Raw genomic sequence first — 139,935 nt, forward strand, 5'->3', positions numbered from 1 at the left:
TTCGTATATTATTTATTTTATTCGCGTTTCTTTCTTTTCTATTTCTTACATTCATTTCTTTCTCTTCCTTTCTTTTTCTTGCGGTTTCACATTTTCCTTCCTTTCCCTTCCTTTCCTCCTTAAAATCTTCCTTCTTTCCTTCCCTTCCTTTCCCTTCCCACTCTTTTCCTTTCCTCCTTAAAATCTTCCTTCTTTCCTTCCCTTCCTTTCCCTTCCACCCAATCTTTCTTCTTTCCTTCCCTTCCTTTCCTCCACCCAATCTTTCCTCTTTCCTTCCCTTGCTTTCCCTTCCACCCAATCTTCCTTCTTTCCTTCCCTTCCTTTCCCTTCCCACTCCCTTCCTTTCCTCCTCAAAATCTTCTTCTTTCCTTCCTTTCCTTGTTCAGATCTTCCATCCCATCCCAGCATCCTTCCCTTCCTTTCCTCCTTAAAATCTTCCTTCTTTCCTTCCCTTCCTTTCCCTTCCCTCCCCTTCCTTTCCTCCTCAAAATCTTCTTCTTTCCTTCCCTTCCTTGTTCAGATCTCCCATCCCATACCAGCATCCTTCCCTTCGTTCCTCTCCCTCTCCTCCCCCCCACCATCACCCTTCCTCCTCCTCCTCCTCCTCCTCCTGTCCCTTCCCTCCCATCTCCACGCCTCCCATGGTGCATTATAAGCCCGCATCTGTCGAGGGCGGGAGGGCGCGCCAATTACTGCAGTCACCCCTCAATTCCGCGGGTTTTTTTTGGCTGTATGAATCACGCCCTCCTCTTTGTCCCTCTTTATCTGCCTCCTCTTGCTCTCTTTTTTCTCTCGCCTCTTCGTTTTCCTCTTCATTTCTCCCGCCCTCTCTCTCTCTCTCTCTCTCTCTCTCTCTCTCTCTCTCTCTCTCTCTCTTTTCCTCTTAGTCCTCTTTATCTACGTCCTTCCTCTTTTTTCTGCTCTTTTTATTACTTTCTACACTATTTTTCCTCTTCAAGTCTTATTTTCATTCTCTTTTCATTTTTATCATCTCTTCCTTCCTATTCCTTCTTTTCCTTCCATTTTCCTTCCTTCTTTTCATCTCTCTTTTACTCCTCTCCTTATCTCCATTCTCCTTCTTTCTTTATAATATATAGCTTTCTTTTCCACTATCTCTCCTTTCTTTTATATTTTTTCCTTCTTTTTCTCTTCCTTTCTTATTTTTCAACCTCTCTTCAGTCTCTCATTTGGTTCCTCTGTGTGTGTGTGTGTGTGTGTGTGTGTGTGTGTGTGTGTGTGTGTGTGTGTGTGTGTGTGTGTCAGGCTTAATAATAATTCCCTCATACACAATTAAGTGAAGTCTCGTTGATTAATACAAGTTTACATTAATTTACTTTAGTCATCCCTTAAAAAAAAACTCCCACACTCTCGTTATCGTAAAAGCGACTCCGTTTAATCTAACCTCATCTCTCGCCCTTCAAAACAAATCACTTAAACTCTAACAAAACTTTAAGATTAATTATGCATTGAATCGTTTTTATTTACCTCGGCTGTTATCATTACTTACGGATAAATGTGTTTTTCTATATGATTTTGGTTCCATATCTGACAAGGCTTTCATAGAGGCTGTTGTGTTAGTAATTCCATGGGTAGTTTTATGAGCCTAGTGATGGTTTGACAAGACTTTCGTAGAGGTTGTTGTGTTAGTATTTCCATGGGTAGTTTTATGAGCTTAGTGACAGTTTGACAAGGCTTTGATAGAGGTTGTGTTAGCATTTCCATGGGTAGTTTCATGAGCTTAGTGATAGTTTGACAAGGCTTTGATAGAGGTTGTGTTAGCATTTCCATGGGTAGTTTCATGAGCTTAGTGATAGTTTGACAAGGCTTTGATAGAGGTTGTGTTAGCATTTCCATGGGTAGTTTCATGAGCATAGCGATAGTTTGACAAGGCTTTCGTAGAGGCTGTTGTGTTAGTATTTCCATGGGTAGTTTTATGAGCCTAGTGACAGTTTGACAAGACTTTCGTAGAGGTTGTTGTGTTAGTATTTCCATGGGTAGTTTTATGAGCCTAGCGATGGTTTGACAAGGCTTTCGTAGAGGTTGTTGTGTTAGTATTTCCATGGGTAGTTTTATGAGCCTAGCGATGGTTTGACAAGACTTTCGTAGAGGTTGTTGTGTTAGTATTTCCATGGGTAGTTTTATGAGCCTAGTGATAGTTTGACAAGACTTTCGTAGAGGTTGTTGTGTTAGTATTTCCATGGGTAGTTTTATGAGCCTAGTGATAGTTTGACAAGACTTTCGTAGAGATAGTTGTGTTAGTATTTCCATGGGTAGTTTTATGAGCACAGCGATAGTTTGACAAGACTTTGGTAGAGGCTGCTGTGTTAGTATTTCCATGGGTAGTTTTATGAGCACAGCGATAGTTTGACAAGGCTTTCGTAGAGGTAGTTGTGTTAGTATTTCCATGGGTAGTTTTATGAGCCTAGTGACAGTTTGACAAGACTTTCGTAGAGGCTGTTGTGTTAGTATTTCCATGGGTAGTTTTATGAGCCTAGTGATAGTTTTACAAGGCTTTCGTAGAGGATGTTGTGTTAGTATTTCCATGGGTAGTTTTATGAGCCTAGTGATAGTTTGACAAGGCTTTCGTAGAGGTTGTTGTGTTAGTATTTCCATGGGTAGTTTTATGAGCCTAGTGATAGTTTGACAAGACTTTCGTAGAGGTTGTTGTGTTAGTATTTCCATGGGTAGTTTTATGAGCCTAGTGATAGTTTGACAAGACTTTCGTAGAGGTTGTTGTGTTAGTATTTCCATGGGTAGTTTCATGAGCTTAGTGACAGTTTGACAAGGCTTTCGTAGAGGTAGTTGTGTTAGTATTTCCATGGGTAGTTTTATGAGCCTAGTGATGGTTTGACAAGACTTTCGTAGAGGTAGTTGTGTTAGTATTTCCATGGGTAGTTTTATGAGCATAGCGATAGTTTGACAAGGCTTTCGTAGAGGTTGTTGTGTTAGTATTTCCATGGGTAGTTTTATGAGCATAGCGATAGTTTGACAAGGCTTTCGTAGAGGTTGTTGTGTTAGTATTTCCATGGGTAGTTTTATGAGCATAGCGATAGTTTGACAAGGCTTTCGTAGAGGTTGTTGTGTTAGTATTTCCATGGGTAGTTTTATGAGCATAGCGATAGTTTGACAAGGCTTTCGTAGAGGTTGTTGTGTTAGTATTTCCATGGGTAGTTTTATGAGCCTAGTGATAGTTTGACAAGGCTTTCGTAGAAGTAGTTGTGTTAGTATTTCCATGGGTAGTTTTATGAGCTTAGTGATAGTTTGACAAGACTTTCGTAGAGGTTGTTGTGTTAGTATTTCCATGGGTAGTTTTATGAGCTTAGTGATAGTTTGACAAGACTTTCGTAGAGGTTGTTGTGTTAGTATTTCCATGGGTAGTTTTATGAGCTTAGTGATAGTTTGACAAGACTTTCGTAGAGGTTGTTGTGTTAGTATTTCCATGGGTAGTTTTATGAGCACAGCGATAGTTTGACAAGGCTTTCGTAGAGGTTGTTGTGTTAGTATTTCCATGGGTAGTTTCATGAGCTTAGTGACAGTTTGACAAGGCTTTCGTAGAGGTTGTTGTGTTAGTATTTCCATGGGTAGTTTTATGAGCCTAGTGATAGTTTGACAAGGCTTTGGTAGAGGCTGTTGTGTTAGTATTTCCATGGGTAGTTTTATGAGCTTAGTGATAGTTTGACAAGGCTTTCGTAGAAGTAGTTGTGTTAGTATTTCCATGGGTAGTTTTATGAGCTTAGTGACAGTTTGACAAGGCTTTGGTAGAGGCTGTTATGTCAGTATTTCCATGGGTAGTTTTATGACCACAGCGATAGTTTGACAAGGTTTCTACATCATGAACGCGAAGAAACACTCACAACAACCCGATTAATCTCTTGTGTGGCTTCTGGAATTAATTGTAGAGAAAGTCACAAGGTCTTACACGAGGGCCGAGTTAATTAATCTCCCCTGTCTTATTATGTTCATCTTCTTCGCTTATCACAGATCCCCTACCTACCTCCTCCTCCTCCACCTCCTACTCCTCTTCTTCTTCTACCTCCTCCTCTTTCTCCTGTCTTATGCATATCCCCTATTTTTCCTTTCCTCTCTCTCTCTCTCTCTCTCTCTCTCTCTCTCTCTCTCTCTCTCTCTCTCTCTCTCTCTCTCTCTCTGCTCTTCCTTCCTTCCTTCCTTCGTTCGTTCTTGTCTTTCCTCTTTCTTCTGTGTTAATTATCTCCTTTTTTTTTCTTCTCCTTCCTTTCTCTTTGTCTTCCCTACCTTCCTACCTTTCTTCCTTTCTTCTTGTCTTTATTCCTGTTTTAAATGTTCGTCTATTTTCTTTTCCTTCTCTTTGTCCTATCGCCATTTCTTTCTTCCTGTCTTTTTTTTTCTTCTTTTTCTTCACCATCTCTCCATCTTTTCTTTCTCTTATTCTTGTTTTTCCTATTTTTCTTTCTTCGTTTTATCCGTATTTTCTTCCTTCCTTCATTTCTCCAGTCGTTCAGTCATTCCCTCTTTCCTGTCTTTTTTCTTCCTTCTTTGTCTTCATCTTTTCTTTCTCTTATCCTCGTTTTTCCTTTTTTTTTCATCGTTTCTTCCTTCATTTCTTCAGTCGTTCAATCATTCCCTCATTCCTATAATTCTTCGTTCTCCCTCCTCCTCCTCCTCCTCCTCCTCCTCCTCCTTCTCCTTCACTAATTAACATAATCTCATTTTCCCTTCGGCACTGACAGCCTCTCTTCTACAGCTGTGTAATCCCTTCCTCTTCCCCTCTTCTCTTTTCCTCTCCTCTTTCTTCTCTCGCTCCTCTTGTTTCTACTCATGTTACTGTCATTTGCCTTGTTCCTTCTCCTCTTTATCTCTTCTCTCCTCACTTTACTTTCTCTTCTTCACTCCTTCATCTTCCTAAAACACATATCTAATTTGCTCGGTACAATCCCTTTCTTTTCTCTACCTTCTTTATTTCTTCTACAGCTGTGTAATCCCTTCCTCTTCCCCTCTTCTCTTCTCTTCTCTTTCTTCTCTCGCTCCTCTTGTTTCTAGTCATGTTGCTCCTTCTCCTCTTTATCTCATATCTCCTCCTTTTCCCTCCTGTTCTACGTCTTCATCTTCCTCAAACACATATTTACATTTTCCTGTCCCTTCCTTCTTTATTTCCTTTCCCTTCATAGTTATCTACCTATCATCCCTCTCATTTCCTTCCACTTCTCTTTAACTCTCTTCTCATACTGTCAAACTTCTTCCCCCCACCAAACTCAACCCTCAACCAACACCTTTCCCAACTCAACCCAAAGCAAAACCTACCCAACTCAAGCCAAGCCAACCCAGATTAACCCTAAACCAAACCTTGTAGCAAGCAAGTCACCGTTTAAAAGCAGCAGTTGACTCTTTAAGAAAATGTGGCGCGGCAGCTAAGACTCTTATTTTCGTTGTTGCTCCTTGTCCCGTTGCTCCTTGTCCGCGTCATGTCCTCATCGTTTGTCTTTCGTGTTACTTGTTTATCTTCAACTCTCTGTCCACGTCCTCCTATTGTTCTCTTATACATAATGTTCCACACATACAAAAACACACCAATGCCATTTACACTACACAACATTTACATAAACGCATATACACCCAAACACCTCAACCCTTCACTAAAACACCCATCTTCTCGTTCCCAGGGTTGGCAGTTCCATATGTCTTTCTCCTCACTACCAAACCCCCTTCCCCATCAACCACAACCAGCCTAACCTTTCCAAACGTCTCTCACTCTCTCCTTCACCTCCACCAACCTCAACCCTTCACTAAAACACCTCTCTTCTCGTCCCCAGGGTTGGCAGTCCGCACGCCCTCCATCAGCTGGATCACGAAGGAACAGGTGGTGGACATCGGCTCCAGTGTCCAGCTCGAGTGCTCCGTCCAGTACTCGCAGGACTATCCCGTCTTGTGGGTGAAGCGCGGGTCCGGAAGCGTGCAGGACCTCCCCATCTCAACAGGGCCCGGGCTCATCATTAGGGACTCCCGCTACTCCCTCAGGCACGACAAAGGATCCTCGACTTACGCCCTGCAGGTGAGAAGGATGGAAAGGAAGGAGGAAGGATGGAGTGGTAGAGGAATGGCTGGAGAGATGAAACTGTGAAAGAGAGAATACAGAGGAGAGGTTGAGAGATAGACACAAAGAGACAGACAGACAGACAGACAGACAGACAGACAGGAGGAAGGATGGGGAGGAGAGGAATGAGAGGCTGAGAGACAGACAGACAGGAGGAAGGATTGGAGATAGGAAGGATGGGGAGGAGAGACAGACAGACAGATAGTTAAAGAGAGACTGACAGAGACACAGACAGACAGGGACAAAAAGATACAAACAGACAGACAGATATACACAAACACAGACAGACGGACACACAAAGAGACAGACAGACATAAAAAGTATCATATAAACATCACTAACTACTACTACTACCACTACAACAACAACAAAAACAACAACAAATACATATACCCCTTCCATCATCTACCCGTACCGACACACACACACACACAAACACACATACACCCAAAACCAGGTAAGGCAGACAGGTATGGTCAAACAGGTACGCCTTTCGAAGCCCTCACCTTTCGTCCGCGCCAATCGATACCCGTGGATGGCTTAATTACAGGTGGATTAGAGGTGGATTAAAAAGGTGGATGTGATGTGACCCGCCTCTCTGTTTATCCGACCGCCCTGTTCATATGCCGAGCGAGGGATAGACTCCAACATTATCATTTCGCCGGCGCGCTCGTAAAAAGAGTGTGTGTGTGTTTGTGTGTGTGTGTGTGTGTGTGTGTGTGTGTGTGTGTGTGTGTGTGTGTTTGGAACGGCAAGCGAGATATAGGATGTTTGTTTTGGTGTTTGTGTGTGTGTGTTTGTGTGGTTTTAAGAGAGAGAGAGAGAGAGAGATTAACTTCCCCTCCTCTCATTCCCCTCACGCATTTATTCTGTTTCATTTCCTCTTTATTTCCCTCTTCCTATTCCATCCTCACTCCCCTTCCCATTTTCTTTTCCTTCTCCATTATTCCATTCCCTCATTCCTCTGTCATTTCCCTTTCCTTTCCTCTGTATTCAATCTTATTCTCCTTCCCTTTTTCTGTCGTTCTCCATTCTTTCCTCTTTTTTATCTTCTCATTCATTCCACACTCATTTTCTCCCTCTCTCTCGCTCTCTCTCTTTTCTCATTCCCTTTCTTTTCTCCTCTTATTTCATTTTTCATTCCCTCTCATTCCCCTCTTTCATCTCCGTTCCATTTCCCTCTTCATTCCTCATCCGTTTTTGTGTCATTTCATTTTTCATTCCCTCTCATTCCCCTCTTTCATTTCCGTTCCATTTCCCTCTTCATTCCTCATCCGTTTTTGTGTCATTTCATTTTTTATTCCTCATTCATTTCCACTCTCTCATTCCCCAATCATTTCTCGCTTGTTCTATCCTTCTCTATCCCTCTCATTCCTCACTCATTTCTCCCTTGTATTGCCCACTCATTCTTCTCTTTCCTTACTCATTCACTCACACATTCCACATTCATCCCATCCACTCCTTCCCCATGTTCCTCTCTTTCTTCATTCACTCCCCAGATCATTCCTCATTCAAATTTACCCATTCACTTATCGCTTATTTCCCCTTCTACATCTCTCATTCCACACTCATTCCCCTTATCATTCCATTTTTATTCCACTTTTCATTCCTCATTCATTCCCCTTCCATTGTCCATTCGCGCGCTTCCTGTATCCCTCATTCCACAGACACTCATCTCCACAGTCACTCCATACTCATTTCCCTTCCACTCTGTTCTCATTTCCCTTGCCTTCCCCTCTTATTCCGTGTTTCCCCTTCCACTCCCCCACTCCTTCACTCACTCCCCGCTCCCTCCACAGATTAAGGATATCCAGGAGAGTGACGGCGGGGACTACATGTGCCAGGTGCTCATCGGTATCAACAACCGTATTACCGCCAATGTCAACCTGCTGGTGAGACGCCCGCCCGTCATCTCCGACAACTCCACCAGGTGAGGTTAAACTAGGATTGGGGTTGGGTTGGGTTTGGGTTGGGTGAAGATGAGATGGGTTTGGGTGTGATTTGGTTGTGTTTATGTATTCTATGACTGTGTTGGGTTGGGTTAGGATTTGGTGGGATTTGGGTTTGATTAAGTTCAGGTAGAGTTAGGTTAGGTTAGGTTAGGTTAGGTTAGGTTGGGTTTGGGTTGGGTGAAGATGAGATGGGTTTGGGTGTGATTTGGTTGTGTTTGTGTATTCTATGACTGGGTTGGGTTGGGTTAGGATTTGGTGGGATTTGGGTTTGATTAAGTTCAGGTAGAGTTAGGTTAGGTTAGGTTAGGTTAGGTTAGGATTTGGTGTGATTTGGGGTTTGATTAAGTTTAGGTAGAGTTATTTTGGGTTTAGTTGGGTTAGGTTAGGATTTCGTTTAATTTGGGTTTAAGTTTAGGGAGTCAGGTTAGGTTGAGTTAGGTTAAGTTAGGATTTGGTGTAATTTGGGGTTTGGTTAAGTTTAGATAGAGTTAGGTTAGGTTGAGTTAGGATTTGGTGTAATTTGGGTTAAGTTTAGGGAGAGTCAGGTTAGGTTGAGTTAGGTTAGGTTAGGATTTGGTGTAATTTGGGGTTTGATTAAGTTTAGGAAGAGTTGGGTTAGGTTGAGTTAGGTTAGACTAGGATTTGGTGGGATTAGGGTTTGATTAAGTTTAGATAGAGTTATTTTGGGTTAAATTGGGTTACTTTGCCTTCTCTGTTATTTTCTTACTCTTCCTTATTTTCATTTTTCTCTATCTGTCTCTATTTCATTCTTCTTAAGTTCACGATTCACATATTTCTTGTTCTTCTCTTACTAGTGTTTCTTTTTTCATAACCCTTTCCTATCTTCTTTTTTCCTCCACTATAAATATTCCTCGTTTTCCTCATCATAGTCTCCTCCATAATGCTACGCTAAAAATACCTGGTCTGTTTTTTCCTTCCCACGGGATCACAAAACTACGATGATAAAAAATAGAGTTCTCGCAGTGTAATCCTTCTCATTAACGGGATCACTAAACAATAAACAGGTTACACAAGGTCTTTGATTCTCCCTCCTCTCTCCCTTTCTCTCCTTCCCTCCTACCTTCCTCCCTCCTACGCCTCTTCCATTCCCTTCCTTCATCCTTTTCCTTCGTTTTATATTTCCTCTCTCTCCCTCCTGCCCTGTCTAATCCATTCCTTTCTTTCCTCTTTCCTCTCCTTTCCTCCCTTCTTTTCTTACTCCTTTACTTCTTCCCTTTTCCTTTCCTTTCTCTTTACTCTCTCCTCCTTCCTTTTCTTCTCTCTCCCCTTCCTTCTTTTCCTTCCATTCTCATTTCCCTTACTCCTTCCATTCTTTCCCCCTCCCTCCTTTCTTCCTTTCTTTCCTCCGTCTCTCTTCCCTCACTCCCTTCTCTTTCTTCTCCCTCGTTCTTTCTTCCTCCTTCAATTCATCCCCTCCTGCCCCCCCCCCCCACCCTCCCCTACGCCTCCCCCCAGTCCCCCAGGGTATAACAGTCACAGTGGCTTCACACGGGGTAACGCGCTCTGTGGTGGGGTGACAAGAGCCTGTAATATGATACCTGAGCCCCTAATCCTTCCTCTCCCCTCTCCCCTCCTCTCCCCTCTCCTCCCCCACTTGCTTATTATCCCTTCCCTTCCCTTCCCTTCTCTTGCCTTGCCTTGCCTTCCCTTTCGTTGTTGTTGTTGTTGTTGTTTTTGCTTCTTTCCATGCTAATCCTTCCCTTCTCTTCTCTTCTCCTTCCTCTCTTCTTTTATTTGTCATTTTTAGTTTTCTCCTCCTCTCCCATTCCTCCTCTCTGTTTCTTTCTATTCTTTCTTTTCCCTTTTCTCATTGTTTCTTTCCCTTCCCTTCTTCCATATCTTTCTGTTCTACCCTTTATCCACATTTCTCATTTTCCCTTCCCTTCCCTTCCATTGCCTTCCCTTCCCTTCTCTTCCCTTCCCTTCCCTTCCCTTGCCTTCCCTTCTTTACCCTTTCTTTTTTATATTAGCTTCTCCTTTCCATGCTAATCCTTCCCCTCCCTTCTCCTTCCTCTCTTCTTTCATTTTCCATTTAAATTCTCTCCTCTCCTTATTTTGCTTATCATTATCCCTACTTTGCCTTCTCTACCCTTTCGCTGTTTCATCCTCATTATCCATTATCCATTCTAATCCTTCGCCTTCCTCCTTTTTCCTCTCTTCTTTTCCTTTCCTCTTTACTTCTCTTCTCATTCTCCTTTTCCTCGTTCTTTTTTTTCTTTCCTGCCTTTCCATTCTAATGCTTCTTCTCCTTTCCTTTTCCTCTCTATTTCTCTCCTCTTCTTATCCTGCTTATTATTCCTTCCCTTCTGTACGATTCCTTTTCATCTAGGCCTACTCTTTTCTCTTTCATTCTATTGTACGGGGTTACTTTTCCTTGTATTTTATTTATTTCCTTTCCTTTCCTTCCACTATACCAAACCTTTCCTCTTCTATTCTTAACTATCCTTCTCTCCTTCTCTCTCCTTATCTGTCCATTATATATATTTCTTCTCATTCCCTTTCTTCTTCCTTTTAATTTCTCTCCATTCTTTCCATTGTCTTTCCTGCCCTCTCGTTTCCTTTCCTTCCTTTTCCTTTCTATCTTCATCTTCCCCTTTCTTTCAATTATCTTCCCCTCCTCGTTCCTTCGTTTTCCATCTCCTCCCTTCCATCACCGTTCTCTCAAGTCATTTAACAGGAGAAAAATGATTAATAGCCTTGTTCTGTTACCGTGCGAGTCTTATATAACAGAGAGGGAGAAAGGGGGAGAGAGGGGGGGGGGGGGAAATTAGCCTAACCTGTTTATTGTTTTGTGAGCCCGTTAGTAAGATAGAATTCGCTTTTTGTTGTTGGATATCGTATGTTTTGTTATAATTGTCGTTTTCTGATCCTGGGAAAAAATATATAGAAAAGAAAAAGTATGATGATGATGATGATGAGGAGGAGGAGGAGGAGGAGGAGGAGAGACATGAGAAAGAATAACGTTTTACTATATAGAGATGATTTTTTTTTATTAGGCCTAAACAAAATTACACCAGAGAAAGTGATGATATTTTCCTTTATACCAGGGAAAATAATATTACTTTCTTATCCCCAATATCACATAAAATAATAATGTTTTATTTCTATATCAAAACAATAATGACCGCCTATCACTCTCCCCCCTTCCCTTCATCCCAAAACAAGTCCTAACACGTCTTCCTCCTTCAGGTCGGTGGTGGCCAGTGAGGGTGACAGCGTGGAGCTCTCCTGCTACGCCGGCGGCATGCCCATCCCGGACATCTCCTGGCGAAGGGAGAACAACGCCATCCTGCCCACCGGGGGGTCCATCTACAGGTGAGGCGGGTTGATGTGTCACAGCCGCGGTGGTACAGGAAGGAGGGGTCGCGTGGGGATGGTGGGGGGTGGGGCGGTAATGGCTGGTATAATGGACTGGGCAGGGCGGCGTGTTAACAGCATCCGCTACCCGTGGGACTGCGTTAGGTGGATGCCCTACCACTCATCTCGAGACACTGGCCTCTCCACACTACATGTTATATTCTCCACTTGTTATATTCTCCACATGTTATATTCTCTCCACATGTTATATTCTCCACATGTTATATTCTCCACATGTTATATTCTCCACATGTTATATTCTCTACACATGTTATATTCTCTCCACATGTTAGATTCTCCACTTGTTATATTCTCCACATGTTATATTCTCTCCACATGTTATATTCTCCACATGTTATATTCTCCACATGTTATATTCTCCACATGTTATATTCTCTACACATGTTATATTCCTACCTCACTCACCTCATGAAATACTTGCTTGGTTTCTTCATCACTTCACGACTTTCTGATCAAGCTCATCCCTATACTGTCCAAACCCCTTATGCAAGAGTTAACCAGCATCTTCACTCTTTCATCTCTCACGCTGGTAAACTCTGGAACGATCTTCCCCCATCTGTATTTCCTCCTGCCTACGACTTGAACCTTTCAAGAGGAGGGTATCAGGACACCTCTCCTCCTGAAATTGAGTTCTCTTTTTGGTCACTCTACTCTATTTAGGAGCAGTAAGTAGCGTGCTTTTTTTTTTCATTATTCTTTTCTTTTTTTCACGCCCTTGCACTGTCTCCGCTGCTGTAAAAAAAAGAAAAAAAAATGGGACCAAACGTGCTTGACCACCACCGCCACCTACTTCCCCTCAAACCACCACCACCACCACTAACCCCCATGCCTCCCTCCTCCACCCAGGGGCAACGTGCTACAGATCGGCAACATCCGCAAGGAGGACCGCGGGACATACTACTGCATCGCCGAGAACCAGGTGGGCCGCGGCGCCAGGAGGAACATCAACGTGGAGGTGGAGTTTGCCCCCGTGGTGAAGGCGATCCGCCCCAGGGTGTACCAGGTGAGAAAACAGCGTGATGAGTGTGTGAGAGGTGTAGGAGAGGGGTTTGGGGTGAGGAAGAAGGGGAGTTGGTGAGTGATGGGGTGTAGAAGAGGGGCTTAGGGTGAGGAAGAAGGGGAATAGAAGAATGTTGGGGTGATCCACACCCTCCCTTCAATGCACTCTCCCTTCCCTTCCTCCACACCCTCCCTTCAATGCACTCTCCCTTCCCTTCCTCCACACCCTCCCTTCAATGTACTGTTGTGCTGGAAGCTTCCTGCGGGGTCTATGGGCCTCTGGAAGACTCCGGGAGGAGCGACCAGGGGGCAGAGCAATGCACCGCCCGCACAGGAGCCCATGATCCAGGCGCCAGGCGGGAAGTGTTGCCAACTCGCCCAGATTTTTGCTACATGTTCATTCTTGTACAATCGAATATATACTGTAACGTTCTAGACTGTACTGCTCGGTATATATATATATATATATATATATATATATATATATATATATATATATATATATATATATATATATATATATATATATAGGAGTCAGTCAAAGTCATAGTAAGCCATAGTCACCCAGTGGTCAGTGAAGAGTCAGAGTGAAGTGTATTACTAAGGAGATATTAAACTACAAGCTGTGCAAGGTGTCTTGCATATCTCCCTCCACGGAGTCTCCTGACGGCGACACGGACCCCAAGTAATACGTCCGCATAACAGTACCCTCCCTTCCCTCCCTCCTCTCTCTCTTCATCCTTCCCTTCCCTCACTCTTCCTTCCATCCCTTCCCTCCCCAACTTTTCCTTGACTCCTCCTCTTCATCCCTCCCTCCACACTCCTCTCCTCCCTCTCACCTCCCCCATAGGCCTTACAATACGACATGGATATGGAGTGCCACGTGAAGCCTACCCACCTGGCCATCACCTGGTTCCCACAAGCAGGAGGCGCTCGTCAACAACCAGCATTACACGTGAGACTTTGCCTGGCGTAGTAGTACAGTATTTTGCATTATAGATGAACAGATATGAGGAATAGAAAACGGTCTCCATCAATATCACAGAGTCCCGAACTATACCACCGTGGCAATAAAGTTTGTCCACGCAAAATAGTTTAACGGACATAGTTTGACATTCCCACAACAGTTTGACATAGTGCAGGTTAGATCTTCGTTCCTTTGTCATGAACCACCGATTAGCTGTCTGACTATAAAAAAATACTGTAACATGTAATAGTAGTAGTAGTAGTAGTAGTAGTAGTAGTAGTAGTAGTAGTAGTAGTAGTAGTAGTAGTAGTAGTAGTAGTAGTAGTAGTAGTAGTAGTAGTAGTAGTAGTAGTAGAAGTAGTAGTAGTAGTAGTAGTAGTTGTAGTAGTAGCAGTAGTAGTAGTAGTAGTAGTAGTAGTAGGGCTGATAATGTTGATGACAATGAATATAACAGTAAAAATGGTGATCGTGGTGATTTGATAGTGAGTGAGGATAGTGATAATGATGGTGATGAAGATGAAATGATGAAAAATAAAGTAGAAGGGGTAACAGTATTGATGGTGATATAATACTCGGTGACTTACATAATGATAATAGTGACAATAGTATGAATGAAGATAATGATGATGATAACTCCAACCCAACTCAACCTTAACCCAACCCTAACCTATCCTACCTCACCTCACCTTACCTTACCTTACCTTACCTTACCTTACCTTACCTTACCTTACTTGACCTTACCTTACCTCACCTCACCTCACCTAACCGCACCTAACCTAACCTCAACTCACCTCACCTCTCCTCACCTCACCTCACCTCCACCTCCTCACCTCACCTCACCTCACCTCCTCACCCTTACCTTACCTTACCTTACCTTACCCTTACCTTACCGAACCTAACCTCACCTAACCTCCCGTTCCGGTTCCAGAGTCCCCAGTTTGCCACCGCCGACAGGTTCACCGACACAACCCTGCAAGGTGTTGAGTATTGAAGAGGCAGTTCGGTAATTACTCTCACTGCACCGCCACTAACTCTCTCAGTCCTCAGCCATCGTCACCCTTATCGGTAAGCTCTCTCTCTCTCTCTCTCTCTCTCTCTCTCTCTCTCTCTCTCTCTCTCTCTCTCTCTCTTGACCTCCTTTTTCGTTCTTGCAAGTAAAACAATACACAAAAAACTTCCCCTTTCGCTGTCATCAAATTTTCTTCCTTTTTTCTTCGTCCATTCAAGTTAAAAAAAAAAAAAAAAAATCTCCCTTTCGCTGTCATCAAATTTTCTTCGTCCATTCAAGTTAAAAAAAAAAAAAAAACTCTCCCTTTCGCTGTCATCAAATTTTCTTCCTTTTTTCTTCGTCCATTCAAGTAAAACAACACACAAAAAAACTCTCCCTTTCGCTGTCATCAACTTTTCTTCCTTTTTTCTTCGTCCATTCAAGTAAAACAACACACAAAAAAACTCTCCCTTTCGCTGTCATCAACTTTTCTTCCTTTTTTCTTCGTCCATTCAAGTAAAACAACACACAAAATAATTCCCCCTTTCGCTGTCTTCAAATTTTCTTCCTTTTTTTCTTCGTCCACTCAAGTAAAACAAAAACAAACTGCTCTCTCTCTCTCTCTCTCTCTCTCTCTCTCTCTCTCTCTCTCTCTCTCTCTCTCTCTCTCTCTCTCTCTCTCTCTCTCTCTCTCTCTCTCTCTCTCTCTCTCTCTCTCTCTCTCTCTCTCTCTCTCTCTCTCTCTCTCTCTCTCTCTCTCTCTCTCTCTCTCTCTCTCTCTCTCTCTCTCTCTCTCTCTCTCTCTCTCTCTCTCTCTTATCGACCTTCCTTCCTTCCTTCCTTCCTTCTTTCTTCTTCTTCTTCGTCTCTCTCTTTCTCACCAACCTTTCTTTCTTCTTTATCCACGCAAGTAAACAACAAGCTCTCCCTCTTTCTCTCCGTCCCCCTTTCCTTCCTTCCTTCTATCCTTTTTCCACATCCTTGCAAGTAAAACCACAAAAACAACAAAAAACAAAATCTTCCTCCCTTACAAGAGTTACCGTAGCATGGACTTGAAAGCATAAGTTGGGAGAGCAAGAGAAGAATGACTATAAAAATAAGCAGAGCGCCAATCTAAGCATGAGGGCAGAACGAACACATATAGCCACATATAGCCTTTGGTTGAGCCAGTCTTGTGGAGTCTTGTTGCATTTAAAAACGTAGCTATTATGTCTTGGTATGTACTGATCCTTTTCCTCTTTGCTCCTTCTCTCTATCTTCCTCTCTCACCCTTTATTCCCTCCCCCTTCCTCACCGTTCGTCTCTCTCCCTTTCTTTGGCTTGCTATAGAAACGACCACGCCTGTGTGTCCCCCCGCGTGTAACGCCCTCACGTACAGCGCCGCCCACACGCCCACGCCCTCCGTACTGACTGTCCTCGCCCTCTTTGCCGCTATCCTCCTAAGGAACTAAAGAGGTAGGCAAGCAAGCAAGCAGCAGGCAAGAGCAAGCAGCAGCAAGCATTGTAGTTTTGTCTTGAGTTTAGATTTTGCCTTCCCGTGCCTTTCCTTCTCCCTCCTTCAACATCAAGATCAAGAACAAGGTATTCATGAGTTTAGTTTTGCCTTCCCGTGCCTTTCCTTCTCCCTCCTTCAACATCAAGATCAGGAACAAGGACAACACCAGCATCTTGAGTTCAGTTTTGCCTTCCCGTGCCTTTCCCCCTCCCTCCTTCAACATCAAGATCAAGAACAGGGACAAGAACAGCAGTAGTATTAGAAGGAGAAGGAAAGGAAGAGGAGAAAGATGGTAATGGTTGACTAATAATGTAATAACTGTAATAAATCAAAGTAGAAAGAAAGAAAGTAAAAATCCATCCCAGTTTGTGCTTGTCTTGTTTTGTTATGAGTTATGTCTATTAGTCTTGCTGCTGCTGCTGCTAATGTTCTTGTTATTGATGATGATGATGATGATGAATGAGCATGTATTATTTTGCACTTGTATTATTAATTTATTGCATACTTGAGCACCCGTGTGTGAGTATAAACATGTGTGTGTGTGTGTGTGTGTGTGTGTGTGTGTGTGTGTGTGTGTGTGTGTGTGTGTGTGTGTGTGTGTGTGTGTGTGTGTTTACAGCAAAGGAGACAGCACAAGAAAAAAAAAGGAAACCAATAAAAAAAGCCCGCTATCCGTTTGCGTGTGTGTGTGTGTGTGTGTTTACAGCAAAGGAGACAGCACAAGGGCACACAAAAAATGGAAACAACAATAAAAAAAAAGCCCGCTACTCGTGCGTGTGTGTGTGTGTGTGTGTGTGTGTGTGTGTGTGTGTAGGGTTATGTATGCATGGTAAGTACAAGTAGTCATCGGTAAGTCACTTCACAAACACTCACAGTCACTTCAGCATGTCCTCTGGTAGTCATTTCACCTCTCCAAGAACTGAGATGAAGTTATTGTGTTTTTTTTTTTTTTCATGTCAGATTAAAATTCCTACTAATGTTCTTTTCTTAAAACAATAATGGTAATAAACAATAATAAAGGGAAAAATCAAGACTCTAATACATCGAACTATTACAGCTGGTAACATTACAACTAATATCGACTAAAACTGCAAATAACTTAATAATTACAACTACAACTCTCAATAAAAACAACCACAACTAAAACTGCAAATAACAACTTAATAATTACAATTACAACTCTCAATAACAACAACCACAACTAATACAACACCTTCACTACTATTAACAACGTAACAACCACAACTAATGACTAACAATACAACCAGAACAAACAATTTAACTAAAACTAACTTTCCAACACTACAACTACTTAACAACTTAACTAACAACCGCAATTAACTCAACTACAACCTAACAAATACAACCAACTAACAAAACTGCACCTAACAACAACTACAACAAATGGCTATAACTAACAACACTCAAACTAACAACTAATAATCTAACAATCACTAACAGCCTAACAACACACGGTAATATTGCCTACTAACACCTGATCCACTCACCTGTCACCTGCCAATTAACCTGTACCTTCTCTCTCCCCCGCAGAACACATGGTCCCGAACATCAGGCATGAAGGCGTGCTAATCTATACTAGTGCAGGAAGCGCCCACACCTCTCCCTCACACCTTTCTCTCTCTCTCTTCCTCTTCCTCTCCTTATGTCTTGCTCTGTCGCCTCTCCATCTCCTCTTCTCCTCCTCTTTCTCCTCCTCCTTATGTCTCTCAGTTTGATGTGGATTGGTTAGGTTAAGTTGTATTCCACTTTTTAATGCTTTTTCTCTGACTTTTTTTTCTTTATCTTTTTTTTTTTTCTCCGATTCTCTTCTTTTTCGTCTTATCTTGCATTCTACACCTGTTCCTTTATTCTTTCTTTCCCTTATTCCCCTCCTCCTCCTACTTTTTCTCATTCCTTTCTCGTTTATTCTCCTCCTCAATCTCCTCTTCTTCATTCTCTCTCTCTCACTCCTGTTTCCTTCATTCCTTTTTCATTCTCCTTCTCCTTTTTCTTCTTCATTCCTAGCATTTCACTCTTGTTTCCTTCATTCCTTTTATATTCTCCTCCTCCTCCTCATTCTCTTTTTCATTCCCTTCTTCTCTTTATTCACCTCCCAGTTCGCAACAAAAAAAAAAAAGTGGATTGATTTACCTTCTTCCTTCCTTCCTTCCTTCCTTCCTTCCTTCCTTCCTTCCTTCCTTTCTTTCTATCGGCCTTTCCTTTATTGCGTCCTTTCTTTCCTTCCTTCCCTCCGTCAGTGGTGAGTAGGATCAAGTCAAGGCCGTATCCTGCAGGTCCTAAGGCTGGGCGAAGGATGTCAAGAGGTCAGGACTTCAGTGTGTGTGTGTGTACGTATGTTTGTGGACACTTGTGTAGAAAAAAAAAAAGTGGAGGTGAACATACACATAAGAACAAAGATCAGTAGTGTGTGTGTGTGTGTGTGTGTGTGTGTGTGTGTGTGTGTGTGTGTGACAAAGGTTGTGTTATCCTGCCTATGTATCGCACTCCAGCAGCAAAGAAAGAAAGAAAGAAAAGAAAAGAAAGAAAGAAAGAACAGAACCTAATCTCGAACCAGTTTCAAGTCTCAGAAGCAGTTTCATGAGCCAGTTTCAAAGCACACACGTTCTCATATACCCCGTTCACATTAACACCGAAACTAAGCCCCGCCTACTCTGACCCAACCACCAATCACATTCAACCTCTCCCAGCATCCACCAATCCCATGCAGCCTGGGTTCAGAAGGGGGCGTGGCCTACTGATGGAGTGGCCACTGAAATAACAGCTGAAGGGAAAAGTGGGCGGGGCTAAATTCTGAAAAGTGGGCGGGGCTAAATTCTGAGCCTAGCGTGAACGGAGTATATAGTGAAGCTGAAGTCCACATTATGTATATATATGTATGAGTGATGTGTGTTTTTTTTCTTTTTAATAAGGGGAGGTGGGTGGGTATTTAGGAAGTGAATAACCTATAACAAAGAGTAGTTTAAGTTTAGATAATTTCAGATCCCCCAAAACAAGCAAACTCCATGTGTACGATAGTTATAAGAGGTTTCGATTCTCTATGACACAGTATTTTCAAGAGGGAGTTTGAGGAGGGATATAGTTCTCTCTCTCTCTCTCTCTCTCTCTCTCTCTCTCTCTCTCTCTCTCTCTCTCTCTCTCTCTCTCTCTCTCTCTCTCTCTCTCACCTGTCCTTACCTCACTAATTAACCCTCTGAGCACCTGCGGCCTTCTCTCATATCACTTTTTAACCTTTTTTTTTATTTTTTTGCTTAATAGACCAACCATTCCGTGTGTGTGTGTGTGTGTATGTGTGTGTGTGTGTGTGTGTGTGTGTGTGTGTGTGTTTACAAATGTACCATAACCCACTTCTACCCCCCACCCTCTTTGCAGTGCCTCTCAAGGTGATTCAAGGTAAATAGTTGCTTAATTAACTCTTAAGGGGGTTGGCGTGTGGTTCTAACTTACCTGTATCATACCTGTCCCGCGTTCGAATCCCCTTCCGTGACATGAACGCTAATGAAGAGAAGAAAAAAAAGTATTGTGTAGAAAATGCTGATGAAGAAGAAAAAGAAGAAGAAGAAAAGGAAGGAGGAGGAGGAGAAGAAAACAAGAAAAAAAAATAATGTAGAAAATGCTAATGAAGTAAAAGAAGTAGAGGAAATAACGAAAAAAAACATTATCTAAAGTCAACGATCGGGGAAAAAAAGCAAGTTAAACCAATAAACAAAACCAATTAAACTTTACCTGGTCAAAATCAACAGGTAGAAAGAGACATAGGCGCAATAACTGCAAAAAGCATAGACAGTAACGTTAGATTAGGACAGGTAAAGACTAATTAAATTGCCTACCTGAGCAGTCTTAGTGGGTAGGTAAATAGGTGATGTAGTAATTAAATAGCCTACCTGTATCACCTGTATCAGAGCAGTAGGCTAGTTTGAGGGGAGATAATGGTAATATATGAAGATTTTACCACAAAAACACCAACTTATTGTATTGTTTAGCTTTTAGGGGGGAAGGAAGATTAGAATATATGTTTTAGAAGCGAGACCAGAATGTATCTGTTTTAGGGGAAGAGAGATCAGGGTGTATCTGTTTTAGGGGAAGAGAGATCAGGGTGTATCTGTTTTAGGGGAAGAGAGACGAGAATATTTGTTTTAGGGGAAGGAAGAACCAGGAAGTGTCTGTTTTAGGGGAAGAGAGATCAGGGTGTATCTGTTTTAGGGGAAGAGAGACGAGAATATTTGTTTTAGGGGAAGGAAGAACCAGGAAATATCTGTTTTGGGGGGAGAGTGATCAGGGTGTATCTGTTTTAGAAGACAGACGAGAATATTTGTTTTAGGGGAAGGAAGAACCAGGAAGTGTCTGTTTTAGGGGAAGAGAGTTCAGGATGTATCTGTTTTAGAAGAGAGACGAGAATATTTGTTTTAGGGGAAGAAAGAACCAGGAAGTGTCTGTTTTAGGGGAAGAGGGATCAGGGTGTATCTGTTTTAGAAGAGAGACGAGAGTATTTGTTTTAGGGGAAGGAAGAACCAGGAAGTGTCTGTTTTAGGGGAAGAGAGATCAGGGTGTATCTGTTTTAGGGGAAGAGAGACGAGAATATTTGTTTTAGGGGAAGGAAGAACCAGGAAGTGTCTGTTTTAGGGGAAGAGAGATCAGGGTGTATCTGTTTTAGGGGAAGAGAGATCAGGGTGTATCTGTTTTAGGGGAAGAGAGACGAGAATATTTGTTTTAGGAGAAGGAAGAACCAGGAAGTGTCTGTTTTAGGGGAAGAGAGATCAGGGTGTATCTGTTTTAGGGGAAGAGAGACGAGAATATTTGTTTTAGGGGAAGGAAGAACCAGGAAGTGTCTGTTTTAGGGGAAGAGGGATCAGGATGAATCTGTTTTAGGGGAAGAGAGATCAGGACGTACCTGTTTTAGGGGAAGGAAGACCTGTTTTAGGGGAAGGAAGACCAGGCTGTATCTGTTATAGAGGAAGAGAGATCAGGACGTATCTGTTTTAGGGGAAGGAAGACCTGTTTTAGGGGAAGGAAGACCTGTTTTAGGGGAAGGAAGACCAGGCTGTTTCTGTTATAGAGGAATTGAGACCAGGACGTATCTGTTTTAGGAGAAGGAAGACCAGGCTGTTTCTGTTATTGAGGAATTGAGACCAGGACGTATCTGTTTTAGGAGAAGGAAGACCAGGCTGTTTCTGTTATAAAGGAAGTAAGATCAGGATGTATGTGTTTTAGTACTTTGAGTTGCAGACAGAAGCAACATCATGGACCCCCCAGTATTGCGTTTTCGGTCAATGCCGCAACACAAACCGTTTTCTTAAGCCTCTCAGGGACCTAAACTTTCCTGCTGGTCTGAAAATTATGAAGCAAAACGAAAGGAAAATAAAAATAAATTGACATAACATAAAAATCTAAGTTAAAATCCATGAAACACAAACTTGGTATTAAAGGAAGTTACGATTAGGCAAACAATATTAGTAAAAATGTTGTATATATGTATCTGGAATGCTTGTAATAATTAATAATGATAATAATAATAATGGTAATATTTAGGGAAGTATTTTTTTTGTCTTAACTGTAATTCTGACTTAAGTGATCCATTAGCGAGTGTTTTTTGGGGTCATTATAAATGCTAGCCAGAGTGAGGTTCTTCCTGGCTAAGTCACAATGCATTTTACTGAATATTTAAGTGTAAGGTTATATAGTGCAATTTAAGTGTGATGTTTGTAGTGTGTAGTGGTGAGGATGAGCTGGTGTGTGTGAGTGTGTGTGTGTGTGTGTGTGTGTGTGTGTGAACGGGCTTACGAATGTGTGTCATGATACATATTAAATTTTTGTAATGTTTTCCTATCAGTAAAACATGTAAAGGGCGATTTTTTTTTTCTCCTACCTACATTACTTCCCTGAGAGAGAGAGAGAGAGAGAGAGAGAACTGGTATACTCTGAAATTACTGAAAGACCTATAATTAAACCATAACTACCTTAATGAGAGAGAGGGAGAGAGAGAGAGAGAGAGAGAGAGAGAGAGAGAGAGAGAGAGAAAACTGGTATACTCTGAAACTACTGAAAGACCTATAATTAAACCATAACTACCTTAATGAGAGAGAGAGAGAGAGAGAGAGAGAGAGAGAGAGAGAGAGAGAGAGAGAGAGAGAGAGAAAACTGGTATACTCTGAAACTACTGAAAGACCTAATTAAACCATAACTACCTTAATGAGAACAGGTATACATATATGCAGGTGTAAAACAAAGTAACCGTCAATTCTCGGATACCTTGTGACTGAAAAAATAAGAATGTATAAAGGAATATTGAATTGAATTAAAAGATATAATATGTAGTGAAAGAAGAGAAAGAACTAAAGAACGATGACTAGAAGATTAGGAAAGTTAAAAAAATCAATAACGTTGTAAAAAGGGGTGAAAACAAGATTATTAACATGGGGTTCGCGATTTTACAACCCCGCCATAAAAACAATAAAGAAAATTAGCTAAAAAGACAAAACTAACTAGAAAATTTTTAAAAAGTCCATAACCAATGATTAAAATATAATAAGACGTAACAAATAATACGAAACTGAAAAGAAAAAATAAAGAAACTATAAAAATAACCACCAAAAATCTGTAATAAAATGTACAAAAATGACGAATAACCGAACAAGCAGAAAACGGGAGGAGGAGACCACAACTGCGCGTGCTCAGAGGAGGACGTGACTGCCGAAGGATATGACCAGCGTTGCCAAATTATCGTATTAACCACATATCGTATCTATCATTTTTATGCCTCAAACTCTCGTACCTATACATGTAACGTGAGAAAATCAAAGTTAGTGCTCAAATTGTTGAATATTGATGTTTTTCGTTCTTTGTTGTTATAGTTATCGGTCAGCAACTACGAAAATGAAATGCGATGAGTACGATAATTTGGCAACGCTGGAGGTGACCCGCTCGCCGGTTGCCCACTCACCCGCCAGCTGCCGAGGAGGAAGGACGTGCGGTGCTGAGGACGGAACGGAGGTGAGGCAGTGGTGTTTGAAGCTTAGAATGTTCATATCGTCCCTTTGTATAATACGTACTTCACTAGAAAATGTAATTAGTTTAGTTTTATTAGCTCGTCTGTTAATAATTGAGCGTTTTGTTAATTCTGGATGGTCGTTAAGAGGGTACGACTCGCGGTGGCGTCGTAGGTTCAGTTGGTGCGGTTCAGTTTCGAAGCAGCGAGACCGAAACAGTGAGCGGATGGTATATTTGCTAGTTTGAGATTTATTTTATAGAAGTTGTGGGCATTTCCAGAGGTAGTTTGATGACCCTGGTGGTAGTTTAACCCTTCCTATGTACCATGAACCTAAAAAAATCTCATTGAACATTGTATTAACTAACGTAGGACCGTATTACTAAACATTCCGTCGCCAAAGCTCACCTATTTGACAAGGCTTTCGTAGGTGTTTTGGGCATTTCCAGTAGTAGTTTGATGACCCTGGTGGTAGTTTAACCCTTCCTATGTACCATGAACCTAAAAAAAAACTCATTGAACATTGTATTAACTAACTTCGGGCCGTATTTCTAAACATTCCGTCGCCAAAGCTCACCTATTTGACAAGGCTTTCGTAGGTGTTTTGGGCATTTCCAGAAGTAGTTTGATGACCCTGGTGGTAGTTTAACCTTTCCTATGTACAATGGACCTAAAAAAACCCTCATTGAACATTGTATTAACTAACTTCGGGCCGTATTTCTAAACATTCCGTCGCCAAAGCTCACCTATTTGACAAGGCTTTCGTAGGTGTTTTGGGCATTTCCAGAAGTAGTTAGATGACCCTGGTGGTAGTTTAACCTTTCCTATGTACAATGGACCTAAAAAAACCCTCATTGAACATTGTATTAACTAACTTCGGGCCGTATTTCTAAACATTCCGTCGCCAAAGCACACCTATTTGACAAGGCTTTCGTAGGTGTTTTGGGTATTCCCAGAAGTAGTTTTATGACCCTGGTGGTAGTTTGATCCTTCTTCTGTACCATGGACCTAAAGAACCACTCTTTTGAACCCGATTGATTCCCTCTTTGACCTTTAGAAATAGTTGATGTGAGAAGCGAAAGTATCTTATAATACCAACCTAATTAATGATATTAGGGTCATTAAGGGAGGGAAGGAGGGTAGGGTTGAAGAGTGTTTAGGTCAGATAGTACATTCAAGGGCCCAACGGAGCTTCCCATGGGTAGAGAAAGTAAACGGTATGGTGGAGACATCTCGAACCCCGGTGCGGTAATATGTGTAACAGTTTTCTTCTAGTTTTTACCGTTAATTATGGATGGTCATTGAGTAGGTAGGCTATATCATTTGTGGTGGCTCTGTAGGTTCAGTTGGTTCGGTGAGGTTTTCATGGGTGATTTATTCGTTGATGAGTTGTGTAAAAATATCACTAGGATCGTAAAACAGTCCATGAGAATCCCAATAACTTGCACGAGTCTTTTCAAACAGAACTGAGGTGACGATATGTTTAAGAATTATCACAAGGATCGTAAAACAGTCCATGAGAATCCCAATAACTTACACGAGTCTTTTCAAACAGAACTGAGGCGACGATATGTTTAAGAATTATCACAAGGATCGTAAAACAGTCCATGAGAATCCCAATAACTTCCACGAGAGTCTTTTCAAACAGAACTGAGGCGACGGTATGTTTAAGAATTATCACTAGGATCGTAAAACAGTCCATGAGAATCCCAATAAATTACACGAGGCTTTTCAAACAGAACTGAGGCGACGGTATGTTTAAGAATTATCACTAGGATCGTAAAACAGTCCATGAGAATCCCAATAATTTACACGAGGCTTTTCAAACAGAACTGAGGCGACGGTATGTTTAAGAATTATCACAAGGATCGTAAAACAGTCCATGAGAATCCCAATAAATTACAAGAGTCTTTTCAAACAGACCTGAGGCGACGGTATGTTTAAGAATTATCACAAGGATCGTAAAACAGTCCATGAGAATCCCAATAAATTACAAGAGTCTTTTCAAACAGAACTGAGGCGACGGTATGTTTAAGAATTATCACTAGGATCGTAAAACAGTCCATGAGAATCCCAATAAATTACACGAGTCTTTTCAAACAGACCTGAGGCGACGATATGTTTAAGAATTATCACCAGGATCGTAAAACAGTCCATGAGAATCCCAATAAATTACACGAGTCTTTTCAAACAGACCTGAGGCGACGGTATGTTTAAGAATTATCACAAGGATCGTAAAACAGTCCATGAGAATCCCAATAAATTACACGAGTCTTTTCAAACAGACCTGAGGCGACGATATGTTTAAGAATTATCACAAGGATCGTAAAACAGTCCATGAGAATCCCAATAACTTACAAGAGTCTTTTCAAACAGACCTGAGGCGACGATATGTTTAAGAATTATCACTAGGATCGTAAAACAGTCCATGAGAATCCCAATAACTTACAAGAGTCTTTTCAAACAGACCTGAGGCGACGATATGTTTAAGAATTATCACTAGGATCGTAAAACAGTCCATGAGAATCCCAATAAATTACAAGTCTTTTCAAACAGAACTGAGGCGACGATATGTTTAAGAATACCTGATTTGTTAGGTTTATGTAAAGGTTTATTATCCAGTATGGCTAAAGGTTAAACGAAACTTGACTGCAGGGGAAAGGAACGCATGGATGGCGCTCAGTGGGGGAAGGAGGGAGAGGGCTTGGAGAGGGACGGGTGACGAGGTAATCCGTGAGGTCCAGGAAAGACAAACTAGCCATTATCCACTTACGTATTCGATGGATGACTGGTGCTTCGTATAGAGACAAGGGGACGAGGTGATGATTAGTTAGCACCGAGTTACTGAAGGCGCCGCGATGCAGAGGATTAAAAAAAAAACATAGAATAGCCTACTTTATATTGTATTAGTCTAGATAATTAGGCATAAGTATTGTTTAATGGTGTTTAAGTATTATTTGATGGTGGACATGATTAAATTACGGTGTATTTACAGGTAGAATGGCTGCAAAACGTGGAAAGAAAACTGATTGGGGAAGCGCGCGTGTGAGGCCGGGCTGACGAGGACGAGGCGAAGCGAAATCTGGGCGGGACGCGGCGATCCTCCTGCAGGTTTTCCACGTAATTTGGAAGTTGTGGGAAGGCTTGGGTCCTTATTCTTAAACGTATCGTGCTTCCATTACGGATATTTTCAGTCCCCCATCGTATGAAAGCAAGCTAAAGGCAATTATCTCCCATTCTCACCTGCGTAGAGTAATTCAAAGTAGGGTGCAGGGAGGTTCAGGCCGTGGTCGCTAATTCGTACGCACCATTCCACTCAGTACGCGTGTAATTAGCATTTTCGATCCCTAATCAGTTGAAAGTAAGATTACGGTAATTATTCTCAATTTTCACCTGTGAAGACCAATTAAAAGGAAATTTATTGATCCAGATAAATTTAGTGAAAAAAACTTTCATAACTTGATAGGAATTTCCGAGGATTTTTTCTCATACGAAGGACTGTTCTTTTCTTTTCATGAGATTGACTAAAAATGTTCACCCAATATTTTACCCCAATTTAATTTTCATAAGACTGCTCAACCCAAATTATCATACCAATGGATTTTCATGAGATTTTTCAACCAAAATTCTTACCCCCGTCCCCTGTTAGGCCTCCAACCACCCCCTTAATATACAACCACCTAAGTTTGAGCCCTCCACTCTTTACCCAAAAATATGCTACTCCTCCCCCAAGACCCAGTAAAACCTGAGTAAAATAGACGTCACGTTGGGAGAGAAACAGTTGAAATTTTCAAGAAAAGTTTATTAATATATCTATACATAGGTACTGATAATGGTGCGCACAAATTTGCTATCCCTGTGATGGACAAGTTAAAAAGATCACTATTGATTTAATAATGACAAAGGATAATGGAGGGTTGAGAGGGGTATTTTTTTTTTAGAATTTAGATGGACTGAATGGCAAGTAAATTTGGCAGGAAAAGTATTGGGCGAGTGAGGGTACAGAAGGGCACAAGTTTCATAAAATAGAGAATATGTACGGATAAGGTTTAGTACGAAATGGCGTGTTATATTGGAGGAATGTGGAAGGGGAGAAAACAAGATATGTGAGGGTACTGCAGGAAGTAAGAGATTCTTGATGTGTAGTCATGAGTTAAAGGATTGATAACTTAAAATTATTTACAGGTGTTTGTGAGCTTTGATGATAATTGAGACTATCCTTAGAGAATAGAAGAATGGGAGAGAGCTAGGTCGGTGGGAATAGGAAGGAGCAGAGAGGTCATTTGATAGCTACTTGAGAGGGTGTGCTTGCTCAGTCTTCCTTCTCTTACAGATGTGGGAGAGTGCAGTCAACAGCAACGAATGGGATGGTGGAGGGGATGTCCACCAGAGAGACTAAAAGACATTATTGGAAGAGCTTAGCAGATTTGAGTGACGAGACCAGCAAGAAGTGACTGAGAAACAAACCAAGCTGACAGTCTCAATGGCGAGGAGGTACATCAGAAGCTCTAATGATTGCAGAGGTAAATCTGAGCAAGAGCGTTCCTGGTTTGAGTTGAAGGCGGGCACCTAATCTACACACAAGCCAGGAGGAACGCACACTTGCCCACATTAATAGTGCCCGTTCGGCCCTCTAACACCTCTCCAACTCAAGCAGCTCTTCTGATACACTTTCCTTACTGGCCTTGTTCAATAATGTCTCCAGCCGACGTGTGGTAACGCGGGTCTCACATTACCATGTTGTCCTGGGATCCACCGAAGACGAGGTTGAAGAACTGGTATAGCAGGAACCCCACACTTGACCGTTACAGCTAAGGAGAAAATAAATCAGTGGAGTATAAAAATCTTTGCTTCCCCTTTTATTAACCACTAACTCACCCAGCAGGTATTAAGATTATTGATGGCAGAAGCTTTCACAGATAAGTTTGCATCAACCACCAAAATATATCCATGAACAGGTTAACTGATGCTCATAAAGTAACTGTGCGGCCCATGGATCAGAGGGTTCGGTCAGCTGGCTCCTCTGATCCATGGGCAGCACAGTTACTTTGATAAATCAGTGACCATGCGGCTCACACAATAAGAGCGTCCATTAGGTATGTTCACGGATTTTCTTGGACATTAGGTAACTTTACTGGAATCCCTGTGAAAGCCTCTCCCTGCGAAATACAACATGTCCCACCAGATCTATAATGACGGCGTCCACTCCTTCCCGGTGTCCCGCGGCTCACGTACTCGTCGCAGTGGTTCCCTCGGGGTAGGTCTGGGCAGGACGGGTCTTGGTGCCGAGGTGTAGGCAGGACGACCACCACGAGCACACGTCCTGCAGCGCCACCGCCAGGACTCTGCAGCACGAGCACCTTGGCGCCGCTGCTCCTTCGGCGGCGTTGTGCTGGCCGGCCTGTCTGCAATGGACGATACAATTCTTTAATCCTATAACTCCTTTAATTAATCCTATAATTACTACGATACAATTCTTTAATCCTATAACTCCTTTAATTAATCCTATAATTACTACGATACAATTCTTTAATCGTATAACTCCTTTAATTAATCCTATAATTACTACGATACAATTCTTTAATCGTATAACTCCTTTAATTATTCCTATAATTACTACGATACAATTCTTTAATCCTATAACTCCTTTAATTAATCCTATAATTACTACGATACAATTCTTTAATCCTATAACTCCTTTAATTAATCCTATAATTACTATGATACAATTCTTTAATCGTATAACTCCTTTAATTATTCCTATAATTACTACGATACAATTCTTTAATCCTATAACTCCTTTAATTATTCCTATAATTACTACGATACAATTCTTTAATCCTATAACTCCTTTAATTAATCCTATAATTACTATGATACAATTCTTTAATCGTATAACTCCTTTAATTATTCCTATAATTACTACGATACAATTCTTTAATCGTAACTCTTTAATTATTCCTATAATTACTACGATACAATTCTTTAATCCTATAACTCCTTTAATTATTCCTATAATTACTACGATACAATTCTTTAATCCTATAACTCCTTTAATTAATCCTATAATTACTATGATACAATTCTTTAATCGTATAACTCCTTTAATTATTCCTATAATTACTACGATACAATTCTTTAATCGTATAACTCCTTTAATTAATCCTATAATTACTATGATACAATTCTTTAATCTTATAACTCCTTCAATTAATCCTATAATTACTATGATACAATTCTTGAATCCTATAATTAATCCTATAACTCCTTCAATTAATCCTATAATTACTACGAGTGACCACAGACTACATATACACAAGACAAAAGCCCTTCCATAGTTAACATTACAATTATGCATATATTGTAACATGTAAACAAATCTTATACAACTTTACACCAGCAGAAATAAGGACTACTTGCACCTCGTCTAGTGTATTATTCATAAGAACACTAATTTTAATCTATCATATACATATACACAAGACAAAAGCTCTTCCATAATTAACATTACAATTCTGCATATATTGTAACATGTAAACAAATCTTATACAACTTTACACCACCAGAAATAATGACTACTTGCACCTCGTCTTATGTATTATTCGTGAACACTAATTTTATTCTATCTCAAGTAAGGAGGGAGGACAAGGCTAATTTCCATGCTGACCTTAATTCATGAAGGTCCTATTAACATGGTAATATTACTATCTGGTTTAAGTACGAGAATGCGGCCATGGACAGTTTGATAAGTTCATTCTCACAAAAAATATCTCGATTAGAAATAAAATCCTACCTGAGCAATAAAATATCCACCAACTCTTAACACTCCACACAAAAAACTTCAATACGTAGCCTACATATAAACACTCCACACAAAAAACTTCAATACGTAGCCTACATAGAAACATTCCACACAAAAAACTTTAATACGTAGCCTACATAGAAACATTCCACACAAAAAACTTCAATACGTAGCCTACATAGAAACACTCCACACAAAAAACTTCAATACGTAGCCTACATAGAAACATTCCACACAAAAACTTTAATACGTAGCCTACATAGAAACATTCCACACAAAAACTTCAATACGTAGCCTACATAGAAACACTCCACACAAAAAACTTCAATACGTAGCCAACATAGAAACACTCCACACAAAAACTTCAATACGTAGCCTACATAAACACTCCACACAAAAACTTTAATACGTAGCCTACATAGAAACACTCCACACAAAAAACTTCAATACGTAGCCTGCATAGAAACACTCCACACAAAAACTTCAATACGTAGCCTACATAGAAACACTCCACACAAAAAACTTCAATACGTAGCCTACATAGAAACACTCCACACAAAAACTTCAATACGTAGCCTACATAGAAACACTCCACACAAAAACTTTAATACGTAGCCTACATAGAAACACTCCACACAAAAAACTTCAATACGTAGCCTACATAGAAACACTCCACACAAAAAACTTCAATACGTAGCCTACATAGAAACACTCCACACAAAAACTTCAATACGTAGCCTACATAGAAACACTCACACAAAAAACTTTAATACGTAGCCTACATAGAAACACTCCACACAAAAACTTCAATACGTAGCCTACATAGAAACACTCCACACAAAAAACTTCAATACGAACCATACAAAGAAACACACAAAAACTTCAATACGTAGCCTACATAGAAACACTCCACACAAAAAACTTCAATACGTAGCCTACATAGAAACACTCCGCACAAAAAAACTTCAATACGTAGCCTACATAGAAACACTCCACACAAAAACTTCAATACGTAGCCTACATAGAAACACTCCACACAAAAACTTCAATACGTAGCCTACATAGAAACACTCCACACAAAAACTTTAATACGTAGCCTACATAGAAACACTCCACACAAAAACTTCAATACGTAGCCTTCATAGAAACACTCCACACAAAAACTTCAATACGTAGCTCATATAGAAACACACCACACAAAAACTTCAATACGTAGCCTACATAGAAACACTCCACACAAAAACTTCAATACGTAGCCTACATAGAAACACTCCACACAAAAACTTTAATACGTAGCCTACATAGAAACACTCCACACAAAAACTTCAATACGTAGCCTACATAGAAACACTCCACACAAAAACTTCAATACGTAGCCTTCATAGAAACACTCCACACAGAAACTTCAATACGTAGCCTACATAGAAACACTCCGCACAAAAAAACTTCAATACGTAGCCTACATAGAAACACTCCACACAAAAAACTTTAATACGTAGCCTACATAGAAACATTCCACACAAAAAACTTTAATACGTAGCCTACATAGAAACACTCACACAAAAACTTCAATACGTAGCCTACATAGAAACACTCCACACAAAAAACTTCAATACGTACCTACATAGAAACACTTCACACAAAAAACTTTAATACGTAGCCTACATAGAAACACTCCACACAAAAACTTCAATACGTAGCCTACATAGAAACACTCCACACAAAAACTTCAATACGTAGCCTACACAGAAACATTCCACACAAAAAACTTCAATACGTAGCCTACATAGAAACACTCCACACAAAAACTTCAATACGTAGCCTACATAGAAACACTCCACAAAAAAACTTCAATACGTAGCCTTCATAGAAACACTCCACACAAAAAAACTTCAATACGTAGCCTACATAGAAACACTCCACAAAAAAAAACTTCAATACGTAGCCTACATAGAAACACTCCACACAAAAAACTTCAATACGTAGCCTACATAGAAACACTCCACACACAAAACTTCAATACGTAGCCTTCATAGAAACACTCCACACACAAAACTTCAATACGTAGCCTACATAGAAACACTCCACACACAAAAACTTCAATACGTAGCCTACATAGAAACACTCCACACAAAAACTTTAATACGTAGCCTACATAGAAACACTCCACACAAAAAAACTTTAATACGTAGCCTACATAGAAACACTCCACACAAAAAAACTTTAATACGTAGCCTACATAGAAACACTCCACACACAAAACTTCAATACGTAGCCTACATAGAAACACTCCACACAAAAACTTTAATACGTAGCCTACATAGAAACACTCCACACAAAAACTTCAATACGTAGCCTACATAGAAACACTCCACACAAAAACTTTAATACGTAGCCTACATAGAAACACTCCACACAAAAACTTTAATACGTAGCCTACATAGAAACACTCCACACAAAAAAACTTTAATACGTAGCCTACATAGAAACACTCCACACAAAAAAACTTTAATACGTAGCCTACATAGAAACACTCCACACACAAAACTTCAATACGTAGCCTTCATAGAAACACTCCACACACAAAACTTCAATACGTAGCCTTCATAGAAACACTCCACACAAAAACTTTAATACGTAGCCTATAACAAAACAACAAAGCAACATTACCCAGCATAAGGAACCACCGCCACTGCCTCCCCGCCGCCACCTTCCCGCCCACAGCCATTCGTCGTAATTACGTACGCAGATGGAACAGCTGTGGGGTCTGCAAGTCCTCCCCGCGCAGCCTCACTTTCGCAATCTTTCATCTCCATCATTACTTCTGCTCAGAGTTAGCGTTAATCCTCCCTGTAAAGAAGAAAAAATGATGAATAGAAGAATTGAATAGAGAAATAGAATAGAAAAATAGAAGATTGGCAGAATGAGGTGAAGTTGATAGCGCTGTACAACATGAAGGTCTAAGAGAAGTGTTGCGTAGACTGAGTCGCGTAAGGTTGAGAAGCCCCAAGAAAGGAGTTTACAAATATATATTCACCTGTCTTGCTAAACCCACGTAGCTCAAATTCAGGTAATACTAAAATATATAACTTGTTTCAAATTGGCAAGGTAAAGTCGTGGGTATACGCTATAGCTGCGCGTGGCCTCGGTGCTCATCTCCGTCGCATTGGCCCTTGAGCCTGTGGTGGGAGGGAGCCCATCACACCCCGGGACACAAGGCCAATGTGACATCCGAGTTACCACAGTTTACCTTCCCCAGGTTTTCCGAGGTACCCATTTTTCGACCAGCCCGAGAGGGAGGATGAACAAATGAGTGAGCTGAACGCCGACTGCCCGGGCTGGGATTCGAACCCGTCCCCGCAGAGTAGTAGCCAGGCACGTTGACCATTTGTCCTCTTCTAAACCTCTTAATCCTCCTCCATTTCCTCTTAATTCTCTTCTAAACCTCTTAAGAGAAAATGGAAGAGGATTAAGAGGAATTTAGAGGAGGATTGAGAAGTTTAAAAGAAGATTAATTCTCTTCCATTTCCTCTTGAACCTTTCCATACTGTGTGACGCCGATGTCTGCGTCACGGATGGAAAGGGTTAAACCACTAACGCAATATTACAGCATCTCGTTCGTAAGAGTGATCACAACCACCTCAAACATTCCCATCAAACAGAGTACCATCAACACTAATTTAAAATCAACCTTTACACCGACATTGATTTAACCCGGTAGCAGCGACGGGCCAAATTTGTGGCTTTACCATGCAGCAGCGACGGGCCAAATTTGTGCCACGATTTAAACCCCCAAAAATAGATGATACATAATCTGATCACAAATACTTTGATATATATATATTATGAAATGGTTTGTGCGAGGGGTGATTTTTTTCTCATTTTTTTCGCTTGGATGGACCATTAAGAAACATGATCCCCGCTGCTACTGGGTTAAAACTACCAGCCATACAAACTACACCTATTACTAGAACAACCTATTGCATACTCCTCACATCTGTAGCTACCACCATGACCATGACGCATCTCAGTTCCATCCACTCAGTCTCGGTAACTACCACACTGCTCTACAACTCTTCAGTGGTTGGTTGCTGTTACTTTATGCCAGGAATGGAACACTTAAAAACACACATACCTACTACCATTTCCACTACTTATAACTACTGTCATTGTCACTACCATTTCTACCACTTAATTACCATCATTGTCACTACCATTTCCACCACTTAACTACTATCATTGTCACTACGAAAGCAACCATCACCACAACCACCACTTAACTCGCCATAACTACATAACTAGCACTTCTGAAAACAGATACACAAATTTGAAGCACTAAAAAAGACAAAAAGGAAAGGTTAACAGCACAAACATCATAGTAGTTAGTCTTATAAATACACACGGGCACTCCATCACCATTTTCCACCACAACCACACGACAACCACTTCATATATTCACCCCTAACCTTATCTAATCACCCTTCCACCCACAAGACTACGACAACACACAACACTCCACTAAAAACTGAAGGAACGAATCTCCCTCTCACGCTACCAACACATTATCTCTCTAATCACACGTGTAACCACCTGTGGGACCCCCAACACCTGCGCTAATTAACCCAGAAATCTCACATACCAAGTCAGGCGCCATTTTCACCATCCCTGAAGCTGCCTGGCCCTCCACCTCCTCCATCCTCGCTACTCCACTCGTGTTTTCTCTCTCTCTCTCTCTCTCTCTCTCTCTCTCTCTTCCACGCATGCGCAGAGCAATGGATAGCCCAGTGGCGCTTGTTATTAAGAGATTGCTTCTTATGTAGTTATATGATTACCGAAGACTCGTTTTTTATGATAAGAGATAAAGTAAGGGTTATAAGATACGCGTGGCCTTAGTGCTTGTCTCCGTCTCATGCAATCAATCAATTCGTCTAATTGGCACTTAATTGTTACTCAGAGTTTGCCTGTTATGTAGTTACTGAATGGTTACTAATGGTTTGGTTTTGTGGTAAGGGGTAAAGTTAGTGGTATAGGTTAAGGTACGCGTGGCCTCAGTGCTGTCACTCACGCAAACCATTTCATAATATATATCAACGCATATGTGATCAGCTTATGCATGGCAGAAATTTGGCCCGTCGCTGGTACACGGTAAAGCCACAAATTTGGCCCGTCGCTGCTTCCGGGCTAAAAGAAAACCAAGATCAAGACCACACCACTAGGCCATGACCAAACGACAATGCAGAAATTTTGGGTGATAAGAGAAAAAGAGAAGAAAAGGAAAAGAGGAAAACAACAGACAGAGGTAGTAGACTGCATCAGGGAGTGCCGTTGCAAAGGCGAAACTCAGACCGTCAACTCCACATGTAAACAAAGGCGGAGTGAAAACGTAGAAAAAAATCATTAAAGACCACAGAGAAGGACATACGAGGCAATACAAAGCGATACAGACCTAGAGAAGAAGACAGAAGCTCAAGAACAATGGGCGGAGGCAAGAAAGGAGGCGCATCAGGGGGAGGAAAGGGCGGAGACAAGGGCAAGAAGGGAGACTCAGGAGGCGCCAAGGGAGGAGGAGACGCCGGAGGGAAGGAGAAGAAGGGAGGAACAAGTGTCAAGGTGGGAGTCATGGATTTTTTAATTAGAAACTCCCATTACTTCTTGTTTAAGCCTGAAGGGAGGAGCAGGAGGGGAAGGAAAGGGAGGAGATAAGGGCAGAAGGGGAGGAGGAGGAGACGCCGGAGGGGAGGGACAAGTGTGAAGGAGATAATCAGAGAAATACAGTCAGAAAATGCTATTACTTCTTGTTTAAGCCTGAAGGGAGGAGCAGGAGGGAGAGGAAAGGGAGGAGATAAGGGCAGAAGGGGAGGGACAAGTGTGAAGGAGATAATCAGAGAAATACTGTCGGAAAATGCTATTACTTCTTGTTTAAGCCTGAAGGGAGGAGCAGGAGGGAGAGGAAAGGGAGAGATAAGGGCAGAAGGGGAGGAGGAGAAGACGCCAGAGGGGAGGGACAAGTGTGAAGGAGATAATCAGAGAAATACTGTCAGAAAATGCTATTACTTCTTGTTTAAGCCTGAAGGGAGGAGCAGGAGGGGAAGGAAAGGGAGGAGATAAGGGCAGAAGGGGAGGGACAAGTGTGAAGGAGATAATCAGAGAAATACAGTCAGAAAATGCTATTACTTCTTGTTTAAGCCTGAAGGGAGGAGCAGGAGGGAGAGGAAAGGGAGAGATAAGGGCAGAAGGGGAGGGACAAGTGTGAAGGAGATAATCAGAGAAATACTGTCAGAAAATGCTATTACTTTTTGTTTAAGCCTGAAGGGAGGAGCAGGAGGGAGAGGAAAGGGAGGAGATAAGGGCAGAAGGGGAGGAGGAGAAGACGCCGGAGGGGAGGGACAAGTGTGAAGGAGATAATCAGAGAAATACTGTCGGAAAATGCTATTACTTCTTGTTTAAGCCTGACTGGAAAATATTATACTCCTCATTTAATGGCTAACACACTATATACTACTACGAGATTTTTTTATTTATTTATTTATTTATTTTATTTTTTTACATCAGAGGACACGATTCAAGGGCAATAAAAAGAGTCCAAAAAAAAGCCCGCTACTCGCTGCTCCTATAAAAGATAAAGGTAAAGAGTAGCCAAAAGAGAGGTCAATTTCGGGTGGAGAGGTGTCTTGATACATACTAACTACGATAAGAAGTCCAATTACTCCCTGTTTAAGCTTGACTGGAAAACACTATACTCTTCATCAAGTCAGGGTACTGTTGACATTTGTTACACTAAATTAGGAAAACATACAACATAGAAAACTTCAGTCTTAAAAAAATATACCCATGCATGCAATACTGAAACTGAGTAAAACAAATATTATAGAAATGTTTTGAATAGCCCCGGTTGTCTGCAATACCCTAACTTGATGCAACTATCACTACTTCATATTTCTTCAGGTTCGTCATATCCTGTGTGAGAAGCAGAGCAAGGTTTTGGAGGCCTTAGAGAAGATCAAGGCCGGCGAGAAGTTCAACGAGGTGGCTGCCCAGTACTCCGAGGACAAGGCTCGCAGTGGGGTAAGGCGAATAAACGAAAAATGACTAAGACCGCTTTTGTCACAGCCAGGGGCGTGGAGTCGGAGTCGGTAAAAATACCCCCGACTCTGACTCCTAAACGTAATCATTTATCGTGTAATGTAGTTGTGAAGTTTTTTCTTTTACATTATCTGGATGTTGTCTATATAGAGTACACGTAATTTGGATGTAAATACATGTAAGAAAAAGAACCTCAAGAGAGTCTACTGGTGCTACAGGCAGCAACTAAAAAAAAAAAAAATGATTTGCAGTAAAGGGGGAGGGGCATAAGGGGTCGGAGTCACAACTTTAAAATTTCCTGGAGTCGGAGTCGGAGAATTTTTACTCTGACTCCACACCCCTGGTCACAGCATAATGATTGCATGCCCCAACAACTCAACCAATCAGTCAAATAAATCCATACCATATTTTCTGGGCTACTTTTTCATGATAGGAGTACTAACCAGTCTTTCTTCTGGTATCCAAACAAAAAATAGGGGAATGCATAATGGATTTCTGCATTATATATTTTACATCTCAAATCTAGGACCACAAGGCAGACCACATTTCCTGAGCTATTTTTTCCTGATGAGAATACTAACGAACCACTTAAAATAGAAATATGAATAAACCTTACATATAAAACCTAACTTTCCTTCCTTCTTTGGGGTGCCTTGGGATGGATGACTCAAATAAATACAGAAATAAATAAAACTCTGAATATAGCTACATATAAAACCTAACATTCCTTCTCTCTGGGCGACGACACAAAAAATAAAATAAAATAAAATGTGAATGTACCTCGCTTCTAACACCTAACGTTCCTCCTCTCAGGGTGACTTAGGGTGGATGACGCGAGGCTCCATGGTCGGCCCATTCCAGGACGCTGCCTTTGCCCTGCCCATCTCAAACCTCGCCAACCCTGTCTACACCGACCCGCCCGTCAAGACCAAGTTTGGCTACCACATCATCATGGTCGAGGGGAAGAAGTGACCGGAGCCTCGACCGGATGAAAAATTGGTTGTGTTCTTGTTATAGTGTTCATTGTCATTTACTCTTCCACCCTTGACATCCTTTGTAAAGCTTAAGTTTTTGTTGTTTTTTGTTTTCCTCAGTGTTTTTTTTACTCATCTGTGCATCCCATTGAAGGTACTTTGAGCTGATACTAATATTTTTTTTTTTTTTTTTTTTTTTTTTTTTGCAACAAAGGAGACAGCTCAAGGGCACAAAAAATAAATAAATAAATAAATAAAAAAAGCCCGCTACTCACTGCTCCTAAAAAGAATCAAAAGAGGTGGCTGAAAGAGAGGTCAATTTCGGGAGGAGAGGTGTCCTGATACCCTCCTTGTGTGTATTGGGGTATATCATTTATTCCTCGGGTTTTGCTTGCAACTGGTTTACAATGTTGGTTATTTTATGGTAAACTTTTTCATTGGTATATCCAGATCCAGAGATTGCCAACAGGGGTCCTATTTCTTTCTTTCTGTTGTGTTATCAGTGTACCCTAATAATTATATATGCCTCTGTGGTGTAGTGGTTAGCATGCCTGGGCCTATATTCGATCTTGCCCAGGTCTTACAGCTGTTCATTCTCCCTTTCTGACTGGTTGATAAGTGGGTGTCCAGGGAAGGTAAACTGTGGTGACCCAGATGCCACACTTCCTCTGTTTCAGGGTAGGAAGTTCTTACCCACCTAAGGCTTAAGGGCCAATGAGACAGAGACCAAGGACACACACAGCTTAGTATGTGCCCCAAACTGTACCCTTAATAATCCTGTTTTAGTCATACATTTATATATGACACACTGAAAAGTCTAACCACTCAACGTTGCATATTTTTCTGTTAAAAATATACATGTCAATAAGAATGTTGGCTTGTTCCTCCTTTCCTTTTTCAACATACCCCAACTTGCCTTTGTAATGAGGTCTCGAAACAAATCTAAAATTGATACTGAATACTCATGACTTACTGTGGCTGCAGCAGGAGAGATTGTGGACGGTGCCTCCCTGTGTGGGTTGCCAGTCATCGGCCGCCACCTGCCGCTGTGTGTCCAGGGCGGAGGGGCAAGGGTGGCCTGTGCGGGGAGTGTGGCCATGTACCTTTATCAATACCCGGCACCAAAAACAAGACATAATAGTACACAAGGGAAACTGAAAATCTTGCTTCTTCATAAATATGTTAATTTACAAAGGCACAATGCTGCTTAATGTCTAGGTTTCTTAATGTTAATGATATACATACACACATTTAGTCAACACAGCAGCGAGACATTACATTAACCCGGTAGCAGTGACGGGCCAAATTTGTGGCTTTACCATGTAGCAGCGATGGGCCAAATTTGTGCCATGATTTAAACCCCCCAAAATAGATGATACATAAACTGATCACAAATGCTTTGATATATATTATGAAATGTTTTGTGTGAGGGGTGATTTTTTCTCATTTTTTTCGCATGGGGGGACCATTAAGAAACATGATCCCCGCTGCTACTGGGTTAATGTCTAGGTTTCTTAATGGTAATGATATACATACACACATTTAGTCAACACAGCAGCAAGACATTACATTAAACCTTTACAATACTGTACATATATAGTTCTAATTTGTACTGACGCACACTGCACTAGTCGGAACAGAACATGATTTGGTTTCACGTAATAGGATTCAGCACATCATTTCAGCATTCTTTAAAGATGATTCACTTTTGGGCGTCCTCACAGTGTCCAAGCTTTCTGTTCCCTCTTGGCCTCCTCCTCCTCCTCCTCCTCCTCCTCCTCCTCCTTGTGATCTTTTTCCTTCATCAACATCATTATGACCTTTGAATAGCACACAGCTATGAGCAGAGCAAAAACAAAACTTCATGACCTCTTAAATGCTACTTATAAATCTAACACAAGTAAAAAGGAGCACAAAAGTTGAGCATTCAAATACAGTAATAAGCTTAACATAAGCCATCTGAGATGCACCAAGGAGTTGCAGAATATGGTAAGTTTCATCATCACACCATAATGTAAAAGTAACCAAAAATGCTTGATATTTAGCACATTTCTATGTGATCAAAGTTGTTCTCATAAACTTGTTTTATGTACAAAGATTCTTACTTGATAAGTAAAAATTAATGTAATTTTCTTTTTGGGTCATGATGGGTTTTGTAATACTGAGGATGGTGAGGAACACACAGCTGGCTGCGCCTCACACCAGGATTCATTGCAGCAAAGAAATAAAAGGCCTCACACACTGCTTACAACCACCCTCATAACAACACACGCACTCATGGCAAGAAATAAAGCAGTTGGCCAAAAAATTATCAGACACCTGATAATTTGCAGGCTGCTGCTTGTTGTGAATGGCACATGTTTCATGTCATTTTCATATCACTTCATGAGATGGGTAACTATCTAGGTTAACTGTACCTTGGGCTTGTGGGGGCAGGCAGCTTTGTCTCATAGCGGGTCTGTGTAGGCCTCCACGATGATGAACTCCTGGTTCTTGGGGCTGCAGGAGCCAGGGTCTGAGGACTGGCCCTGCATGACCTGCACCTTGCCCATGGAGCTGTCCTGCTTCAGGGCCCCGTTGATCCTGCGCAGCTCAGCCAGGACCTGTGCCAGCAGGGCGTTGGTCCTTCGCGTGGTCTCTCGCTGCTGCCGCGAGGCCTCCACGCGTGCCTCCAGCCTCTCCAGCCGCTGCCGCACACTCAGGGACGACTCGATGTGCTTGACACGTGCCAGCACACCTTGTTCCCTGCCTACCCTGGGCCTGGCTGCCTTGGAGGGGCTGCTGTTCCGCTGGCTGCTCTTGCGTGATGTCTTGGCGGAGCTGGCGTCCCTCTGACTGTTCTTGCTGCAGAGCTCCAGCTGGGATTTAACGCGGATTGTCTTTTCTATTTGGACTGTGGGGGAGGAAATGATTACTTAACCCCAGGTTAGAATACAAATTGCTTTGGAAATCCTGCTGTGTTCATATAATATTATATCCACTTTTAGAATTATCCCAACCCTATTTCCTGCCCTATGAGTGAATAAGAAATCAGAAAGGAACATTATCCAATAAAACATTCTACAAGGAACCATCCTCATCCTCCACACAAATACCATCCCACAATATTGTACAAAAAAAAATCACACCACGAACACCACCCCTCATGCACCCCTCTGATAATACTAACACGCAACACACCACAAACCAACACCACCTTAACTCTCGCCCCCACCCCTCACACACCACACCAACACCTGCACACCAACACACAACACACTGTAGACGAACAAACTCAGACACACCATCATCACCACCCAAGCAAATCTACAGCAGCAATCCTTACATGTGGTTCGCACACTGACGGCCTCGGCCACCTCTCCGATGCGGGTGTAGTGGGCCCACAGCGGCACAACCCCCGTGGCCTCCGCCTGGGCCTGGTGCACCCTGAAGCCCTCCTCCAGGCTGAGCCACTTGCGCTGACACTGCTCGCTGGTCACCTCCTCCCCGACGTGACTCATCTGCCCGGCAATGTCCTGGGACGAAACAAAGCAATGTGAGAGAGAAAGAGAGAGGGAGCACCTGTAGCCATTGATTATTACCAGGTATACAGGTACGCTATGTCATCACTTAGCATCGATAAGTTCTCGTAAGCTATGACTTAAAGAGAACAGATCTGTAATGAAATCAGTTTTTACCAAAGGATAATCTATACAAACAAGAGTTAGGTTCCAATGTCTTGATTCTGGCCTTAACCCCTTGACTGTGGATTTCCTACAAGAAGACATCACCAAGCTACAGGACTGGAACAAAAAGTGGCTGATACAATTCAATGAAGAAAAATGTAGAGTCCTGCACCTTAGGAGGAGATATCCAGCATACCAATACCACATGGGAAACACTCCACTATCCACCACAGAGGCAGAGAAGGACCTGGGAGTATATGTTACCAGGATACCAGTGAAGGCCAAATCCGTGCCAATCACAGCGGACAGGTTAAAAATACCTCACCAACTTTAAGTCCCCAACTAAAGGAAATTTGTACACTACACTTAAGAAGGAATTTACCACAAGCTCCCAAGAATGACCATAAATAATCTAGACAATCATAAGACATTATTGTGACATTCAGGAGCAGTAAGTAGCGGGCTTTTTTTTTTTCATCATTGTTTTCTTTTTTTTTACGCCCTTGCAGTGTCTCCTCTGCTGTAAAAAAAATAATAAAAAAGACTTCTCGGGCAGACAGCGCTCACCTCCCACACAGTGTTCAGGTCAGTGTCGGGCGTGGCGAAGGCGTCCTGGAACTCCGTGATGCAATCCAGGAGCAGATTCACCTCAATGCCATCCCAGTGGAACCCATCTGGCAAAGGGAGAGGCTGTGTGTTATTTGACTTCCACGACAGTCGTCCCTCAAATAGTACAGTTTCCAATAGTTTGGTTTCGGTTTTATACGGATTGTCGTTGAAGATCTTTTAAGGATTTTTAAATTTCCTGCTCATTGGGAAATTTAAAAATCCTAAAAAAATCTTCTATGAAAATCCACATACAACTGAAACAGAACTATTGGAAACTGTACTATTTGAGGGATGACTGTAATTCCCTTCCTTTCATGTTCTCACCACTCTCTGCTTCTTCTCTTCTTTATTTTATGTCTTTTTTTTCTGGGGTTGGATGGGCTATGAATCTCTTATCTTGACGCTTGTTTTCACCACTCTTCTATCCTTCATCAAGTTATTTCCCTTATTCCTTCTTTTATGGTAGGAGAGAAAGGAGAAGGGCTATATAAAAAGTCCATTTCGTGCTGAGCCTTCAAAGAAAATTGAAAATGCCAATGAAGATATATCAAATTTTAGGCCCAAAGTGACTTGATGCTCCCCTCTTGAAAGTTTACATTGAACAAAGAAGGAAATACAGTAGGAAGGAGGCTATTCAGAGTTTTATAATCTAAGGAAATCAAAAGAGAAAAATGTCAAAGAAGATATAACAAAATTTAGGTCCCAATATGTCTTGATAATCCCCTCTTGAAAGTTTACATTGAACAAAGGAGGAAATACAGTACAAAGGAGGCTGTTCAGAGTTCACTAGTCGAAGGAAATCAAAAGAGTGAAGATAATGGCTAACTCTTGCAGTAGAAAGTCGGACAGCAGCTTGTCACCACCTTGGCACTCACCATCATTTGTGAGGTCCTTGAACTCTTCAGCCTCTGTGAAGTCCGGCTCCTCCTCCAGCGTTATTCTGCGGCAGAGTGATGCGCATGATACCATAGGAAAGTTTTTATTCAGTGAGGAAAACATTGAGAATAAAAAAGAACTGCTGTATGAAATCTGGAAAAAGAGAGAAATTGAAATACAAAAGCAGAACCAACATTGAAAAAAAATACTAGTGACAGGAGTGATGTTACTGAACCGAGATATCAAAGGAAAGTTTTTATTCAGTGAGAAAAACATTGAGAATAAAAAAGAACTGCTGTATGAAATCTGGAAATAAAGAGAGAAATTGAAATACAAAAGCAGAACCCACATTGAAAAAAAATACTAGTGACAGGAATGACGTTACTGAACTGAGATATCATAGTAAAGTTTTTATTCAGTGAGGAAAACATTGAGAATAAAAAAGAACTGCTGTATGAAATCTGGAAAAAGAGAGAAATTGAAATACAAAAGCAGAACCAACATTGAAAAAAAATACTAGTGACAGGAGTGATGTTACTGAACCGAGATATCATAGGAAAGTTTTTATTCAGTGAGGAAAACATTGAGAATAAAAAAGAACTGCTGTATGAAATCTGGAAATAAAAAGAAATCAAAATACAAAAGCAGAACCAACATTGAAAAAAAATACTAGTGACAGGAGTGATGTTACTGAATTGAGATATCATAGGAAAGTTTTTATTCAGTGAGGAAAACATTGAGAATAAAAAAGAACTGCTGTATGAAATCTGGAAATAAAGAGAAATCAAAATACAAAAGCAGAACCAACATTGAAAAAAAATACTAGTGACAGGAGTGACGTTACAATGGCTAAACTTCACGCCATCAACTGAACTGAAGAGGAATTAATTTAATGTGTTACGGAGTTATAAAACTGTGGCTTCTGATATGGTGACTTTTAAGCTCATTGGTGGTATGCTCAACATGAATTTACTGGCAACATTTGAGTGATTTTTGTATCCAGAAGTTACCTCTTTTTTTTTTGGCTGTTCCTCTGGTTGGTTTGCAGGGGCAGCTATTAGTGGGCTTTTTTATTCTTGTTGTTTGTTTGTTTATATATTTCCCTTGAGCTGTTTCCTTGACCATATAAAAAAAAGGTCAGGTCATGGTGAACTGATTAAGTTTATAAAAGATTAACCTGGTAGCAGTGATGGGCTAAATTTGTGGCTTTACCGTGTAGCAGCGACGGGCCAAATTTGTGCCATGATTTAAACCCCAAAAAATAGATGATACATAAACTGATCACAAATGCTTTGATATATATATTATGAAATGGTTTGTGTGAGTGATGATTTTTTCTCATTTTTCTCGCTTAGAGGGACCATTAAGAAACATGATCCCCGCTGCTACCGGGTTAAATTAAGATCTGATTAAATTTAGGAAGCAATTCTATAATACTGTAGAGCCAAATCACCACTTCCAGGCAACCTTTGAGCATACAATATTCTATGTACACTATTCAGAGACATTTTGGGAGTAAGAAATATTAAATGCTCTCTGTACGTTACCTCTGTTCACTCGTGTCGGGTTCAATCTCTTGGCCGAGGATGTGGTGCAGCGCCTCAAAGTACTCAAACTCTGAACTGGTGTTTCCCTCGCGCTGTTGCTGAAGGGCATGGCCGTAGCTGTTCTGAAGGGGGAGGAAAGGAGAAATGGCATCAATAAGAGGAAGAAGAGGAATCAACAGAGGAGAAAAGGTATTAACGGGAGGAAGAAGAGGAATCAACAGAGGAGAAAAGGCATTAATGGGAGGAAGAAAAGGAATCAATGGCTGCTTGTATATGTTTTTTTTGTCTAGCCAAACCAAAATCAAAAACATAAGACAAATCACATGACTACTGAGACCTTGGTTTATGACGCCCCACCTTGAGGTCCCTCCACTTCTTGTCGCAGGCGAGGCCGGTGCAGGTGTAGCCCTTCTCGCTCATGTGATTGGCCACGTTGTTCCAGATGTATTTCTTCTTCAGGGATTTATCGTAGAAGTCGTCAAAGAACTCCTCCACACTGCTGATGAGGGTCAGAACCTTATCGCGGCTCCACTGGTAATCCGAGAATGGGATGAGCTGGGCGGCTGATGGAAGGAAGGAAGGCCTAATATATGAGTCTTTTAGGGAACGGGATGCATCATTATTGTCCGTCCAAATATCTCCTGCATTTGGTGGCATACAGTGTGTTCTGAGTCTCATATGTTCAAGGTCAGGGTTAAGGGGAGGCTTTGGGCTTTTAGGTTTTTTGAACAGCCTCTTTATGGCACTTGAGAAAACTATCACCCAAAGTCCTTTAACTTATTTCATTGAGGATTTCCTAAAGTGTCAATGCCTATCAATATTACTCCTGAGATAAAACTGTTTGTGGCCATTATGAGGGTGCAGTAATAACAATAACAAGTCATACTCCATTGAGAGCATGCAATCATGTGTGTTTATATGCATTCAGGAAGAGTATATATTCAGTGAGAATGCCTGACCAAGGAAGTAAACTAAATAGCATTTTGCTAGTTTGAAGCTAAATATCAGAGTTGAGTTAGATTAGATTTCTTTCAAGGTAGCTGACTAGATCATAATGTCAGATTACTCCAACTGTCATGAAACCTGCACGGTTTGAGTGCAATATTATATTGATTATCCACAGCCAATATCAAGATGATATCTCAAGAAAAATAAAAAATAAAAAATTTACGAATCTTCACTACCCTCGGTAAAATGGAAAGAGATCTTGTGTTTTCATCCAAATTTAATTTTCATTACCTAGGATTATAGAATGGACATTCCTTTACTTTTTCTAGCCACATAATCCATGGATTCGAATAAGCATAATACATATGAATTTTCAAATTAACATAATTACTCATTTTCCACAATTTTTTTTTAGTTTCCCCCCTTCTTGTGATTAACCTAAAGAACCTAGAGGGAAAATCTGGCTAGACAATGAAGTTCTTTTAATGATCTCTCCAACACTGCAAACTGATCTAAAATCGGTTGAAAACTTTCCAATCTGAGGATATTTTGAAGTTAGGAAAATTACTTTTTGAGTTATAGGCACTTAAACTCTCCTATGCAATGACAACACTAGCATGGTTATGGTAGGTTTGCTAAGGTTAGGTTAGGTTAATAGTAATGAATTTTCGGCCTTTAACCATAACATAAAGGTGGCGGAGCTGAACTATAGTTACCAAACCACCAGATCAAGACCCCAACTCACGGTAAATCAATAACCACCATCTTTATGACATTTATATTTACCTTTCATATTAGTATCCATGATGAAGACCTCTTGCTCTTGTTGTTGTTGAAAGGCTGTGACCAAGTACTCCAGAGGCTTCGGTAGTGATGGCCCAGACTCTCCTCGCTTTGTCTGTGGCCTGAGAGGTGAACGCAGGTGTGGCGTCTGATTGGTTAACTTCAGGCAGGTAAGGTTGACACGTTAAGAATAAGGTTGCTGGGGTAGGCAGGTCAGGTCAGGTCAAGAAGGTCAGGAGGTGTTGATTTTTTCTCCTTTTGATCTCTATTGCTTCGTAGTTCCTCCTCCTATTGTTCCTCTGCTTATTCACACACTTTGAGATGGACGATGGAAGGTGGGCAGGTCAGGTCAGGTCAAGAAGAGGTCAGGGAGGTGTTGATTTTTTTCTCCTTTTGATCTCTATTGCTTCGTAGTTCCTCCTCCTATTGTTCCTCTTCAGCTTATTCACACACTTTGAAATGGACAATGGAGGGTGGGCAGGTCAGGTCAGGTCAAGAAGAGGTCAGGGAGGTGTTGATTTCTTCTCCTATTGATCTCTATCGCTTCGTAGGCCCTCCTCCTATTGGTCCTCTGCTTATTCACACACACTGCTCCTTAATTACACTATTCTGCTTATCTCTCGTGTGGGTAAGGTCACTGTAGGAGGTCAGGTCAAGAAGAGGTCAGGGAGGTGTTGATTTCTTCTCCTATTGATCTCTATCGCTTCGTAGGCCCTCCTCCTATTGGTCCTCTGCTTATTCACACACACTACTCCTTAATTACACTATTCTGCCTCTTGTGTGGGTAAGGTTACTGGTAGGAGGTCAGGTCAAGAGGTCAGGGAGGTGTTGATTTATCTCCTTTTGATCTCTATCGCTTCGTAGGCCCTCCTGCTATTGGTCCTCTGCTTATTCACCCACACTGCTCCTTAATTACACTGTTCTGCTTATCTCTCGTGTGTGTAAGGTCACTGGTATGAGGTCAGGCCTCCTCCTATTGTTCCTCTGCTTATTCACACACTTTGAGATGGACGATGGAGGGTGGGCAGGTCAGGTCAGGTCAAGATGAGGTCAGGGAGGTGTTGATTTCTTCTCCTATTGATCTCTATCGCTTCGTAGGCCCTCCTCCTATTGGTCCTCTGCTTATTCACACACACTGCTCCTTAATTACACTGTTCTGCCTCTCGTGTGACCAAGGAAATCAGCGCCAATCCAAGGCAGGTTTTGTTTACGTTGTGGCGAGAAATACCTCCCAGGAGAAATAAGTCGCACTGCTGTCCACCACGCATGCGCACTGGGACATACACAGTAGAAACCTATTAATATGTGCCTGGTTTTGTATTATTTCGTCCACTTGTGATGGTTGATAGGTTGATATTGCCCGTAAGAGAACCCTACACCCAGACCAAAGACAAAACAGGCAGGAACTGAGTGAATATCAATATCTGCCCTGTTCGTTTGTTGTTAAGCCTTCTCTGGATTAAAAGTTTTGCTCTCATGTTTGTGGTATGTATTGGAGCTGAAACGCCACAAGTAAATGATAGCGATGAGTGAGATATAGCAAAAGTAAGCAAGTTGGACCTCTCTCTCTGCGAGCTATTTTGCGGTTGCGGTTGCTCCTCCGCGGCACGTGATGCTCGGTTCTGCCTTTATAACGGGACTCCTTTCATGTTTTTCCTTCAATAACTCACAAAATAAAAGTGTCTTATTAAATCACTTGGAGAAGCACACACTTTTTGTTTGTCTCCCTTCAGTTTTAGTTTCACGATTTCCTTCACCTGGCTGTGTATTACCCGTTTTTCATTTACCAACTTAATTTAGTGGTTGACACATTTTTTTATAATATATCTTCGACATTTTTAGCACATTTTTCACCGCCTTTTTATGTTCTGCACGAAAAAACGCTCGTGTAAGATCGCGCGCGTGTAAAATCGCACTAGTGTAAAATTGCGCGCGTGTAAAATCGCGCGCGTGAGTGTGCGTGCGCGAAAGTCGAGTGGTTTGTCTAGACTAGAAAATAAAGTTAAGTTACATGACTGGCACAATACTGCTTGCTCTCTACGTTTCTCAATGGTAATAAGATACAAGCACACATGTAGTGAAGACATTACAATAAACTTTTACAATATATATTAACAGCTTCCATTTTTAGTCTGTATATATTAAGTGAAAAGGTTAAAAACGAGCTTTGTATCTGTATTATTCCGAGGCTTTATAATATACATATGTACATAGATATAGCTATTTTGTACTCATGCACACAACACTAGCCTTAAGAGAACAGAACAAACTTTCTTCCTTCTTTAAGTTTACCTACTCAAACTTCCTCATTCCTGTTCTTCAACCTCATTATCCTTATGAACTCTGATTACCACAGACATGATGGGGAATATAGAAAAATATAAGCTTCATGCGTAACGCCAGAATTTACTCTTTTACTATTCCCACACGACCACTGCGAGTAACGAAACACACGAGAAATTAATCCAGACAAGGAAAGGTTTTGCCGGCACCAGGGATCGAACCCGCGACCAGCGAGACGGGAGAGCAACTTTTAACCAGTCGGCCAAAGAGTGAGTTATGGGAGGCTCGCCCATCAGGCAAGTCGCTGCACTACACATGAATACTTAAATGCTCCTTACAAATCTAACACAGCCAAGGCAATCTAAAACAGTGAGTACTGCAAGAGATTATAAGCACACAAGAGACATTTCCGAGGCACTGATGTATTATAGAAGCTGGCAAGTCCCGTCATCAAAACACAATGTCTTAATACATGCTAAATACTTATACATTTCTAAATTATCAAAGTTGTTCTGATAAACTTACTTCTGGTGTGCAGATTCTTACTAAATAAGTCAATGTCCTTGTAATTTGGTTCAGGGAGTCATGATGGGTTCCGTCACACTGCTTGACTTGCCTAAGACCATGACACACTTGTTACGCATGGGTCTACACATCACCTGGGCACCTCATGTCTTTGTTCCCGTCATGTCAGCAGGCTGGCAAGGAGACGCAACATCCTACTTCCTGGCACAGCATTAGCCACAGTCAAGTGGATCCTTAAAAAGAGACAGTCATTTCATGCCAAGCAGTCTCTGGGGCAACATGTTAGGCATGGAAGTTTGCACACACTGCAGCACAGAAATAAAGTTCTCACCCACTCAATGTAACACACTCTTCTTCCAACTGACCCTCATCACAACACATGGGCATCTTGAGGGAGATACTGCAGGTGGCCCAGCTGTTCACCCCATGAACAACATATTAATCAAATTCAGATTAATTTGCAGGCTGCTGCTTGTTGTGAATGGCACATGTTTCATGTCATTTTCATATCACTTCATGAGGTGGGTAACTATCTAGGTTGACTGTACCTTGGGCCTGTGGGGGCAGGCAGCTTTGTCTCATAGTGGGTCTGTGTAGGCCTCCACGATGATGAACTCCTGGTTCTTGGGGCTGCAGGAGCCAGGGTCTGAGGACTGGCCCTGCATGACCTGCACCTTGCCCATGGAGCTGTCCTGCTTCAGGGCCCCGTTGATCCTGCGCAGCTCGGCCAGGACCTGCGCCAGCAGGGCGTTGGTCCTTCGTGTGGTCTCTCGCTGCTGCCGCGAGGCCTCCACGCGTGCCTCCAGCCTCTCCAGCCGCTGCCGCACACTCAGGGACGACTCGATGTGCTTGACACGTGCCAGCACACCTTGTTCCCTGCCCACCCTGGGCCTGGCTGCCTTGGAGGGGCTGCTGTTCCGCTGGCTGCTCTTGTGCAATGTCTTGGCAGAGCTGGCATCCTTCAGGCTGCTCTTGTGCACTGTCTTGGCAGGGCTGACGTTCCTTGGGCTACTCTTGCTGCGGAGCTCCTGCTGAGATTTGACACGGATTTTCTTCTGTATTTGGACTGTGGGCGAGGAAATGTTTTCTTAATTCTAGGTTAGAATGCAAATTGCCAGACAATTTTTACTGTGTATACATTTAATATCATACCATTTATTATAATCATCACAACCCACTATTACAGTGACATCCAAGAAGTAAGAAAAGGTAAGAAAAAAAATCAGAAACACTCCCAAGCAAATCTACAACGGCAATCCTTACATGTGGTTCGCACACTGACGGCCTCGGCCACCTCTCCGGTGCGGGTGTAGTGGGCCCACAGCGGCACAACCCCCGTGGCCTCCGCCTGGGCCTGGTGCACCCTGAAGCCCTCCTCCAGGCTGAGCCACTTGCGCTGACACTGCTCGCTGGTCACCTCCTCCCCGACGTGACTCATCTGCCCGGCAATGTCCTGGGAGCAGATGGAAACAGATAAAACAGTGAGAGAAAAATGTATTGTTGTGTATGTATCTGTAAAAAAAAAATAATAATAAATAAATAAATAAAAATATGATAAGAAACTGTAAAGCAAAAATAAATGACATACATATTATTCAACAAAAAATACAGTAAGTTATGTAAGCATATCTACCCAACAAACCATACAGTACCCAATAAAAATAAATTTGTTAATATATACTTTTTGGCCAAAACAGCAAACAGCATATTCATATCACCTGGCGAAAAGGAAAGTTAACACCCATATAGTCTGTTTTCATTCCTATCTTTTCCCTCTTTGTTTGGTAACTGTATACAATTCCGTTACTAAATACTTCACGGCCAAAACATCAAACATCAAACAGCATAAACACGCTACCTGGCGAAAAAGAAAGCTAACAATTCATACAGTCTGCTTTCATTTCCGTTTTCATTTCTATCTTTTCCCTCTTTGTTTGTCAACTGTATACAGCTCCGTTACTAAATACTTCACGGCCAAAACATCAAACATCAAACAGCATAAACACGTTACCTGGTGAAAAAGAAAGCTAACATCCATACAGTCTGCTTTCATTTCCATTTTCATTCCTATCTTTTTCCCTTTGTTAAGTGTATACAACCTTGCTACTAAATACTTCACAGCCAAAACATCAAACATCATAAACATATTACCTGGCGAAAAAGAAAGCTAAGAATCAATACAGTCTGTTTTCATTTCCATTTTCATTCCTATCTTTTTCTCTTTGTTAAGTGTATACAACCTTTCTACTAAATACTTCACAGACAAAACATCAAACATCATAAACATATTACCTGGCAAAAAAAAATCTAACAATCCATACAGTCTGCTTTCATTTCTATTTTCATTCCTATCTTTTTCTCTTTGTTAAGTGTATACAACCTTGCTACTAAATACTTCACAGCCAAAACATCAAACAGCATAAACATATTACCTGGCGAAAAAGAAAGCTAACATCCATACAGTCTGTTTTCATTTCTATTTTCATTCCTATCTTTTTCTCTTTGTTAAGTGTACACAACCTTTCTACTAAATACTTCACGGCAAAAACATCAAACATCATAAACATATTACCTGGTGAAAAAGAAAGCTAAGAATCAATACAGTCTGTTTTCATTTCTATTTTCATTCCTATCTTTTTCCCTTTGTTAAGTGTACACAACCTTTCTACTAAATACTTCACGGCAAAAACATCAAACATCATAAACATATTACCTGGCGAAAAAGAAAGCTAACAATTCATACAGTCTGTTTTCATTTCTGTTTTCATTCCTATCTTTTTCCCTTTGTTTAAGTGTATACAACTCCTTTACTAAATACTTCCCGCCCAGACAGCGCTCACCTCCCACACATTGTCCAGGTCAGCGTTGGGCACAGCGAAGGCTTTTTTGCACTCCGTTATGCAGTCTAGAAGGAGATTCACCTCTTGGTCATCCCAGTGGAACCCGTCTGGTGAAGGGAAAGGCTGTTTGTTAGTTGATTTCTACCATTTCTCTCATTTTCATTCTCTCACTTTTCTTCTTCTTTTCTTTGTTTAATGTCCTTATTTTCTCTGATGAGGTTGGACAGTTCTCATCACTACTCTTCTGTCCATCATAAAGCTACTCATTCTGCTATTCATATTCCTTTTTTTTTAACAGCAAAGGAAACAACTCAACGGCAAAAAAAGGAAACAATACTAATGAAAAAAAGCCCGCTACTCGCTGCTCCTATCCCCTATTTTATGGTAAGAAACAGACCACGGGTATAAACACTCCCCTTCCCATTACTCCTACACAGAAAAGAGATAGCAAAATAATACATAATGATAGTATAAGATAGTATAAGGTTTTTTTTTTCATTATTGTTTTCCTTTTTCTTGATGCCCTTGAACTGTCTCCTTTGCTGTAAAAAAAAAAAAAAAAAAAAAAAAAGGTCTTGCTATTCCCCTTTTAAAAGTATATATTACACAAAGGAGGAAATACCGTAGAAGGGAGGCTGCTCAGAGTTCACTAATCAAATGGGTGAAAGAGTATAGATAATGATTAACTCTTGCGGTAGAAAGTTGGACAGCAGCTTGGCATCCTCTGGCACTCACCATCGTCTGTGAGGTCCTTGAACTCTGCAGCGTCTGTGGCATCTGGCTCCTTCTCCTGGTTTGTACTGCGGCAGAGTGATGCAGAGAAGAGGACTGAGTTAAACAGGCAATGTATTTAACCCCTTGACTGTGGATTTCCTACAAGAAGACATCACCAAGCTACAGGAATGGAACAAAAAGTGGCTGCTACAATTTGAGGTGCAATGAATTTATAAAGGTATTGAGTCTTACAAACTAAAGAATTCTGCTGTTTAGAGTCTCTTCCAAGTATATTCTGTTGCAAAGTGAACAGAACATAGGAATAAGATTGATATGAAAATAGCTATATATAGTTAGATATATGGATATGTATAGATAGTTAGATATATGCAGATAGATAAGACTGAATAACAGATATGTAGATGGATAAGATAGAGATATATAGATGGAGAGAAGTAGAATAATGATGTCTAAAGCTAGGGTGGAAATAGGGAAATGGGGATTGTGGTTTGGGATGAAAGATGTGTGTGTAGCCAAGACATTTAAACAGAAAGGATTGAGGGATATATAGCAATTGAGAAGACATAGATAAATTAAACTAGAGACAACAAATGGTATAAGTCTAAGGTGGAGGTAGGGAAGGGGGGCTGTGGTCTGGGATGAAAGATGTGTGTGTAGCCAAGACATTTAAACAGAAAGGATTGATGGATATATAGCAATTGAGAAGACATAGATAGATTAAACTAGAGACAACAAATGGTATAAGTCTAAGGTGGAGGTAGGGAAGGGGCACTGTGGTCTGGTATAGGGGGAAGGGGCAGGAGGGACATGTGAAGAGTTGCGACATTTACCTCTGTTCGTTCAGGTCATCGGAGCCAATCTCCTGCCCGAGGATGTGGTGCATCGCGTCGAAGTACTCAAACCGCGAGTTGGTGTCCCCCTGGAGCTGTTTCTGGAGCACATTGATGTAGGTGCCCTGAAGGGGAGAAAGGGAGAAAAGGTGTTACTGGGATTTTGAACTTCATTACTCCTTCCTTTTCCTGATGCATGCACACCACTAAATAAAGCTTCTTATAAAATAATAATGAAATGTGACCAGAATTCACCCGGTAGCAGCGACGGCCCAAATTTGTGGCTTTACCGTGTAGCAGCGACGGGACAAATTTGTGGCTTTACCGTGTAGCAGGGACGGCCCAAATTTGTGGCTTTACCGTGTAGCAGCGACGGCCCAAATTTGTGGCTTTACCGTGTAGCAGCGACGGGACAAATTTGTGGCTTTACCGTGTAGCAGCGACGGCCCAAATTTGTGGCTTTACCGTGTAGCAGCGATGGGACAAATTTGTGGCTTTACCGTGTAGCAGCGATGGGCCAAATTTGTGCCATGATATAAACCCCCAAAAATAGATGATGCATAAACTAATCACAAATGCGTTGATATATATTATGAAATGGTTTGCGTGAGTGATGATTTTTTCTCATTTTTCTCGCTTAGAGGGACCATTAAGAAACATGATCCCCGCTGCTACCGGGTTAAGAATAAAAGGCAGATTTGCAGGCTTTTTTTCCTTTGTTTTCTTCATTACTCCTTGCTTTTTCTGATCCATGCATACCACTTCATAGAGCTTCTTATAAAAAAATAATGAAATATGACCAGAATCAAGAATAGAAGGCAGGTTTGCAGGCTTTTTTTTTTTCCTGTTTCCTTCATTACTCCTTCCTTTTTCTGATCCATGCATATCACTTCATAGACTTTCTTATAAAAAAATAATGAAATATGACTAGAATCAAGAATAGAAGGCAGATTTGGAGGTTTTCTGTTTCCTCATTTATTATTTTTTGTGCCCTTGAGCTGTTTACTTATCTTTAAAAAATTGTAAAGCCATTGAAAGTTTAAAACCACCACCACACCCAACCACAAGGGAAAATTAGGACATTAAACAAAAAGAGAAGCCGAGAAAAAGACATTGCGACCACATGACACTCCCACCTTGAGGTTCCTCCACTTCTTGTCACAGGCCAGGCCGTTGCAAGTGTAGCCCTTCTCCAGCATCTGTTTGGCCACCCTGCTCCAGATGTGCTTCTTCTTCACGGATGTGTCGTAAAAGTCCTCAAACAGCTCCTCCACGCTGCTGATGAGGGCCAGCACCTTTGCATGGCTCCAGCGCATCTCTTGGGAAGGGTTGAGGTTGGGATCTGATCAAGGGAACGGATGACATTTTTTAACCCTCTTCCAGACTCTTTATATTCTTGTTTTTATCATTGTCAGTACAAAAAAATTATTAAGCTTTGGGGGATAGAAATGCAATACAGTAGTAGTGAATAAAATCAGGTTTGTGTTTTAATTTCTATCTCAAAATCAAAAAAGAAAGAAAATGCCAGATAACTTTTCAATAGCAAAGGATATAGACTGTCAGGTCACAAACAGCATCATATTTACCATAACTATTTACCTTTCTAACTATTATGTGTGTCTTGATCTCTGGGCCGTATTACAAGTTGAATACGAGAAGTTTCGGGTCCCTACAAAGGTCGGTTTAGGGGCCGTACTACAAGTCCTATCCAAGAGGTTCTATATTTGGCCATAGCTTTTTTTTAGGTTTTGAGATAGAGGGCTGTATTACAAGTCGAATCCGAGAAGTTTCGGGTCACTACAAAGGTCGGTTTAGGGTTTAGTCCAAGAAGTTTCAGGACCCTACAGAGCTATTCATTTCGGACTCTGTAGGGGCCCGAAACTTCTTGGACTGGACTTGTAATACGGCCCCTAAACCGATCTTTGTAGGGACCCAAAACTTCTCGGATTCAACTTGTAATATGGCACCCTATCTCAAAACCTGAAAAAAAATCTATGGCAGAATAGAACCCCTTTTTTGATACCACAGGATATAGATTGTCAGGTCCCAAAGCTTTACCAAATTTACAAAAAACATATTCACCTTTCAAATTGGTCTCCATGATGAAGGCCTTCCCTATGTGGCCTGCCTGTAATATATTCCCCGCCTCCACACCCTGGCAGCAGTTGTGGATGTGGTTGGTGGTGATCTTGTATGAATGACTTACATGACCAATTCTTTTCCTCCTCCTTTTCCTTTCCTTTCTTGTTTGGTTTCCTCCTCTTTCCTTCTTCCTTCTTCGTCTCCTTCATCAACAGAATCTACGGCTTTTATGATGAGTGTGGGTAGAAAAGAAGGAGATAACTCTGTTTGGGTTGAAGTGAGGTGAGTCTTCTTGGCAATGACACTCCAACAGACTCGACTCCCCCTGACAGTCTCCTGGAGGTGGTCAGAGGCGTGTATTCCTGATGCAATGCTGAAAAAAGAAGACCATAAATGCTTCAATAAGTGCAAGGAAAAGCAATGACAATAAGTTAATTCACGCAACAAACTGAGAAATGTGGTACGATATATAGTTTACTGCAGTGGTGGTGGTAAGCTTGTACGAATGACCTACCTGACCAAGTGAAGTGAGTCTCCTTGGCTATGACACTCTAACAGACTCTACTCGCCCTGACAGTCTCCTGGAGGTGGTCAGAGGCGTGTATTCCTGATGCTGGGAAAAAAAGTAAATATGGAGAATCACTACGCACCTCCAATATTGCTCCCATGGCATTACTAGCCTTTCCAACTGGTGCGTCAAACATGTACTGCGTCTAAAAGAAATAAAAGATAGTAATATTTCTCTCCCCTTCAACAAAATTAAAACACCTGGTAGTGGGGAGGGCTATGAAGACCAGGGGCCGGATTCATCAAGCCACTACAAGACCAGTCGTTGGTAAGTCTTTTAGTAAATCTGTCCTCTACGAGTGATAATTGTGTTTAGGCTGCTCCGATGACAATGAATGAAGTACAGGCCTGGTCGACACTTCTTTCATCGCCATTGGAGTCGCTTTCAGACCAAGAGCGTTCCTAGATGATGAAGTTACCAGAAGACTTACCATCAACAGGTCTCGTAAGTGGTTTGATGAATCCGTCCTCAGGGAAATTGTGGGGTAGAAGCATTGATTGATAGTTTATTGTTGCAAGTAAAACAACAAAGGAGAAGGGAGGAGCATGCCATCCCAACCCCCAGGCAGTACAGAGTGTGATTATACAACTAAGGATACATGTGTAAGAAGCACCAGGAAACTAAAAAGATACAATGGTAGGAAAAAGGAGCTAATACCATTTACCATTTACCATTTCTTTACCTGATGCTGAAAAAGGACCACAAAAGCTTGAATAAGTGCACGGATAAGCAATGACAATGTGATTTAAGCAACAAACTGAAAAATTATAATTCCAAAGTGTATTGCAGTGAGTTAAGGAAAGTCAATTCAGCGTACCATTGAAAAGCAGTGTGTGAATAAGCAGAGGAGAGGACCGAGAGGAGGAGGAGGACCTAAGAAACGATACAAAGCGTTACAACTCAAAACAAGAAGAAGAAAAAGAAGAAGACCTCGAATAGGCTCAAGGAAGGCAAATGACAGGTCTTGGTGGTGACTGGACCCTCGCTAACAAGAGATTTACAGGATATTTCAATGCACTACAGATCTTCTTACTCTCTTCCAGTCTAATGTCACTCTTCTCTGCTTCTGGATATGAGAGTAAATGAGAAAAAACTAACTTGAATCTCCTGGAAATGATTATACGGAGCCCATGTCGGTTTGTTTACATCTGGTTTGTTTACATCTTGGTCTGTTTACATTTCCTAGGCGTCACGTGTCATTGTAAACAGTTGATTGAAAAATGACAGATGGAAGCTTGATATCACATTATTTACAGCTTTTACATGATATATTTTAATGTAATCAGCTCTTCTTGTTCTCCTCTAGTCTAATATGTCACTCTTGTTTGCCTCTGGATATGAAAGTAAACCTGAATAAAACTTAAATCTCCTGGAAATGATTATACGGAGCCCAGGCGGGTTTGTTTACATCTTGGTTTGTTTACATCTTGGTTTGTTTACATCTTGGTTTGTTTACACCTGCAACAATAAACTATCAATCAATCAATGCAATGTTATACGGAGCCAGGTCGGTTTGTTTACATCTTGGTTTGTTTACATTTCCTAGGCGTCACGTGTCATTGTAAACAGCTGATTGAAAAATGACAGATGTAAGCTTGATATCACATTATTTACAGCTTTTACATGATATATTTTAATGTAATACAGCTCTTCTTGTTCTCCTCTAGTCTAATGTCACTCTTGTTTGCCTCTGGATATGAACGTAAACCAGAATAAAACTAACTTAAATCTCCTGGAAATGATTATACGGAGCCCATGTCGGTTTGTTTACATCTTGGTTTGTTTACATTTCCTAGGCGTCACGTGTGTTGTCATTGTAAACAGCTGATTGAAAAATGACAGATGGAAGCTTGATATCACATTATTTACAGCTTTTACATGATATATTTTAATGTAATACAGCTCTTCTTGTTCTCCTCTAGTCTAATGTCACTCTTAATTGTTTGCCTCTGGATATGAAAGTAAACCAGAATAAAACTAACTTAAATCTCCTGGAAATGATTATACGGAGCCCATGTCGGTTTGTTTACATCTTGGTTTGTTTACATTTCCTAGGCGTCACGTGTCATTGTAAACAGCTGATAGAAAAATGACAGATGGAAGCTTGATATCACATTATTTACAGCTTTTACATGATATACTTTAATGTAGTACAGTTTTCCTTACTCCCTTCAAGTCTAATGCCACTCTTGTCTGCTTCTGGATGGTTTGTTTACATATGGATTGTTTATATTTCCTCAGTCACGTGTTGGATATCATTGTAAACAACTGGTAGAAATATACGACAAATGGGCTCTATTTACATGATATATTTACAGTCTCCTCTATAGTCTAATATCACTCTAGTCTGCCTCTGTATAGGAAAGTAAGTCATAAATATCAGTGTCTTGTTTACTTTTGCCTTGTTTACAGCTTGGTTTGTTTACATTTCCTTGTCACGTGTCATTGTAAACAGCTGATACAAACATGACAGCCCTTCACAATCACACTACTAACAGAAAATAATTTATATAAGTATGCATATCCCTGCTGTCCTGTATTGCCCCACGTGAAAAAGCTGACATATTCAAATTCAAGGAGGAAATGCCGGATATATATTTAATTAGTTTTACGTTATTAATAGTATCGAAAAAGCGTATATATGATCAATGCCTGAGGGTCTGGATGGCATATTCCTCTCCTCTCCTTTAGTGAATACATTGATTGATTGATTGATAAGTTTAATTGAGTAAGGAGAAGGGCCGAGCATATGCCATCCCTTCCCACAGGCAGTACATAGTGTAGACAGTATACAGGATAGAATGTCATATAACTATTGACATATATATACATTTGCAACAATAAACCATCAATCAATCTAAGCTGAATAATAAAACTGACATGAATTTGCTACCCCGTTAAGACAAGAAGCATCAACATCATCGCCACCATCGTCATCATCAGCCGAAGTGGACGCCTCGAGGGAGTGAAGATGCCGGGAGATTTTTATATCCGCTATTATGTCGGCCACAAGGGGAAGTTCGGCCACGAGTTCCTGGAGTTCGAGTTCCGGCCTGATGGTGAGTTAATTTGATGATGGGTTTGTGTGCCTATAGGAGCCGGGGAGGGGAGAAAACAGGGGTGGTAGAGAGGGCAGGGAAAGTTGAGTTTACGCCATTGATGCAAAAAATATGTATCAGGTCAGCGGGTCAGTATGTAGGTCGTGTTATGATTATGAGGGTTACAGGGGTGGGTTTTGTGGGTTATTTATTTCTGTGGTTGTGGAAGCGTGGTTTAAATATGGGTGCAGGTTGTGAGATGCCCCTTGGTTGTGAATTTTGGTTGTCAAGCTACTCATTGGGGTACAGTTTAATTTGTTTTGTGGTTTATTTATTTCTGTGGTTGTGGAGGAATGGTTTAAATATGGGTGCAGGTTGTGAGATGCCCCTTGGTTGTGAATTTTGGTTGTCAAGTTATTCATGTTGAGTTTATTAATTGGGATACAGTTTAATATGTGTTGTTGATGAAGACTGGTCGATATTTTGTAGGGGAAGAGGGTAGGAACATGAAGTATTTTTGGGGGTGTTATTCCCTAAAAATAATCCTAGCTCAAACAAAAATTATAATAGATTAGTTTAATTTTTTTTCCAGCAGCATATATATAAATAGGAAACTGCTAGCTAAATGCATAAAATAAAGACTATAATACTGATCAAAGGCAACAATTTATTTATTTATTCATTGTTTTTTTCTGGTAAATTCCAATATAAACTAATGGAAGGGCAGCTGCCACTTATAGCATCACCGAATCAAGCGGTCGTATTTCCAACCGGGTCTCTAATTAGCCGCACCTCTCCCCAGGCAAGCTGCGGTATGCCAACAACTCCAACTACAAGAATGACGTCATGATCCGCAAAGAGGCAAGTTACTTATTCTTCTATAGCAATAAATTTTGTAACAGCAATATAGCTTTACCATCCTTCTCTCCCATAACCTCACCCCCTAAATAAGTCGGTGTAAAATGAGATAAAAATAAGTTCAAGTAAATCAAAGAAAGAATTTATAGCAAGGTAATATTTATTTTTCCATTCTGCTCAGCCTCACACAGATTAATGGGAAAAATTGAGGGCATATAATTCTGACTAGGTATATTATCACCTTACTTTCCAATCCTTGGATAATTCTCTCTTTATGAAGATTAGTAATAAAAGCCCATTACTTTTTCTATTCATTCTGCACAAAGATAAAAAATGATATACCATAAGAAAGAAGCTTACTAAATCATTCCATATTCCCTCCTTTAAAAATTAACAAAACTATAAAAAAAAAAAAAATAACAGCCAAAAACCTATCCACTCACCTCTCATTCCACCCTGCCACTCACCCTTCTCTCCGCCCTTCCGTCCAGGCCTACTGCCACCGCTGCGTCATGGAGGAGCTGAAGCGCATCATCGACGACTCAGAGATCATGCAGGAGGACGACTCTTCGTGGCCGCAGCCTGACCGGGTGGGGCGGCAGGAGCTGGAGATCGTGATTGGTGAGGAACACATCTCCTTCACCACCTCCAAGATCGGCTCCCTGGTGGATGTCAACGGCTCTAGGTGGGTGTGGGTGTGATTGTATACTTTTATGATTGTTTACTCATATACCACAGATTAATTGTCTTGTACTATATGATACATCACCACTACCACCACCACCACCATCTTCCTCCCTCCCCCCCCACTACCACCATCTCCCCCCCACACACTACTACCATCTCTCCCTCCAACCCCACCACCACCACCACCATCTTCTCCCCCTAAGTCCCTAACCCCACCCTTCTCCTCCTCCTCCCAGGGACCCAGACGGCCTGCGGTGTTTCTACTACCTGGTGCAGGACCTCAAGTGTCTTGTCTTCTCCCTCATCGGCCTCCACTTCAAGATCAAGCCTATCTAAGTTATTCGCTATCACTCGGAGATGACTCTAGGCCGTTGCAGAGTGACTCACAGCTTTGAAGGGGGAGTTAAGGCTTCTAGAGACTGTCTTTTGGAGTTTGGGAATGATTTGAATAATTTAAATAAAACTTAAGGCTACCGAGTATGACTTATGGCCTTTTGGGATCACTTCAGAAGTCTTTCGATACAGTGGATGTTTTTAAAAAGACTTAGGAGAAATTTGAAGACTGTCTTTTTGGAATAACTATGGACTGTGAAAAAATTTGAAGCCTTTAGTTGACCGTAAGACTTTTGTGAGTGACAAAATCTTAGAGAATAACAACTTGTCCATTTGGAATAACTAAAAGAAAAATAAAGGTAATGCAGGGACCAAACTGTAAATGTGCATGTTAATTATAATATCAAAGTTCTTTAAGTTCAGAACAAGAGAGAAAAGATTTGGAGTTTTTTTAAGACCTTGTTTAGTATCCTGTCTTTAAAAAGGGAAGAAAATAATTATGGAGGTCAAGATTGTATGACTGGGAGCTGTGAGTCAGTCGGTCAGTGCCAGGCTTTACATTTGATACACTTGGGAGAAACATTAGAAACTGTCCATGCATCAGCTGTGTGTGTGTGTGTGTGTGTGTGTGTGAATGTCTGGGTGCGTGAATGTATATATGTATTCATTCCAAAACCTTTTTCTGAATGTTACAATAAATTCTCCCTTTACATTAAGTTTCTTCATCCCCTTAACTTATTGACAGACTCTCACTAACATATCACCTCTAATGCAATAGTTCACATGCCTAGCTATGAATCAGCAGGCCCAGGTTCGATCCCAGTTAGGACTATACACACCACTCATCCAGCTATTTCTCTTCCCATTAGAATTCATTAACTTGGTATTTTGAGATATTGCAAGTGTGATAATCTAAATGGGTACTTAATTTCTAATCCGCTCTAGGCTGAAGTGGGATGTGAGGGACTGAGATGAGATGTGAGGGAATGAGATTAGGTGTGAGATGATTGAGATGAGGTGTGAGATAAATGAAGATGTGAGGGACTGAGATGAGGTGGGATGTGAGGGACTGAGATTAGGTGTGAGGAACTGAAATGAGATATGAAACTGAGATTTATGAGCTGAATAACAATAAAATGATGAAATATAACACCAAATGAGAAGGATCAATGTCCAAGAATAAGAATAATAACTCAAAAAAGAGCGCTAATACAGGAATCCCCAACGAAATATCCCCCCCAAAAAAAGATTGATTGATTGGTTGATAGTTTATATAGGAGGACGGTCTATAACAACCTCACCTACGCAGCCCAATGGAAGTTCTTTTTACAGTAAAGGAAGCAGCTCAAGGGGAAAAAATAACATAGAAAAAATGATCGCTAATCCCTGGCCATGATAAAAATAAAAAAAAAAGGGAGGGAAAGGCTGTAAGGGACCCCGCGTGTAAGGCAGCGCATGTAAACAAACTTCGAAACGTTTCTTCCCTACGCCTTGCCTTGAACGTTTATCCCTTGACCTGTTGACCCTTCTAGCATCTACGGACGTTCACTTATCACCACGAAAATCCATCACCCACCTCACCTGTGCTTAGAAGAGGAAGATTAGCTATCCACCACGCCTGTAACCACTATAGGCATATTATCGTCTGGTTTTGGTCTTATTTTGGTAGTCTCCTTCGTCTGTTTTCGATTTTCTCAAATAATTTTAGTCTCTTGGAGCTCTAAAGGCCGTGGTTCTAACGGTTTCTAACCCTCAAACACCAAGAATGAAAGGAGACGCACTGAATTAGATGCAGTGAGGAAGAAAAAGGGGAGAAGAAAAGGACGCACGTGTATTAGTGAAGCAGGTGAAGAAGAAGCATTGAAGCCTGGAAGAAGAGACAGAACGTGTAGCAGGGAATAGCGTGTGTTGCAGCGTGATCGGGTTTCAGTGGTACACAAAGAAGAGAAACACAGCAAAATGGCAGCAAGTGAGTAAGGAAAGAAATACAAAGAAAGGTGAAATGGAAGGGAGAAAAGGGAAGGAGTATTAATGTGTCCAAATATAAAATACAGATTTGCACATTTAATTTTCATTTCCCCACAGTCATTTTAACATTTAGAAACAAAAGAGAGGTGAAAGAAAGTTAGTACATACCCCATAGAACTGCCTCGTCACTGTAAACACCCATAACTTACCTAACACCCAATTCTAATTATGAAACCTAACCCCAAAATGAAACAAAACCTAGACAAACAAATAATTAACACCATCACCCTTACAGAGGAGAAGAAGATCGTGCCGCCAAAGCTCAACAAGTTCATGCACCCTCGGAACCCCTACAAGACGCCTCCGAGCTTCAAGCAGCTAGCGAAGGATTACCCGGAGTTCCGCGCCCACTGCTCCTATGACGTGGGGGACAAGGTGCATCTGGACTTCAAGAACCCCAATGCCCTGCGCGCCCTTACCACTTGCCTGCTACACCACGACTTTGGCTTGGAGGTGAGGCTGAGAATAGCTTTAGTCACCCCCAAGACACTGCTTCTAGAGTTTGTGTATCTTTGAAGGGGGATATTTTTTTTTACGGTAAGGAAGGTGGCTCGATGGTTAAATAAAGAATGGACAAAAGTGCTTGCTGGTGTATATAATAATAATAATTTTATTTCACACATCGGCATAGATAAAGAACAGGACAAGTAAACGAACAAGAACAAAATCGAGATACATAATTATACACTCAAATAGATGATGTATAGGTTGTTTTACTTATTATTTTTTCACTCTATTATTTATGTATCGTGTATGTTGATGGTGTGTAAAGTTTGTACCATACCTTAAGTTTACCTCAGTAGTTATGTGAATACTTAAGCCAAAAGGAAACTGAAGAAAAATCACTTCGGTCAGCCAGAAATGCCTCTCAACTCTCCCAGGTGAGGTAATTGATTGCTCTTTCACAGGTAAACATCCCCGAGGGGCGCCTGGTCCCTACCCTCCCACTGCGCCTCAACTACTTACTATGGCTGGAAGACCTGCTCTCCCTGGCGGCCCGGCGGAGGAGCGGTGGTGACGGTGGTGGTGGTGGTGGTGGTCAGGGGGCAGCTGCTGTGGTTGGGGCTGATATAGGTGTGTGGACTTATTCTTTAGAGCAGTTTGTAAGACCTCACTTGATATTATATGTACAGCAGTTTGAGAGACCACTTTTGTCATTACTAGGGTCATATTATAAAACATTCCATCGCTCAAGAACACATATTTGACAAGGCTTTCATAGGAGTTGTGGGCATTTCCAGAAGTAGTTGTATGACCCTGGTGGTAGTTTGACCCTTCTTCTGTACCGTGAACCTGAAGAAACACTCATTAGAACCCAACTGACCCCCCTTTAACCTTTAGAAATAGCTGATGTGAGAAGCGAAAGTCTTATAATACCAACCTATTATATGTACTGCTGATTGAAAGACCTCACATGTTATTACCGTATAGGCACCAGGTTGTGCAAAGCTTTCCATACACCTTAGCGCTTGCTTCAGAAAATATGTATACCTTAGAAAATTATATCAGGTATTGTGAAGGTAGTGTCAATATCAATATATATTTTGACTTTATTGCATTGTCTAAGATGGATTTGGGCTTATTGATAATTAGACAAACACACGAGAAATATATAACGAATCCTAACCTCAACAAACAGATTAAGGGGCAAATTTTCCGTGGATCTTCAGTCAAACCATGATTTCCGCTGGCGTGGTTTTCTGACGTGTCCTCGATCTTCCAAAGCTACGGTAGATTTCACTGAAGGACGACGGTATTACTCACCATCATCAGCAGCAATAACAAGAAACAAATGAGAACCATGCTAGCGGGAATCGTGATTTGACTGAAAATCCACGGAAAATTTGCCCAGTGTAATAGCCCTTTTATACTCATGCTCCCTCACCCACCTCCAGGGACGGGGGCGGCCTGTGTGTACCCTCTGCTGGGGGCGGCTCACTTCGGCTGGTGCATGTTGGCCACCGAGACCGACGCCGTGAGCTACAAGAGTGCACTGGAGAACATGGAGAAGAACAGACTCGCTGGACAGATTGCCGTGTTGAAGGTGAGGGAGGGTTGTCGTGTTCCATTAGTATTTGTGTTTGCGAGTTTGTATTTACTCAATTTAAGCAGTATCCACCATTTTCTGATTGGATTATGTTCATGGAAAACTAGGAAAAGGAATCATGAAGGGTTTTTATAATGAACTTAGTTAAATTAAAAGGGATGTGTTCCTGGATTCATATATTAAGTGACCTAGAACCCCTAATGCATAATATTGACAATGTTTTATGAAATGCACTGTATCTAAATTATTACAGGAGCAAATATGAATACATTATCCGTACTTTACATATAAATAAATAAATGAAATAGCATAAATGAAGCCTGAACAGATCATAAAAAGTGAGCCAGATGGATCGTAAAGAGAGCAAAGGTAATTAAAGAATGACTTCCCTAAGAAAATAATATTCTAAAACAAAGCGTTGTAAAGCCGGTATTGTATTTATCTATCTTTTTATCCGATATATTTATTGTTAACTTTATTTTTCTTTACATATCTCTTATTTGTGTACTTGTTTTTTATCATCACACATCCAAACCGTCACTAATCAAACTTAACCCCTTCAACACAAGGACGTGTATACTGCATCCTTGCGTGTCCTGTATTATATCCGAGGGCGCCCATACTGTGTCCTGGCTCACTTTAGCCAATATACGAGTTATTTTATCTCTATATTTATGCTTACATCTCAACATTATCAATTAATTTATGTTTCTTTATGTGCACCATTTAATTCTGCATGTTTTCATATATAATACATGATGATTATGTTGAGTTTATGGCTGAAAACTTGTTATATTCAATAGCGACATTTGAAATTTGGCGCGCAGTGATCTCGGTTACGGCGCGGGGCGATGTTTTGGCCCGGCCGTAGTGAAGGGGTTAAACCACTCCACTTAAAAACAAAAGGAAGGAAGGAGAAGCATAAAAGCACCACTCACTTAACACAACACACTCTAACTTCAGGTGGAGGAGAAGACCATCCTGAAGGGGGCACTGGACCACTCGGAGACGCTGGCCAAAGTCTCCATGCTCAGGCCTCGGAGTGATGGTGGTGGTGGGCGTTTCTCGCACTCCACCTCCCCTAAGAAAGCTCGCGGTCATTCTTCGGAGGTGTCACGCTGGGAGAAGACGGAGGAGGCAGAGCAAGGTGTGATCTTTGTATTTGTCATATTTTGATCATATTTTGTGTTTGCGAATATACTCCTTCGTTTTCCCTGTTATAGATTTGTGGTATTTACTTTCTCATACACACAATACGTTCTGTTCTGTTTTCTGAGGTAAGTGCATTCAACTAGACCTTAAACCCATCAAACAGGGAAGAAGAGCGACAAAAAGAAGAAAGATGAGGAGGAAGGAAATAAGAATGGAAAGGAAGACAAGGAACTAGAGGAAAAAAACCCTGATTCAAGTGAACGAGACTACACATTTGACTTCACCATGTGCAACCCGCCTTTCTTCAGCTCCGAGGAAGAGGTCGACACCATGGCCAAGAGCAAGAAGGGGCGAGGGGAGCCGTGCGCTGCCCCCACTGGTAAGGGGAACTAAAGGAGACTGGGGCTTGGATATCCTTGTGAAATATATCATCAACTGTTGAATATGTTATCTAGATGTTGTCAAGGCGATCTTGTTTCAGGGTCAATCCATGAGAAGGTGACGGAGGGCGGTGAGGTGGAGTTCATTCGGCAGATGGTGGAGGAAAGTCAACTCCTGAAGGACAGAGTGAGGTGAGACAGAAAGAAGAACTATGTCGTTGATTGGGGAAAATGTAATTGGTTGATGGTGGCGCTATTAACCCAGTAGCAGCGGGGATCATGTTTCTTAATGGTCCCTCTAAGCGAGAAAAATGAGAAAAAATCATCATCACACAAGCCATTTCATAATATATATCAAAGCATTTGTGATCAGTTTATGTATCATCTATTTTGGGGGGGGTTGTATCATGGCACAAATTTGGCCCGTCGCTGCTACACGGTAAAGCTACAAATTTGGCCCTTCGCTGCTACACGGTAGAGCCACAAATTTGGCCCGTCGCTGCTACTGAGTTAATCTTTTCTAAATTTAATCAGTTCATCATGACCTAACCCTTTTTTATATGGTCAAGGAAACAGCTGAAGGGAAATATATAAACAAACAAACAACAAGAGTAAACTAAACCTTATCACTCTATGGTAGCTCGACATGGTAACTCCCACCTCCAGAAGCCATATTATAAGATCTAACATTGTCCAAAGTATATTGAACTATGCTCTCCCTACTAATACTGTCACTATGAAAACCGTAATCTTCTACTGAGTGTTTTTATTATTCTCCTCACTTCAGAATCTTCACCACCCTCATCGGCACCAAGGCTCACGTGAAGGAGGTGAAGAGGATGGTGGAGGGGGCAAAACCTTCGTCGTCTGTCTTCACCGAGTTCTGTCAGGGCAGGACCATGAGGTGAGGAGGGGAGAGGTGGGAAGGGGAGAATGGGAAGGGAGTGCAGAGACGATAGTAGAGGGGAGAGGTGGAAAAAAATATGGGCAGAGAAGTGGAAAGAAGAGGTGAGGATGGGAGAAGAGAAATGGGAAGAAGAAAGGTGAGAATAGGGGGAAGAAGAGAGGTAAGGAGAGGCGAAAAGAAGAAAGATAAAGAGATGTGAAGATGGGAGAGGAGAGGAGGTTGAAGGAAGGAAAGGATGGAAAGACAGCAAGGCACCAAATCCCTAAAAAAATAAACAGCAACAGCCTAAGAAAAAAAAAAATAACAAACATCACAACCCACAAAAACAAACCATAAAAAAAAAGAGCTACACCAACACTTCCCCGTCCAAAAAAAATACCAACACCACATCCGTCACCTTATCCTCACCTTCACTTCCCGACAGGTGGGGCGCGGCATGGACCTTCGCAGCCGGTGTGAGTCTGGGTGAGGTCCGCAGCAAGAAGGAGATGGCCACCAACAAGCCCATCATCCTGCTGCTCCCTCGCACCCTCATGTCGGTCTACACAGTGCCGGCAGCGTGGTCCAAGGTGCAGGGTTGGCTCAAGACTCTCAAGGTTTGTATGGAGTGGGGTTTCTTGGTTCTATGGTGGTTGTTATTGAGTGGTATATTTTGTTAGGTGCTCCTCTTTATCTACATCTATTTCTTCTTCCAACTTTTCCGTCTTTTATTTTCTTCTTCACTTTTCCTCTCCCTCTTCTATCTTCTCTTTATTTGCTCTTTCTTGTTCTCTTTCACCCTTTTCCCCTTTCCTCTTCTATCGTTTCTCTCCTTCTGTTCCTGATTCTTGTTTCTCATTTCCATCCTTGGTCTCCTGTTTCCTCTTCTTCGCTATCTTCTTCTTTCTCTACATCTTTTATCTTTATTTATCCCTGTCCCTCTTCTAGTCTTATTCTCTTTTCATCACTCTCTTCCTCTACTTCCATCTTTTCTTTCCCTGTCTACATCTACTTCTAATTCTTGTTCCTCTTGTTCACCTTCTTCCTTTTTCTCTACTTCTTCCATCTTATCTCTCTACATTTGCTCCTGTTTCTTCTTCCTCTTCTTGCCATCTCATTCTTTTTCTTCTTTACCCTCTACCTTGTTACCTTAATAAAAATAATACGAAAGAATACACTCACCTGCACTTCCTCACTCCCACGCACAGGTAAAGGTGGAGGTGTTTAAGAGCAGCAAATACTTCGTCAGCGCCAACATCAAGGCTTTTAAACCCACGTGGCTGAACTTACGGAGGCGGCGACGGGAGAAACTGAGAGAGGAACAACAACAGCAACAACACAAACAGCCGCAGAATGGTGAGTTGCGGACTGTTGATGTTGGTCTTCGTTTACGTTTTCTTTGTCAATATTCATCCTCTTTTAATCCATTCCACTTCGATTGGCATGTATTTCGCCTTCACTGGTAGCCTGGTAACATATACTCCCAGGTCTTTCTCTGCCTCTGTGGTGGATAGTGGAGTGCTTCCCATGTGGTATTGGTGTGCTGGATATCCCCTCCCATTGAATTGTAGCAGCCACTTTTTGCTCCACTCCTGTAGCTCGATGTCTTCTTGTAGGAAATCCACATCCAAGGGGTTAACAAGGAATTCAATGTTATAGGTTAAAGAGGATTAGGAAGTATTGGGCAGTGGAGGAGTGGACTGTTGTGGTTGGTTGTTGGTCTTTTCTGTGATGCTTTCTCTATTAAAGTTCAACCTCGCACCTCTTAAGGGATTCACTGCAAAAGGTTGAAGAGGATTTGGCAGCATTGGGCAGTGGAGTAGAAGACTTATGGTTGGCTACTGATCTTTCTTGTGATGCTTTCTCTATTAAAATTCATCCTCTCACCCCACAAAGAATTCACTGCTATAGGTTGGAGTATTTGGCAGCATTGGGCAGTGGAGTAGTGGACTGTTATGGTTGGCTACTGATCTTTCTTGTGATGCTTTCTCTGTTAAAATTCATCCTCTCACCCCACAAAGAATTCACTGGTATAGGTTGGAGTATTTGGCAGCATTGGGCAGTGGAGTAGTGGACTGTTATGGTTGGTTACTGATCTTTCTTGTGATGCTTTCTCTGTTAAAATTCATCCTCTCACCCCACAAAGAATTCACTGCTATAGGTTGGAGTATTTGGCAGCATTGGGCAGTGGAGTAGTGGACTGTTATGGTTGGCTACTGATCTTTCTTGTGATGCTTTCTCTGTTAAAATTCATCCTCGCACCCCCACAAGGAATTCACTGTTATATGCTGAAGTGTATTTGGCAGCATTGGGCATGGGAAAAACTGAGGCAATGGACATAATAACAACAGCAACACCATCTCTTTATCCCCCCAAAATAAACAACAGCACATCCTTAAAAAAAAAACATTAACACCTCACCAACATCCATATCATCGACCGTCCAACCTCATTACAGAATATGAGAACACCGGACATTAAACAGGTAAGATGATAATGGTGGAGGGTAGATACAGGTGTCTGGCTTTTGTTTCCATTAATATCTATGCTGTGTCTTGCTTATTACAGGTACGAGTGGCGAGGTTAGTGAAGGTGCGTCTCAGAAAAGGAGAACCGAGGGAAAGGCCGAGGGTGAGGAAGAACGAGAGAGCAAGAGGGTGAGGGTAGCAACAGAAGAGGAGGACGCAGAAGCAGAGACCGAGAGAGAAAAGATGGAAGAAGAGGAAGACGAAGAAGAGGTGGATGAGGAGGAGGGAGCAGAAGAGGAAGAAGAGGAGAACCACCAAGAATCAACATCAACAAAACAAACTGACGAGGAAAAGTCAAAGAAAACGGATACTTCTTGGGGTGACTGCACGAAGCCGAGGAAAGGTGGGCTGAAGTGCATCCTCAGGTGTAATCTCCAGGTGAAGCAAACAGGTGGACTAATCAGTGTGGAGGCGTATTACTTAGGTGGATCATGTGGCAAGGAGGGACTTAACCAGATGATACAGTACATGAGAAACCAGCTAAGTCAACCATTTGCCTGAAGCCACCTTTCCAGAGCTAATCACTTATAAATAATCCAAACTGAATGAGGTACAAATGTAGAGTTTTGCAATAGATTTCCTAATTACCAAGGCAGTATCATATACTCTGTTTAATGTCAGGTGTTCCCATAATCTGTAATGAGGTTGGACAGTCAGTGATCTGGATGTTCGTTGGTGAGGTGTTGATGTATTTTCTAGAAGGATGTGCTGTTGTTTATTGTTTTCCTGTCTTAGTTTCCTTTGAAGAGTCTCAGTAGAGTGTATTTTCTTAACCCGGTAGCTGCGGGGATCATGTTTCTTATTGGTCCCTCCCTCTAAGCGAGAAGAATGAGAAAAAAATCATCACTCGCGCAAACCATTTCTTAATATATATCAATGCATTTGTGATCAGTTTATGCATCATCTATTTTTGGGGGTTTATATCATGGCAAAAATGTGGCCCGCTGCTGGTACACGGTAAAGCCACAAATTTGGCCCGTTGCTGGTACACGGTAAAGCCACAAATTTGGCCCGTTGCTGGTACACGGTAAAGCCACAAATTTGGCCCGTTGCTGGTACACGGTAAAGCCACAAATTTGGCCCGTTGCTGGTACACAGTAAAGCCACAAATTTGGCCCGTTGCCGGTACATGGTAAAGCCACAAATTTGGCCCGTTGCTGGTACACGGTAAAGCCACAAATTTGGCCCCTCGCTGCTACCGGGTTAATCCATCATGGAGAATATTACTTCCCTTCTGTGAAATTAATAACCTGTACATTTGAAGAAAAGTCAAGTGTGTAACATCTGTAGTGTGCATTTGTGATTTTCCACACCATGTTCATTTGTTAATTAATTGTTCCTTTGGCCGTGACCTTCCATTAAATGTTACAAACTTTGCAAACATTCATATCTTTGTATCACTTTGACCCAATTTGTACCCAATGCTGTTGTAATTTTTTTTTTTCCAGTACAAGTCATTTATCAAAACACATCATTAACCCAGTAGCAGCGGGGATCATGTTTCTTAATGGTCCCTCTAAGCGAGAAAACTGAGTAAAAATCATCACTCACACAAACCATTTCATAATACATATAAAAGCATTTGTGATCAGTTTATGCATCATCTATTCTTTGGGGTTTATATTGTGGCATAAATTTGGCCCGTCGCTGCTACATGGTAAAGCCACAAATTTGGCCCGTCGCTGCTACATGGTAAAGCCACAAATTTGGCCCGTCGCTGCTACCGGCTTAATACCCTCACCCCTTCAAAAACTTAATATTATACTTAACATAGAAAGTGTTGGAATAAAACAATATTTTAGAGAAATGCATTTTGGCACAATATAAAACATATAAACATTTTTACAGTGACGCTTGACCTCATATCATCGCTACTACAAAACCTTACGCGCTAAACGCACTCGTCCACTCACACACACACACACACACACACACTCTATCTGGCTCTATACAGTTATACACATATGTCACAAAATATAAGCATTAAATCCAAGTATATAAATGCACAGATGCTCGTGGCAGTGTTTCCTGTACACCCTTACAAGTCAATGCTGGGAAATGCTCAAGTATATCACAATATTTCCAAAGCAAAGCATCAACTATCCTTTATTTTTTTTGTGTCAGGTTATTTATGCCCGGAACTTACACCTCAATTTTTTGTACCATTGCTCGATCCCTTAGTGAATAGGAGGGTGGACTGCCTGCCTGCTTGCCTGCCTCACACAATCACAGACACCATAATGCAGCGTCACTCTTAGCCTACCCTAGCCCTACCGAGCGACAGAAAAATACACTCTACGATCTGCGGACGATTAGGGTTTCATCGGGGATCTCGGCCTTGTCAATGCGTCATAAAGAGGTTTGGCATGGTTTTTTTATCACCCCAAAAGTGTTTCTGCATATCCATAACAACGGATTAATAGGGATTTTAAAGGAACCTGAAACTCACTCGTAAATGCGTTGGAAAGGGTTTGGCATGTGTTATTTATAGGCCCAAAATTGTGTTTCTGTATTTCCGGCATGAGGATAAAGAGGGTATTTAAAGGAACTTGAAAGTCACTCGTAAATGCGTCAGAAGAGATTTGGCATTGTTATTTATCGGCTCAAAATAGTGTTTCCGTACTTCCACCATGACGGTTAATAGGGATTTTAAAGGAACCTGAAACTCACTCGTAAATGCGTCAGAAGAGGTTTGGCATGTATTGTTAAAACCCCCAAAAAAGTGTTTCTATATTTCCACCGTGACGGTTAATAGGGATTTTAAAGGAACCTCAAACTCACTTGTAAATGCGTCAGAGAAGGTTTGGCATGTTTTTATATCACCCTGAAAAAGTGTTTTGTGAATTTTCACCATGATGGATTAAAAGGGTTTTCTCAGGGACTTGAAACTCGCTCGTAAATGCGTCGGAAAAGATTTGGCATGTGTTATTTATCACCCAAAAAAGTGTTTCCGAAATCGTACCAAGCAGTCATGGTATAAGGATGAGGCGACTGTCAATACAGGTTTTCAGTGACTGGCTGACTGGTATAACTATAAAAAAAGAGTAATTCAAAGGTCTACAGGTAATTTCACAGACAAAAAAAGAATAGTATAGAGAGGACACATCCAGTAAATACAAAACAGTTTCTTTCATAGGCATTAAGGAATACATGTGGAGTCCTGACACTAGACAAACACAAGGTAAAATCTCTCAATCGGGTCACCAAGAATTATAATCATCAACGAACTAAGTCAAGAAGTGGGATAGACTCATAGCCCATTCAACCCCATAAGAGAAAATATGGCGTTAAACAAGAACAAACTAAGATAAATGTGATAAATAGTCATTGGAAGTCATGTCTAAAAAAAGGTTGCCATATCAAAGCTCACCAAGGAACACAGAGAAATTATAAATGAATACAGACGCCCCTCAAATAGTACGGTTTCGGTTTTATACGGATTGTCATAGAAGACCTTTTTAGGATTTTTAAATTTCCTGCTTATCGGGAAATTCAAAAATCCTAAAAAAACCTTCGATGAAAATCTACATAAAACCGAAACCGTACTATTTGGGGGACGACTATCTGTGTCCATACAAGGGTAGTCATGTCATCCCTGAATTAGGTTAGAAGAGTCTTTTCACTGGAGGACTGGCGGAACAGTGTATATATCTTTTTGTGTTGAAGTGTCAGGCAGAAAGCGGTTCACTAAAGTTCGCTATGAGGCCAGTCAGGTGAGGTTATTGTACACTTGCGTTTTCTGCTTATAAAAATAGAACTAGATTACACATTTGCACTCCGCTGGGAACGACACACACACACACACACACACTGATGCTTACCCCTCCCCCCCTCATCACACATACACACAAACTTGCATTTACACCCACACACACACCCACACACACACACACTAGCATTCAGCCAGTGTCCAGCTATCCCCATCTCAGACAAACATCTTAGTTAGTGACTCTTGTACCTGTGGAGTTATTATTAATACAGAAAAAAAAACATTGTTGCCCTAACCTCTCACTTTTACACAAGGAAAGTTATCGTCCGTAACTTAACTGATATCAATGTACAGGATTTTGTTTACACTTTCAAGGGGCAGCGGAGGTAGCACAACGACTACAACAATAATAATAATAATAATAATAATAATAATAATAATAAATGAACTAGGTACATTAATGAATACAAATTGCATGGTTTCCTCATAAATGGCTATTCCAACGGATGTACGAGATGGCAGTCAGAATGATTTGCGTGGAATGAGAGAAAAAAAACAATGACATGGAGGGTGAGAAATGAACACAATGACAAACTACTATACAGAGGATACAAAACAACACAAAATGCCAATAAATGCTGGAAATAAAGAGAGTAATAGATGATTGAAACTGAAGCACTGGAACTCGCTACACATGTACAGTATTTGCACTCGAGGTGATGAAGGCAGCCAAACCTACGCAGAGAGAGTGTGAAGGTGCGTCCAGGGTAATACACAGCTCCGAGGTAACGGGCATTTTTCCCCACATTTGTTACCTTATTTATGCCCTTGAACTGACTCCTCTGCTGTAAAAAAATAAAAATAAATACTAACACTGTCGGATGCTGATGTTTTTGTTTACATTCAGCGGCGAGCGAGAGAGAGAGAACCTGCTCTCTGAATCTAGGGCCAGTGGGGGTTATAGGAAGTGATGGTTGTGGCACCTCACTCTGGGATCCTTTAATGAAATACTCTTAAATTAGGGAAACTGCAATAACACAGTGAAAAAAGGTGTTCATTATGGAAAATACTCTTAGGTTCTTGATAAAGGTGTTCATTATGGAAAATACTCTTAGGTTCTTGATAAAGGTGATCGTTATGGAAAATACTCTTAGGTTCTTGATAAAGGTGTTCATTACGGAAAATACTCTTAGGTTCTTGATAAAGGTGTTCATTATGGAAAATACTCTTAGGTTTTGGGAGGGAATTAATGTGAAATGCTACTGATTATGGGGCTTGAGGTGTGTTCAGCTATATAGAATAATCACATAGTTTTCTCCTAGTAAAATTAATTCAATACTCATAAGTTCTTGGCAGGGAATGATGTGAAATGCTGCTGATTTTTATACTATTATGGCTTGTGGTGTGTTCAGTTATAGGGAATACTCAAATAGTCATCCAATAGCATGTTATCTTTAGGGGAAATTAATGTAACCTCCTGATCTGGTTATTATGAAGTGCATATTTATTATTATTATTATTGTCTTTGTGTTGTGTCCAGCTGGAAGAGGAGGCGAGTAGTCAAGAACCCTCTTTGGCCAGCTTTAATGAGCAGCAATGGACAAAAACAAACCTCTACTCCCCCTTAACAGCTGGTCCACTCCTTGACTCATCATGCTTGTCTGAGGGCCAGCACCCACAGACCAAACTGTACACACCACCAGGCCAAGAGCCGCAGCCTTACCAACACAATGAGATCATGCAGCCAGGAGGGCAAGAGATGCTTCTGTGCACACGAGCGCTAGGATCCTCATCTCCCAGGCTTATAATAGTTTGTGTTGCATTAGTGTGGCCGTTGCAGCTGACTGTCGGAAGTATTTTTTAATGCTTGTATCATAGCCTTTGTGTATTTCATTAAAACTTGCAAAATGAGGAGCCACAAACAACTGTTTTCCCCACAAGACCCTCGGGAAGGTGGTGGTTGTATCCGCACACCTGGCAACACTCCCCTGGCACAGTGGCTGGCAGCTTGTGACGATGGCTGGCAGTGCTGTGTGTGTGTTGTGCCACAAATACTGGAGTGAACAGGCACAGCCAATTAGGCGGGGGACAAATAATACATTAACATTACCCTATTAATCTCATGTTCCATTTTTTTTGACAGAGTTTAAAAAAATATTGCAGGCAATTTGTCAGGCCATCTACACAGCTCACAATCAAACAGGACGCTGCCAGCAGTCTCACCGCCCATCCCCTGCACCGGGTACAAGCATAAGCAGATATATATGAAGGCGAGTCTTCAGGTAAGGAGATCAGGTGTGTTGGGTGCCTCTCCAGTCCAGTCTAAGGAGGATGCTTGGCTATTTTTAGAGGACTGACCAGCTGACTGTGGCTGGCCAGCCTGGCAAAGTCCGAGAGACACCGAGAAGGCACAAATGGCCGACAAAATACAATTTGTGCGGCAAAACCTCGTTCATAAGGCAATCAATTTAATGAATTGTCCACTTGGGCAAAATAAGACATAACTTTTTTTGTATTTCAATAATTGTCACATATCTCCTCCTTTCTGAGAGGCAATGTTGAGTTTTGTTTTTGTTTGCTCTGCTTGTGACAGTTTTCACATGAAAATTTTGGGTTCTGACATTCAAACACTGTACTGTCTTCAACTGTTCAGAACACTTTTGTGACAACATTGCAGGAACTTCACCAGGTCTTTTCCCTCTCTTGTACATCATGTAGAGAGGCAAACCTGGGGCCTGAACGAGATATTTGCGGAGTTTCTGATGAGTAAGGCCACGGAGACTTTGATGACGCCCAGAGACATGCAATTCTGTGCTGCGCCGATGATGATGTGGGCATACCATTTGTACAAGAGCCTATCTGTCTAACATGAATGCACCAGTGTGTGTGTGGATGAGCTGGAAGTCAATAGAAGAAGGCAAGACTGAGAGACATGACTCCATAACCACTTTTCTAACGGCCAGACCGACAACTTTCCAAACCTTGCAAGAAACTCGTCATGGTGCACAGCTGTCTCACTTGCTGCCCAGTATTGTCTCCACCACGCCATGAGCACCTGAGGTAGACACACTAACTTGATCAAGCCTGACGCAGTAACTGGTTGGCAAAGTTACTGCCGCATAACTCTTCTAGACCTCTGACGTTTCATATCGCTTCTTAGGTCTTTACAACCGTGTCTGTCTGTCTGCTACGAGAACCATGACTATCCTACACATCAATCCACTGTTAAGGATACTTCTGATGGGAATACAAAGAAGTCTCCCATGCAAATTGAGGAACTGGTGCTGCTCCGCTATGCAATGTAAGGATGTAATGTCCGATGCATGAAAGGTACAACTCCACTTCACAAATGGCATCTTTGAATACACTCGGATGCCAAGCTATGCAATACGCACCATGTAATTCATAGGAGCTGAGAGAGATGCTTCCATATTCCAACAAATTTGACAGCCATGATGGGACTTGTCATTCAGAACGCACACACACACATACACACAAATACACACTTACGTACACAGAGCAAATCCATCTAGCACATAACACGGTATTGCTTGGGACCCTTTCTGTTGGATGAGGTTAAGGAAAACGGGTGACAATGGAGATGCTTGGTGGATGACCCTTCCCAGCCCTGCAATGGTATGGTGTAAGGTGTGGCTGGTGGGTGACGGAAGAGCTGCTGTCGATTGCAATACCACACATTCACACGTTAAGTATATACAAATAATAATGTTTTGTGGCTTGCGTACCTTACAGAAAACAAGGAGTAATAGTGATGTAATAAAATAGCTACATGTTTTTACATTAGAAATAAAACTGAGTGAAGAAACTTTTGAGGAATAGGATGGAAAGTTTCAACAGGAGATAGAGTAAACTGAAGAAATGAAGCACTTGGAGGAGAAGGAACGCAAGGGATAGAGCCATTTGTTTCTCGTATGCACTGGGAAAGACAGACTTCACATCGCAGGAAAAACAAGATACGAGTTGCAAAGGAAAATCGACCCTCAGTACACATAATACAAGGTCCCTTTTTCCTCGCAACTTGTTTCTTGTCCTTTCTGTGTAGTCTGCTTTTCCTGGTATAGAAACAAGACGTGAGTTGCAAGCGAAAATCAACCCTCAGCACACCAAATACAAGGTCCCTTTTCCTCTGCAACTTGTTTCTTGTTCATCCCAGAATATGTAGCTTGTCTTTCCCAGTGCAAACAAGAAAATAAGCCTTTGTCCTGTAAGCCCCTTCTCAACCCAACGCCTCAAATGTCGACTTTCATCACGGCTACCAGACCACGGACAACACAGTGACATGCTCAAGAGTATATGCGTGTGTGACCAGAGCAAAAAAAGACTTGAAGACGAACACTCCACTTGTCCTTTAGTCCCTTGAGAAATTCCTATCATGTGTCGGGAATTATCAGGCAGTGGCAGACAGGAGGAATATCTGCTCGTCAATATAAAACAAGGGAGGCAGTGGAAAGCGAGAGAGTGGAAATACAAGGCAGGACTCTGTGAGGTTTATCGGTACTGTGTGTGGAGTATAAGGCAAGACTGTGAAGTTTTAAAATACTGCAAAAAGTTTATATTACAGCTAAGAAGATGAGGATGACGGCAAGATGAGAGGACATGGATGGAGGTCTTATGTTGCATTCTATAGCATGTGTGTTTGGTTTGTCTTTTTATAAACTGTTATGAGGAGTAGCTTAGATGATTAAATGGAGATGGTTTAGGGAAACATGGAAGAGATGGTGAGAAAGGTAACTTGTATATATGGTAATAAAAATACTGTCAGGATGCTTAGGACAGAAAATATGAAAAAGGAAGGAAACATAGACAAAGTTATAATAGAAGGATGAACAACAGGAACATCAGGAGTCAAGAGTAGGAGAGACTTATACCTTGTGCAACTCCATAAGGGAAATTGAGGATGTTAAATGAAAAGAAGAAGAAGAAGAAGAAAAGTTGTGATAGTTTGCTGGAATGAATGAATTTGAGTAGAGTAGAAGATTGTATATTAATAGTAATGACAATACTGGCAGAAAGGAAATCAGAAAAGAAAATGTAGATGAAGAAAAGTTGTGATAGTTTAGGGAATGAATGACTGAGAAAACTAGAAGAGAAATGAAGTTTGTATATAGATGTTACTGACAATAGGATGCTCAAACAAAGAAATTAGAATAGAAAGAAGATATTAAGACAAGTTGTGATAGTTTGGGGAATGAATGTATGAGTAAACTAGAAGAGAAATGAAGTTTGTATATAGATGTTACTGACAATAGGATGCTCAAACAAAGAAATTAGAATAGGAAGAAGATATTAAGACAAGTTGTGATAGTTTTGGGCATGAATGACTGAGTAAACTAGAAGAGAAATGAAGTTTGTATATAGATGTTACTGACAATAGGATGCTCAAACAAAGAAATTAGAATAGGAAGAAGATATTAAGACAAGTTGTGATAGTTTTGGGCAATGAATGAGTTTGAGTGACTATTAAAGACCCCAGTCCTAACAGATAATACAGGTTAGGAAAGGGCAAGTTTGTGACGATATGCTGGTGACTATGTGTGATCCCTCTGCATAACAATGACCAACTTCTGTACCTTCCAGTAATGCACGAGACACCTTAGCATAGCCCTGTGTCCTGTCGCTTAAGCTGGAGTGAATGATGACCCTGAATGCAGCACAACTCTCCCTCCTCTCTCTGTTCTCTTCCATCTTCTTCCGTGCTGTGTGGCCTCAAAACTTCCTTCCTTCCTTGGCTTGCCTTCTACTTCCCTAAGTGATTGTGATTTCTTGGTTTGGACAAGTTGAGCGGTGCATCTGGAACGTGAAACAACAAGGATTACTACATGAAAAACTTATCATAGTTTTTAAAAATGAAAGAGAAAAAATCTGGTCCATATCAAATGGTTAATTATGCTTACTAGTGATGTCTTAAGACTTACTTAAAGCATCAGCAGCACTGAGCCTCACCTTGTGGTGGTGGTGATGGAAGGGGCGAGGCTAGGGAGGGGTGAGGGGACAAGGGGTGGGCTGGGGGTGGGGTAGGCTGCCAAGGGGAGGCACGCCCCCTGGGGCTGGCACCCCGACTGAGGTGTGGAGAGACAGGGGTGGGGGGTGGGTAGTGTGTCTTGGGGCTGGGGGAGGCTGGGGGGTGGGGTGAGCAGCGTGAAGACACCGCCGGCGGCCGCAGCAGCTGGGCCGCCACAGAGGTGGGGGGGTAGTAGTACTGTGCCCCGGGGAGGTGCGGGGTCAGTGGTCCCAGGGGGTAGGTGCCCAGGCTGGCGGTGGCAGCAGCGGCGGCAGCCAGGGCCTGGGCCACCTCTGAGTGCTGGGGGTTGCTGGGGGCCACCAGGCCAGGCACCAGTGTGTGCAGCATCATGTACCGGGGGTCCACATACGGCAGGTGGTACAGGCCGGCCACGGGGCCGTACCGGGACAGGTCGTAGCGGTCGGGGGAGGGCCTGTTAAGGTCAAGCAGGGGGTCCCCCCGCTCAGGCCCTGCAGACCCAGCCTGCTCCCGCTCGGCCTTCACCGGTGCGGGCTGGGGAGGGTCTGGGGGCCGCTGCTCCCTGGGCCGGGCAGGGCTGGGCTTGACCTCTGGCTTGAGGAGTGTCCGCAGGAAGGAGTCACCCCGGCGACTAGCCCCAGTCCCTGCCCCAGCGCTGGCCCCGGCCCCTTCGTGGTTAAGGATGGACTCAATGCTGTACACGGACGGGGGGAAGGCATTCATGGCGCTGCGGTGTGGGGCGGAGACAGACACAGAGAGCGAGGAGGAGGAGGAGGAAGCGGAGGAGGAGACCTGTGGCATCCCCGCCCCTCTGTCCCCGGGCCCATGGGGGAGCCCCGCCGCATGCAACTTCTTCCGGTGGAGGACGGAGGGCATGTCCTGGTCCGTCTCCATCTGGCGGAGGTAACGTTTGCGGGGCGACACAAAGGTGGGGTCCACTGCCTCTCCTGCCCCGCCCCCGACACTGTTCCGCTGCTCAAACAGGCTCTGCAGGGTGGTGCCGGTCTCCACCCGCACCCCAGCCTTCATCCACAACACACGCACCCACTTCTCCACTCTGGCAGTCCCCCTCCCCTTGGCACTCTCCCCTTCCACTTTCTCCTTTTTCACACACTTCTCCTCCACCTCAAACTTGTTCCCCTCAAGTTTAGCCGCAAACTCTTTAACCGGAGGCTGGACGAGTGGGTTCCGCCTCCGCCAGCCGCCCGTCACCCGCCGCCTCAGAGTCCTGGCTTTGGGGGGGCAGCAGAACCAGAATGGGGGGGGCAGCAGTGGGTTGGAGGGGCCTCGAGCGGGGCGGGGCAGTGGCTGCTTCCTGATGTGGTCGCTGGTCCATGGCGAGGAGTTAAGGGACGAACAGTCATCTGATACTAGTAGGGGAGAGAAGCAGGAGTTAATGTGATGGAAGGGGAGCGAGGGAGGAGGGGAAAAAGAAAGAGGAAGAGGAAAAGAAGATGTATTTATTAAGAGGGGCTTTGAGGTGGTTAAGCCCTTCCAAAAAAAAAACTTAGAAGCAGGAGTTAACCCCTTCAATACAAGCAGACAAACAAACTCCATCCATATCATATTTTGGTTTTTAGACTGAATATAGTCCAATGACCATGACGCGCATACAAGCGTCTCTAGGATATGCATGGTACTGAAGAGGTTAATGTGATGGAAGGGGAGCGAGGAAGGGAGGGAAAAAGAAAGAGGAAGAGGAAAAGAAAGAGATTCATTTATTAAGAGGGGCTTTGAGGTGGTTAGACCCTTCCAAAAAAAAACTTAGTCCCCTTTCTCATTTCTCAATCACTCTCATTCTCTTGGTATAAGCTCAGATCCTCCTGAACTTCCCCAATAATAAAATCCTCAGAGCTACCACTCACTATACACACTTTTAGAAAAGCAATGTTCTAAAATCAATGAACAATATCTTCAATAGCGGTAATAACAGTAATGTCATCATCAATCTCATTACCACTCACTCCTTCGGGTCCTTCCTGATATTCCTATTTTCAAGACAAGTGACAGTAAGGAAATTGAATAAGTACAAAATCTATCACATAAGAACTCTAGACAGAAAGTAACATGAATATCCAAGAAATAAAGAACAATCAGACACAGAGAACAGCTAAGGAATAAAATAGTAATAATGAACAAGAAAAAGAGAGAGAGAGAGAGAGAGAGAGAGAGAGAGAGAGAGAGAGAGATTACAAAGGCACGTCTCCACATTCTATCACAGCCCCATGAAGCCCGTACCAGACTGCGAGGTGGGCGTGTCGTGGCGCAGGGGGTGTTGGGTGGTGGTGGTGGTGGTGGACGAGGGCGGCGGCCAGTAGGTCTTGCTCTTGACGGGCACCCAGCCGGCCGGGGCGCCCATGTCTGTGCGGTGGGACAGCTCCAGAACGAACTTGCCCTCTGTTGGGGAGGATTGGTAAGACTGTTGGAGGGGTTGTAAAGATGGTCTTACCTATTTACCTCACCTATTGACAACATACTTTGGGTGCTTTATCAGTTAACTCTTTCAAAAATAGACATAATAATAAAAATGATAAGTTTGTTTGCCCTGGGTCATATAGAAAACAATACATACACCCACAAATAATAAATAATACAGGATAATCAGAAACCAAACAAATCCTAACAACTCTGTATGAGGGAAGAGGGTTGAAGGCCCATTATTTTATTCAAACAAAACCTAACAACCTGCTATATGGGGGACAGCAATTAACTTCCTCAATATAAGCAGAAGCAGCACTATACATGAGCCAAGAGTTGTAAGTAAAAAGTGTGTGGTTGTTCTCCCAATCCTCAGGTATAGTATCACACCCACATCTTTTTAGGACCATAACAAAAAATAAAAATTCCCCAAACATTCACACACACACCAACATACACACCAACTTACATACCCTTAAAAAACGTGAGCCTCCCTCCCCCCGCGGCCGTCGTGACCCCCGGGGCTGGCTTGACCTCCTCCCCCCCGGTGCTGCCGCTGGCTATGGGGTTGCCGGGGCGCCCCTTGACCTCCGCGCCGGGGCCTGCGGGGGGCGGGGAGTGGGTGCCCAGGAACACCGTGTGGCTCTCGCACTTAATCTTTGGAGGCGAGGAGGGCGAGAGCGGCGGAGATGAGGGATGCTGGGAGGCTGGGGAGGGAGGCATTTTCTCAAGTTTCTCCGCCATGACGCCTCCACCTCCCTCCAGCGCCCCTTTGACCACCCTAACGCACACATCTGTCCTCGATACCTCCGTCTTGTTCTTCATGGCGGCCCCGCTACACCATCGTTGTGATATTCTTCGCCATTTACTGGAAGGCGATGCGGGAGCCGAGCCTCAGCATCTGTCTTTCTCCTCCTCTAAACAGCACTTGCACGCCATCTTCACCATCACTCGGGTGTTTTAGTGGTTTGTTATTCGTTTTCCGCTCCACGTGTGAGGCAGAGACGCCCTCGGGTTCGTATTTCGTCTATTTTCAGCGTAAATTTGAAGGCGGAGTTTTTCTTCTGCTCAAAACATCTCCTCCGTGTTTTGTTCCGTTCCGCGTCCCTTGTTCAGCGTTATGGAGGCGGTGTCCTTATTTCACCTTTTTCTCTCTTATCATCCCCTAAAAACGAATTCAAGAGGAAGGAATTTATATTTGTGGGGGAGGAAGAGGCGCCGGCTGGATTTTTTCACACTTTATGCACTGATAAGTTTGTCCCGTTCCCCGTTCCTTGTTCAGCGTGATGAAGAGATTGTCCTTATTTCAGCCTTTATGTCCTGTTATTACCGCAAAAGATGGTTATTTAGCAAGGATTAAACATTTCTAGGGAAGGAAGAAGCGCTAATTGAGTTTATTTCGGAGTTTTCGCGTTGATAAGTTCGTTCCATTTTGCGTTCCCTGTTCAGCGTTATTGAGGCGACGTCCTTATTTCAGCTTTTCCTCTGTCTTTATCCCCTCAAAAATGAACTACAGAGCAACTATTATATATTTTAAGGCAAGGAAAAGGCGGCAATTGCATTTATTTCACGTTTCACGCACCGATAAGTTTTCTGGAACAAGTATGAAAAGATCACATAGTTTGCATTCCGGTATTCCTTGTTCTGTTTTTGTCTCTCAATGAACGGTAAAATATAGATGAATTAATTAGTATTGACGATGTTTTCACGTTAATATTTGCATTCTAGCATTTCCACGTAATTTATGACTTGAGGACATTTTTAAACTCCTTCAGTCATCGAAAAAGAATGCATTGCGGGGATTCCAAGGCCTGAAATACTTAGAAATAGAGAGAAACTGAGTCACTAACCTAAAATCCACTTAATAATCATTTAATGCAATAAATATACACTTATCCATCACAGTTGCATTCCGGTGTGGTAGGAATTAGCTCGCACCCGCAAAATAACTCGCAGAGAGAGGTTCAACTTGCTTCCTTTTTCTATATGTCACTCACCGCCATCGTTTACTTGTCCTGATTTCACTACAATACACGACACAAACAGCAGATAAACACTTTTAATCAATAGGAGCAGAAAATGACAAATGCAGGGAGAGGAGGGAATGGAAGAGGAAGGGAAGGGAAAGGAGATTTACTCTATCCTATAATCTCTATCCCTGGGCCTAACTACTGCTCCTATTACTCTTATTACCTCATTGCAGGTAAATTAATATGTTTTCCTGCTGTGTATTCTCCTGTGGACATGCAGAGTTGACAATAGAGCGACTTATTTCTGCGGGGAGGTATTTCTCGTAACTCCGGCATGTCTTCTTCAGTCAAAGTTGCCAGATTGTCGTACTCAGCCTCCTCTGTTTGCCAAATATCAACTTAAAAACTGTCTCCTCCGCCCCCAAAACTGCCTTCATATAAAATTATCGATAAAATGGTTAATTATTGGTGTTTCTCAGCAACATTTATGGGTCAGAAAGCGGTAAATACGCGGCTCTGAGTACGATAATCTGGCAACGGTGTGACCAGTGCAACGGTGCCAAATTGTCGTTCTCAGCTTCTCATTTTTCCCGATTTCAGGCTAAAAACCGTCTCACCCACAAAACTAATGATACCTATTTATATTTATTGCTAAAAGTGTTAAATATAGAGGGTTTTGTGGGGTCATTATGCGTTAGAAATGGGTAAATCTAGTTTGGTGAGTACGATATCGTGGCATCCTTGCTTCAGTGTGCTCAGTGACATCATGGCGGAAGGTCGAGTGCGCCGCTACGTGCCGGAGGATCTCTCTAATGTCGAGTTCGAGACTAGCGAGGAGGTGCAGGTCGTGCCTACCTTCGACGGCTTAGGCCTACGCGAAGACCTGCTGCGGGGGGTGTATGCCTATGGTACGCAAGGGAAATGGCGGGAAGGGGAAATGTGGCCGTGTTTATATTGTCCCTCATGTCACTTTCTCCTGTTTATTTGTTGTTTATGACGTTTATCTTTTGTTTATTGTGTTTCCCTTTGTTTGTTTGTCACTCTGTTTACCCCTTTACTTGCATGGCTAAGGGGAATGGCGGGAATGGGAATGGGAATGTGTCCACCTGGTTCTGTTTACACCGCCCCTTGCATCACATTTTCTCCTGTTTATTTGTTATTTATTTTATTCTCCTTCATTTTCCTTTGTTTGTTGGTGATAGTGGAACGATACACAGGCTTTGGGGTATCTGGAATGGCACTGGAATCGAATTTATCATTAATCTAAATATTGTGTTTCGCGTGGTTATATTTTCTCCCATATTTCAGTTTTCTCGAGTATATATTTACGACGTTTTTGTATATATTGAAGATTCTCCTTGATATATACATAGCCCGAAACCACCAATTACATCATTATTCTTCCCTTGCATCATAGTTTATCTGTAATGTTTTCGTATTTCACATCATTGGTTAAACTCATCGACACTTCATATATGGTGTTCTTAGTGATGTATATGTGACAGTTAATGCCTCGTCGTGTGTATAAGGTGCTAATAATGATGCTGTAATGTGCTAAATGAAGGTTATTTGCTCACCATATGCAAATTTATTCTTAATTATGTTTAGTTTCATATTTAGTCCATTTTTCTACTTATTGTGCTTATTTCTGATGTTTGTATATTATTCTGTTGCATTTTTATTCAGTCTTGTCAGCTTTCTATAGTCTGGCATTTCAGGAGAGATGAAAAAATACAAGTTCAATACTAGTTCACTTTCACCTGCTAACCTTGACCTCCAGCACACACACACTCACACACACGCATTTTTTGCCAGCTGGGTGAGGGACTGCAAGGTTTATTTTCAGAGTGAATTGCAGAAAAGAAGAATAGATTATGACATTAAGATTTTCCAAACTGACACCTTAGAAAAGATAGATATGAATAAAGAATATTGAAAGAGAGAATGGAAGGAAGAAAAAAGAGAAAGAAAGAAAGAAAAGAAGAAAAAAAGTATGGGAGGAAGAAAGAAAAGAAGGAAAAAGAAGGAAAGAATGGGAAGAAGAAGAGAAAAAGATATCCTACCAACAATCATATCGCTCGACACTTACCAAAAAAAACATGATACTTAATTTACTTAACACTAATAGTACGTAATTTACTTAAAACCAACAGTATGCAACTTAACATTGAACTTGTATTTTTTCAACTCCTGAAATGCCAAACTATAGAAAGCTGACAAGACTGAATGAAACCTAGTGGAATCAAATATTACCAACAAAAAAGAAGAAGGATAACTTAAAAATCAACAAACGATGAAACCAAGCATCACATCAACACCAACACCATTTTATTTACTTAACATCACTCTCTCGTCCCCCAGGGTTTGAGAAGCCCTCCGCCATCCAGCAGCGAGCCATCAAGCCTATCGTGAAGGGCCGGGATGTCATTGCCCAGGCCCAGTCCGGCACGGGAAAGACAGCCACCTTCTCCATCTCCATCCTGCAGATCCTGGACATCAATGTGAGGGAGACGCAGGTGCTCACTCTCTCACCCACGAGGGAGCTGGCCGTGCAGATTCAGAAGGTGCGGATATGATCTTTAAGGGGTGCTCTGTTTCCTCTTTTTTTTTTTTTTTTTTTTTTTTTTAATCCTTGCCTTATCATCCACTTTTGTCTCTTTTTTGGGATTGGTTGATAGATATGAATGTTCTCTTTCCTTTTTTTTCTTTGAAGGTGCAGTGGTTTTCTTTGGGGTGAGGTGTTAAAAGGGTTGTTTTTAAATTTTCTTCCTCGGCCTTCTTTCTATCTTTTTTCTCTCCCTGGATGTTACTTTGTGTATAGGGATGTTTGTTTGTTTTTTGTCAGTTTTTTGCCTCGTGTTGTGCGTTGGTGGTTGTGGTTGATGTTCTTTATTTTTTTATCTTCTTTTCTCTTTCCCACTCATTTCTCCTCAACTCCTTTTCTCTCTTTTCTACTCTCCTCCTTCCTCCCTTTCCCCTTATTTTATTAGTACGGTATCTATATCACCTCTCCTACCACTCCTCATAACAACACATTATAGTGACAACTTTCATCTAGTTTTACTTTACCTTTCCTCTGTCCCACAGGTGGTGCTGGCGCTGGGTGACTACATGAACGTTCAGTGCCATGCTTGCATCGGCGGCACAAACCTGGGCGAGGACATCCGCAAGCTTGACTATGGGCAGCACGTCGTCTCTGGCACGCCGGGCAGGGTGTTTGACATGATCCGGAGACGTACACTCAGAACACGCTCTATCAAGGTGTGTTTGGTTGTGTTTTGGAGCTCTTTTTTTATTATTTTTTTTTAGTTGTGGAATGATATATATGTCTTGTTTGTTTGGTTTTCTCTTATTTTTAGTTCTGGCCTGGGATGATATTCTGATGTTTTTTTAATGTTTTCTCTCCATGTTTCAGACTTGGGGATGATAATCTGATCTGTTTATATATGTGTTTTCTCTTTATTTTAGTGCTGGGACAATATTGAATTTCTCCTTTTTCCTCTACCTCTTTAATTTTCATTTCTTTTAAGTTCTGGGATAATACAACCTATTGCTCATCTATACTAGTTTACTCTACCAACACTGTCACACATCTGTATACTACAACTAAATCAATACATGCCACACCATAGTAACATACCTTAATATGACAACACTAAGGCATTAATCAACACTACCAGCTACCACCAACATGACTGCGTCCACACCCGCTCACCCTCACGTGCGGCACCCTCCCACAGATGCTGGTGCTGGACGAAGCCGACGAGATGCTTAACAAAGGGTTCAAGGAGCAGATCTACGACGTGTACCGCTACCTGCCGCCCGCCACCCAGGTCGTGCTCATCTCCGCCACGCTGCCCCACGAGATCCTTGAGATGACCTCCAAGTTCATGACAGACCCCATCCGCATCCTTGTAAAGCGGTGAGTGTGTGTTTGTATTTATTTAATTGTTGTATACGTGGTGTGAGCTACATTCATCTGGTTCTGCCTCCGCATCTATACACGTTCAGCCTTTCCTTACATTGCCACACACTTCCAGCTCATTTTAAGTAGTACATATTTATATTCGTTAATTGCTAGACATCTGTTAATTTTTTCTTCCTTATGTTTTTATTCCCTTTTATATCCTTCCACTTTTTCCCTTCTGGCTTTCTTTTCTTTCATTCCTAGAGGTTAATCTGTTCTCCGAGCCTTATTCTTCCTCTTCCTCCCCAGTGATGAATTGACGCTGGAAGGCATCAAGCAGTTCTTCGTGGCAGTGGAGCGAGAGGAGTGGAAGTTCGACACCCTCTGCGACCTGTACGACACCCTCACCATCACACAGGCTGTCATCTTCTGCAACACCAAGCGCAAGGTACGTGACTAGGGCGGCAAGAAGAAGGATCCTTTCATTTCCCCTTTTTTTGATAGTATGCGTAAGTTCATTATTTCCTTCTTTCTTTATATTGTTCTCTGTCATTGCACCTTTTCCCCTTTTTATTGATTTCTGCTTTAATTAATCGTCAGCTTGTTATTCCTCTTTTCTCGTGGAATATTCACATTAATATTTGATTTCTTCCTTCTCCTTTCAGTCCTTCAAGTCAATTTATTATGCTCTTTTATCTGAAATACTCTCATTATCTGATATCTCCTTTAATTAATCACACTATTGTTCCATGCATTACCCTCACCACCACCACAACTAACACTGCCTCTCCCTTTACAGGTTGACTGGCTGACAGAGAAGATGCGGGAGGCCAATTTCACCGTGTCATCAATGCACGGGGACATGCCACAGAAGGAACGAGACGCCATCATGAAGGAGTTCCGATCGGGCCAATCACGTGTCCTCATCACCACGGACATCTGGGCACGAGGCATTGATGTCCAGCAGGTGTCGTTGGTGATCAACTATGATCTCCCCAACAACCGTGAGCTGTACATCCACCGCATTGGTCGATCGGGGCGATTCGGACGCAAGGGTGTGGCCATCAACTTTGTCAAGAACGACGACATCAGGATCCTGAGGGACATTGAACAGTACTACTCAACACAGATTGACGAGATGCCCATGAACGGTAGGTGGCGCCGACTGTCTCTTGTTACAGATGGAGAGTTTGTTCTTTGGATGGTGTCATTTTTTACTGTAAGAAAAAGAGTGTTTGGATGGTGCTTTCTACAGTGGGTGGGAAAGGATGTTTATACTATTTCTATGCAAGTCTGCTTTATAGGTTGAAGTTCACGGGTCTTTCTACAGTAATTTTGATGCATTAAGATTTTTTATGAAGAGTATTGCCGTTTGCTTTTCCTCATATTTGTGGATTTGTTTCAGATACGTTAGTTCAGAAGTAAAGCTTGTTGATTCCTCTTGACTCATGATTGTTTTTTGCATTAATGAATATAGTAAAGATGAATAACGCAATGGTTTTAGACGGTCTACTGATAATACCCTGTTTTCTTGTTTCAGTTGCCGATCTGATCTAACGCGTGTGTGGTAAGACACCGAAAGTAAATTATAGCTTGTTTTATTAACTTATCTTTACTCTATTTAGTAAAGGTGAAAATGTGACTGACCAATCATTTTTACATTTTATTCAGTTGTGTGAATGCGAGTGAATGGTGTGTGTTTAGTGATTGGTATTTGCATAGTTATTCATTAGTTCCTATGGTAGTCGATATCAGTATACACACGTACAGTGGTCAAACATATTTTCAAAAGCACATCCTATGGTACAAGTCTAGAGCACTGGTTCCTAAGCTCAGCACTTCATCCCTTCTCCTCGTCATTTATTTCAACCTCCTCCGTTCTGAAATACATTAACTACAAAGCCCAAGTTCATTATCACACGTATATTTATAATTTAAGATGTCACAAGTATTAAATTATTGAGGCATGAATAATTTACAAGTGTTGGTAAGCTTAGGAACCACTGCACTAGAGGAACAATCAGTCTGTTAGCTCTGCAGAAATTTTTGTAAAGGAGTTGGACAATACAAACCCGTGAATGGAAATTTGTAAGCTGGCCTTTTACTATACTTCCACAATGCTGGGTGTTGTCTTGCCTTTGCTAGGAGGCTCCTGAGGCTCTGTATTGCAAGGTAACAGGATAATACAAAATAGTTAATACTGGAGAGAATAGGATGAGAGCATACAGTTATTTACACTATTGCACTACTTCTAGGGAGGACACTATTGAAACCAAATGTCTGTCATGTCGAGGGTGTATAAGGTAAAAGATTGATACTGGAGATAATAGAATGTCAGTACAATTTTGAACCCTACTGCATAATTTCTAGGGAGGACACTACTAAAACCAAATGTATATAGCACCTACTGTCATGTCTTTGCTAGTGGGTGTCAAGGGTAAGATAAAAGGTTGATAGTGGGGAGAATAGGATGTCGGTACAATCATTAACACTTGTGCATTACACCAAGGGAGGACGCTACTGAAACAAGACCTCTATAGCACTTACTGTTTATTTCAGAGCACACGTCACTTAAGAAAACAAATCATTCCACCACCAGAGTATACAAACTAATGGTGGGGCCGCACTGACCCTGGGAAGATTAAGTCCCATTATAAGTGTGTTTTTATGTCACCTTCAAGCCATAACTTGGTCCTTCTCCTCCTCCAGCATGTTCGCTCGTATAAATAGTTGTTTCAATGTTTGCGGGTATTTTGTAAACTTGAATCTTGCACTTAGAGGAACACAAAACTTAATCATCATATGTCATGTTGTAATCCTTGAGAAGAGTGAAACTACAGCTTCCCATATTGAGGAGTTGGTCATAGCTTCCTCATTTATAGTATATTTGATTTATTTAACAGCCTGAGGTAAAGCTAGATCAGTTACCAAACAATACATCTAAATACTCTTAAAGTTTCACAAATACTACATCAAAGGCCTGTTTTCAGTGTCTTTATTAAGTAGTCACATGACCCTATTTGTTTTAACCCTAAATTTTATGTGATGAAAGACTCAACTGGAAGCTGTTTCTCATGTGTCCTCGTAGAACCTATTCTGAGTGCAAATTCTAACATAATGCATGTGGCTATTTTGCTCAAATGAAAGGCAACTTAAGACTCAGTAACAAAACAATCACAGTAAGATAATTAAGTCACGTTACAAACATCTGACTTAATCAGCATTCATCAAATAATCACTCGGCACACAAACTGCTAATCAATATAAAATTCCATGATTAATTTTCACACATACACTAAATGTCCCTGACTCCAGGATGTGAAAACACAATGCCACACATGCATACACACACATTCATGGCTCTGTAAGTGCATCAGCGTTTTGGAATGTCTGGGCAACTTATAATTTTCATCTGCACACTGTACCCTCCACCTAAGTATGGCTGTAACAACTGTAACAAGTCTAAACATCAATGCGAGGATATGCAACTTCACTCACTCAAACACACACACAGTAACATGGAATAGTTATGTAATCACCAAAGCAGTGGCAGGCCGTTGCTGGTGCATTAGTATAGTCAAACCATTTCAAATAGTCCGTTGGGGCGTTCGATTCTACGGGTCCTTTCCACCCCTCTGCTCTGCCACACCGCCCCAACACCTATTTTTACCTTTCATATGTTGAGAGGAAGGGATAGGTGTTGGGACTGTGTGGCAGGGCAGAGGGGAGGAAAGGACCCATGGAACCGAGCGCCCAAACAAACTATTTGAAATGGTTTGACTTCAGTATCCTTTGCGCACCACTCGAGCTGAACACCTCCACACCTCACTATGCAGGTAACTTGACACTGCCTCTAAATATCAGGCTATGTTGCACTTTACGTGGTATAAGTGGGTGAGTATTGACAACTAGGAGATAAATATGTACTGTAGAAGTTGGACCTGAATACGTCTTTTGCTCGCTATAACTGAATACGAGTAAATGCTCCGAGGAAAAATGCAGTTAATATCCGAAAAATAAATTCACTGGTATATTAAAAACTAAAGATTGGATGCACAAGGACTGAGAGCTCTGTGGATAATGTAGTCGTGTTCATCTCTATAAAGAAGGCGAGGAAAAATCTGAGTGTTGCAGTAGCTTTAGGGTCGTATCATAAGACATTTCATCGCCAAAGAACACCAATTTGACAAGACTTTCGTGGGAGTTGTGGGCATTTCCAGGAGTAGTTTTATGACTCTGATGGTAGTTTGACTCTTCCTCTGTACTGTGAACCTGAAGAAACACACATTAGAACGCGACTGACCCCCTCTTTGATGGTAGTTTGACTCTTCCTCTGTACCGTGAACCTGAAGAAACACACATTAGAACGCGACTGACCCCCTCTTTGATGGTAGTTTGACTCTTCCTCTGTACTGTGAACCTGAAGAAACACACATTAGAACGCAACTGACCCCCTCTTTGACCTTAGAAATAGCTGACTTGTGAAGCGAAAATGTCTTAAAATACCAACCTTAGTGTTACCAGCCACTACTGTGTTTCTTTTCAAGCTAGACAACCAACAAGACATCTGGCCATTGAACTATTGCTATTGGTGAGCTTGTCTATCGTTTTATGCCACTTTCTTATATATAATCCTGCTTTTCTATAAGATCTCCACACCATTGACTAGCCAAGGCAGTTTGAGCATTTTAAGTCCAGATTATGAGCCTTGTGCATGTTGAGGCTTTGCTATCCATCAATATTCACCTATAAACACTGTGGCTATGGTGGTGTGTGTTTACAGACTGTGCTAGACATGGAGGTAGAATTGGTGGAGTCGACATCCGCCCAATTAAGTGAATCCACCCGAGCTGTCATTTTTACGGCCAGGTGTCAGGTGTTGTCAGGTCAGGGCTCGGCCAGGCTCGCCCACCCCCATCTTTTGGCCGTAAATTTGACAGCTCGTCGGCTTCACCTCAATGAATGGGATTAGCAGGCTGTGTTGACTCCACCAATTCTACCGCCATGGTGCTAGACTACCCTCGTGGCTCCCAGCACCACTCAGTTCACTTATCCAGAAGCAACATTGGCCAAACTTAAAAGAAAATCAAAGTCCTATACAGTTTTTGTGCCGTGGGGTTTGTTTGTTGCAGGTGTCGATATTCCTTCATGCATTAGAGTGGGTTTAGGAGGAATCATAACTTCACCCCACTCCCTTAAGTCTCTCTAAAGTGTTTGCTTTGTTACACTTCCCCCGGGTGACATGACAAACAACTTTAAAATAACCTGCCAGACACGAGAGGGAAGGAGGTGAGAGGAGTAGGTAAGAGAGGAATGAGCGGAGGGAAGAGGAGTAAAGGGAAGTAGGGAGGAGGAAAAGGAGTGGAGGAAAGTAGGTAAAAGGAGAAGGATTGGAAGGAATGACGTAAGAAGTAGTAAAGAGAGAGAAAGTACATAAAAGGAGAAAGATTGGAGGTAAAATGAAATAAAAAATGGAGGTAAGAAGTCGTAAAGAGAGAGAATAGCGAGAGAAGGTACGCAAAAGGAGATAGATTGGAGGTAAAAAGTAAGAGTAGAGAAAATTAAGGAAGAATGGAAATGGACGGAAGGTAAAGGAGTGGAAGAGAACTGAAGTAGATAATGAATAAAGGGAATTAGATCAGATAACATCCACCCTAACACCTTCCATTATCCGAGAAGCTGCAGGAGGAACTACTACAAAGGAGGCAGCGGAAGAAGAGGTTGATGATGATGCTGGTGATACGAGGGAGGAGGTGCGACTACCACTTGGGTGTGATCTGCTTGAAGGTCCATTTCTGGTAGTTGTTGATGGGGTCGCAGGGCATGAGGGAGAGCTGGTAGGTCTGAGGGTGCAGCGCCACACACTTCCCCAGGCGCTTGTGGAGCATCACGTGGTTTTGCTGTCGGTCACGGGAATTCATTAGAGAGAGAATCGGTGAAAAAAAAGAGGAAAGAAGGACAGATAAATAGAAAGGAAGAGTGAGGAGAAAAGAGAAAGGAAGGAAAGTTGAATAGAAGAAAAGGATAAGAAGTAGAGAGAGATCATTTGGTTGTTTTTTTTTCTCAATCACTTAAAGGAAATGAAGAAATAACAAAGAATGGAGAGATGAAAGGAGGGTATTAGGAGAGAGAGATAGAAAGAAAATTATTTAAAGGAAGAAAAAGAGGAAGGAAGGACAGTTAAACAGAGAAAAAGGAAAGATGAAAGGAAGAGAATGAGAGAAAAAATAGTTAAAGAGAAAGGAAGGGAAGTTAAATAGAAAAATAAAGGTAGAAAGAGAGAAATCAGGTTGTTTTCTTGATTTATCAGTTGAAGAAAGTGAAGTAATAATAAGGAAAGGAGGGTGTTAGGGGAGGGAGGGAGAGAGACAGAATTAGTGAAAAAAAAAGTAGGAAGAGAGAGAGAGAGCTATGGGGGTCACAAAATCCAGAGAGAGAAAGGCCTTGAAATAAAGACCTAATCACAAATACAAAAGAAAATTAGTCTTTTATCAATTTCTAGGATAACAGTTGGAGACATTGTAAATTCATAATGCAACCTACCACTGGACGTATGAAAAATTAATAGGAATACACATACCATCTTATATTACAGCTGTTTTATTACGCAAACAAACCTACATTAGCATTCAGTTTAACCAACACACACAATCCAGGTCTCATATATTTAAGTAAAGGGTAAAACAAAGGAACAACACAACTCACCTCGTCATACTGCCAAGGGCCGTCCACTGTGCCAAGTCTGCAGAATATTAGCTTGATGCCCTGGCTGTCTGCATCAATACAACGTTCGCCCACGCCCAGCTGGCCCTCCATGTTGAGCCTGATAAGCTGTCGGAGGGAGGGAAGGTTTATATGAGCACCTGCTGATGTGTCGCCAAGCAGAGAACGCCCCCCAAAACCTGCTGATGTGTGAAAACCAATGACACGACAAACTTTCAAGTATAATTACGAAAACAAGAAATCATTATACGTAAAGACTTCTACTGTCTCCTAATTATATATGAGTTACTGATTGTGGTTAGGTGTCTACAGTTTGAAATTTATGGATAAGAAATAGTATAAATCAAATAATAGAAACCTAAATGAAGGAATCTCTAACCTTAACTTAATTATGAAAACAACAAATGGTTATACATAAAAATTTCTACCATTTCATAATTATATATAAGTCACTGGTTATGTTTTGGTATCTACAGCTTAACCCGGTAGCAGCGAGGATCATGTTTCTTAACGGTCCTTCTAAACGAGAAAAATGAGAAAAAATCATCACTCACACAAACCATTTCATAACATGTATCAAAGCATTTGTGATCAGTTTATGCATCATCTATTTTTGGGGGTTAAAATCATGGCACAAATTTGGTCCGTCGCTGCTACACGGTAAAGCCACAAATTTGGTCCGTCGCTGCTACATGGTAAAGCCACAAATTTGGTCCGTCGCTGCTACATGGTAAAGCCACAAATTTGGTCCGTCGCTGCTACACGGTAAAGCCACAAATTTGGCCCGTCGCTGCTACCGGGTTAAAATCTATATATATCAAATAGTATAGATTAAACAGAAGAGCTACCTTGAGGAACCCCAAATCTTAACTCAAAATAGAACAGCAACAGGTAGGATGTGTCTCGAGGCAGCAGACACCACCTGGCTCTTACCTGGTTGTTTCCAAAGCCATGGCAGTGAGCCACCCCCATGAAGCTTGGTGCCGAGTGCCCCATTGTGTCCAGGCAGCGCGTGGTGGCGGCATTACGCAGCTGTAGCATGCAGGGAGAGGGGACAGAGAAAGAGGGAGAAGCAGAGGAGAAGAATGAAGGAAGAGGGAGAAGCAGACAGAAAAATGAGTGGGTGCATGCAAGGAGAGGAAAAGAAGAGAAGAAGCAAATAGGAGAAGAATGAGTAGGTACAAAGTGAATGGCATGCAAGGAAGGAAAAAGAAAACAGAAGAGAGGTAAAAGGAGTTACATAGAGAACGCAAGTGAGACAGAAAAACATAAGTGAGAGAAATACGAAGGTGAGGAAAAGAATGACCATAAAAAGTAGAGAAAGGGAAAAAAATAAATGAAAAGAGATATATATGGAGAGTGACAAAGCATTTGAAAGGAATGGGGAAGAGAAATAAAAATAATTAGAATCTATTCGAAGGAAGACTCACCCTTGGCAGCGTGTGGAGGACTAAAGGAGTTGTGGAGGAGGCTGAAATATTTACAAAAAGTGTCTCCTTTGTCAGTGTTTGGCAGGTCATGCACTTGGTCAGTCAAGGATGCTCTTTACACTTTAGCTCTTGGTTAACACAATTTTTGTGCATCCCATTTTGTTGGTCAACTGATTCAAATACTCAACCGGCTGATGAATTCAGCTTTCACTGTATTATTTTGTTGTGTATTGCACATAATGTCCAGTCATGTATCAAGTAGGTCAAACATGGATGAGCTCACGAGGCTGTGTTGGGCTTAGTTTGTCAAACCTTAGCTGTGTACTGCAGCCTTCATATTGCTAACAAAATGACTGGCACTATTAGTTCTCAGTGAAAAAAAAGTAATACAATATTGTACAGCAGCTGATCCTTTACATAAACAATAAAATCCTAAACAAAAGTGTTGTTAAAGCTCAAAGACCAGACAGGTCTGCTGACCTTGTGACTTGTCAGCTCCACAACTGAATGTCATCAGGCATTCTGTGGCTGCAACTGGACCAAAGTAAAAAAAAAAGTGTCTCAAAGGAGACATCATAACAAATGGCATCCACAGAGGTGCTCAAGGACTTTGTACAGAAAGTGTTCCTTCATCAAAAGGGACTGTCACGTCCTTTCTGGCAGAGTAACATTAATGTGGTGCTCATCATAAACACAAGTGCAGTCAGTCTCTCACACTGCACAGGTTGTTGACTGAGAGATCAAAGTGCAAAGAACTTTCTGCCAGTCTCTGGAGGCAGAAGCCCAAATCATCTGTGGTTTAGCATTTAAATATGTACAAATGTTTTAAGTTAAGATACTGAATGTACTTACTAGGTTAAGGAGTCTACAATACAGAATGGGCAGCTGGAGACTCTTCCTTCAGCTAGAGTAAGCTGTTCTGATGAAGACTGCCCATCAACCAACTATCTTCAAAATCATCCAAATACCTCAATGTCAACAGATACAGATTGATCAACAGATATTGATACATATTCTGGCTTTCCAGCAGCCTGACTACTGAAGAAAGGTTACTCAGGTCTTATCACCTCCATACACCCCAGGGAGGGTTATGGGCATGAAACACAAGAGCCATCAAAGGAGCCAGCCTGCGGATGCAGGGACACACTTCACCTGAGACCACCTGCAGCCATCCATCAGAAGGCACCAGCCAGCCAGCCTACACCACCACCACCACTGACTACCTGCTACCCAAATAACCTTACAGTGCACCAGCAGTCCCCGAAAGGCAAAACCACAGAACACACAGCTGGGGTCCTAAACCACCACCAAGTACCAGCTTCCGAAGACCACATCAGCAGAGGACCAGAGGGCATCACCACCTCCTCATTACCTGACTGGTGTCCCCGCCTAGGCTGTCCCCAATGCAAGGGTAGCTCTCCACCTTGGCCGGGGCATCCTGGCCGGCAGTGTCCCAGCAGAAGTCCCCCAGCACACTCCTCAGCTGGGGTGGCAGGGTGGGTTGTGGTGGGGTCAGTCATGGGGGGTTGGGGACTCAGGGTGGATGGGGGATGTTTGGGAATTGTTTGTTTCAAGATTGGTAGTCATAGTTTGCTGCCTGTCTATTTGTTTCTGTCTGTCTGTCTGTCTGTCTTTCTGTGTTAATCTGTCTCTCTTTGCCAGGGGTGTTGTGGTGGGGTCAGTCATGGATAGGGTATGCTGTCTGTCTGTCTGTTTGTCTCAAGATTCGGAGTCATAGCTTGCACAGTCTACTTGCCTCTGTCTCTGTCTGTCTTGCCTATCCGTCTTTGCCTCAAGCCTGGCGGTCATACTACTTATTAACTTTCTGCATAAGGTGTTGATTGCATGAGCCTAACTTCATATTCAATCAATGCTAGAGAAATATAGTAAACACCTGCCAGCCTCACACACTGCCAAGGGGTGACACACACACATAAACACAAATCATAAGTGACGCAGCTAATACTGATGATGGATGTAAGACAGGAATTATTTAGAACTCACAACTTAAATATATCTAATAAATATAGTGGGTATCTTTTCACAAAATATGACTTGTAATGATAATCTCAAATCCAACGTGAGTCTATAAAGAGAGTTCAGATGTTCATTTGCAAACCTAATTATCTTTTTATCTTCCATCTCTCACAAAAAAATATAGTACATGATAAAAAACGATCTGTACTTCGAAAGTTACGCAACAGTAAAATGAGCTCATGAACCTGTACTATACACGATGATTATGGGGCGCTTTCACAGTCACTTTGCTTGTTTTGATCGTTGCCAATGGCGGCGATCGACGCTAAAGTTTTCCACGTGAAACTGGCCTATGGGGTAGTGGTGGCTGCAGAGGAAGAGAGAGGTGTTGAGAGTGTGTGCCAATTTGCAGGGCTAGGCTAACCCCGCAGCCGCCACTACCCTATTGGCCAGTTTTATGTGGACATGCTACAGCGTCGATCGCCGCCATTGGTAATGATCAAAACAAACAAAATGACTGTGAAAGCGGCCCTACATGTCCGCCCAGGAGGCTGGAGTTTTAAGGAACAACAGATGCTATTTCTGATGATAAATTTTGAAGTATTCATCAGATTATTTGCAGAATATGAATACTTTTCTCTTGCATTTGAATACATATGAGAATACGTGCACTTTGACTTCTATCAATAATTATTCAAATACTAATATGAATACACCCAAACATGGTATTCGAATGTATGTGAATACCTAATACGAATACTCCATCCCTGAACAACATCACGACAAAACTATAATGGACTCAATATGTCACCTAAGGAACAGCACCACAATAACACAACCATCTCACCACTGCTGACTCTCCCCACAGCCCCCCCAACACTCACCTCCCCCCAGTGCAGGTTCTTGGGCAGCTCGGGGTACTTCCTGAGCATGTCGTAAGCCACGTTGTCCATGAACCACTGGAAGCTCTTGCAGCCGAGACGCTCCTTCATGGCCAACTGCTTGCTGATGTCACCCATGTCCAGAAACCTTGACGAGGACACAGGGGGAGAAGGTAAGAATGTGGGTATGGGGGAATGGAGTCTTGGAAGGAAGGTTAAGCTACATAATGCAAATATAGGATGATAATAGACTGTTGTTAATGGGATTAGGAGCACAAGGAAGGTGGGTTGGTATGGGAGAATGGGACTTGAAACAGAGAGAAAGGAGTTTTGATGGAAATAAAGGAGGGAGGGAGTGGAATGTGATATGTGCATAGCAGAAAGGGGTTTTAACAGTGAAATGGAGCTTGTAACAGAGAAGTAAGTGGATGAAGGTTATGTAAAGACTCAGAAAAGGCTTATAATTCAAGTTCACATGGAATAAGTATACTGACATGACCTACCAACCATTACTACCACCACCACCATGATTACTGACCCTACTGCCACTTGCATAAGCCTCACCTGGCAAGGAGTGGAATGGGGTATACAGTACACATGTGAGAATGGGGTTATAACAGTGAAATGGGACTTATAACAGTGAAGTAAGTGGATGAGGGTTACATAGGGAATGGGACGAGGCTTATAATTCAAGTTCACATGGAATAACTATACTGACGACCTACAAACCATCACTACACCTACTACCATAACTACTGACTCTACTAACACCTCCACAAGCCTCTCACCTGGCAAGCGGCTCTCGCGTGTAGAAATACTCCTTGTACTTGTCGTCAAACCAGGTCTCGATCACACGCTTGTAGTTAATAGTGATGAGAGGGCCCTTCTTGTTCTCGGCCAGCTTGCCAAAGTTGTACGGCATGAAGCCTCTGTACACGTGCCCGACCCTCGAGCACGGCACCCACTCGATGCTGCCGCCGCACTGCCAGATCTGAGTATGGGGTCGAGGAAGAGAAATGAAGGATTCAGCTGAAGTTTAAGTGATGGTGAGTTGGAGTAAAAGAATTAAGTTAAGGTTAATAGTGAAGTTGAAAAGACTTGAGTATGCAGTCACTGGGGAGAAAGGAAGGATATGCCTGAAGTTTAAGTGATGGAGAGTTGATAGAGGAGTAGAACGGTGAAGTTGAAGCGATGGTGTGTCTGAGTGGATGGTAGCAAGTCTGAGGTTTACTGGCTGAGTTGGAAAGAGCTGAGTATGGGGTTGTGAGAAGGTGGGATTGATGAACTAAAGAACAGAACACTTTGAAAACTTGCAGACATTACTAGGGTTGCAAAGGGTGGGATAGTTTACAGAAAATAGAAACTCTCCAAGCAAAGTTTCAATGATTTTTCGGGGCCTGGGAATTTTGGGAATTTTTGAGAAGTTACCTATAGTAAATCTTAGGGGTTTTGTTATGTTAGGTAGGTTAAGTTTAGGGTATCTTCAAACATATGATAGCCAGCACCTTATGGTATAAATCAACAAAGAATGACCTCACTTTGTTGTATAGAAAGTCTCATTAGTAAGGAAAAATATATAAATTTTCTCAGTAACTGTTTGAGGTTTTGTTAGGTTAGGTTAGGTTAGGTTAAGTTTAGGGTATCTTCAAACACATGACTGCCAGCACCTTATGGTATAAATCAACAAAGAATGACCTCACTTTGTTGTATAGAAAGTCTAATTAGTAAGGAAGCATATATGAATTTTCTGAGTCAAGACCTATTGTGTTTGTTTTGGTAGGTTAGGTTAGGTTAAGTTTAGGGTATCTTCAAACACATGACTGCCAGCACCTTATGGTATAAATCAACAAAGAATGACCTCACTTTGTTGTATAGAAAGTCTCATTAGTAAGGAAGCATATATGAATTTTCTGAGTCAAGACCTATAGTGTTTGTTTTGGTAGGTTATGTTAGGTTAAGTTTAGGGTATCTTCAAACACATGATAGCCAGCACCTTATGGTATAAATCAACAAAGAATGACCTCACTTTGTTGTATAGAAAGTCTCATTAGTAAGGAAGCATATATGAATTTTCTGAGTCAAGACCTATAGTGTTTGTTTTGGTAGGTTATGTTAGGTTAAGTTTAGGGTATCTTCAAACACATGACTGCCAGCACCTTATGGTATAAATCAACAAAGAATGACCTCACTTTGTTGTATCCTTCCCCTCTTTTCTACCCTCCATTACTCCATTCTTACTTTCTTTCCTCCACACCTCATTTCATTCCCTATTCCTCCCTTCCATTAAACACACCGAGGTCATCATTTCTTACATTCAAACTCAACATGGTCACCAAATCCTCACCTTGAAGGACAGCTCAAAGTTCTCCCCACCCCAGACCAGCAGGCCGGGGTCGTATGCACCGAGGCTCAGGAAGTATTCACGGTTGATGGCGAAGAGGCCGCCCGCGTGTGTCGGGGCTCTGGGGTGGAAGGTGGAGAAGGCAGTGAATTTGAGCAGACCAGACCATGCAAAAAACACTATACAGCCCACCAACACCATGCATACTTGATCCTACACTTTCATACAACCAAGCCAACACTAACGCACACTTAAGACACTTACTATACCATAACATAAGGGAAAAAATGGGAGGTGGAGGAGGCAGTGAATTTGAGCAGACAAGACCATACAAAAAACACTGTACAGCCCACCAACACCCCACATATTTGATCCTACACTTTCATACAGCCTCTCCACCCGAAATAAAAAATAAATAAATAAATAAATAAATAAAATAAATAATAAATGAGATAAAATAAAAAGACACTCACTTGTAAGGCTCGCTCTGATGGGCCCTCGACCGCATGATCTCCGGGGGCAGCTCGGTCTCCTTGTACAGCATCCCCCACTCGAAAATGCCGCGGAAGTTTGACCCGGCGCTGTACACAGGTCGGTACTCGAAGGTGTTGTGGTCTATGCCGTCAATCACTGGGACTGTCATGGTTTGCCTGTTGGGGTGAAGGAGAAGTGAGGTTAAGTTAAATATTTAGTTTGGTGAGGTAAGGTTAGGTGAAGTGAGGTTAGGTTAAGTTAGGTGATGTAAGGTTAGATTAGGTTAGGTTAGGTTAGGTGAGGTAAGGTTAGAGTAGGTAAGGTTAGGTTAAGTTAGGTGAGGTAAGGTTAGATGAAGTGAGGTTAGGTTAGGTTAGGTGAGGTAAGGTTAGATTAGGTTAGGTGAGGTAAGGTTAGGTGAAGTGAGGTTAGGTTAGGTTAGGTAAGGTAAGGTTAGGTGAGGTAAGGTTAGATTAGGTAAGGTTAGGTGACGTAAGGTGAAGTGAAGCAAGGTTTGAGATGCTTATAGGAGATCAAACAGTGTATGAATAGCTATACAGGTGGGTGGTAGTGGGTCCATGAGGGTGAACGAGTGAGGATGTGATAGTGGTGGCATATGTTCGGGTGAGGAAGTAAGGTTAGTAGAATGTGATGGTGTGTTGGGAGAGGCCAGGAGTAAGGGGGTGAAGATCAGGTGATGGTGTGTTTGAAGCCTTCTATGAAAACTTTGTTAAATGTGAGTGGTAAGCTCCAAAAAGTAGAGTACATGGGTCTGTGATTTACTAGTCAAGTGGTGAGGTGATCACCTACAAAATAAACAATAACAGAACCCCAGAAATTACTTGAGAAGGTGGTCAGCTGTAAAATAAATAAATACAACAGAATCCCAGTAACTATTTGGGGAGGTGATCGGTTGTGAATGGATGTGAATGGAAATGAAGATGAAGGTGGGTGAGAAGGTGAAATGAGGTATGATATGAGGCTGTGGAGGTGAGAATAATGGTAAAGACAGTGGAGGAGGAGGTGGAGAGCTATGCTAAAATGAGGAGATATGGTATGATAAAGAGATGAGACACAGTAGAACGAGAAGATATGGGAAAACGAGAGGAAATAAAACAGTATAAGATATGGGAAAACAAGAAGAGGTAAGACATGGTAAAATACGGGGATATGGTATGATAAAGAGATGAGACAGTAGAATGAGAAGAACCCATCACTTACTTGTCCCTATAGATGGGTGCGAGGAGGGGCGGCAGCCAGTTCCGGTTCACCTCACAGTGGGCATCCAGGAAGAGCACCACATCCCCCCTCGCCTCCTCAGCCCCGGTGGTGCGAGTACGGATCAAGCCTGCGCGCTCCTTGTTCCGGATAAGTCGCACTCGCCCATTCCAGCGTGTGATGTAGTCCTCCAGCTGCTCCTTGAGGGCGGCTGTGGAGATGGAGGAGGAGGTAGAGGTAGATGATTAGGAAATGGGGATAAAGGTTGAGTAGGATGTCGATGCAGATGAGGTGGTATGGGGCCATATTACTAAACATTTCGTCGCCAAAGTTCACATATTTGACAAGGCTTTCGTAGGAGTTTTGGGCATTTCCAGAGGTAGTTTTATGGCCCTGGTGATAGTTTGACCCTTCTTATGTACCGTGAACCTGAAGAAACACTCATTGGAACCCGATTGATCCCCTCTTTGACCTTTAGAAATAGTTGATGTGAGAAGTGAAAGTGTCTTATCATACCGACCATACAGATAAGGTGAAATGAGGTATGATTTTGAGGCTGTGGAGGTGAGAATGAAAGTGAAGGTGGAGGAGGAGGAGGTATAGGTAAGTAAGAAGATGGAGAGATATGTTAAAATGTGGAGGTGGAAATGAAGGAGAAGGTGGAGTAGGAGGTGAAGGTAGATGAGGAGGTGGAGAGATAAGGTGAAATAAGGTATGATATGAGGCTGTGGAGGAGGAGGTGGAGAAATATGCTAAAACAAGGAGATATGGTATGATAAAGAGATGAGACACTGTAGAATGAGAAGATATGGGAAAACGAGAGAAAATAAAACATAGGTACTAAAATAAGATGTAGTATTTTGAAGAGATGAGACATAGTAGAAGATATGGGAAAAACAATAGGAGGTAAGACATTGTAAAATAAGAGGATATGGTATAGTGAAGAGATGAGACATAACACAATAAGAAGACATGGGAAAACGAGAAGAGATAAGACATGATATAACAAAGAGACCACCACTACCATCACACCCACACCCTCACAAGAGTTTCCTTTGTCCTCACCCTTGTCGCTGAAGTCATCCACCAGCAGCACCTCCTTCAGGAACTGCGGAGGGGAGCGGTCAATGACGGAGTGGACGGTGCGCATGAGGGTGGAGAAGCCTTCGTTGTGGAACACGATCACCACGGATGTTGTTGGAAGGTCCTCGGGATAGTTCCAGTGGGCGCACCTACAGGAAGGGGAGTGTAAGGGAGGATAAGCTTACTTTCTTTCATTCTTTTTTATTTTTTACAGCAAAGGAGACGGCTCAAGGGCAACAAAAAGAGTGCAGAGAAAAAAAAGCCCATTACTCCCCGCTCCCAAGGTTACTAATGAGTTTGTCTTTATTCTCTGAGCAAAGATAAGGAGAGGAAAGACCAAAAGATACTACCATTGTATTTTAACTTTACTTTCTGGTTAACCCGGTAGCAGCAACGGGCCAAATTTGTGGCTTTACCGTATAGCAGCGACGGGCCAAATTTGTGGCTTTACCATGTAGAAGCGACGGGCCAAATTTTTGCCATGATATAAACCCCCCAAAATAGATGATGCATAAACTGATCACAAATGCGTTGATATATATTATGAAATGGTTTGCGTGAGTGATGATTTTTTTCTTCATTTTTCTCGCTTAGAGGGGCCTTTAAGAAACATGGTCCCTGCTGCTACCGGGTTAAACAACATCAACACCCACTTACTCTGAATGTCTGGTGTCTGGGATGTCCCGGTCCATGGCTATCTCGTCCGACACCACCATGTTGATCCCATACTCGCTCACGGACTGGGCTCCCTCATTCTGCTTGGCCGCCGAGAGCTGGTGCACCTTCCCCCCCTCCCCTGGGCCACTCTTCTTCGGTGCGGGTGGGGGCTCAAAGTTCCCTACCTTGTTCCCCTGATAGACGACCTCCTGCTTGGGTTTGCTCTGGGGAAGGAAGAAGGAATGAGAGAATGGTAAGGTATAGATTAAGTTGGGGGTATATGCTAAAGCTGTACATGGTCTCAGTGCTCATCTCTGTCACACTGGCCCTTGAGTCTATGGGAAGATTAACCTTGTATTGGTATTTACAGTGTAGTGATTTAATAACAGGAGAAGGTACGGCAAAATAGATGAGTGTAGAAAAGAGGAATTCAGAAGTATGTGCTGAAAGGAAAGAGAACGAGAAATAGAGAATGGCGTTTGTTAGGGGTCACTACAAACCCATTACCACAGGATATAGAGTCAGTGTGATAGAGGAAGATGTGTGGGATAGAAGGGTTAAGAGAGGGAAAGTGTGAGGAAGTTGTGTGGGCTGCCATGGTGGAAGGAAAATGTAGGATATGAGAAGGATGATAAATAAAGAGAATAAAAGGGCCAGTACGGTTGATATATAAAAAAATTCTCCAGTGATTTTGATATGCAACACTAATCAATGAGCTAATTTAAATTACGTAATAAAATAAATCAGTGTACTAATATTATTTTTACACCTGGGTAATCTTAAATTCATGGCCATAAATTAATATTAATGTACTGACACTCATTACATTAAACTTAAACTTATGCCTCAGTAAATTCCAATGAAAGAAGTAGAAAGGAGGAAAATCTGGGATGAGAGGAAAATGAGTGAGTTGGATCAGGGGAAAATGAGTGAGTTGGATCAGGGGAAAATGAGTGAGTTGGATCAGAGGAAAATGAGTGAGATGGATCAGGGGAAAATGAGTGAGTTGGATCAGAGGAAAATGAGTGAGTTGGATCAGGGGAAAATGAGTGAGTTGGATCAGGGGAAAATGAGTGAGTTGGATCAGGGGAAAATGAGTGAGTTGGATCAGAGGAAAATGAGTGAGTTGGATCAGGGGAAAATGAGTGAGTTGGATCAGAGGAAAATGAGTGAGTTGGATCAGGGGAAAATGAGTGAGTTGGATCAGGGGAAAATGAGTGAGTTGGATCAGGGGAAAATGAGTGAGTTGGATCAGGGGAAAATGAGTGAGTTGGATCAGGGGAAAATGAGTGAGTTGGATCAGGGGAAAATGAGTGAGTTGGATCAGGGGAAAATGAGTGAGATGGATCAGGGGAAAATGAGTGAGTTGGATCAGGGGAAAATGAGTGAGTTGGATCAGGGGAAAATGAGTGAGTTGGATCTGGGGAAAATGAGCGAGTTGGATCAGGGGAAAATGAGTGAGTTGGATCAGGGGAAAATGAGTGAGTTGGATCAGGGGAAAATGAGTGAGTTGGATCAGGGGAAAATGAGTGAGTTGGATCAGAGGAAAATGAGTGAGTTGGATCAGAGGAAAATGAGTGAGTTGGACCAGGGGAAAATGAGTGAGTTGGATCAGGGGAAAATGAGTGAGATGGATCAGGGGAAAATGAGTGAGTTGGATCAGGGGAAAATGAGTGAGATGGATCAGGGGAAAATGAGTGAGTTGGATCAGGGGAAAATGAGAGAGTTGGATCAGGGGAAAATGAGTGAGTTGGATCAGGGGAAAATGAGTGAGTTGGATCAGGGGAAAATGAGTGAGTTGGATCAGGGGAAAATGAGTGAGATGGATCAGGGGAAAATGAGTGAGTTGGATCAGGGGAAAATGAGTGAGTTGGATCAGGGGAAAATGAGTGAGATGGATCAGGGGAAAATGAGTGAGTTGGATCAGAGGAAAATGAGTGAGTTGGATCAGGGGAAAATGAGTGAGTTGGATCAGGGGAAAATGAGTGAGGTGGATCAGTGCAAATGAGTGAGTTGGATCAGGGGAAAATGAGTGAGTTGGATCAGGGGAAAATGAGTGAGTTGGATCAGGGGAAAATGAGTGAGTTGGATCAGGGGAAAATGAGTGAGTTGGATCAGGGGAAAATGAGTGAGATGGATCAGGGGAAAATGAGTGAGTTGGATCAGGGGAAAATGAGTGAGATGGATCAGGGGAAAATGAGTGAGTTGGATCTGGGGAAAATGAGTGAGATGGATCAGGGGAAAATGAGTGAGTTGGATCTGGGGAAAATGAGTGAGATGGATCAGGGGAAAATGAGTGAGTTGGATCAGGGGAAAATGAGTGAGATGGATCAGGGGAAAATGAGTGAGTTGGATCTGGGGAAAATGAGTGAGTTGGATCAGGGGAAAATGAGAGTTGGATCAGGGGAAAATGAGAGTTGGATCAGGGGAAAATGAGTGAGTTGGATCAGGGGAAAATGAGTGGGATGGATCAGGGGAAAATGAGAGAGTTGGATCAGAGGAAAATGAGAGTTGGATCAGGGGAAAATGAGAGTTGGATCAGGGGAAAAAGAGTAAACAAATTAATACAGCAAATAAATACCACTAATTCACCTCCATTAAACCCCCTTACCCTCTCTCCTACTGACCTACACTCCCCCCATTACGAAGGAAAGTAAATAGGGGATGAGCAGAAAATGTTACTAACTATTCCTACACCCATCCCATACCTATACAGTGGGCCATATTTTTAATGTAATTTACTAGTCTTTCGTGGGAGTTTAGGGCATTTCCAGGGGTACTTTTATGACCCCGGTGGTAGTCTGAGCTTTCTTCTGTACCGTGAACCTAAAAGAACACTCGTTAGAACTCGATTAACCTCCTTTTTGGACCTTGGAAATAGTGTATGAGGGGTGGGAGCATCTGACAATACCAACCACTGCCCCACACCTCCCACCCACCAACCAACCCCCCCATCCCTCCTACCCATGTCCTCACCATAAGGGCGCCTGCAGATCTGAGCGTGGAGCCAACAGGAGAGGATACGTGGGAGGCGAGGAGCAGAACCACCGCCGCTGCCGCCACCGCCGCCAACAGCCCCTTCAGGAGGCGACCCCGACGAAGCTGCAGTATTCTCATTCTGACGGAGCCTAGTGCAGGGGCATTCCTCTGGCCCTGGGGGAATGGTGACTGGTTAAGAGAGAGAGAGAGAGAGAGAGGGGGGGGGGGGGGAAGTGAGAGAGAGAGTAGTGTAATTATATGGTATTAAAAAGAGATAGTACACACAGCTAGATAATTTAAATACACTTGGAGGAACTGACTGAGAGAGAGAGAGAGAGAGAGAGAGAGAGAGAGAGAGAGAGAGAGAGAGAGAAACAGGAATCCAATAAACCATCTCAGCACGGGCTATTCTCTCACACACACACACACACACACACACTTGCCCAAAAGACTGTATATACAAACTGAGGAAAGGAAAAAATCAACAAAAAAGTATAACGTTCTGTCTAAAGTAAAGTTTATGACCACACCTGACTGCATACACACACACGTACACACTCACACACAGATGTTAGTCCACGTGTGTGTGTGTTGGTGGGTAAGTCCACACACACACACACACACACACACACACACACATATGTTAGTCCATGTGTGTGTTGGTGGGTACACACACACACACACACCTTCCTTTCAACATACCTGTAAAGCAAACATTTCTCTCCTCTCCTTTTTTAATCTTTTCACACCACGTCCATAGACCAAATAACTACCGTAGTCCCCCCTTAACGTTATCACACTGAGGCACGGACACTCGATTCGTTAACAGAATAATAGATTAATATGTATCGTAAGGAGGAGAGAAGAGATGGAGAGATGGATAGAGATTCTCCTTCTCCTCCTCCAAGATGTTCTCTCCACATACTAAAAGGTTCACTGGCCTGGAGGAGGAGGAGGAGAAGGCGGGGGCGGTGGAAGAAGACGAGGAGGAGGAGGAGGAGGAGGAGGAGGAGGCCAGAGGAGGGGGGGAGTTGATTGGGGGTGAGGTTTTGGTGGGAAGGAGGGAGGGAAGAAAGGGGGAAGAGAAGGGGGAGAGGAGAAGAATAGCAGGTGGTATGAGAGAGAGAGAGAGAGAGAGAGAGAGAGAGAGACACCCGCATCTCGTTTTCTTCGACGTTTTCGCTACATTTCGCTTCGGTTTCAAAAGACTTCGATTTCTGAGACGCGAAGAACCACGAACAAAGGAATGGGGACATGATGATCTTTGGAATTAAAATCCTTACTTACTTAGATAAGATCCTACATTAGCACGTTTCTGTGATATTAAAAACTTCTTGTGTTTGCAAAAAGATGAGTAATTTGCAAAGTCTTTGTTTAAGATTACGAGCGGAAGCGAAATTCGTTCTGTAATGAGTGAAAAGTCGACATATGGGAAGCAGAGAGATTACCACTTCCTACTACTGATAATACAAGATCTTCGTGTGTCCTTATATCCTACCACTCTACGCTGCTTCTTCGTTCCTCGCAAAATATTATAATGGGTTATTTTCCACTAAAGGGACAATGTGACGGTGATGAGCACCGAGGCCACGCGCAGCTCAAGTGTACACTCCCTATATTTAATTTTGACCTTTACTACTCTGTCCTCTTCACTCCTGGATGTTTCCTCGACAAGGCTCCACCCATCAATCAATCTTTATCACTATTCTCTGTCTTCACTATAGGCTATCCTATTCTTTCCATTTATAGCTACATGTGTTGCAATGTGCCACATATGCAAGTTTAACCATTTAATATATATAGTCTCTCATATCTGATACTTATATCACACAATATGGAACTTTTTCCAAGGCATATATATATATATATATATATATATATATATATATATATATATATATATATATATATATATATATATATATATGGGTCTATTTCAGAAACACTGAATATTTATTTCTGGGTGAAATATGATGGTTTTCATGTAGAAATAATTGTTTTTACAGGAAAAAAGCTACGAAAGCACAAAAAATAATTTTTCACAGTAATAGTTGTGTGGGAAGCTGCATAGTTGGTCTAAATAATATCTGGATTTCAATGGTAATAAGATAATATCCATAGCAGTGATAGGTTACTATCCCTTCAATTAGATGGGCTTCTAAGAGTTTGTAAATAGTCCCTAAAGAATTAAGTGATGATAGGTTACTATTTTAACAGGGGTAGGTTACTGCTTGAGCATCAATAGGTTAGGATACATTACAGGATGATCTGCAGCCTGGCTCAGTGAATATCTGTGGTCTTAGCAAATTTTGCCAGAATTTTTTTTTATATGAGGGTCGAGATGGCTCTCTGATGTACACTAGTGTTTTATTTCATTGTTTCTCCCTTATACAAGACACACTTCTGAAAAAAAAATTGTAGTGTTGGCTGTGGAGATACTTGATTTCTAACTGAAATGGCTATGTTGCGAGTCTACAATAGCTTTAACACTTTCATAACTATGTAATGATGAATACAAATTACAGGTGAAATAGTATCGTGTTCTTTCTATGACGGCGTTTTTTCACCTTTTTTTAGTGTTTGTACCCCTTGAGATCTTGCGAGTTTGTCTTGTATTCTCAATCAGCTAAATAAGTATAATTATGACGGTCAAGTAAACAGCATATTTTAGAAGTTATTGTAGTATGACTTAATGATGAGCTGCTGAACTACAACAAGTGGTGGTAAAGACAATTGTTGAAGTAAAAAATAATATATAAATAATTCCAGCCACCTTGTAAATGTAATATTGAAGTAGTATTGATCAGCATGTTCCGTACCCCCAGGTGTAAGGGTTCGCACCCCCTGGGAATACAAGTACCTTAGCTTAAAACACAGACCTAGAGGATAACACTCAGCCTTTTAAATCTCTTGACATAGTTTTGCCCAAAGGAAGGAAAAATTCGGTAAATCTTAAGAATAGTGGCTCCTAGCAAGTGAGCATTTAGGGCACGGTGTGGTGGTATTTACAACATTTCTAGCATGTACGACGCGGTTTTGACAAGTGGACAGGCGTGTTTATGTCAAAAGGGGTGTGTTTTTTTCTACGCTGGCAGTCTCATCGATGGGCAATGAGACTGTGAGCTCCGGGGTGAAGAAAAGGAAAAGCCCACATGGAAAAATACATCCCTTGTGACATAAACACGCCTGTCCGCTTGTCAAAAATCTGTTGTAGGTGCTAGAAATGTTGTAATCATCACCACACCGTGCCCTAAATCCGCATCCACTAGGAGCCGCAATTCTTAAGATTTACCGTTTCCTTCATCAGGACGTTAATCTACCGCTCAGACCAGGCAAACAATACCCCCCGTGGTAGGCGTTTCCGGTTGGTTTTACTATATATTCATTTTGAGCCCTCTATTATTTCAATATAAAATGTTAGTAACCCATTTCAGCGCCATGGCTAATACTTATGTGAAGAAAGTCTGGAAGAAATGGAGGCACAATCTTATTATACACAGTTAAAGAGTAAACCAAGAGCTGTAAGGGAGAGTATGGGTAAACTCTAGAATAATGCTGATTTTCTCGAGCCCTCTACCGTTTCAATATAGAACATTAGTTACCCATTTCAGCACCATGGATAATACTTATGTGAAGAAATGGAAGAATAGAGCCACAATCTTTATTATATACAGAGTAAGAAAGTAAACCTAGAGCTGTAAGGTAGAGTATGGGTAAACTCTAGAATAATGCTGATTTTCTCGAGCCCTCTACCGTTTCAATATAGAACATTAGTTACCCATTTCAGCACCATGGATAATACTTATGTGAAGAAATGGAAGAAATAGAGCCACAATCTTGTTATTATACAGAGTTAAAGAGTAAACCAAGAGCTGTAAGGGAGAGTATGGGTAAACTCTAGAATAATACTGATTTTCTCGAGCCCTCTACCTTTTCAATATAAAACGATAGTAACCCATTTCAGCGCCGTGGCTAATACTTATGTGAAGAAATGGAAGAAATAGAGCCACAATCTTGTTATTATACACAGTTAAAGAGTAAACCAAGAGCTGTAAGGGAGAGTATGGGCAAACTCTAGAATAATGGTGATTTTCTCGAGGCCTCTACCGTTTCAATATAAAACGTTAGTAACCCATTTCAGCGCCATGGCTAATACTTATGTGAAGAAATGGAAGAAATAGAGCCACAATCTTGTTATTATATACAGTTAAAGAGTAAACCAAGAGCTGTAAGGGAGAGTATGGGTAAACTCTAGAATAATACTGATTTTCTCGAGGCCTCTACCTTTTCAATATAAAACGTTAGTAACCCATTTCAGCGCCATGGCTAATACTTATGTGAAGAAATGGAAGAAATAGAGCCACAATCTTGTTATTATACACAGTTAAAGAGCAAACCAAGAGCTATAAGGGAGAGTATCGGCAAACACTAAAATAATACCGATTTTCTTGAGGCCTCTACCTTTTCAATATAAAACGATAGTAACCCATTTCAGCGCCATGGTTAATACTTATGTGAAGAAATAGAGGCACAATCTTGTAATTAAATACAGTTAAAGAGTAAACCAAGAGCTGTAAGGGACAATACTTTCCATTTTCCCACCTGACGGACACTAACCTAGGCAAAGGTATTCACTCTTGCTTTCTCGAGGCCTCTACTATTTCAATATAAAACGATACAAACCCACTTCAACGCCATGGACCTACTGTTTTATGATACTACTTGCGTAAACCAATGTATATGCACTTCACCGAGGACGAGGACTCACCTGAGGGGCAAAAAAAAGGGACGAGCCGGGAAGTGCCAAAAGGCCTCACGCAGCCATAAACATTTGACGTGTAGCCGAGGCGCAGGATGGACCGTCTTGCCCTATGTATGGTTCCTTTATTTAGCCATTTTTACGCATGTTCAAGTGCTTTAGTGGTATATAGGCTATGGGAATACTGCCTGTGATTGCTCCTCTAAAGATATTCGGTATTTATTTCATCTGGATTTGAGATTTTGCCTCACTATACTTAAGCAATGGAAGATTCACCCTTAACTATATAATCAATCAGTCAAATCCTTTAAATTAATATTAAATGTTTTGGTGGTATAAAGGAGATGAGAAAACTGTCTGTGATTCTAATGATATTCAGTATTTTATTTCATCTGGATTTGAGACATTTTTCCACACTACAATTAATTAAAGCTACCTAATTATAAATACTCAAGTAATAGCATTTTCATCCTTTATATTAATATTAAATGTTTTGGTGGTATATAGGCTATGAGAAACTGCCTATGATTGCTCCTCTAAGGATATATTAATTATGTCTATTTCATCTGTATTTGATATTTTTTTCACACTACTTATAAAAACTCAATCAATGGAAGATTCACTCCTTAAATGATGTCTCCTATGATAAAACACTGAAGGTTAATGATCCATCAGGAGAAAAGTATTGCAGAATGACTATATTAGAACGAATTTGTCATGTATACAGCCTATAATTAATTAAGATAATCTATATATACGCTACTAATTGTGCCGTGAAATAGCTAAGGATGGAATAGTTTTAAATGCCTCTGATGTCCATAAAAATACCACACGGCACTTATTTTTTTCTACCTTCAAACTTTGTGTATTAGTTATATATCCAGTTACATTTTACCTTTGTTCCGAGCCTCCGCCTAATTTGAAGGAAAAAAAAAAAAGGTATAGCCTATAAAGTAGGCTAATCATTTTTGTGTTCATTTTCTCCATTGTCGCTTCCTATTTTTTGTTATTTTCTTTTTCCTTATGATAGCACTTTAGTTCATCTGAGTGTTAATTTTGAGGCCTAAGTTAATATGCCAATGAATAATACCCGTAAAATGCCCAATGCCCAAAGTGACGAGTGTTTGGTATTGATTTTCTGTTACCGCTTCCTATTTTTTGTTTTCTTCTTCCATATGCTAGCACTTTAGTTCATCTGAGTGTTTTGAGGCCTAAGTTAATACGTCAATGAATAATAACCGTAAAATGCCCAATGTCCAGAGTGACGCGCCAGTATGGAAACAGAGTCGACCGTAGAATTCAGTTTGACATTCATTTCCTCTATTGTCGCTTCCTGTGTATTTGGTGTTTTTATTCTTCCATACGATAGTGCTGTAGTTCACTCGAGTGTTTTCAGGCCTCAGATGTTGTGTCAGTGAGTAAAAAACCGTAATATATCCAAAACCAACGAAATGTAGAAATAGATGAGTCGCCCCCAAAGAGGTATATAACAGTGCCCCCCCCCCACCCCCCCCCACACCCCGAGCGTTGGGTCACGTATCGTCACCCACATAAAATAATTTCCTAAGTCATTCTTCAGCGATTTCCAGGTTTTTGTTTACATCAGTTTTTCATCATGTGTTGGCCAACATTCTAGACCTCTTCCTTACCTCAAACCCTTCTGCTTATTCTGTCAAACTGTTCTCTCCGTTGGGCTCCTCCGATCACAATCTTATTTCTGCATCCTGTCCTATCGCTCCTGTACACCCTCTGGACCCACCGAAGAGGCGATGCTTCTGGCATTTTGCTTCAGCTCGGTGGGACGACCTGAGGATGTACTTTTCCGATTTCCCGTGGAATGATTATTGCTTCCAGGATAGAGACCCCTCTGTGTGTGCTCAGCGCATCACAGAGGTGATTGTCTCTGGAATGGAGGCATACATTCCTCGTTCTTTCTCTACTCCTCACGCTAAAAAGCCTTGGTTTAATCACGCTTGTTCTCGTGCTGTCAATGATAGAGAGGTAGCCCTCAAACTAATGCTAATTATGAACTTTACATTTCTGCCCGAAATCGTGCCAAATCTATTCTCCGACTAACCAAAAATTCTTTCATTAATAGAAAATGTCAAAACCTTGCTTTCGCTAACTCTTCCCGTGTGACTTCTGGCATCTAGCCAAAACATCTCCAACTTCACTTCTTCATCTTTCCCTCCACTCTCAGTCCTGACGGCAACACTGCCGTCTCATCTATCTCTAAGGCTGAACTCTTCTCTCAAACTTTTCTAAAACTCCACTCTGGACGATTCTGGGCATATTCCTCCTACGCATCCCCCCCTCTGACTCTTTTTATGCCTGTTATAAAGATTCTTCAAAATTTGGTGTTCTATGCCCTCTCTGGCCTCAATCCTCAGAAGGCTTATGGACCTGATGGAGTGCCTCCTATTGTCCTTAAAACCTGTGCCTCCGTGCTGTCACCCTGCCTGGTCAAACTCTTTCGCCTCTGCCTGTCAACATCTACCTTTCCTTCTTGCTGGAAGTATGCCTTCATACAGCCTGTACCTAAGAAGGGTGACCGCTCCAATCCCTCAAACTACCGTCCTATTGCTTTACTTTCTTGTCTATCTAAAGCTTTTGAATCAATCCTTAACCGGAAGATTCAAAAGCACCTTTCCACTTCTGACCTTCTATCTGATCGCCAGTATGGGTTCCGCAAGGGCGTTCTACTGGTGATCTCCTAGCCTTCTTAGCTGACTCTTGGTCATCCTCTCTTAGCCGTTTCGGTGAAACTTTGCTATTGCGCTGGACATATCAAAAGCTTTTGATAGGGTCTGGCACAAATCTTTGCTTTCTAAACTACCCTCCTACGGTTTCTATCCTTCTCTGTACCTTTATCTCCAGTTTCCTATCTGACATTTCTATATATGACGTGTTAGACGGTCACTGGTCTTCCCTAAATCTATTAACAGTGGTGTCCCACAGGGTTCTGTCCTATCTCCCACTCTTTTCTGTTGTTCATTGATGATCTTCTTCCAAAACGAACTGTCCTATCCATTCCTACGCCGATGATTCCACTCTGCATTATTCAACTTCTTTAATAGAAGACCCACACACAGGAACTTAACGACTCAAGGCTGGAGGCTGCAGAACGCTTAGCCTCAGACCTTACTATTATTTCCTATTGGGGCAAGAGGAACCTGGTGTCCTTCAACGCCTCAAAAACACAATTTCTCCACCTATCCACTCGACACAATCTTCCAAACAACTATCCCTATTCTTTGACAACACCCAGCTTTCACCTTCCTCAACACTAAACATCCTCGGTCTATCCTTAACTCAAAATCTCAACTGGAAACTTCATATCTCATCTCATACTAAATCAGCTTCCTCGAGGCTGGGCGTTCTGTACCGTCTCCGCCAGTTCTTCTCCCCTGCACAGTTGCTGTCCATCTACAGGGCCTTGTCCGCCCTCGTATGGAGTATGCATCTCATGTGGGGGGCTCCACCACAGCTCTTCTGGACAGAGTGGAGGCAAAGGCTCTTCGTCTCATCAGCTCTCCTCCTCATACTGATAGTCTTCACCTCTTAAATTCCGCCGCAATGTTGCCTCTTTCTATCTTCTATCGATATTTCCACGCTGACTGCTCTTCTGAACTTGCTAACTGCATGCCTCCCCCTCCCATGGCCCCTGCTGCACTCGACTTTCTACTCATGCTCATCCCTATACTGTCCAAACCCCTTATGCAAGAGTTAACCAGCATCTTCACTCTTTCATCCCTCACGCTGGTAAACTCTGGAACAATCTTCCTTCATCTGTATTTCCTCCTGCCTACGACTTGAACTCTTTCAAGAGAAGGGTATCAGGACACCTCTCCTCCCGAAACTGACCTATCTTTCGGCCACCTCTTTGGATTCTTTTTAGGAGCAGCGAGTAGCGGGCTTTTTTTTATTAATGTTTACTTTTTTGTGCCCTTGAGCTGTCTCCTTTGCTGTAAAAAAAAAAAAAAAAAAAAAGTTGCCTTCGTTATTCAGGGTTGGAGTGTTCTAGAATTGGCCTTTTCATTCATACCTACATCTTAAGCCAAATGAGATGATGACAATTCTTTTCTGATTTCCTGTAAAGTAGAAAATAATGACTTAAGGCGGCATCAAGACGTAAACTGCTAGTAAATGTAAGGGCATGAATTCATCCCAGACACCCCAAAAGGCTACTACCATATATTAAAACCACAATGAGTTTGGTCCATTAGCCTAATATTGTAGAAATACTTTAAGTAACCGAGTTTTACCTTCAGTAGTATTGATTGATTTTTTTATTTATTATTATTTTTTTTTTCTTATTTATGTCTTGGCTTATTGCGCCGGTAGGCTTCTTCCCGGTGGATCCTGATGGTCGGTCCAAGGCTTCTTCCCGGTGGATCCTGATGGTCGGTCCAAGGCTTCTTCCCGGTGGATCCTGATGGTCGGTCCAAGGCTTCTTCCCGGTGGGTCCTGATGGTCGGCCCAGCCCGTTCTGGCGCAGGCGAGTGTTTATAGTGGCGCCATCTTCCATTGGCTCATGCTGCCCTCCCGGAGCTCATCTTTAATCCTAGAATCTAGAGTCCGAGTTGATAGGTGGTCTTCTGGACAGCATGTGGGTAGCTTTCAGCCACTCGGCGACGGCTGAAAAATCCCAGCTTGGTGGCACCGGTCGGGGATTGAACTCGCGTCCTCCTGAACGCGGGGGCGTCTCGATTGTTCATTGTTGCATTTAACAACAAATAAAAGGAGAAGGGAGGAACATGCCATCGCAACCCCCAGGCATTACATAGTGTGATTATATAATACACGAAAATAATCGTTCCTTTCCTCCTTCGATATCTCGCAAAGAGATAAACATTTCCCGTAATGTTGCTGCCACTCTCTCAAAAGTTGTTTTGCGTAGACTCAGCTTCTCATACAGCCAAAAGTATCTATGCTGCCTAACTTCTAGTAATGCCACCTCGGCCTCCTGGCTCCAAATCTTGTTGTCTGTATCTGTCATTTCTTGTTTTATTGGCGCCGACATGTTGTACTCAGCCGCCAGTCGGCAATACAAGACGGACGCGCTCAGCTGCAAAAAACTTGCCGCGAGAAGGGCTCCCAGACCCAGACCCAGACCAAAAATGCAGCCGCGCCTGTATTGCCGACTAGGAATTGCCAGGTGTAAAGCCGCCTTTGTTTACGAAGGTGACGGTATGCTCTAAAGGGGGTCACAGCTAGGGCAGAGCGTGAACACTAGCTCCCATTGAATTTTAGGGTATTATAATTCTTGTGTTTGCCCGCACTCCCCCCTCGATCCCACGGGTCAGCACCACTGATCTTTATTATATAACTGGATTGGTTAACTCCGTGCAAATCTTGAAGCTCGCAGCCAGTGGCGTTCCTGAGGGGGGGGGCGAGGGGGGGCTGTTTGAAATCGCCCCCCGGGCCCCAAAGTGAGGGGGGCCCCAAAATGCGAAATTTAACCATTGCTGCTATGGCAGGAGGACAAGCTAAATTCAGTGGCCCCAAAATGGTCAGAAAGACAAATTTGGGTCTCACTAAAGGGCCCCAATTTTCACATCTTCCCTCTGTTCTTCCTCCAATCACTCTGTTCTTTCTCCCATCACTTTGTTCTACCTCCTATCACTCTGTTCTACCTCCAATTGAACCATTTCACTATGTTCTACCTTCCCCTTCACAGTATTCTAATTTCTACCTCCCTTCGCTGTTCTACCTCCATTTACTCTGTTCTACCTTCCTTCAATATGTTCAAACTTTGTTCTCCTCCAGTCATGATTCTGATCTATCTCCCTTACATAATGGAGTCCTTCCAGCAATATTGATTCATTTAACTCCTCCACATCATATCGCCATCAGAGTACATTTGGATCTTCAATTATTCAGTGTGCACCTAGTTTTAAGAAATAAAATGTCTGAAATTTGCATTTACAAGTGCCTTTAAAATGATTCTACAATTGCTCATATTCTAAAAATTTTCCCGGGGTGGGGGGGTGGGGGCTAACAGCACCCCACTAAACCCCGCAGCTGCTTTGGCTCATTGTGCTCGCCTCTCACCCCATAAGAGGGGCCCCAAATGGGAATGAGCCCCCCGGGCCCCAAAATGTCTAGGAACGCCCCTGCTCGCAGCCGCCATCTTAAGACTATATTAGAGATCAGTGGTTAGCAAACATCTCATGGCAATGTTTACAGTGTACGACATCCCCCCCCCCTTCTGGACCATTTCCCCAGGCCTCCGTAGAGCAGTGGTTAGCGTGCTTAGCTACGAATCCGCGGGTCAGAGGGTTCGAATCCACGCCCGGGGAGTCGGCGCGTGTAGGGGTCACTCAGCTATATTCATTCTCTCTTTCGGGCCGGTCGATAAGAGGATAGTAGGATACCTGGGGAAACCTGTTGGGGAAACTACGCTAGATGTGGCAATCCCAGGCTTCAGTGACACGTGTTATGGGGAAACGGGTTATTTTGACTCACCACAGACTCCAGGGCCGATGTGACGAAGATGAACAGCGCTTCCAGTCACGATTATTGTATATGGATCCAACTTCGCCTTATCCTATTACCTCACACCCCAGGCATATTTTCCTCCTTTAACAAATTCCCCCGAGAAACATTTCCCTCCGTTAGGTTTGTATACAGCAAGTTACTCAACCGCCCCGGTGATAGTAGGCTATAAGTGTTGGCGGGGGGGAGGGGGGGGGTCACTATGATGGATCGACAGCTGGAAAAATAAACAGACAGACAGAAATGAAAGAAAACCAAATCTAGTAAAAATATTGCAGACGTCTTATTTCGAGCTGCTCTCTCTCTCTCTCTCTCTCTCTCTCTCTCTCTCTCTCTCTAGTTAAAATAGTAAAAATATTGCAGACGTCTTATTTCGAGCTGCTCTCTCTCTCTCTCTCTCTCTCTCTCTCTCTCTCTCTCTCTCTCTCTCTCTCTCTCTCTCTAGTTAAAATAGTAAAAATATTGCAGACGTCTTATTTCGAGCTGCTCTCTCTCTCTCTCTCTCTCTCTCTCTCTCTCTCTCTAGTTAAAATATTAAATATATTGCATTCGTCTTATTTAGAGCTGCTCTCTCTCTCTCTCTCTCTCTCTCTCTCTCTCTAGTTAAAATAGTAAAAATATTGCAGACGTCTTATTTCGAGCTGCTCTCTCTCTCTCTCTCTCTATCTCTCTCTAGTTAAAATAGTAAAATATTGCAGACGTCTTATTTCGAGCTGCTCTCTCTCTCTCTCTCTCTAGTTAAAATAGTAAAAATATTGCAGACGTCTTATTTCGAGCTGCTCTCTCTCTCTCTCTCTCTCTCTCTCTCTCTCTCTCTCTCTCTCTCTCTCTCTCTCTCTCTCTCTCTCTCTCTCTCTAGTTAAAATAGTAAAAATATTGCAGACGTCTTGCTCTCTCTCTCTCTCTCTCTCTCTCTCTCTCTCTCTCTCTCTCTCTCTCTCTCTCTCTCTCTCTCTCTCTATTAGGCAACAATGTTATTCACTTGAACACCCACTGATAAGGCACCGGAAACCGTGCTTGTTTTGGTCCTGGCGGCCGTGACTACACCTGTTTGATGAGTAAACGAAAGCATAAAATGAGTATATAAGTAAATAAGCTAACAGAAAAGTAAGTATATAAGTAAGCAACGTTAATTAATTCACGGGTGGCACATCGTAACATGAAGTTTAAACCCCCGCGTAACAACCTAATTGCTTCGTCAGGTTGTCCCATTCCCGCGAAGTGATTGCTCTGATTGGCTTTCGATTGCTTTGCCAACGTAGCTTCATTTGTATTCGGGGCTCAGCGGTTCGGATAATGCAACACTTTTTACCCCCTTCCCCCCCCCCCCCCCCTTTTGTTTTTGCGTTCGTAATTAATCCGTCTGGGGGGTATTTTGAGGTGGGGATAGTGTCTCTTTAAGTACTGTTGTGTTTTTCTCTTTATATAATGATACTATGCGTGTACCCAAATCGTGTGGTTCTTGTCTTACGTATCTGTGTATCCTTACTTGTATAATCACACTCTGTACTGTCTAGGGGTTGGGATTGCATGCTCCTCCCTTCTCCTTTGTTGTTTACTTGGAACAATAAACTATCAATCAATCAATCAATCCTTACCTGTTTCTTCTGGCGGGATTGATACAGGCTCGTAATTTCTCGCATCTTTATTCACTCTTAATATAGCCGTAGTGCCAAAGATGACGCATTAATTAGAAAATAAATCATATAGGCTATTACAGAAGCATAATATCAGTGCTTGCTCGATCTAATCTTTAATGGACCTCAAGTGGGATTATGTTTTGGAGTCCCATAATATGTAACCCCTCTTGAATTTTTAAAGTGTATTAGAGTACTCTATGATATATCCAACACCGAAAGATTCAAGGCCTTTTTAATCGATATGTTTTGCCCCCCGTGACAAACGAGGGCCCCAAAATATCAATGACTTGCGTATGTTAAATTATGTCACTTTCACGTATATATGACTCTTCAGAAAAGTCATTGGGTCATATTCTTGAACATTTTAGCGTATGAAGAAGAGAAGAGGGAAGAAAAGAGAGGAGAAGTAGAGAGAGAAAGAGAGAAGGTACAAAAGAACGGAGAAGAGGAAAAGATTCGAAGGAGAGGAGAGATATGAAGAAGAGAGAGAAAAGGCAGAATTAAGAAGAGGAGAGACTCACATATTTGACAACTCTTCGTAAGGGGGGGGGGGGGTGTATGTAGTTTAATGACCCTGGTGGTAGTTCGACTTCGACAAGGCTTCTATACCATGAACGTGATAAAACACTCACGAGAACCGGATTAGTCTCCCTCTCGGCCTAGGGGAAGAGAGGATATGATGGCGGAAACGTCAAAATACCAACCTATGTAGCCTATTATATGCATTGATTTACACACACGACATTGCTGCCATCTGTATGTAAGTGTGTCCAAGAGCAAGTTTGACCAAAGATTCTAGACTGTCCTTGGGCGTGGCTGTCTCCAAGGAACTCTCACTGGGGTTTTATGGGCAGTGTCACGGTAGAGATCCTCAGTCAGCCGGCGGTCCTGCTTGCGATAGGACGTGACCCGATGGCGTCCTGCAGGTTGTGGGCTGTGTGGTGGGCGGTGCTGGTGACCTTGCTGGCAGGGTGCTGTGACGGGTGAGTATCTAAATTTTAGTACATCCACACCTGCCTCCTCCTCCTCCTCCTTTTTCTGTTGCCAGCCATGATGAAAAATTAAGTATACGAGTTACATGTTTTATTTGTTAATGAATTTATTTGTATTTAGAGTAAGATAAAGCAGATCTTGAGGATAAGAAAGAGGAAGTGGAGTTACAGAAGTATAGGAACTTGAGGAATAAGAGGATAATGTAAAGAAGAGAAAGAGATTTGTTTGTGAATTCATTTGTTTTTACTATAAGATAAAGTAGATCGAGGGAAAGGAATTAAGAGGAAGTGGAGTTAGAGAAGAAGGAAAGGGAGGAATAATTTAATTTCTCTCCTGTTTATTCCTTTTTTTCTTCCTTTTATCTTATTGCAGTGTAGTTTGGTGTATATTTTTTCTTTGGGGATTGGTTGACTCTACTGTCTTCCTGTTTTTTTTCTTCCTTTCTTCTTTCTTCCTTTGCTTTCTCTCCCCTTTCTTCCTTCGCTTTAAATTTCTTCCTTTCTTCTCTATGCAATGTTCGGCTTAATGGAGGATGATTCTATATGGGGATTCGTCTCATCTCCCTTTAATTGCTTTCCTGTTCTTTTCTTTCTTTCCTCTTTCTTCCTTTTGGACGCCTTAGAAAGATAATTTGGGCCGTCAGTCGATCCATTAGCTACAGCGGTCCAGAGGTGTTTCAGAAGCGCTTCGAAACTCTCCTCTTGACGCTCGATCTTGAACTCTCCTGAGCGTGTTGGTATTAAAAAAAAAGATCGTTGTAGAGATTAGGTTATTTCTTTATTTCTTTTCAGACCCAAAAAAATAATAATCAATTGTATACATATGCATTCGCTATATTATGTTGATTCGTGCATCTCTCTCTCTCTCTCTCTCTCTCTCTCTCTCTCTCTCTCTCTCTCTCTCTCTCGAGTTGACCTCCCCCAACCAAAAATCCTTAAGGATAGGCGGGGAGGGAGAGAGAAAGGGGGAGAGGAAGGAGAAAGACAGGGGAGAGTGGGGAAGGGGGAGGAAAGGAAGAGGATAGGAGAGGGAGTAAAAGGAAGGAATAGGAGATCGTAGGACTTTTAAGTAAGGATATAGGAAAGAAAAAAGATGATAGGAGAATGGGGGGTGAAGAGAGAGAGAGAGGGTGTAGGAACAGAGATTAGCGGGCTTTTTTTTTTTAAACATTTTTTTTTTGGTGTTGCCCTTGAGCTATTTCTTTAGCAGTAGGAGGGTAGAGAGAATAAGGGAAGGCATATGGGTAAGAGGTTAGGTAAGGGTAGACAATACAGGGCGTGCACTTGAGGCAGGGGTGGGGGGTGGGGGGAGTGTTGGAAAGACCAGCGTCCACGACTCCACATCCACATCCACATCCTGCCTTGATATGAGAGAGAGGAGGGAGAGAGAGAGAGGGGAAGGGAGGGAGGGAAGATGCCTTGAAGAGGAGGAAGAGGAGGAATCACTCTCACTTGAACTTTACTTGTCATAGCAACTAGATAATAATTCACGGAAGGAGGAGGAGGAGGAGGAGGAGGAAGAGGGGGCGGATGAGATTAGAAGGAAGGAAAACTGGAAGGCTTGGTAAAGTTTTGAAATACTCTAGCCTAGTAATTGAGTTCTTGGTAATGAATGAATATGGAAGTAGAAGGAGGAGGTGGATAAATGAGAGAACAATGAGGAAGAGGAAGTGAGATTAGAAGGAAGGAAAACTGGAAAGATATAGGAAAAGTTTTGAAATTCTACAGTGATTGAGTTCTTGGTAGTGAATGAATGTGGAAGTATTAGGAGGAGGAGGAGGTGGATGAATGAGAGAACAATGAGGAAGAGGAATTGAGATTAGAAGGAAGGAAAACTGGAAAGATATAGGAAAAGTTTTGAAATTCTACAGTGATTGCATGAGGTCTTGGTAGTGAATTCAGATAAGGAGGAGGAGGAGGAAGTAGATGAATGAGATATGGAAGAGGAAGAGGATGAGAAGAAATGAGAGGAGGAGGAAGGAGGGAGGGAGAAGAAAAGTTTAAAAATAAAGTTGTGAAATTAAAAAGGGATTGAGGTACTGGTAGTGAATTCAGATAGGAAGGAGGAGGAGGAGGAAGTAGATGAATGAGCTATCGAGGAGGAAGAGGATTAGAGGAAATGAGATGAGGAAGGAAGGAGGGAGGGAGGAAGAAGCAAAGTTAAAAGAAAAGTTGTGAAATTATTAAATGATTGAGTTCTTGGTAGTGAATGACGCAAGGAGGAGGAGGAGCAGAGAGAGAAGAAAATGATGAATAAGAGGATGTGGGATGTAAAAAAAAAAAGAGGAAGAAAAGAAGGAAAAAAAGAAAGCCCGGAGGAAGCGGGAAATCATTTACGTAATCAAGAGAACAAAATATGGACACGTGTGAAACAGATTAGAAAAAAAAGAAAGACATATAAAAGCAGAAAATAAAGAACGTATTAACTCTTACATCCTCCCTCGTCTATGCACAAAACCACGCCCTCTATCCCTTCCACTACGCCTTCTTCAGGAAATATGTGCTCACTACGGCAGATAGATAGATAGATATATAGAAAGATAGAATGAGAAAAGAAAGAAAACGCTAATATAAACTTTGACAATTACACATGACCACACCACTCACACCACCAGATAGCCTCCTTCCTTATTCGACGCATCCTTCATAAATCAAGTATGTGGTCACTACAATAGATAGATAGATAGATAGATAGATAGATAAATAGACAGATACAAGAAGAAAAGACAGGAAAATGAAGGAACGAAAACAGGAAAATAAGGAAAAAAGGAAGAAGAGAAAACAAGAAAAGAAAAAGAAAAGAAGATGAACAAGGAAAGGAAGGAAAACAAGAAAATAAATGAAAAGAAAGAAGAAAACTAACTATACTACAACCAATATAAGTCTCAGACACATAACCACAGTAGGCTACCTCCTTCTTCGCCGCCTCCTACAGGAAGTATATGCGAGGTCACTATGACAGATCAACAGCTGGAAAAATAAACAGACAAACAGAAATTAAAGAAAACCAAATCTATACATCCTTGACAATGAAAATAAGACCCTTCCTCCCCCCACACAAGATCGACAGCTGGAAAAATAGACAGACAGACAGAAATTAAAGAAATCCAAATCTATACATCCTTGACAATGAAAAAAATTACCCTGCCTACCCCCCCACACAAGACCGACAGCTGGAAAAATAAACAGACAAACAGAAATTAAAGAAAACCAAATCTATACATCCTTGACAATGAAAATAAGACCCTTCCTCCCCCCACACAAGATCGACAGCTGGAAAAATAGACAGACAGACAGAAATTAAAGAAAACCAAATCTATACATCCTTGACAATGAAAAAAATTACCCTGCCTCCCCCCCACACAAGACCGACAGCTGGAAAAATAAACAGACAAACAGAAATGAAAGAAAACCAAATCTATACATCCTTGACAATGAAAAAAAAATTACCCTTCCTCCCCCCCACACAAGATCGACAGCTGGAAAAATAAACAGACAAACAGAAATTAAAGAAAACCAAATCTATACATCCTTGACAATGAAAATAAGACCCTTCCTCCCCCCACACAAGATCGACAGCTGGAAAAATAAACAGACAAACAGAAATTAAAGAAAACCAAATCTATACATCCTTGACAATGACCCTTCCTCCATCCCACGCAAGATCGACAGCTGGAAAAATAGACAGACAAACAGAAATGAAAGAAAACCAAATCTATACATCCTTGACAATGAAAATAAGACCCTTCCTCCCCCCCACACAAGATCGACAGCTGGAAAAATAGACAGACAAACAGAAATGAAAGAAAACCAAATCTATACATCCTTGACAATGAAAATAAGACCCTCCCTCCCCCTCCCCCCTCCCACACCCACCCACACACACTTCATCCTCCTTCCTCAATATGTCTCCTGCAGGAAGTATGTGGTCACGACGCCGCGGGAGTGGGTGCAGGGGGCCATGGCGCAGTTGTGTGTTGATGTGACGGACGAGCAGGCACCTCCAGGCCAGATCACCGTCTCGGCCTTTTATGACCGATGGGAAAGGGACGCAAGGGAACATGTCCGAGTCTTCTTCATCAACAATGTCACGGTTCCCATTCGTGCTGGTGAGATATATGTTGGTGTTTGGATTGTTTGATTGTTTAATTGTTTTTTTCCTGAGTTTTCTTGTTTTGTTTTGTTTTTTGTCCCTTTTCCTTGTTTTCCTGCAGTTGACTTGTTAAAATAAATGAGGCCCCCAGAGGCAAAGGCAGGAACTCGCCACTCAGGCCATTTTCCGTTTTCTCTGGTTTGGAACAGTTCAGGCCTTCCTCTTAACCGGTGAAAAGTTTGGAAGGGATACACAACCTTCTTGACATGCTAAACAAGGGTGAAAGTTCTGTCCCATCACAGTGAGAGCACGAGGTGCCTCTCAAAGGCAGACACAGGAACTCGCCAACACCACGCGCGCCCGGTTGCGCCAATCAGCGTGCTCCACCCCAGCCACACACCTCCCACCAGCCAATCAGCGTGCATCCTTTTCCCTCCGCCACCTCAGTCTGTAAACACTCCCGCGTGTCACACGTGCAGGATTATAACTACGCATTATTTACACATTTTCTCGTGGCGTGAGTTGGTTAGGGAGCACATTAAGAGTTTAAAAACTGTTTCAAGTCATTACTCTCGTGCCAAATCGCCACACAAGAAATATCTACCTCCAGGATTAAACAAAGTTACCTTGTACATGTACAGAGACTGGATTAAGAAGAATAACAACAAAGATAAGGAAGTTAAACAGTGGCTGTATGAATGGATTTTTGACCACGAATTTAATATTGGATTTGAACCCCCCAAGTCTGATTCATGTAATGTTTGTGATCGGGTCAATACCGAGCTCGAGGGCCACAATAAGAATCCTACACAATCATCAAGTTAGATTAAGTTAGGTTACGTAAAGTTATGATTAGGCTAAGTTTGGATAATGAACTTTGCATCCAGTGTGGACTACTTTATTTTTTTCGGAAAACCACTTTATTTTTACGGAAACTACAAGATTACTTTATTTTTACGGATACTACAAGCCCCCACCCCACACCCCCACCCCAAACGCCCCATAGGGACCTCATCTCTTCACTGCTCAACTGTAAAGGATAGTGAGTACAATCTCGTGTATTAATTAACATTTAAAAACACTTTTATTGGTGTAAAAATTTCACCCCTACTATATTTCATTAAAAAAAACATACTTATAAATTACAAAAAAAATATTTACACATTATTTTAGTCTCTGATACTTTTACAGATGTATTTGTCTTGTTCTCAGCTTTCTTTTGATACCAAATCATAACACATTCCTTGACGCAGTATCGTAAAATAAAAGTTACAAAACTTCAAAGCGCTGTATCTCAAAACTATGTTTTGGCGAGTTCCTGCCTTTGCCTCTGGGGGCCTTTTGTTTCTGGTTCCTTTCTTTTTTATACTGTGTTCTTTATTTCCTTTTTTTTTGTTTTCTTTAGTTTCTCTTGTTTTTTTTTCCTTTTTCTTGTTTTCTTTTCTTTCTCCGCCTGGTTTTCTTTCCCTTTTCTTAGTTTTGTTTTCTTTCGCCTCCCGGGTTTTCCTCTTTCTTGTTTTCTTTTCTTTCTCCTCCCGGTTTTCCTTTTTCTTGTTTTCTTTTCTTTCTCCTCATGGTTTTCTTTCCTCTTTCTTGTTTTCTTTTCTCCATTTTCCCTCCGTCTTTTTCGATCTTTGTTTTCTCTTCGTTTTATTCTGTTTTCCCTTCTTCCTTTTTTCTTGTTTTCCCTCGATCCTTCCTTATTCCTTGTCTTCTTTTCTTCGTTGTCCTGACCTTTTTTCTTTTTTTCCATTTTTCTTTTGTTCTATCCTTATTGACCTTTTATTGGGTTTACTTTCTCTGTTATTTCCTTCCTCTTCCTTGTTTTCTTCTCTTCCATTGGTGGCCGATTAAAATATCTACACATTTGAAGATTAAAAAAATAATAATAATACTAATACGTCTTTTTCTTAATTACTTCCTTTTCTTCTTTTTCTCATCTCAAATTTTCCTTTTATCCGTTTTTACTTACTGCTCTGAATTCCTTTTCCTTAATTGTTTTCTTCTCTTCCATTTGTGGTCTATTAATATATCAACACACACGAAGATAAGAAAAAAACACATATCATACTAATACGTCTTTTTCTTACTTCCTTTTTCTTCTTTTTCTCATCACAAATCTTCTTTTTGTTCTGAATTCCTCTTCCTCGTTTTCTTCTCTTCTTCACGAAAAACAAAATCAAACATATCAACTAAACCACCAAAAAACAACTTCAAAACCTCACAAAACATCACTAAACCACCCAAAACAGTCTCAAAACCTCACAAAACATCACTAAACCACCCAAAACAACCTCAAAACCTCACAAAACATAAGTTAAACCACCCCAAAACAACCTCACAACCTAACAAAACATATCAACTAAACCACCCAAAACAACCTCAAAATAAACCACCCAAAACAGTCTCAAAACCTCACAAAACATCACTAAACCACCCAAAACAACCTTAAAACCTCTCAAAACATCACTAAACCACCCCAAAACAACCTCAAAACCTAACAAAATATATCAACTAAACCACCCAAAACAACCTCAAAATAAACCACCCAAAACAACCTCAAAACCTCACAAAACATCACTAAACCACCCAAAACAACCTTAAAACCTCACAAAACATCACTAAACCACCCAAAACAACCTCAAAACCTCACAAAATATATCAACTAAACCACCAAAAACAACCTCACAAACAACCTTAAAACCTCACAAAACATCACTAAACCACCCAAAACCTCAAAACATCACAAAACATCACTAAACCACCCAAAACAACCTCAAAACCTCACAAAACATAAGTTAAACCACCCAAAACAACCTTAAAACCTCACAAAACATCACTAAACCACCCAAAACCTCAAAACCTCACAAAACATCACTAAACCACCCAAAACAGCCTCAAAACCACATGCATTCTCGCGACTCCAGGCAAAGCACAGTTCTGCGAGGACATCCAAGTACCTCGACTGCCCCATGAGCATCGTTTCCACACCTACATGACCCTGTGGCTGCGGGGACACGTGGCCGGGGAGTTCCTCAACCAGACGCAGCAGGTGATCATGATGGGCCAGACGCAGAAGCTCTTCATACAGACGGACAAGTTCCTCTACCAGCCCGGGCAGACGGTGCGGTTTAGGCTCCTGACGATGCATCTCACCAATACCTCCGTCAGTACCAGAAATGTAAGTACCTCCGTTAGTACAGGAAATGTAAGTAGCGGTTTCTTATACTTAATTATTTTTTTTCTTGCTTTTCACCGACACCTCGATCCGTCAGTACCAGATATGTATAATATATAAGTACGTATATATTCAGCGGTCTTTTGGATTTCTTTTCATACTTAACCAAATTACTTACTAACTAACTTACTTTCTAACTAACTAACTTACTTACTTGCCTACTTTTTTTTTTTTTTTTGCTTTCTTACTCGTTTTAGTTTGAGCCTCAACTTCATAACCTTTTTTTATTTTTATTTTATTTTGATCTTGTTTCAATCTAGCTGTTTCGATCGCCTTCATGAATGATTGGAAGCCTTTTTGATAGACTATATATGTAAAAACCGTGTCTAATAACTGTTCTTTCACCTTTCTCACCTCGTTTCATTTATAGAGTACAGTTTCATTTAAGTATAATAACTATATCGTTCGTTTTCGTAAGGTATAATAGCATTTTTGAGGTTTATTCTTTTTAGCTATGGTTTTGCATAGCCTAACCATGTCACTTCTTTCTTCCTTTTCCTTTTCTTTCATTTATTTATTCATTTTATCTTTCCTTTTGTGTGTGTGCAGTACCCCAAGGTGTGGGTGAAAACTCCTAAGGGGACACGCATCGCCCAGTGGAACAACGTGGATAACTCAGCTGGCCTCGTCCACCTCGAGATGACTCTTGCTGACGAGCCTCTGCAGGTCAGTGAGGGGCTACCACACACACACACACACACACACACTAAAAATATCAGCTGTGGTCTATTGTATTCTTGTTGCGTGAGGTTCCTTTCTTCAACTTTCCTGGGGTTCTTGACGCTAGATGGCAGCTCAGGCGTCTGCTCAACCTGGAGATAACACTTGCTGACGAGCCTCTGCAGGTCAGTGAGGGGCTACCACACACACACACACACACACTAAAAATATCAGCTGTTGTCTTATTAATTGTATTCTTATTGCGTGAGGTTCCTTTCTTCAACTTTCCCGGGGTTCTTGACGCTAGATGGCAGCTCAGGCGTATGCTCAACGTCATCGCCGTCACGCCAACATGTGTGGAAGAGAAGGTGGGGGAGGGGGGTGGCTTAAAAATTCCCTCGTTTAGAAGTAATACAATATAAGACTTTAATGTTCTTCCTCACTCTTAAAGGGGGTATCACACTGTCTCCTCGGTATTCTTGGGTGTAACACGTCTTCATAGCTACAGTTCGTTTTAGTATTCACAGGAGCTTGAGTAACATGTATCCAAGCAATCCAACACCTTGTAAACCCATTCACAGGGAGGGTATAGGATCCATGTCAAGACGGAGGGCGGCGACAAGGAGACCGGCCACTTCGAAGTCAGAGAATACAGTCTGCCGCGCTTCGAAGTAACCGTGGCCCCTAAGAAGAAGTACATCGCTTCGGACCACTCCATCATCGCTCGAGTTTGTGCTATGTACGTCAATTACTGTTGTTACTATTACCATTACTATCACCATCATCATAATTCCTCAAAATCTCAGCTGGAAACTTCATACCGTACCTCATCTTTTGCTAAATCCTCTCACATCATCTATTTCCAAAGGCCAAAAAAAGAGATCAGTCAGGTTCTAATGTGTTTTCTTAGGTTCATGGTACAGAAGAAGGGTCAAACTACCAGAAGGGTCATAAAACTAACCCTGGAAATGGCCACAACTCCCATGAAAGCCTTGTCAAAATCTTGGCTGGAACCTTCATACCTCATCTGTTGCTAAATCATGCAATCATCCAATATAGAATGCCACGGTTGGGATTTTCAGATGCCTCCACCTCTCATAAATTTCCATAGGCCAAAAAAGAGATCAGTCAGGTTCTAATGTGTTTTCTTAGGTTCATGGTTCAGAAGAAGGGTCAAACTACCATAAGGGTCATGAAACTAACACTGGAAATGGCTACGACTCCCATGAAAGCCTTGTCAAATGTATTAAAAAAAAGATCAGTCAGGTTCTAATGTGTTTTCTTTGGTTTATGGTACAGAAGAAGGACGGGTCAAACTACCATAAGGGTCATGAAACTAACCTTGGAAATGGCCTCAATCCCCATGAAAGCCTTGTCAAATGTGATAAAAAAAAAGATCAGTCAGGTTCTAATGTGGTTTCTTAGGTTCACGATACAGAAGAAGGCCGGGTCAAACTACCAGAAGGGTCATAAAACTAACCCTGGAAATGGCCACAACCCCCATGAAAGCCTTGTCAAATGTGTTCGCTCAGGTGGTGAAATGTTTAATAATGTGACCCTAATTTCCCAGGTACACATATGGCCAGCCAGTGAAGGGAAGCCTGACCCTGGAGGTGAACAACTTCCGGTCTGGCAGTTGCTGGAAGTCCATCAACATCACGAGCTCGGTAAGTAATATTTATGCTGTTGTCGTTAAATGGTCCTCCTTCTTCTTCTTTTCTTAATTTTTAGTCCGTCTTCTTCCATTCTTGAGGTTGGACTTGCGATGATCCTCCTCCATCTTGGTTGATCCTTAACCCGTCCGCTGCGATTGGCACGGATTTGGCTTTCACTGGTAGTCTGGTAACATATATACTCCCAGCAGGTCTTTCTCTGCCTCTGTGGTGGATAGTGGAGTGTTTCCCATGTGGTACTGGTACGCTGTATTTCCCCTCCCATTTTTCTTCATTAAATTGTAACAGCCATTTTTTGTTCCATTCCTGTAGCTTGGTGATGTCTTCTTGTAGGAAATCCGCAGTCATGGGGTTAATCCTTCCTTCATTCCTAATACTTCCAAGTCTTGCTGCTCTGTTCCTCTCCATGTCTGCTCCTAGAATAAAACTAAATTCACGTTAAAGAAAAAACTCTAAACACACCTATGGAGAAAGCCTCTATAATGGCGTACGTGTATATGCTTTTCTCTACAACCATGTGTATTCTTTTTGTGTTTCATTTTCTTTTTGTATAAGTCAATTAGACATATAAAAGTAAGTCAATTAATCTTAAGCAATACCAGTAATTATTGGCTGTGTAGGCCTATGCTTTTCTCTACAACCATGTGTACTATTCTCTTTTTATGTCTTGTTTTCTTGTTTTAAAAGTCAGTTAAACAAATAAAAGTTAGGCCAGTAATCTTATACAGTAATTAGCTTTTGAAATTTAGGCTTTGTATATGCTTTTCTCTACAGTAAAGATTGATATTGTTAATCCCTTGACTGCGGATATCCTACAAGAAGACATCACCAAGCTACAGGAATGGAACAAAAAGTGGCTGCTAAAATTCAATGAAGAAAAATGTAAAGTCATGCACCTTGGGAGGGGATATCCAGCATACCAGTACCACATGGGAAACACTCCACTATCCACCACAGAGGCAGAGAAAGACCTGGAAGTATACCAGGCTACCAGTGAAATTCAAATCCATGCCAATTACAGCGTACGAGTTAATGCTCAAGTATCTCATCTCCTCAGACCATTATCACTGAACCAATCTATATTTCCCCTTCTGCAGATCCATGGGTGTAAACCAGGCTACCAGTGAAATCCAAATCCATGCCAATTACAGCGTACGAGTTAATGCTCAAGTATCTCATCTCCTCAGACCATTATCGCTAAACCAATCTATATTTCCCCTTCTGCAGATCCATGGGTGTAAAGAGCTTCAGATTGAGTTAGTGACCATGAGGGTGATAGACTGCAGGGTGAACAGGCTGCAACTAAGAGCCCTTATCGAGGAGGAGGGAACAGAGGTACTCCTGCAGGGCCTGTCCAGTGCCGAGATCTCCAGTTCTGCCTTCACCTTCAAGAAAGTCTTCCAGAGTGACTACAAGAAGCCCGGCCTCCCTTACACTCTCAAGGTGAGACATGAGTTAGACAGCTCATGGACACAAAATAAACAGAATAAGATGCCAAAAGAGAGGTCACCTTATTGCACCTTATCCTTAAATCAAATACTGTCCCCTCCTCTTCTTCCTCCTCCTCCTCTTCCTCCTCCTCCCATCTCTGTTCTTCCACTTTCTCCAGCTGTCCTTAAGTTTATTTTTTGCTCCTTTTCTTTCTCATTCTTCTTATTTTTCTTTCTCTACATTCTTGACCTATTCCTGAATTTATTACTTGCTCCTTTTCTTTCTTATTTTCTTATTCTTCTTTCTCTCCACTTTCTTGACCTGTTCCTAAGTTTATTTCTCCTTTTCCTTCTTATTCTTCTTATTCTTCTTTCACCTAAGAATTATATTACAATGAGAAAAAAAAAAAAACACTTGATCTTGACCTCCTGAAATTGACCTCTCTTTTGGTTACTCCTCTTAACTCTTTTTTATAGGAGCAGTGATTTACAGGCTTTTTTTTATTATTGTTTTCTTTTTTTGCCCTTGAGCTGTTTCCTTTACTGTAAAAAAAAAAAAAAAGTACAATGATGCATAGCTAATACTCATTGATTCTTATTCTTAATTCTTATCCATCAACCTCTCGCAGGTGAAGGTGGAGAGGCATGACGGAACACCTGCAGTAAATGTGCCTGTGGAGATGTGCAAAGGTGATGCCTGTAGGAACCTCACGGTGCCTGATAATGGAATGATCATAACCAACGTGGGGAAGGAGACGTTCGAAAACATCAGAGTGAGTTGACGGGATGAAGGGAAATTTGTACCATCCATTGCACTCCCATCCTTGCTGACCACTGAAGATGCCTTGTCACAGGAGGGGCAGTGCCATACATACATATACATTTTTTTTTTTCTTTTATCGTGTACGCCTTTAGTGCCGGTAGGCTTTCTTGAGGGGCCTGGATGGTAGTCAGTCCCAGCCCGTCATGGCGCAGGCAAGTGTTTATAGTGGCGCCATCTTCTCTTGGCTCATGCTGCCCCCCGGAACTCCTTCTTGATTCACTTGGACGGTTTCCTCTAGAGTCCAGGTTGATGAGTGGTCTTCAGGACAGCATGTGGGTAGTTTTAAGCCACTCGGCGGTGACTGAAAAATCTGAGGTGGTAGCGTGGGGATTCGAACCCGCGTTGTCCATCACGCGGTGAATGTGGGCCCAGTACGGTACCACTCAGCCACCGCCTACCCATACTACATACATACATTGATACATACATATACATACTTGTACTTTCAGCTTCACTCCCATAACAAAAGGAGGTTTATTAATTATTAGATCTATTGAAACAAATAGTGAGGTACATAAACATAGTTAATATCCTGTATATCACAATGACGTAAAACTACACACACACACACACAAAAAAAGAAATTCATCTGTTGACGCTGGAAGAAAGAAGATTACAGTATATAAACTAATGAGTGACTTAGAGGAATTGATTATATAGAACTATTATTTAAAAGGGGAAATAAAGACGGAGATGTTGAGAGGTCATAAGAAAAGCTGAGAAAGGGAGGATATTCTAATGACACCAAAAATCACAGGTCTCCCCATAGAAATATAAACACTTAGAATGAATTAGAAGAAGAGGTGATGGAGGCAAAGAGTGTATGGGGAAATTTAAGGAAAAACTGGACAAATATAGGTATGGAGACAGGACCGTGCAAGTGTAGCTGAGGCCATAAATACAACTAGGTAAACACACACACACATACACACACACACACAGTAACAACCTCACAATGTACCTATACTAGCAGAAACTGAATTAAATAGCAAACACGTGTTCTCTGCTATTCCCAGATGAAGGCCTTGCACAGCCGCCTCAATTAGGTAAACACACACACACACACACACACACACACACAGTATCAACCTCACAATGTACCTATACTAGCAGAAACGGAATTAAATAGCAAACACGTGTTCTCTGCTATTCCCAGATGAAGGTCTTGCACAGCCGCATCATGCTGAACGACGCGAGCTTCTTGACAGACGTAAGGCGATACTTCTCCCCCTCAAACTCCTCGCTGATGATCTACACCCCGGACGAGGAGCTCAAGTGTGCCGACGGGGAGCCGAGCAATGAGTATAGCCTCCCGGTGTTATTCATCACTGATCAGGCCAAGGCTGCCATCACTGTCCAGGTTTGTGTCGTGGGTGAGGTGCTACGAGTGTGCTTCTACTGTTGTCCGAGTTGCTATGTGGTCACCTTCCTATTCAAAGTGCTGGTGATTTTTTCTCTTCCACTCCTGGCAATTATAGACTCCCTCCTACCTTGTGTTCATCCTTCTCATGTCTTCTTAAATACAGTATCGCCAGGTCTTCTTCAGTCTTTGTTTTGTGTTATCATGTGGAAAGAAGTACCAACACATTGTCCATCTTCACCCTCAAAACAACTATTTCTTTTCCTTCCCATACATAGAAAAATATACCAAACCAACGTCATTCTTCACCGAAACAAACTCCCCTTTTCCCTGCAGGTCATATCCAAGCGCAGCATTCAGTACTTGAAGACTCAGGAGTTTGACTTGGTGCCCGGGGACCTGCACCTCGAACCCGATGACCTAGTTGAACCCCTTGAAGAACCTCCTGTGGGCACAAGACGCGGCATGCTGAACATTCCCATCACGCTGCCCTTCTCCCTGCACTCCGTCACCCCCTTGGCCAGAGTAAGGGAGAGAGAGATTTACATAGATTTACATAGATAACCAGGCCACACAAATGCTATGGTCGAGACTGGTCTGCTCATAAACCGAAATGAAACTGCAATAAATCCGAGCTCAGTTTTCACAGGCTGTATAACTAATGATTTTAAAACACTTCCATCCTTTATTTCTCTTGTATTTCTTGTATTCTCTCAAAAAACAATAGCACTAAATAAGACTGAATTTTGTAGAGTATAGAGGCAATTTTTACAGGCTGTATAACTAATTATTTTAAAACACTTCCATCTTTTATTTCTCTTGTATTTCTTATATTCTCTCAAAACGCAATAGCGGCAAGTAGCGGGCTTTTTTTTTTTTGTAGCCTTTGAGCCGGATCCTTTGATGTAAAAAGAAAAAAAAAACTAATTAAGAATGAATTTTGTGGAATGTATATTGATTTGTGTGTTTGTGTGTGTGTGTGTGTGTGTGTGTGTGTGTGTGTGAGTGAGCTTTTATGGTATTTCCGTTTCACTCAGCGTACTCATTACTCTTTTTATGACTCGTTAGGTGTTGGTGTGGCTGGTGCGGCCTGACGGAGAGGTGGTGGCAGACGCGAGAGATATCAAGGTCCAGAAGTGTCTCCCTAACAAGGCTGAGCTGGCGTGGTCCCAAGACGTCGCTGAACCCGGAGAGGAGGTGGAGATGCGCCTCACCTCAGCACCTAACTCACTGTGCAGCTTAGGTGTGTTTATTTACCTTTTATTTACAGCAATGGAGGCAGCTCAAGGCCAAAACACAAAGAGAAACAAAAGAACAAGGATGGAAATTGACCTCTCTTTCGGCCACCTCTTGATTTTTTTTTTGTGGGAGCAGCGACTAGCGTTTTTTTTTTATTATTATTGTTTCCTTTTTGTGTGCCCTTGAGCTGTCTCCTTTGTTGTAAAAAAAAAAATGCTACTGTGAATGAAGGAAAATGAATGAGGAGCCAAAAGAGAGATAAATTTATTTCGAGTGGTGAGGTGTTTTGATTCACGATCTAGAAAGAGTTCAAGTTACAGGCAGGAGGAAATATATACAGACAAAGGATGGCTGTTTCAGAGCTTACCAGTTTACCTCTACAGTTTTTCCGAGTACGTGTCAAACTTAGCTGTCAACCAATTCAACCTGTCCGCTGCGATTGGCACAGATTTTGCCTTCACTGGTAGCCTGGTAACATATACTCACAGGTCTTTCTCTGCCTCTGTGGTGGATAGTGGAGTGTTTTCCATGTGGTATTGGTATGCTGGATATCCCTTTATATTTTTCTTCACTGAATTGTAGCAGATACTTTTTGTTCCATTCCTGTAACTTGATGATGTCCACTTGTAGAAAATCCACAGTCAGGGGGTTAAATAGTGCAGTAGTAATAATCCTACATGATCCTAATCCTATCCTATACTAATACATCCTTCCCCAGGTGTTGTGGACAAGAGCTCCCTTCTCCTGGACACCCGCCCCAAGTCCCTCACCCTGGACAGCATCTTCAGTTCCCTCGAGAGCTTCTACATCCCCCGGTGGTACTCGAGGCAGTATAATGACATTGAACACTGCAGGGACCAGTTGGGAGGTCAGCGTTAATGTCCTCTTGGTTATGAAGGGTTGATTTCTTGCACATATATAACTCGTATTCTTAACCCTGTAGCAGCCGGGATCATGTTTCTGAATGGTCCCTCCAAGCGAGAAAAATGAGAAAAAATCATCACTCACGCAAACCATTTCATAATATATATCAACGCATTTGTGATCAGTTTATGCATCATCTATTTTTGGGGGTTTATATCATGGCAAAAATGTGGCCCGTCGCTGGTACATGGTAAAGCCACAAATTTGGCCCGTCGCTGCTACCGGGTTAAAGTAAAAATGGAGATAGGCGAAGGTTCCCAGAGAAGAAAGGAACCATATTTATTTGCAAGTTTTTAATGTTTTTAGTAATGTTAGTTTGTCCTTCTCTGTTCCCAGATGTGGAGAGGTTCCGATCCTACTTCACCCGATACGTTGATTCCATGTGGATGTTTAGCGTAAGTATTGCAGTGTCAAGGATGAATTTTTAGAGGAAGCTCATATTCATTAACCCTATCCGATCCGACGTTTTCAAATTTTCTGCGTTTTTCTGTATGACTGTTTTTCTTCTAGAGTTAATAAGACAAAAAGGTGTATCGTTTTGATCGAAGTTCCTGAGGGGAGGCCAGATTTGTCCCCCCTTGGATCAGATAGGGTTAAGTGTTTTGAAAAGGATTGGCATGATCGGACATTGAAGAGAAGAGCCTGTAGTATTCTTAAATGTATCCTCCTTTTACTTGTTTGAAAAGTCTCACATAGAAGTTGCTCGGCTTTTCACGGGCTGTTTTGTGATAGCTTTACACGACTTACGCACCCTGAACTTTTGGCAGTGTTTACCTTAGAGATGATTAAGAGGCGAGGAAGCTAACTAACTCACAGGGGTGCCTCTTCTCAGTGAATCTGTCTCCAGTCTGTCACACCGATTTACACACCCAGAGCTTTTGGCAGTGTTTACCTTAGTGATTGCTTGCCTTAGTGATGGTTAAGAGGCGAGGGAGCTAAATAACTCACAGGGGTGCCTCTTCTCAGTTTATCCTACCTCCAGTTTGTCATACCTATTTTTTAAAGTGTTCACGCTGGGGTTCTCTGCAACACTGGAGGGGAGACTGTTCCATTTGGTCACCACTCGGGCATCGAAAAAGTTCCTCCTCCTCCGTGTGTTCTGTCATAATAATCTGCTTGGTTGAGGGATGTGGAATGCTTATACTTGGCAATTCTGAACTTCTTTTTGTTTGTATGGAACTGATTCTGGTGATACACAGGAGGCAAGAGTGATTTAATTCTAAGACACAAACTATTCATATTTAATTCTGTAGTTATTACCTTTCATGTTTATTAGCATACACACTTCTATTAACATAAAAATCTATAGTTAATCAGAATATTCTTACATACTTTTAACTAGGGTGGAAATTACTATATATATTCCAGTCTCTTTGCTCATAGAATTTCCCTCGTAACTCAACTGCACATATTACATCAATCAATAATGTGAAAATATATACTTGGTCAAATATTGCTAATCCATTGAGCTTGTGTGGAAATTACTATATATATTCCAGTCTCTTTGCTCATGGAATTTCCCTCGTAACTCCACTGCACATAAATTATTACATCAATCAGTAATGTGAAAATATATACTTGATCAAATATTGCTAATCCATTGAGCTTGTGTGGAAATTACTATATATATTCCATTCTTTGCTCATGGAATTTCCCTCGTAACTCCACTACACATAAATTATTACATCAATCAATAATGTGAAAATATATACTTGATCAAATATTGCTAATCCATTGAGCTTGTGTGGAAATTACTATATATATTCCAGTCTCTTTGCTCATGGAATCTCCCTCGTAACTCCACTACACATAAATTATTACATCAATCAATAATGCGAAAATATATACTTGGTCAAATAATGCTAATCCATTGAGCTTGTGTGGAAATTACTATATATATTCCAGTCTCTTTGCTCATGGAATCTCCCTCGTAACTCCACTACACATAAATTATTACATCAATCAATAATGCGAAAATATATACTTGGTCAAATAATGCTAAATCCATTGAGCTTGTTTTTTATTTTTTTTAACATTAAAGAAAACTGCTCAAGGGCAACAAAAAGAGTGAAAAAAACAAAAAAAACAAAGCCAGCTACTCGCCGCTCCCACAAAAGACAAAAATAAAGAGTAAAGTCCAAATTACTATACATATTCTTTTCTCTCTGTACACGAAACTTCCCTCACACTTCCACTGCCTCCATTACTTCAATCAATAACATCAAAATATATAGGTGATCAAATTATTACATATTCTATTCTCCTTACTTACGGGATTTCACTCACACTTTCTCCGCACGTTCTACAGCAATCCGGCCTCTACGTGTTCTCCGACCTGAGGCTGAATACGCGGCTGTGCGAGGTGATGGGTAAGTCTGCAAGGGGGGCCAATGAGAGCCGGGTGTACGTGTTTACTCCTTACCTTACCGTCACTGTTGCTTGGAGTTTTGATATCCGAGTCTGCTCATTGAGGGGGTTGTTTGGGTATATGTTTGTTTTTTTCCCTCTCATTTCCCTTCATGAATTTCACCACTTCTACTACTACTACTACTACTACTACTACTACTACTACTACTATGACTAATCCTGCACCCCCCTACACTGTCACACTTTTTTTAGCATGATGGTACACATAATAGACAAATTTAAAGTACGAGGAGTGTATTGTTAACATAATTCTATAAGGCCGTTACTGAGCTATATTTAAAAGTCGTGAGTCTTGCATAATATAATATACCAGTGAGTCTGTATCCCAGGAAGCACGTAAAAATAATTCATAATCTTCGGTCAGTATTCTCAGATGACGTCAACTATTTTTAAAGGAGATTAATCAGGCTTTCACGAGTATTTGTTTCACGTTCATGGTACAGAAGCTTTG

At 41.8% G+C, this 139,935-nt stretch overlaps 10 protein-coding genes and 5 long non-coding RNA genes across 49 annotated transcripts in view; 9 read left to right on the forward strand and 6 right to left on the reverse strand.

Moving 5' to 3' along the window:
• The window catches only part of LOC126999167 (lachesin-like), a 34,395-nt gene extending 20,017 nt beyond the window's left edge, over positions 1–14,378 (forward strand). The window contains exons 2-7 of the mRNA XM_050861494.1: positions 5,330–6,028; positions 7,870–8,000; positions 11,233–11,358; positions 12,268–12,424; positions 13,271–13,375; positions 14,316–14,378. Of these exons, the coding sequence (XP_050717451.1) occupies positions 5,330–6,028; positions 7,870–8,000; positions 11,233–11,358; positions 12,268–12,424; positions 13,271–13,375; positions 14,316–14,378 (1,281 nt within the window). The remainder of the gene's footprint in view (positions 1–5,329; positions 6,029–7,869; positions 8,001–11,232; positions 11,359–12,267; positions 12,425–13,270; positions 13,376–14,315) is intronic.
• Positions 14,379–14,413: 35 nt separating this feature from the next.
• On the forward strand, positions 14,414–19,053 carry LOC126999426 (uncharacterized). Its single transcript, XR_007753344.1, has 3 exons — positions 14,414–14,452; positions 15,705–15,830; positions 17,422–19,053. It is a non-coding gene; the product is annotated as an uncharacterized LOC126999426 (long non-coding RNA).
• A 188-nt stretch (positions 19,054–19,241) lies between these two features.
• LOC126999427 (uncharacterized) lies at positions 19,242–21,731 on the reverse strand. The gene is made up of 2 exons (XR_007753345.1): positions 20,801–21,731; positions 19,242–20,564 (listed from the first exon to the last, which is right to left on the reverse strand). It is a non-coding gene; the product is annotated as an uncharacterized LOC126999427 (long non-coding RNA).
• Positions 21,732–35,005: 13,274 nt separating this feature from the next.
• LOC126999432 (peptidyl-prolyl cis-trans isomerase NIMA-interacting 4-like) lies at positions 35,006–38,603 on the forward strand. The gene is made up of 3 exons (XM_050862017.1): positions 35,006–35,285; positions 36,621–36,740; positions 37,572–38,603. Exons 1-3 carry the CDS (start codon positions 35,151–35,153, stop codon positions 37,728–37,730), a joined length of 414 nt encoding a protein of 137 aa, XP_050717974.1. The 5' UTR covers positions 35,006–35,150; the 3' UTR covers positions 37,731–38,603.
• A 347-nt stretch (positions 38,604–38,950) lies between these two features.
• Positions 38,951–46,439, reverse strand: LOC126999429 (uncharacterized). Its single transcript, XM_050862015.1, has 7 exons — positions 46,164–46,439; positions 44,787–44,992; positions 44,430–44,551; positions 42,882–42,946; positions 41,965–42,071; positions 41,058–41,247; positions 38,951–40,625 (listed from the first exon to the last, which is right to left on the reverse strand). The coding sequence occupies exons 1-7, from the start codon at positions 46,180–46,182 to the stop codon at positions 40,180–40,182; spliced, it is 1,155 nt and encodes a 384-aa protein (XP_050717972.1). The 5' UTR covers positions 46,183–46,439; the 3' UTR covers positions 38,951–40,179.
• Positions 46,238–47,342, forward strand: LOC126999433 (uncharacterized). 5 transcript variants are annotated; one of them, XR_007753348.1, is made up of 3 exons: positions 46,238–46,377; positions 46,504–47,120; positions 47,194–47,342. It is a non-coding gene; the product is annotated as an uncharacterized LOC126999433 (long non-coding RNA). The 5 variants fall into 5 exon arrangements; XR_007753347.1 differs by having other exon boundaries at positions 46,245–46,372; positions 47,194–47,341; XR_007753346.1 differs by having other exon boundaries at positions 46,250–46,391; positions 46,525–47,120; positions 47,194–47,341.
• A 977-nt stretch (positions 47,343–48,319) lies between these two features.
• Positions 48,320–57,215, reverse strand: LOC126999428 (uncharacterized). 2 transcript variants are annotated; one of them, XM_050862014.1, is made up of 10 exons: positions 57,122–57,215; positions 55,970–56,068; positions 55,456–55,828; positions 54,510–54,715; positions 53,374–53,498; positions 52,544–52,608; positions 51,809–51,915; positions 50,232–50,421; positions 49,517–50,034; positions 48,320–49,383 (listed from the first exon to the last, which is right to left on the reverse strand). In XM_050862014.1, the coding sequence occupies exons 3-9, from the start codon at positions 55,472–55,474 to the stop codon at positions 49,547–49,549; spliced, it is 1,200 nt and encodes a 399-aa protein (XP_050717971.1). In that variant the 5' UTR covers positions 55,475–55,828; positions 55,970–56,068; positions 57,122–57,215; the 3' UTR covers positions 48,320–49,383; positions 49,517–49,546. The 2 variants fall into 2 exon arrangements, with proteins under 2 accessions (XP_050717971.1, XP_050717970.1); XM_050862013.1 differs by having other exon boundaries at positions 48,320–50,034; positions 57,122–57,213.
• A 1,724-nt stretch (positions 57,216–58,939) lies between these two features.
• On the forward strand, positions 58,940–61,651 carry LOC126999431 (protein mago nashi homolog). Its single transcript, XM_050862016.1, has 4 exons — positions 58,940–59,082; positions 59,864–59,922; positions 60,411–60,604; positions 60,843–61,651. Exons 1-4 carry the CDS (start codon positions 58,995–58,997, stop codon positions 60,940–60,942), a joined length of 441 nt encoding a protein of 146 aa, XP_050717973.1. The 5' UTR covers positions 58,940–58,994; the 3' UTR covers positions 60,943–61,651.
• Positions 61,652–62,380: 729 nt separating this feature from the next.
• Positions 62,381–71,347, forward strand: LOC126999435 (RNA N6-adenosine-methyltransferase METTL16-like). Of its 2 annotated transcripts, XM_050862021.1 has the most exons (12): positions 62,381–62,559; positions 62,704–62,908; positions 63,203–63,420; positions 63,876–64,041; positions 64,863–65,011; positions 65,978–66,161; positions 66,330–66,545; positions 66,648–66,738; positions 67,334–67,450; positions 67,878–68,049; positions 68,641–68,788; positions 70,001–71,347. In XM_050862021.1, exons 2-12 carry the CDS (start codon positions 62,899–62,901, stop codon positions 70,459–70,461), a joined length of 1,932 nt encoding a protein of 643 aa, XP_050717978.1. In that variant the 5' UTR covers positions 62,381–62,559; positions 62,704–62,898; the 3' UTR covers positions 70,462–71,347. The 2 variants fall into 2 exon arrangements, with proteins under 2 accessions (XP_050717978.1, XP_050717977.1); XM_050862020.1 differs by having other exon boundaries at positions 62,381–62,908.
• A 409-nt stretch (positions 71,348–71,756) lies between these two features.
• Positions 71,757–83,325, reverse strand: LOC126999434 (SH3 and multiple ankyrin repeat domains protein 1-like). Its single transcript, XM_050862019.1, has 4 exons — positions 82,562–83,325; positions 81,909–82,067; positions 79,634–81,040; positions 71,757–79,480 (listed from the first exon to the last, which is right to left on the reverse strand). Exons 1-4 carry the CDS (start codon positions 82,911–82,913, stop codon positions 79,428–79,430), a joined length of 1,971 nt encoding a protein of 656 aa, XP_050717976.1. The 5' UTR covers positions 82,914–83,325; the 3' UTR covers positions 71,757–79,427.
• Positions 83,326–84,797: 1,472 nt separating this feature from the next.
• LOC126999437 (eukaryotic initiation factor 4A-III) lies at positions 84,798–90,057 on the forward strand. Its single transcript, XM_050862027.1, has 7 exons — positions 84,798–84,966; positions 86,420–86,622; positions 87,146–87,319; positions 87,799–87,980; positions 88,275–88,413; positions 88,765–89,116; positions 89,506–90,057. The coding sequence occupies exons 1-7, from the start codon at positions 84,825–84,827 to the stop codon at positions 89,520–89,522; spliced, it is 1,209 nt and encodes a 402-aa protein (XP_050717984.1). The 5' UTR covers positions 84,798–84,824; the 3' UTR covers positions 89,523–90,057.
• A 443-nt stretch (positions 90,058–90,500) lies between these two features.
• On the reverse strand, positions 90,501–112,612 carry LOC126999436 (N-acetylgalactosaminyltransferase 7-like). 6 transcript variants are annotated; one of them, XR_007753352.1, is made up of 13 exons: positions 108,431–108,602; positions 107,726–107,902; positions 104,750–104,973; positions 104,075–104,241; positions 103,013–103,220; positions 101,791–101,967; positions 101,321–101,438; positions 99,765–99,967; positions 98,980–99,124; positions 97,491–97,601; positions 94,671–94,796; positions 92,386–93,865; positions 90,501–92,311 (listed from the first exon to the last, which is right to left on the reverse strand). XR_007753352.1 is itself a non-coding variant. In XM_050862024.1 (12 exons), exons 2-12 carry the CDS (start codon positions 107,864–107,866, stop codon positions 93,725–93,727), a joined length of 1,761 nt encoding a protein of 586 aa, XP_050717981.1. In that variant the 5' UTR covers positions 107,867–107,902; positions 112,497–112,612; the 3' UTR covers positions 90,501–93,724. The 6 variants fall into 6 exon arrangements, 4 of the variants coding, with proteins under 4 accessions (XP_050717981.1, XP_050717982.1, XP_050717979.1 ...); XR_007753351.1 differs by having other exon boundaries at positions 90,501–92,237; positions 92,312–93,865; XM_050862024.1 differs by lacking the exon at positions 108,431–108,602 and adding an exon at positions 112,497–112,612 and having other exon boundaries at positions 90,501–93,865.
• Positions 112,613–121,440: 8,828 nt separating this feature from the next.
• LOC126999438 (alpha-2-macroglobulin-like) overlaps positions 121,441–139,935 on the forward strand; it is a 29,734-nt gene continuing 11,239 nt past the window's right edge. The window contains exons 1-14 of the mRNA XM_050862028.1: positions 121,441–121,608; positions 125,536–125,726; positions 128,638–128,891; positions 129,498–129,614; positions 130,190–130,347; positions 131,179–131,275; positions 132,509–132,724; positions 133,341–133,484; positions 134,691–134,894; positions 135,231–135,419; positions 135,963–136,137; positions 136,852–137,001; positions 137,394–137,452; positions 139,366–139,426. Of these exons, the coding sequence (XP_050717985.1) occupies positions 121,472–121,608; positions 125,536–125,726; positions 128,638–128,891; positions 129,498–129,614; positions 130,190–130,347; positions 131,179–131,275; positions 132,509–132,724; positions 133,341–133,484; positions 134,691–134,894; positions 135,231–135,419; positions 135,963–136,137; positions 136,852–137,001; positions 137,394–137,452; positions 139,366–139,426 (2,152 nt within the window). The 5' untranslated portion in view covers positions 121,441–121,471. The remainder of the gene's footprint in view (positions 121,609–125,535; positions 125,727–128,637; positions 128,892–129,497; positions 129,615–130,189; positions 130,348–131,178; positions 131,276–132,508; positions 132,725–133,340; positions 133,485–134,690; positions 134,895–135,230; positions 135,420–135,962; positions 136,138–136,851; positions 137,002–137,393; positions 137,453–139,365; positions 139,427–139,935) is intronic.
• On the forward strand, positions 121,615–123,902 carry LOC126999441 (uncharacterized). Of its 2 annotated transcripts, none has more exons than XR_007753376.1 (2): positions 121,615–123,254; positions 123,395–123,902. It is a non-coding gene; the product is annotated as an uncharacterized LOC126999441 (long non-coding RNA). The 2 variants fall into 2 exon arrangements; XR_007753377.1 differs by having other exon boundaries at positions 123,398–123,902.
• LOC126999439 (uncharacterized) lies at positions 127,087–128,750 on the reverse strand. 23 transcript variants are annotated; one of them, XR_007753375.1, is made up of 5 exons: positions 128,615–128,750; positions 128,483–128,535; positions 128,407–128,444; positions 128,125–128,350; positions 127,087–128,012 (listed from the first exon to the last, which is right to left on the reverse strand). It is a non-coding gene; the product is annotated as an uncharacterized LOC126999439 (long non-coding RNA). The 23 variants fall into 23 exon arrangements; XR_007753358.1 differs by lacking the exon at positions 128,407–128,444 and having other exon boundaries at positions 128,445–128,535; positions 128,615–128,714; XR_007753363.1 differs by having other exon boundaries at positions 128,125–128,358; positions 128,415–128,535; positions 128,574–128,708.

Source organism: Eriocheir sinensis, chromosome 16 (assembly GCF_024679095.1).
Source record: "Eriocheir sinensis breed Jianghai 21 chromosome 16, ASM2467909v1, whole genome shotgun sequence".
Taxonomy (NCBI): domain Eukaryota; kingdom Metazoa; phylum Arthropoda; class Malacostraca; order Decapoda; family Varunidae; genus Eriocheir; species Eriocheir sinensis.

Coding starts and splice junctions, on each gene's coding strand:
- LOC126999432 (XM_050862017.1), top strand. CDS start 35,151: ATGGGCGGAGGCAAGAAAGGAGGCGCATCAGGGGGAGGAAAGGGCGGA. Junction 35,286..36,620: donor AGGGAGGAACAAGTGTCAAG/GTGGGAGTCATG, acceptor ATATTTCTTCAG/GTTCGTCATATCCTGTGTGA. Junction 36,741..37,571: donor AGGACAAGGCTCGCAGTGGG/GTAAGGCGAATA, acceptor TCCTCCTCTCAG/GGTGACTTAGGGTGGATGAC.
- LOC126999429 (XM_050862015.1), bottom strand. Junction 42,947..44,429: donor CCCGACACGAGTGAACAGAG/GTAACGTACAGA, acceptor ACTCTGCCGCAG/AATAACGCTGGAGGAGGAGC. Junction 40,626..41,057: donor CGTCAGTGTGCGAACCACAT/GTAAGGATTGCT, acceptor CCTCCCCCACAG/TCCAAATAGAAAAGACAATC.
- LOC126999428 (XM_050862014.1), bottom strand. Junction 53,499..54,509: donor AGAAGTGGAGGAACCTCAAG/GTGGGAGTGTCA, acceptor TCTCCCCTTCAG/GGCACCTACATCAATGTGCT. Junction 50,035..50,231: donor CGTCAGTGTGCGAACCACAT/GTAAGGATTGCC, acceptor CCTCGCCCACAG/TCCAAATACAGAAGAAAATC.
- LOC126999431 (XM_050862016.1), top strand. CDS start 58,995: ATGCCGGGAGATTTTTATATCCGCTATTATGTCGGCCACAAGGGGAAG. Junction 59,083..59,863: donor GTTCGAGTTCCGGCCTGATG/GTGAGTTAATTT, acceptor ACCTCTCCCCAG/GCAAGCTGCGGTATGCCAAC. Junction 59,923..60,410: donor ACGTCATGATCCGCAAAGAG/GCAAGTTACTTA, acceptor CCTTCCGTCCAG/GCCTACTGCCACCGCTGCGT.
- LOC126999435 (XM_050862020.1), top strand. Junction 65,012..65,977: donor GACAGATTGCCGTGTTGAAG/GTGAGGGAGGGT, acceptor CTCTAACTTCAG/GTGGAGGAGAAGACCATCCT. Junction 66,546..66,647: donor GCCGTGCGCTGCCCCCACTG/GTAAGGGGAACT, acceptor ATCTTGTTTCAG/GGTCAATCCATGAGAAGGTG.
- LOC126999434 (XM_050862019.1), bottom strand. CDS start 82,913: ATGAAGAACAAGACGGAGGTATCGAGGACAGATGTGTGCGTTAGGGTG. Junction 82,068..82,561: donor GAGGCTCACGTTTTTTAAGG/GTATGTAAGTTG, acceptor CCTCCCCAACAG/AGGGCAAGTTCGTTCTGGAG. Junction 79,481..79,633: donor TCCATCACCACCACCACAAG/GTGAGGCTCAGT, acceptor TTCACGTTCCAG/ATGCACCGCTCAACTTGTCC.
- LOC126999437 (XM_050862027.1), top strand. CDS start 84,825: ATGGCGGAAGGTCGAGTGCGCCGCTACGTGCCGGAGGATCTCTCTAAT. Junction 84,967..86,419: donor GCGGGGGGTGTATGCCTATG/GTACGCAAGGGA, acceptor CTCGTCCCCCAG/GGTTTGAGAAGCCCTCCGCC. Junction 87,981..88,274: donor ATCCGCATCCTTGTAAAGCG/GTGAGTGTGTGT, acceptor CTTCCTCCCCAG/TGATGAATTGACGCTGGAAG.
- LOC126999436 (XM_050862022.1), bottom strand. Junction 104,974..107,725: donor GATCTGCAGGCGCCCTTATG/GTGAGGACATGG, acceptor TTCCTTCCCCAG/AGCAAACCCAAGCAGGAGGT. Junction 97,602..98,979: donor AGAACCTGCACTGGGGGGAG/GTGAGTGTTGGG, acceptor CTGCCACCCCAG/CTGAGGAGTGTGCTGGGGGA.